Raw genomic sequence first — 144,179 nt, 5'->3', positions numbered from 1 at the left:
GTTAGAAAATGCTTAAATACTTTTGATTACTGATTTCCTTTTCTTTTCTGCACTTTCTATTCTTCTTCACTCCTCCTTTTGCCTGTTTCTCATTTTTGCCAAAGGAAAAGGACACACAACTAGAAATTGGAAAGTTCATTTTTTTTTAACTTCCATATATCAATTGGAAATTATGAGTGAAGATACCAATGTTTGAAAATGTACTGCATGTTTTCCTATACGTTTTCAAAATAACCTTGTTGGTTTAAATGTTGGCCAAGTTGAGTCTATCTTCAAGTGTCCAGGAGCCCTGCAAGGGGCAGAGCCAACCAGCATTATTCAGACTACTAAGATTCTCCAAGTTCTCTCTTGACTAGGGAGGAGCAATACCATCAGAGGGACAAAAAGGAGGGCAGCCATCCTTTCTCATGCTGAGTAGCTTCTGATTCTGGAGCCTTGCCCCATTCCTGTGTACCAGACTAAAAACTCACAACAAATCCATTATGAGTGAAATGCACATCTCTGAAACCCCTTTTCCACCCAGCTTTTCTGCCAGGGCAACTGTGATGGCCTAAAGCCAGTAAAGAGTAATGGAGGAAAAGGTCTCTTTCATCGCTTCTAAAACATTGATATATTATTTTTTTTTTAGTGGAAACAAAAATAATAGGCATTACTAATAACTTATAATTCAGACCCTTCAGATTTTGTGCAGTATAACCCTCAATTAAAATTAAAAAGAAGCAGAATGATGTGGAAAATATGGTTCCACAGAGGTCTGAACTGTGCAGGTGATTTAATTTCAAATGGGCATATGATAACCTTCAAAATCTCCAGAGTAAAGTAAGTCACCCCATACATACAGTCTGCTCACTTACATAGAACTGCACACTGAATCCATGCTTATTGAATGCAACAACCTGAAATAGTCACTGTACGCAGAGCTAACCAAATCTGAAACTTGTGTCAGAGGCAAGACAAATATAGAAACATCAAGATACAGATACACCTCTTGTTTGAACTCTGTAAGACCTGAGAAGTGAATGAAGAAAATTTCCTGTCTTCTTTATCACTAAAGTGAGCTAGCCAAGTCTTTTTGTCTTCTCGGCATATGAGGATTAGAATTTTCTGAGCACATAAAATCCCTGGGCTTTCAAATCAGAAATGCGTTATTGACAATTTAAAAAAGACAAGAGTTAAATCAAGCCTTTTGTGGCAGAATGTAAAGGTAGAGGGTTTTGATCCTCAGCTTCAACAAAGTCTGCAGTCTTTGCCAAGACAATATTCCTGTTGATCTCCTTGCAAATCTCACATATCCCTTCTTTACACATCGGAGCCCACCTAACTTTGGTTTTATATCTTCCATCCATACTGAAAGAAAAGACATTATCTCCATTTCTCTAAGAAATACTAATTTCAAAGTCATGTTTCCCTTGGGAAAAGGCTATTCTTCTACCTTTTGTTTTTAATACTAGCTAAATAGTGAATACATAACTACAGTGGAATTGCTCTTTTCTGTCTTGTTTCAGTTTTTGGTGTATTGCATAGATCACTCAGCAGCTTCACATTTCTAGTCAGTTGTTACTACCCTCGTATATTGCAGCCTATAAAGCCTTTAGCTGTTTAAAATTAGATGATAATTCACTATGGAAATGTTCATTGGGAACAGCAAGAGGATGTACAGCATTAAAACAAAGGGAAATAACATTTTCATTACACCAAAATAAGGCTCTTCTATGTCAGACAGCATAGCCTGTATAGGGAGAACATTTTTCCTTTACTTCAGTTCTGTTTTACTTTTTTTAGCCAAATCCATTAAATGCAAATTTCAGAAACCTGGCACTGGCAAATGTATTTGAGCCAGCAAAGCAATCTGCTATTGTGAAGTTGCAAAGAGCAAGACCTCAGACATAGGTTTGGAGCTGATAATTGAAAAAAGTAGAAAACCAAGTCCTATTCGGCTGGAGTGGGCAGGAGCCAGGCTAAAAATAAAATAGGATTTAATAGTATATTTTGGAGGAAATCACTCTGCCTTGTGGTTTGGTTACCACTTTGGTTTTATGGGCTTGGTGTATTGGGATCTAGGTAAGAATGCTGTTTATCTGGATTTTGCCCATGGGAGCATAAGCTGCTGTCAGATTCACCCCCACCTTGCAAAGTGGCCAGCTGGCAGGGCAGGTAAAATTCACCAGGGAAGTCTACATTCAGAGCAGACCTTGGAGTGTCACTTCAGAATCAAAAATATCACGCAGATTTACTACCACAGATATCCTGGCTTAGAACTGTGGCTTTTGTAGGAAAAAATCATGGGAGAAAATCCACTTTCAGTCAGGAGTGGAACTTAATCCAACACAAGTACGAATTGAAATTAATAAAATATTTTGGGAAGAGAAATCAGCAAAGAAATGTCACTACATCAAACTGTGCAAAACACTTCTGAATAATGGGCTGGACCAAAATTTTCTTGCACAAATATTTAAGTTAGTCTTCTGGCTTACAGGCTCTGCCTCTCTACTGGAGATAACCTGGAGGGGCAGCTGGGGCTTATTGAAGGATCCTGCCCCCCACCCCCCACCCCCCCCACATCAATTTAAAACCCAAATGTGGTGAGTTGGAGTGGATGAACTATGGACTGGGCAGTGAATGAAAAGAAAGGTATTTTTAAACCGTGGACTTATCTAGTATTTTAAAACAGCATAGTCATTTCTGTTGTACACTTCTGGTTTCAGTTAGGACAGAGTTAATTTTCCTCCTAGGAGCTGGTAGAATGCTATGCTTTGGCTTAGGATGAGAAGAGTGCTAATAACACTCCGATGTTTTAATTGTTGCAGAGCAGTGCTTACACGAAGCCAAGGACTTCTCAGCTTCTTGCTCTGTCCTGCCAATGGGAATGCTGGGGGGTACAGCAGGAGCTGGGAGGGGACAGACCCAGGACAGCTGACCCAAACTGGCCAAAGGGGTATTCGATACCATCCAATGTCATGCTAAACAATATATAGGGGTGGCTAGCCAGGGGAGGGGGGCTGGACTTCTCAGGGTTAGGCTGGGCATCGGTCAGCGGGTGGTGAGCAATTGCATTGTGCATCATTTATTCTGTACATATTATTAGTAGTAGTACTATTATCATCATTATTGTTATTATTATTATTGTTATTATTATTTTCCTGTCTTAATAAACTGTCTTTATCTCAACTCATGGGCTTCACTTTCCCATTTCTCTCCCCCATCCCAGAGAGGGAGGGGGGAGGGTGAGCAAATGGCTGTGTGGTGTTTAGCTGCTGGCCAGGTTAAACCACCACACTTCTGTCTGTCAGCCAGTACACTGACTGTGACCACGGTCCATAGAGAAGTTGTCTGTGTTCATGCATGCAGAATTGGAAAAACTACCTGTCAAAAAGATGTGATTTTCCCTGAACAGCAGGTAATCAGCATTCAGTAACAACCTTGTCTCGGCATGAAGCCTGATAGGAAACAGAGTGTCATAGCGGAAAAATAAGATAATTGAAAAGGAAAATGTTTTAGTACCCAAGAATTCTTCTGCCAGTCTCTCTGAACTAAATCTCTACAACTGACTGGCAGACAGTGTCTGCCAGTGTCTCTCTGTCAAAGGAATAGGTTGGCCCTGACCCTCTTCAGAAAGTGAGACATGTCAAACAAAAGACAACAAGACTCATCCTCATTTCAGCTCACAGCTATTAATTTTCTGGTGTGGCTCCTCCAAATAACAGATGTGTAGCCAGAGCTGTTCCTGGATTCCAAGTGATGGGGACCAGTTTCCAGCACCTTGACTCCTCCAATTACACTGACAAGTCTCCTGAAATTTCTGCTGTGGTTCTTCATCTGAAACGAAAATGCAGATGATCCTCAATAGCAACTGTTGAGCTGAGTGGAATGAGAGGATTAATTAGTTGCACTTCATAAAACAATAAGATTAAAATCCGTGAGTAGCTGCAAAGTGCAATTGGCAATAACGATGCAATCACCACAGTGCAAGAAGGACAGGACTGGTCCCAGCTATGTCACACCTGGAGCAAAATATATTTGTTCACAGAAGCACAGAATTTTCTAGGTTGGAAGAGACTTCAAGATCATCAAGTCCAACCTCTGACCTAACCCTAACAAGTCCTCCACTAAACCATTTCACTAAGCTCTACATCTAAACATCTTTTAAAGACCTCCAGGGATGGTGACTCTACCAATTCCCTGGGCAGCCTATTCCAATGCCTAGCAACCCTTTCAGTAAAGAGGTTTTTCCTAATATCCAACCTAAAACACCCCTGGTGCAACTTTAGCCCATTCCCCCTCATCCTGTCACCAGGCACATGGGAGAATGGACCAACCCTCATCTCACTACAGCCTCCTTTAAGGTACTTATAGAGAGCGATAAGGTCGCCCCTGAGCCTCCTTTTCTCCAGGCTGAACAAACCCAGCTCCCTCAGCTGCTCCTCATAAGACTTGTTCTCCAGACCCCTCACCAGCTTCGTCGCCCTTCTCTAGACTCGCTTGAGCACCTCGATGTCCTTGTAGCAAGGAGCCCAAAACTGAACACAGTACACAAGGTGCAGCCTCACCAGAGCTGAGTACATGGGGACAATCACTTCACTAGACCTGCTGGCCACACTGCTTCTTATACAAGCCAGGATGCTGTTGGCCTTCTTGGCCACCTGAGCACACTGCTGGCTCATATTCAGCCAACTATCAACCAATACTCCCAGGTCCTTCTCTGCCAGGCAGCTTTCTAACCACTCAACCATCTTCAAACTTCCAGATCTAGAGGAACACTTTGGCTGCAGCCTAAAAGCCATGTGTACAGAAGCTCCCTCAAGCCAGCCAACCTTCTTCCAATGACCAGCCAGAAAACAGCTGTCCTGGTTTCAGCTAGGAATTTAAATAACAGTAATGTCAAGAAAAGTCATTCTGATTGCTATATCCTTTATCAGTCATGACTAGACAGATGAAAATCTATGACAGCAATTTTGCCTTTAAGGTCATTTTCTTTTTTCTTTTATTTATGTTTATTTATCTTATTTTAACAGGCTCTGTACTGATTTTCCTCACAGAATGAGTAACAGAAATATGACCCTTATGCACCATTTGTAGGTAATTCATTAGGTCAACTCTAACCACTAAGCCCCTTATCAGGTTATTTCTATTAGCAATAAGGAGCAATTGACCTTAAAACATTGAAGACAGGTAGATGAGCCTATTCCACAAGGTCTCTTGGATCCACCCTTGTGAAGTGAAATCTGCCAGGTGGGGATCATTTGACCTTTACTATATAGGAAGCATGAGGACTTACAGGAGGAATTGCTTCCCCAGGGGAGTTTGAGGCTCAGGTTACCTAGGGTGCATTTCTACTGTCATGGTGAAACAGACTCAGTGTTCCCCAGTAGGCTGCTTTTTCTTCACATTTTCTACCATCTTTTTCTACTATCTCTGTGAAATAGGTTTAGAGACTCTATGAGTTAGTTACGTTGGTGGTGCCTCCTCGGTACAGGAAAACCCTGGTAGTGCTACTTCCCTGTGAAGTAGTTTGGCAATGACTCAAGTTCAGAAGCTGGCAGGTAATTGTTCCTGGGTTCTACAGTTATTTCATGTTGGGGAGTTTGAGTACTTCCTTCACCTTGTCTGCTTTCAGTGAAGCTACTTACATGGATTCTAAGCTTCCTTCCCAGCCATAAAACTTATTTTTTTTCTTATATAATAATTATTAAATAAATTAAGAAAACCAACCTTAGAAGCTCAAGTGCATTTAGTTAAGGCTGACTTTGAAGAATGTTTTTAAGTATTTGTTAAGATTGAACAACAGGCTGTATGAAAAAGGTGCCTTACTGTGAATTCAGGCCTTGCCTTATGGTAAGAAGAAACAGGTTTAGGTACGTACTGGTGGCTTTATTGTCACTTTTGTGAAGTGTCAGTTTGTGAGAATGTGCTGTTTGTAAAAGAAATATTGTTTTCACAAATGCTGATTTGACTTCTTATGCAAGTCAAAAGACTTTAAACTCCTAGAAGTTAAAGTTTCAGGGAGATAACTTGAAAGAAAGAAATCATAGTTGGCCATCTCCCTGTGACCCCTCCATAGACAGGCACCCCGAGAAAAAAGTGTGAAAGGTGTCACTGTTAATAGTTTCTGAGGTAGGGTCAGGGGAAGATGTTTTCCCACTTGTTCACTCTCCCTTCATTCTGCAGGAGAGTTCTGGTAGCTTTCCAAAGCTTCGACTCTACTTGGGATGTTAAGACGAGCTCGTCCTTCTCAGTATGTCTCCTGAATGTCTCCTGAGGTTTATTCCCAGTCCCCTGTCCTGTAGAGGCTGTAGCACCATCACAGAAACATCATCTCTGCATTATGGGCCTGTGAGGTGTCCTGCAGAGGAGGGGGTTGTGCAGTAGATAAAGCAGTTTTAATCTCTTCAGCACACCCTAGAGTGATTCAGGGTCCATGCTATCATTGGGGCAGTGCAGCCACCCAGCTGCTGCCCTGCACTCTGACAACACTTTTGCACCTCCAGAGCATGTCTCAAGGACAAAGGGTTTGCCTGTTTTGACACATCCCAGGTGATGCTAAAATACCCTTATAAGTTTAAAGTGACTCAGAAAATCCAAGCCTTGCACTTCCAAATTTTTGTATTGAACATTTTTTGATATTTCTGACAGTGCTTTTGTCGCACCACTCACAATCACAGTTGCAATTTAAAATCCACTGAAAAATATATCTACACACTATGGTCTCTTTTTCTCTCTCTTTTTCTTTCTTTTTTTAATCTTTCCTCTCTCTCTTTTTTTGGTAGGTGAAGTGCCTTTGTGGGGTTCCCTTCAGGAATGTAACATTTGGATTTATGCCTTGGATCACTGTTTGCACTGCTGAAGATGCAGAACTTGTCCATATTACAGCTCCACAGCTCCCTCTTGCTTATGCACTGGATTGTGCCTAAAAAGCCTATTTCTAGCCTTCCTAGGGACGCTGCATCAGTAGCATGCCATCCATCACTTTCCTGGTAAGAGCCCTTCTGCTTAGTTTTTATTTCCAGTTGTCCTTTATCTAATTGCATCTATGCTGTGACAAGATGAATGTCACCAAATTCTTTGGTAAAAGCCCATCTCTAGGAGAAGGCGTATTTCTCTAAAAAGGGACAATAGCAAGAAAAGCATGTGCTGCAGTAATGCCTCCACTGCTTCTCTCTTCTCTCTGCAGATAGTGTTTTTCTCACAAAGGGAAAAAATAATGGGGACTGCCCAGCCTCCTTTCCAATCCCATTACAAGAAAGTGTCAGATCTTGGCAGATGTGCTAGAGAAAAGCTTTCACAGTACCTTGCTAAAATGAAGACAACAAGTAAAAAAAAAAAAAAAAAAAAAAAAAAAAAAAACATATAGCATGAGCCAGCACCGTGAAGGTGCTTCTGACCTCCACATACCATTTCAATTCAGGCAATGGTTGAAAATATAAGCCTTCAATCACAAAGGTTTAACATTGCACAAAGAAACTGGGCAGTTCACAGGTTTTTATTCCTCCGTTGAGTGTATTGAGAAGGCAAGGTGCCTGCTACAGATCTCTCCAGGGATACACTGAGTGGAAGTAAAGTACAAAGCTAATGGAAAGCAGAAAGCAGAGCAGAGAGGATGGAGGGAGTACAGCAGAAAAAGATGGATAGGGCTGTGTCTTCTGACTGAGATGTGATGCAACCAGGTAGCTAACTTGTTTTCTACAACCTTTGACGGATACTCCTTCTACTGCAGGGACATCACTGCTCAGCACGTGAAATGACTTAAAAGGGAAGTATGATGCTCCCAAAACATGATACATTGCCTGCTTACAGCACACATTTCTTTCTCACTGTGGGTATAGAGCAGAGTCAGGAGCAGCAGGAGCCCTCTGGCAGTGAGCCAGGGCTTGGTGTCCCCCACATGGCTTAGATATCCTTCCTGTGCAGAACAGAAAGCAGTTCCTAACCCAAAGCTCACCACTTCCTATAAAACAAAACCGTAAATGAGTGCACGAGGCAAATACAGAGGGGGAGAAAGGGTTCTGTGATCATGGAATGCAGGTGCACAGGTTTCTGGTTACTGCTCTTCTGGCTGAAGGATTAATGGTCCCCAGCCCAGAGCGACCACCTCTGCCCTGCTGTCTTCAGCTCAGCCAGCTGAGGCCCCTGGTGAGCAGTCCCTCATCCCTTCAATCCAAGCAAAGAGGGGTTTTATGGATGCTTTCACTGCTAGGACATTGCTAAACTGTGTGTATGCAATGAATTCACTCTGTTAATGTGTGAGCTCTGCCTTTCTTCATCACTGGCCTTCCTACCAGGTAGGAATGACTTTCAGTCCCCTCTGGTCAGGAGCAGACTTAAACCTTTCTGAGCAACCAAGTTCTCCCAGAAATGCAATGTTTCACCTTCAAAAACCTTATCAGGCAGGCAGGACATGCCACATCTTCTATGCTATGTTGCAGCACAAACCTCACTGGTTTGCCTTGCCATTTCTGCACTGACACTATAAAAATTAGTTGTATTCAGTATATTTAAATACATTGCTAGCAACAAAAATTATGAGTTCATTCATTAGGTGAGAATAAGTTTTATTGTTTAATCTTTAAAAACAAACATTTTTTTTTCAATTCCAATAATCCATCAGCACTTTCATCAGACCTTAACACATAGTAACACAGAGCCCCTGAAGCTGGTGGCATTTCATTTACACACACTTTGCTAGCAATAACTGATGACTAACGCTGATGAAAAATGGGTGGGAAAATCCGAAGACTGGCAGGTTTGAAAAGTTTATTGGACATTGTGATTGCTACAGAAAAAGCTGCTCAGACAAGAAGGAAACCTTCCCCCACATGTAGAGGGACCATTATCTAAGTGCACTGTTGTTCCTAATGTCTAAGCATATGGAGATTTCACTGCAAAGGCATAATGTTCCTTCTGTTAACTTATAAGAGGAACTGACATGGATGCTATCATGAATTTTAAAACACTACATTTTCTAGTCAAAGTTGAATGTGACCTTTTATGCGCACGTTTTGCTCTGTACTCAGAGCTGACAGCTAGATTCAGAGAGCCCAATGCCAATTGGAAGGAACCTGAAAAGATACAGCTTTTTTTTTTTTTCCCCTCACATTATGTAAAGGTGTTATGTAAATATATAATCACATATTTCCCAGGCTAAAAAATATATATATCATCTCACACAAATCAGCCTTGGCTTCCACTACAGGGAATGCAGAATTGAAAGTGACTGTAAATCCAAGCATGGAGACTCCAAACTTCCCTTCCTGACTGTCCTATGTACGTATATTAAAAAATATATATATTTGTGGTTTATGCTAATAGCTCAAAATATTTTCTCACCGTGTAGCTAACCAGCACCACACCTCAAAGTGCAGTCACAGCACAAGAAATATCCCAAGGTTTTTCTGATTATTTTAAAGAGCTGTGTATTACAACACCATGGAAGCCAAGCATGCAGCTCCTCTGCATAATGTGTATTACTCTTTTAGTTGTTGTCTTTTGATAGTGTGATATTTTCAGGCTTTTCCAGTTAAAGTATGTGTCTTTGTTGGTGAATCCTCCAGAGACTTATTCTCATACCCGACTTTGTGCACTGATGTCAAAGGGACTTCTAGCAGGAAAGACCAGATGACCTCCAGACACAGCTTCCAGACCACTGATTCACCATCAGGTCAGCATTGCCTAAAGGTCTCAAAGGCTGACCCTACCTCATCTGAGGTAGGACCAACAGCTGCAGTGACATCAACCCTGCAGGAGCAGGATCCTATTTGGGCCTTGTTGCTGTCCCATGTATTTTAGGAAGTTTTGGAGAAAACACACCCTGAAAGTCTAAGCGTTCAGATTCCTGCCGTCTTTTCTGATTGCTTTTTCAGTGACCCTGAAGAGACATGGTAATTTTGAGCATAAGTGGGTGTCTTTTGTGTAATGCCCTGTAAAACTCTTGTATTATTTATCATGTGGCTGGTCATGTGTTTTAAATATATATGCATCTGTGGAAATTCAATAAAATACATCTTAATTATTGTCCATATACAAAAACGTGGAGAGTAAAAGGAATTGGGGGGGGAAAGGGGAACTGGGGAGACAGTGAGGGCATGTTAAAAGCAGGACAGAAAACTCTGTGTCCCGAGCAAATGCCAAATGTGCTCTATAACAATAGAAATTCCCTTAAAGTAGCTGCTTGGAGAGTATTTCATGCAGTTTAACATGGCTGTCCCTTTTGCAACCGGGTTCATTTTCTTTAAGTCACCACAGAAATGGCAGAGAAACACTCTGCTGCTGCATCATTGATGTTATGAAGATGCAGGTATTCCCCTGTGGCCTTCTGGGGAGCCTGGGACCCACTGGCCCTGCAGATTGGAGGCACTTTGGGAGGAGGACCACCTTATCTCCCAAGCTAGCACCAGCTGGAGCTCAAAGCTTTAACAACTTAATCAGAGGGCTTTGGCATGGCCAAAATGAGAGCCTGAAGCCCTCAGCATGCACTTGCTCTCAAGGCAGCAGCAGCAGATGTGATGTTTTGTGCTGGCAAGCTCTGAGACAGAGCAACAATTTAACCCAATCTTCCCTCCCCAGTAAAAGCCACCATTTCCAGAGTCCTGTCTCAGATATGCCTGTGTTTGCTTTTCCTACTTCTTTCAGGAGAGGGGAAAAAAAAAAAAGGAGCGGAGAACACAGGAAAGAAGAGATGTGCGTGTTCTTGCTCTGCAATATTGTCCTTGTAAGCCAAGTTCAAAAATACCTGAAGGACCGTGGTTTTGTCATGGGAGAATTATTACTGGTTTCAGTAGTTTGAACTAGCAGAGATTGTTGCCTATTATGCTATTTCTTGTCAAGGTCTTCACCCTCCTAATTCCAATGTCCTATAGAGGAAACCGGGAATGATAAACTATGTTCTAGGTCAAGCTCCTCTCAAATTACACCAAAAATGGTAAATAAAGGCTGCATGCCATCTACAAATTACCTGAAATATTATTATTTCATTAATGTGGAATATAATCAGAACCTGTATAATCTCAAAGCAGGGAACAAAATGACCTATGACTCCCAGGAAATATAACACAGCATCGCTTTTAGAAACTAAGATTTTAATCTAGTAATTAACTTTTCAGTTGTTATAACAAATAGAAAAGCATGAGATTGTTCTTTTAAAGCTCTACATTGAGTTATTTGCTTTGAACATACAGGAAGGAAAATACACAAAGTCTAGAAAGGGTAACACTTTACAGAAACCTCCCCACAGTTAAATATGTTCTCTTGAAAATGGGGTTGATGAAAGTTAAAACAAAGATTTGTCTGATGTTTTTTTATCACAATACACTTAAGTTATCATGGAGAGAGTCACATAAGCATTTATAGCATGCCCATGCTGTAGCATGTATCCCATCAAAGCGTACATGAGAAAGAACAGGAAAATAATGTAGAAATTGGATAATAGAAGGGCTCTAAAGAAGAAATTACATTCATGAATCCAGTATAACAACATTGTTCTTTGATTGCTTCATATAAGCAGTTCTAGAGGTCTGTAAATGCACAATGCACAGGTACTGCTTCTAAGGTGATTTCTAGGTTTTCAAGTTCGGTGCTTTTTTCTCCCTGCACAACCACCTTTACTGATTTCTTGCTGCCCTGCCTCATTTTTACCTGGAGGCTGTTTTCCAAGGCTGTGATTTCTCGAGAAGGGCTTCCCATAGCACTTATCTTCTCCTGGCAGCATTTTGGACAGCTTTTAAAGTATTCAAAAGTATCACCACGCTTTTCAGAGGGGAAATAAGAACATCCTTCCACAATTGGAAGAGCATTACAGCTAGATTCACTTTTGACCTTAAATGTTCTCAAGCTGGTGTTCAAAGTTGATCTGAATGTCTGCAGCATCTTGACACAAAAACAACTCCCGATGCACAACTGTTGAAGAACTGTGAAATCTTTGGCAATGGTACTTCGAAAATTGGGCTTCAGAAGAAGATAGATAACTGGATTGTAGAGTGTGGAGGATTTTGCAAAAACAGCTGGAACAGCAAAGGCTAATGGAGGAATCTTGTCTATTGACCCAAACGCTGCCCACATGGCAATGACGGCGTAAGGGCTCCAGGCAGCAAAAAAGCCAATGCACACAGCAATACTCAGCTTGCAGAAATAAAAATAAAAAAAAATAAAAAAAGAAATAAAAAGAAATAAAAAGAGAGAGAGAGACAAAAAAAAAAAAAAAGAAAGAAAACTGAATTAAAAAACTACATGCATGAGGAAAACAGCATATAGAATATGCATAAAAATAACACCTAACTGATTCCCCTTGTTAAAAGTCTTGTTAAAAGTCTCCCCAAATCTTCCATTATACCTCAGCTGCTCTCCAAATGTATATTTGTCTAGCAACCTAACTCTGTGTGAGACTTGTAACTTTCAGAGTTTAAACACATCAACTCTTACATTTCTCTTCCTTTTCACTGAAGTGCCACAAAAACTTTTTTTACACTAAAAAGGAAACCAAACAAAAGAAAAAGATACATTTCTGAGGAAGCTTTTATATGAATTGCAAAGTCATTTCCATCTACTTTCTAATTCATGAATCATACTGGTTTTCCTGGCTAGAGAATGTCTTCCACAATTTTATTTTTTGTGCTCATCTAGAGCTATATACAGGTATCTGACAACAGAAAACCAGACTGATCCTGAAGGTGAATTAAATTCATGAATTTAAATTAACTTCTCTCCCCTCTGCCCCTCCTCCCCCCTCCCCAAAGAACTTGTCTTAATAAAATCTATCAAGAAAGCTTTAATAGACCTTTAAAAAAATCAGTGATCTTTTAGTATAAATTATCACACAGATATGTAAAATGCAAGAATAAATATTTAATCAGTAATAAACATAAACTCTAAGAAATCTAAAGTAAACTGTAAGCATCAGCTTGTACAGGAAAACTAATCTGCAGGGCATCCTTCTAAGCATGGTTTTTAATTTTTTATTTTCATTTATAAATGAAGTGCATGCATATTTTAAGGGCAGAAACAAGAATATTCATGCTCCTGTAGAAGTTTCAAAAGTCTGTGTTTGCCAAGAGTATATATTTACAAATAAAGAAGACAGTAGAGAATCCATTCCCTTTAAAGTAATATTGGATCCAAGCAAAGAGAGGAAAAGACATACTGAAAGTACTTTATTTTTCAGCTGCTAATTGTGCCACCTCCCTGAACTGCCTTCTGCAAGTCAGAGTACAGAGCTGCTAACTAGCTTTGTTAACTGAAAATGCAACACTTTTCTCAGTGAGGCTCTGTCTGTAGGTTCAAGGTTGCAAAAATCATGTTTGTTGTTTTTTTTTTTTATTTTTATTGTGAGAGATCCTGTTGTTGTATTCAAAGTGAGAATGAGAGAGAGATCCTGAGCACTTAACATCAGAGGAAAACACATAAAATTCCTTTATGGCATAGAGATCTACACAAAATGCTATTATTTTCTCCCTAAGTTTAATAGTATCACAAACTTTTTATTTTGCAAGAAGAAATGCATGGTGATTGCCAAGAAATATATAACACAAGTTTTATGAGGAATGTCTGTCATGTATAACTGTTTTTACTATTAAGTTAAAATCTGTTTATGAATTTGCATATGTCTCTAGAAAGCCATCTTCTATAACAATAATGGCACTGGAGAAATTTCCCATTTATGGGCAACATCCATTGGTTCACCTGAAGTCCAAAGCTACAGTGATTTGGCAGAATTAAGAAGCAAGTTATTTTGGCAGAATGAAACTATTTAAGAAAAGATGGAAAGAGACAAATCCGCATGATAGAGTGACCTTAATTTCTCTTTTCCCCTTCCTCCGCCCACTCCCCACCCCCCCTTGCTCTATTTATTTATATCGGCTGAAGATTTGGCTCTACTTGTGGAAAAGCTAATGTCACAGGCATGGGTTTTGTAATCCTAAATTCTCCATGCCCATGGCATTCCAGGCTGAAATGAAGAGCGGTTTTTGTGGCAAGCAATGTGCCTTGGCCCTTTAGAATCACGTCAAGAAGAAATGGACATTAGAATTGACTGGTTCATTTCCCAGATGGCTTATTTTATGTAGCAATTAATCTTTGGGATTGTGATAGGTTTTACTTTGTTCCTGTGAAAAGGTATGTGGCACATAGTTTCAAGGAGCTCTCAGCCTACTTCCTGAGCTGCATCAGTACCATTTTTACAGCAAAAACAGAACATTCATCTTACATAACCTCAGCTATCCAAAACTTATACCCTAGATCTAATCTAGTCAAGGTTCTTTACAATGTCAAAGGAAAGAGAGACATATCTCCAGAAAGAAATTGATATCATCCAAAGATATATGCCTGTAATAGATGTGACAGATTGCTCTAAGGTCCTTGTCATTGACAATTTTGAGGCTGAACTTAATACAACTAATTTTAAGTGAAGTGCAACTAAGCAAAAGGAACTCCCTTTGAGACACTTGAGCATATCAGCTATACATACATGCATGTAAAAAGAAACTTTGTTATTATTATTTATTCTGTCATGTCACATATTGAGAAGTCTAGATTTTAATAGAAAAGCGCTTGGATGACACTTAATATTCTGCCTCTGGTACGAAGTAGGTAGAGTGGGCTAACCAACAATGTCAGCATGAGATGTCAAAGAATGTTGAGATTTTCATAAACATGACAAAAGGGGAGAGTTTTGGTGAGGAAGATATGGAGCAACCTTGTGAGCATTGACAGGAAACTCACAAAAGTGACAAACTAAAGGACACCTTCGTGTTCTTGTGAGCAAACAAAACCAACAGCTGAAATACAGAAGTACGACAAAAGATGGAACATTGCATAAACACACTACACCTTCAGAGACATGTCCTTCAGTACAAATTCTTGGAGATATGGTATATTTGTATAACTGCATCATAGCTACTTCTGAGATCTTTCACAGGCAAGATGCAATAGCTAGTTTTCCTAAATGACTAGGAAAAAATATTGAATGCACACCATTGCAGTGAAACTAGAGAGGCAGCCAAACATAAGGAGAGAGCCATAATGCATAATTTCAATTATCCTTGTATAAACTAAATAATAACACAAAAGCTTTGAAAGGAAATATATATATATATATTCGTATATGTATGTATGTATGTATTTCTTTATTTATTTATTTTTCCACAGGCTTTCACTATAAGGAAAAGAGTACTTGTGAGCATCTCTTTTTTTTTTTCTTTTTTTTTTTTTTCCCTTCTGGTTCATATTTTAAATTTGCTGGTGACTTCCAAAATACTGTCTTATCTCAATGCACAACACAGTGGCCAAAAGTTACCTAAAAACTTAAATGTCAGAATAGAAACAAAGAGACATTGATTCTGTAATTCAGGCCTCTCTAACCAATTAGAATATGTTAGGAACAAAACTTTACTGCTGTAGCAGTTAGGTTATTTCCAAAGGTGACTTCATTTTAATCAGAAATGGTTGTTCAGAATAAATGATCTGTACAGTCATTCTTAAATTTCATTAACTCACAAAGTTTACCTATCAACTCCTTGCACCGAAGAGAACTGTTCATACATGAATATGACTGTCACACTATAAGAAAAGTCAACTACACCGTTTCATTGCATCACTCTGTGATTGATCCAATTCTCTTTATGCTATACTTGATGGACAGATGATAGTTCTGGTCTTGGATTTCCTTGGATGTGAAGGTCTGAGGCATCACTACACAATGAAACTCAGGGAGGACAGCAGGCATGCTGGACTACAGACAAGCCTTTTCATTATTTCACTCTAGGCCAGAGTCCAGATTTCCTCATTAAAGTGAGCAAGAGACATATTGTCTGATTTTGCCATCAACTTGTAATACACAGCTGCTAAAATTGCAGTAGCAGCAAACTGAGCCTTTGTAGACTGTGAGGAAATCCAACTTGAAGACATGTGGCTCACTGAGGAACAACGTGAAGATGTGACCTAGAAAAATATGTGCAGGCCTCAAATAAAGGTGTAAAAAATGTTCTCTTATGGAGGCTATTCCAGGAAATACTAAGCGATTCTTTACAGTTTGTAGAAAGTGTCATCAGTGGTTTACATCATTAACACCTCAGTGTTAATGAGAAGATATTTTAATGAACTATAATCAACTTTCTGTAATATCTTTATTTTATCATGGAAACACAGAGAAAAACAATTTCAGCCCTATGAGCTATCTTTTTATACCTGCACATATCTGTGGACATTTTTCGCTTTTTTTTTATTTATTTATTTTTAATCAAAGTATCTATCAATAGTGTCCTGTTGTGGTTCTGCAGCAGTATGAATAAAAGGTGATGCTCTCTTCTCATGTCTTGAAAGCCAGAATTTTATTTTAATTACTTGTATTATCACTCAGAGATTTCACTGACCAGGAAAATCCTTAATGTCCTATCATACAGGGAGATAAGAAAAATACCTTCACAAGATACATCACATCACCTATACACCCAGGGCCTATTCAGACTAGGATGTTTGAACTATAACTTAGGTGGTTTGGCAAGTATAAATTATTTTGTACAACATACTAATTCTTAAAAATATAAGTGTACAGCAATACACTAATTTTCCAGGGTAAGGAAATAAGTGATTAACCTTTGCTCTGCGTCTTAGGCTAGTTATGATTCTATCATAGTTTGTGAACACAATGATCGCACATAGAAGAATTTTCAAAAATCTTTTTGAAGTTTGCCTTTGAGCATAAGCAAATCCCATAAACAAATACTTTCCAAAAAATACTTCCCAAGAAGCAAATAAACAGAGTTACAGCTGGGGAAAAATAAATAAATAAATAAATAAATAAAAATCCTTTAAATCTGTAAAGCAACCACAAGAACGTTTTTCAAATACCAAATATAATGATAGTTGACACTCCTGAGAAATTTACAGTCAAAAATCTCTCCTGTGATTGAGTTGGAACTTGGGAGAACTTTGTGGTTTGTAAGAACTTAACAACAAAGAATACAAGCTACAGAGCATACATTGCAGGTAAACAGAAGAAGAAAACAGTTGTGCCACACTTGCAGCATGCCATCAGCTTCGCAGTTATCTCTTCAACTGGTGTGTGCCAGTTCAGTCACACAGGTTGGAACAAGGCAGACTGTTGGCACAAGCTAAGGACCTAATTAAGCTATTTCAAAGTCCATGTCTATTGTACTTACTAGGAGAAATCAGCTAGCTGACACTTTTAAGTAAATGATACTTCATGACCTCTTTGGAAGCTAAAGCATTTTCCACAGTTTTATGTCTATTGTATCAAGAAGTTTCCTGATGTAAATTTATGACAAAGCACAGCTAAGACCGTGTTGGGGTAGTACAGAATCAGCTGCTGAGAGTGGGGACTTTCATGGTTAGTAACAACTTCTGCATGCTCCAATTTTTGTTCCAAAAAGACCTGTAAGCCTCCATCCAACCAGTGTGAAATAGGATTAGGTTTGTCTAGGGTTTTTATTTCTGTATTTTACAGACAATGGAATGATTCGGGAAGTTATTAATTTCCTTTTCTGGCATGGCAGTAGAGTCCCAGTGATGTATTTACTCCCACTAAGATAAAGGTGATTGAGTCTTACTCTTCACCCTGTACAAAAGATGAAAAGCAATGCCTGAGATGTGAAAATGAAAGTAGTTTCTTACAGGGACCATACCAAAATGTGTGCCATACCTTTAAACACCAGAGAAAACAACAAGCAGGAGTCGCTCAGTGTTGAGAACTTTTCTGAAGCAATCGCAGTCAGCCAGTCACCAGGTTACAAGGAGGCATCCTTTCCTTTCCTCATGTCAGCCTGCCAGGAATACAGATTTGCTACGTGTTCCCATGTAATAATGGGAAACTATGCAAATGTATAAATCTTTCACAGCTTCTCTCTTAGGATTACTGAAACAGATTTCCAGGCTTGCCCTTATTCTTGTACAAGAACCAGCACGAAATGTACTATTCTCATCATTTTTTGCTCTCAGATTTCCCTTAACAAACTCACCAAGGTAATTTGCATTAACATACACATATTTTAAATCATTATTGATTATAATTAGAGATAAAGTACATGAAGAATGGAAGCACATGCATCACAGAATGTCTCTGTGTATATGTTCAATTACAAGTGTGAAGCATTGTTTCAGAGTTATGGTCCAAGCAGGTTTCTAGTAAATCATTTTGACTGAAAGGATTTTAAAAGCCTTGTAAGTAGTCCTAGTATGACTTGGTCAGCCATGTTCAAAAACGACAAGCATATTATATGCTTCAACAGCATTTTGTAAAAATGAATCAACAAGTAGCCATCTGGTCCTCAGTGCTGCAAGTCTGAATCATTGTCCGTCTTTCTCAGAGAGCTTTCACAAGTTGGGTCCAGTTTGTTCTGACCAAAAGAAGCAGATATGAAGCACAGGTACTGCAAAAGTGCCATCAGTGAACGTTACCCTGAGCCTCATGCATTTTTGTTTCCCAAGGAAGAGTTTCAGCAGGCCAAACTGCTTGTGTTATATAAGATGAAATCTAGAAATCTTGTGAATCGAGGGAGTTTTCAAAATTGTCATTTCAGTCCAAACTGCAGTCCACTATCCCAGATTTAAACAGAAGCCAGAAGTCTCAGTGAGCAATTTATGCCCCTAATAAGGCAAATAGATTTGCCACTGCAGACACTGAGCAGAGAAATTAAGATCTACAGTCACTAGAACCTGCAAAGTTCATACTACATATGGTGCATACTACATATGGTCCATACTACATATGGTATCAGCATAAGAAAAGTCAAATTTTTCATTGTCATTCACTTGCTAACAGACGACAGCAAAAGGAGCATTGCAGACTTGAGGACAGGATGTGGTACTATCATGGAAGGGGTGACCACAGCTATGCAGACTTAAAGTGCTGCACAGTGCTACTCAGCTAGGAGCAGTGTAGCAGGTTGAGAAGAAAACTCCCAAAGCCCCTTTCCAGTACTCCAGCTGTCTTAGAAAAGGGGCTCCACCTAACTGGTAATACACAATAGTGGGAGATGCTGGACACTAGGTCGAGTTTTTTTAGTCTCATTGGCTATCAGACTAAACTGTTAAATGAAATAAGATTGGGGATCGTTGTCTGGATCAGACACAAACTGGTCACATCCACACTGCATGGTGCTCAGACTTGGTACTCAACAACATTTGTGGTGCCTTGGTGAAGTATAGCATCATTTCTGGGGCTTGGGGTACATTTTTTTAGTTCAGTGTTTTTATTGCGTGAAACAAAGTATTTGTTGCATTTGTTTTCCTCCCTGTGAATCATACTTGGTCCACTATCATTTGTCTTCTCTGTAGAAACTTTTGCTTACTTTGGCATCCAAATTCCCTCACATTTGAAAAACAGACAAGAATATTTGCAGCAAGTTCTTAGTTTTTCTCAATTTATTTCCATGGCATCAGTATTGCAGCAAAGACCTACAGGATTTCTAGTTCTCAGTAGCTGCGAAAAAGGAGCAATGGACTCTAGGAAGGTAATTAAATAAGGCTATGTCAAAGCCAATAAAATGATACTTTCTTCTTTCCTTTCACTTTTAAAGTAATTGCTATGGGTGAAATTATTCTCCTGAGAATAAAAAGTTTTTCCTGCAAATTGTTTCTGACAGGGTAACTGCAACTATTTTCAGAGTCTGTGAGACTTTGTCTAAATGCATGCTTATAAGCAGCAAATTAATTCCTCTGATTCAATTTTTTTTTTTTTTATGCTTCAAGGGAGACTATTACAACTTCTACTTTGTTTTTCTGCAAAATAATAAGCCACTGAGCCAATGCACTGCTAAAATAAAGGAAGCAGCAAAAGAAATTAGAAATTCACAAACTAAGCTTTGAAAAATCATGTCATGCGTTTTCCTCCTCCCTTCAGCCAACAAAGCACAAAAGAGTAAAAAACTGTAAACAGTAAAATGCTGTTACAATACCATGATTTGGAAAGAAAAAAACACACACACACACACACCTGATTTATATTGGAGTCTTCTCCAAAACAAGTCAACAGACCTCTTTCCAATGATTACCCTGCTCACAAGACCTGGGAGCAGACCCTTACCAGCATGTTTTTTAAGCAATCTAGCATTATTATGTCCACCTATTATTTTGTACTTAGTGATTTAAAGATCTGCTCAACTTAATGTTGATGAGTTGTGCAATACTCATGAAGGTAAATCTTCAACTCTCTTGCTGAAAAAAAATGGCAAATATATATATATTAATTTTATCTAATTCCTACTGCTGAAAATTTTTGGTAGCTGTCTTTTTCTGTCTTTTTTTTTTTTTCCCCGAGTCCTGTGGTTAGCACACAGATTACAAAAAGTATACATAAATGTATATGTCCTCTCTTGTACTCATGCACTAACACATGTTGCCTGAAGCTCTAAGTAGAAATGATGTGATAACATGGCATAAACATTTTATTTAAAAAGTGTACAGTACTGCATCATCAGTGAAATCTATAGTCCTTGCCTCATGGACTAACTTGACCATCATGTACATAGATCGTTATATGTATCCTTATGAATGATACACAACAATAAACACGGTTTCTACTTGCCCTGCCCTAGGACCACCTAAAGCACAAGAGTGAGGAAGATCTGTCTCCCTCAGAGGGGAATTCCAGTTCTAGATTTAGGGCCAGATCTCCTCATGGCTGTTTACATCCACAGAGCTTATCCAAACCTGGATTCTGCTCTTCCTTGTATCCTCAGCACAACTTTTTCTATGGTTCATGAATTGCAAAAGTGAAGTTCAGTTCATGGTCAGAATCCACAGGTATGCAGGCATGCACACTGGACAAAATCTCAGCAGGCATCCCCAGTGAGCCAGTCTGTCCCTAGAGTGCCCAGCATCCCCTCCCATGCACTCAAGTGCCAGGGGGAGTTCCAGTATCTCACTGGATCTCAGCAGTGTATCTCAGGCCAGAGACCTGTACAAAGTGTTAATACAGATTTATCTTCAGAACTGAAGGAGCACCTAGCGCAATTATGAAAGCTGGAGTCTTCTCATTGGTCCATGTCACAGATAACAAGAGGAAAATATAAATATATCATTAGCATTCCTATTGCTTGATATTTTTACATTTTTTATTTTGATACTGTAGTTTAAATCTCTTTTTTTGAAGGTCACCACATCAAATTATAGAAAGCAGTACTGAAAGGTTATGATTTTATTCCTTTAGTGTCCCCCTAGAATACCAGAGAGTGGTGCACCTCAGAGCAATGTCTAATAAACCCTGTGCCATATAGAAACCACTGCTACTACAAAGTTTCTAAGCACAGTCACTACATTAATGTATGAGCAGGACTAGGATGCTACTCCCCTGAGCCAACTAGCTTGGTTGGCATGCAGCATGATGGAGGAAATGCCTCTCAACCCTTGAGCTATCACTTCATCACCTCAGATTGGCCAGCTCTTTTACCAGCCTCTGCCAAGATGCTGCCTGCTCCACACAGTGATAAATAGTGATAAAGGCAGACTCCTGCAGATCACCTGTCCCCCCTGGTGACAGAATTTATGTTAGGGTCAGGTAGCATGGACCCTGAACTCAGCCTCTGGGTCCTCGAAGACTGCAAGTGTCACACACAGTCTCACAGACCAGCCTATGGCTAGGTTCCTTTTTTTATTCAAAAGCCTGCAAGAGCAGAAGCCTACAGTAGAAAATTGGAGACTGTCTCTCTGTGCAAACTTTGCTGAGCATTCAGAAAATGTAAGTATATTATACCAGAGCCTGGAGACAGAAGTATGAAAAAAAAAAAATGCAGAAGATAACACCAGTCAAAGCAAGAGAGGTTCCTGAATTTGAGTCTTGTGCTGTGACTGCCCTGATGGTCTTGGTTTGGTATTTTAACCTTGCTTAGTTCTCATCAGTATATTGGCCATAATTTCCCATCTGGCAGAATTTTACTGTACATAGGAATCATAAAAGTAGCCAACTAAACACTCTGCAGTTTGGCAATATATTGACCTGTAAAGCTAAGGTATATTGCAATTGTATCTTCAAAATATTCCAAAGTAATGATAGCAAAGTCTGGAAAGCAACTGACAAGAACAGCCCATAATATTATTTGTACACTAAGAGGAAGAGATTTAACATGTTATTCATCAAGCTGTAACAGACATTTGATGAACTAGAGATGACTACAGAGTATCTCACACCCTTGATCTGTCCTCTTCTATTTCAGTAAAATTTTTGCACACTTAAAACAAATGTTATATATATATTATATATATATATTTGTACAAGATGCCTGGCAGCTTTGTAGGACATGGACATCTGTAGAGCCTAGGGTTTTTACTGGTCACTATAAATGAAGTAGTCGAAGGAGAGCACATAAAAATGAAGCCAACTTTTCCTGAGAGGTCTAAAGCATTACAGAGGAGTTGTGTTTTTTTTTGTTTTTTTTTTTTTGTTTGTTTGTTTTTTTTTGTTTGTTTGTTTGTTTTGTTTGTTTGTTTTTTTTGTTTTTTTTTTTTTTCTATTATTTGAACCATGCTTACACAGGAATCTAAAATACTTTTTTTTTTTCACTTTGCACTATTAATTATAAATTCTTATGCTAATAAAAGACAATCATAAATGTGATTGTCTATGTTACAGTAACAGAATCTCAATTTCACCTTCTCTCTAAATGAAATGTCTGCATTCTGCCATAGCAAGCCTTGGCAGTAAGGCACATTCAACATGTATTTTATAGGTAAACCAGATTCTTCTACACTTGTTGAAAAGCTGATTGCCTCCAGCTCAAATCAATATATGCTATACAGCCTACAGTATAAGCAACTGTAAATTTAAAACTAAGGCTGTTTGTGCCTTCATAGAGATTATATCCCTTCACACAAGCAAAGCCAACATTTTGAAATAGCACAATGACCACTAATCCCCAAATGGCTTTGAAATGCCTACAGTAAATTGCCATATTGCTGTACTGTACAACTAAAGCATCCACTTAAGGTGGACAATATCAAGAGAGGCAATGAACACCTGTAACTCTTCTATATATTCAGGAGTATATTACGCACTACAATGAAGTATTCAGGGTTGGGATCTTACATCCTAAACTGTAGGGCTTCTTTGAGGAGCAACCTTTTTCCAATTTTTATTTCTATATTATTTCCCATTATGTCTATAGGTCTTTGCACCTGTAACTAGCCACAGCTTTCAAGATTTCTTGTAGCCATGGCTATACAATAATTTTGATTTCAGAGGAGTGTAAAAAACCTCCATTAATTTTGGAGGTACTTTTTTTTTTTATTAATTTAACAACAACAAAAACAACAAAAAAGCACTGTGTCCCTGCATTGTAGAAGAGCAATTTAAGCCCAGGTAACATCCACAATGTTAGACTTGCCTTGTTTCTATGCAAATCATTGCATTTTATGCTGAGAATAAAATTAGATACCCTATTTCCACAACAAGCAATTTTAGAAAAGAAATGTGAACTATACAGCTTTCTCCTATTCAGCCAAATGATCCTTCAGTGTTTTAAGCCATGTACTTCAGAGCTATCACAAATCACAAACGCAAAGAAAGACAAGTTAAAGACCATAAAATTTGTTCAAAGTCATACACAAAGTCTGAACAAAAAACAATTTCCCAGGACAAAGGTTTACTCCACTATAACTTTAATTTCAATGTACTGCATTAAAATTAAATTCAGAGATATTTCAACAAATATTTGATGAAATGTTGAGTTACGTGCATGGTGGTTTTGCTCCTTCAATGTCTAGGAAGAATTAGGGTATGTTTCTGAAAATTGTTAAATCCCAAGGAATTCCTGGAGAAAAGGCAGTTTTCTACATCTCTGCTTACATTCAAAACATTTATCTGTCTTACGTACATGCCCAGAGCATGTTTTCTTCAGAAGCTAGCAAACCCATACAGTTGTGAACAAATTAGATGAGAACAGCATTTTCAGTATGCGTTATAATTGATTGTTATGGAACTCTATAATAATAAAAGCAATTTCAGTAGTTAGTCAACCTTGTAAACTCAGAAACACAAAAACACAGATAGCACTGTACTGATCCCATTATGTTTTCTAAAAATTTTGCTTTTGTCATTCTATAGTAGCACAGAAAAAAAAAAAAAGAAAAGAAAAAAAAAAAAAAGCCCTACGGACAGTACGGACAGATCTTTTAACAATGAAAGTAGATTAGTAATAATGAATGTTATCTGTATTTTATTGTTATTTCTTATAAAAATATTCAATTACTACTAAAAAAAAAATGAAATGGACCTAAAATTAATGCTATGACCTAGTTATGTTAGTATGGTTTAGGAAAGTGATAGCTGCTTAGTGTACAGGGTAATACAAATTAAAACAAACTGTAGGAACCTGCAATATAAGGGGAACCTGCATCAATTACTTAGAGTCTCAAGGCATAGGAAGCTGCCAAGCTTTTGGAATCATATTTCCTTGCTTAGATGGACTCTAAGTGTCTAAGTCCTGTTTTAAATGCCCACGTCATTTTCTGAATTTAGGTTTTTAAGACTGAAACAATGCCCAAGCCCTTCTGTTGAAGCCAGATCAGATTGCAGAGGTCAGATGCCACCAGGACTCCTGTTACAGTGTCCTGATTTCAGAGCAGAATGGTTAAGGCCAGAGGAAAAGTGGGCTTTAAGTCATCTCTAATTTAATAGTAATTTAATTTGGTAAGCTATACCAAATTTACTGTTTAAATGCAGCAGAAAGAACTACAATTCAACAAATAATCATTCCAAGTAGACCACAACATTGAAATGTTTGGTGTGGCTACAGTCATCAAATAGAACAAGGCATGAAAGGTCCTTAATTAAAAGTTAAAGAATTAAAGGATAATATACTGTAGTCAAATGAAAGATGTAAGAATATTAATGTCTACTGAATTCAGAAGTGGGGCAGAGATATACTTAAGAGTTTTAACTGGGAAATGTTCCATCTGAGGTTTAGGAACTAAGGAACAGTTAAGACATGGACATACTCTTTCATCCTTAAACTGCTTGGATTGAATAAAATATTTAGGTTGTAGAGAGTAGGTAGGAGGATAGTATTTCCCACAGTGATGGGAAAAAACATGATACTCAAGATGTCTAGTGTAGCTCTTCTGTATCTGGTAATCTGAAGAGTGATATCGGAGAGCGACCAAGCTTTTTGATTTGGAACAGAGAAAGCAAAGCATTTATACAGAAGATTTGTGATATATTTAATTGTATTTGCAGATGAGAGCATCCATATTCCTGAAGAGAGAAATGAAAAGGACCAATGATTCGAAGCAGAAAGTTGAAGTTGATGAGGAAGATATTTGATGAGAAAGATAAACAAATAATTAGAGAAAAGAGAGAAGGATTCATTGAAATAAAGAAAAAAAGATTTTCTCAGTGGAGATAATTAAGAGTCAAGTTATATTCATATATATCACTTATATATAAGAAGCTATGTTCAAGAGGTATATTATCTAATGACTGAAGCACTCCTAACTAAGGTCTGCTGCAAAGTTCGTCTTATATTTCGGTATATTAAAAAAATATATATAAAAATAAATAAAATAAATAAAGATATTTTCATGGAAAGGAGGGGGATGTAGTTTAGCAGCAAGAACCAATTTTCACAACAAATTGTGTAGCCACAGGACTAATTTTACTAAGTAAGTCAGTAAAACACTAACCTGAAAAGGTTTCGGTTCAAAAAGTATTTACAGAGATGCACTTATCTGTTGGTTTTTTTTGTTTGTTTGTTTGTTTTGTTTTGTTTTGTTTTGTTGTCCTGTTTTAAGTTAAGTACAAGCAAATTTGATTTCCAAGTCATTTTTAAAAACCTTTAATGATATAAACTTCAGCCTGGATCCCCTCAGATGTCTGTAGCTGGGCAAACAGAATTCAGTCACTCAATGTGACTGTCAAAATGTCTTTCATAAGCAATGATTCCTGAGGCTCAAATTCACTTCTACATAGGGCTCCAACTTTGAACCTTCCTTTTGATCAAAGATAGCCAGGCTTTTACTGAATGGCACTAGGAGATGCACACTTTGCCATCAACAGCACCTCAATGAGTTCCTCCTGACATTCATTTTTACAGCATAAATACATATTTTTCTTTGTGAAATGCCTTTTAGAATGTGTACTACACATGGAACTGGCTGTTTTTAAAGGTTTCAGAAAATAAGCTCAAAGGAGATGTTGAATAGTAGAAGTTAAGAGAATCACACAGAATCACAGAATTTCTAGGTTGGAAGAGACCTCAAGATCATCGAGTCCAACCTCTGACCTAACGCTAGCAGTCCCCACTAAACCATATCCCTAAGCTCTACATCTAAACGTCTTTTGAAGACTTCCAGGGATGGTGACTCCACCACTTCCCTGGGCAGCCCGTTCCAGTGTCTAACAACCCTTTCGGTAAAGAAGTTCTTCCTAACATCCAACCTAAAGAAATATGATGGTAAAGGATCTCATGAACATGAAGAAATGAAAACATTTTTGGAATAACAAAAAGATAACCTGAACACCAAGAGACTTACCAGAGACTCACTGTTAAGAAATATTTCCAAAACCTGTCACTGGCATCTAAAAAGCATCTTTATATTATAAAATATTTATATTTTCACTTCATGTTCAAAATTTTTACTCTAATTTCTACAATGTCTTGAAAGGTGCTGCCCAATTTTGGCAAAAACATTTTGCCAAAGACTTTCCAAATACCAAATACTTGCCAAAACAGCTTGCCAAATACCTTGGCAGTAATAGTTTGCACATTGTTCATCCTGGTGGGGCCAGAGACGTGCTGCTCCACTGCTCTCCTGGATCCTTTCACAGTTATCAGAATGAGTGAGTAGGAAGTGATAATTACTCCACAAGGGAGAATAAAACAGAAAACAAAGAGAACGACAGTGTAAGACATGGATATGACGTCTACGTTGGTGGAACGCCAGTCAATGCAGCAAGCTGTGCCGTATGGCTCCTCTCCATACTCTCCCCAGTGAGCAAGGGGTGAACAGGCAAAAATTGCTGCATAGGTCCAAGCACAAGCTATCAAGATTTGTCCATGTTCTCTCCTGAACCTGTTTCCTGAAAGACACAAAATAATCAGGGAAGACCATCACATAGGGATGCTGTAAGCTCCAGTTAACAATTGGAACAGTTCAAAAGTTTATTAATAGGCCTCTTGTATTGCACACTGGAAGTTTGTTTTTTTGTTCTCTTTTTATTTTTTCCTGAGAATAACTCTCTATAACCTTCTAGAGATTTGCTTCTTAAAATATTGTCTTCAAAGCAACTTAACTACACCCAGGCAACTGATATGCTGAATTCACCAGTCATTACACTGAAAAATGTTTCGTTCCTCTTGAAATCAAGCAAGATACTAGGATATTTGGTTTTTGTTGTTGTCGTTGTTTGTTCATTTTTGGTTTTGTTTTCTTTTGTTTTAAACACAAATTGTAAGCATTTTGATGATTGTAAAGTTTTTTTGCTCTGAGAAGATTAGCACTCAGTATAGCAGAGCCTTTTTCTGCAAGTAGAGCTCACATAGACTGTGTTGAGCACCGAAAAATGCATAATCACAAGACAACAAAACCAAGCCTATGACATATGATTTGGTATTTTGTTGGGCACAACTTTCAAAGTAGTTCTAGGCTAAAGAACACATAAAAGGGGGGATTCTTTACAAGTACACATCAGTATTTTTTTTTTTTTTTTAATAGGGAAGCAGGAAAAAGGAACAACAACAAAATCCATACAACAGTAGTTCAGGGAAGAAAAAAAAAAAAAAAACTCAGAGGAAACATATTTATTTCCTGACTTAGAGATGAGATTATTAGTAATGCCTAATCCTGGAAAAAGAAAAAATTTATTTTTCCTATAATAAGAAATATTAAAGGTTTGGCTGGATGTAAAACCTCTTCTATAAAAACATACTAGGATATGCAACCCAGAAATGGTAGTCTATGTTCACATGAAAAAAATAAAATCTAAGACAGAAACAGTAGCTTACCATAAGCTGGAAAACAAATTTTGAGGCAGCACACGATGCTCAGTAGAGTCAGTGTTGAGAGACTGCAGATCCCAAACAGTACCCCACAAAATGCATAGAACAAGCAAATGTGTTTCCCATACAACCACCTGGTAAATAACCAAGAAAATTAATACTTTGATGATATCTCTTTCTTAAATGTAATACTACATGGTAGAAGTATATATACTTGTAGCCTTAAAAATAATAATAAACTTTATGACCAAACTACTTGTTGCAAAATGATCAACTACAGAAGAGATACTCAGTGGAAAGGACAGCCAGTAAAGTAGTCATGTCCTTTTATTGTTATGATTCTTGTTTGATCCTTTTTATTTTTTTTAAACAAAGCAATGATAATGTTTAATGATAAACATTTTGAAAAGAAAAATCAAAATGCTTCTTTACTGTGAGGGTGACAGAGCAGGGGAACAGGTTGCCCGGAGATGTTGACTCTCCTTCTCTGGAGATATTCAACCCACCTGGATGCCACCCTGCACAACATGATCCTGCTTAGCAGAGGGATTGGACTAGATGATCTTCAGAGGTCCCTTCCAATCCTGCCCATTCTGTGTGACTCTGTGATTCTTATCACTAGTAGGCCAAGGTCATAAATTAATACTCTTTACTATTATCTCCACTAACTTTAGGTGTTTTTTGAAAGCTAAATTTCATCAAAATCAACAGATTCTCTTGTGAATGTTCTCCAGAGGAATAGAAATTTCACAGAATCACAGAATTTCTAGGTTGGAAGAGACCTCAAGATCATCGAGTCCAACCTCTGACCTAACGCTAACACTCCCCACTAAACCATATCCCTAAGCTCTACATCTAAACGTCTTTTAAAGACTTCCAGGGATGGTGACTCCACCACTTCCCTGGGCAGCCTGTTCCAATGCCTCACAACCCTTTCAGTAAAGAAGTTCTTCCTAACATCTAACCTAAAACTCCCCTGGCGCAACTTAAGCCCATTCCCCCTCGTCCTGTCACCAGGCACGTGGGAGAACAGACCAACCCCCACCTCGCTACAGCCTCCCTTGAGGTACCTATAGAGAGGGATAAGGTCGCCCCTGAGCCTCCTCTTCTCCAGGCTGAACAAGCCCAGCTCCCTCAGCCGCTCCTCGTAGGACTTGTTCTCCAGGCCCCTCACCAGCTTCATCGCCCTTCTCTAGACCCGCTCAAGCACCTCGATGTCCTTCTTGTAGCAAGGGGCCCAAAACTGAACACAGTACTCGAGGTGCGGCCTCACCAGAGCTGAGTACAGGGGGACGATCACCTCCCTAGCCCTGCTGGTCACGCTGTTCCTAATACAAGCCAGGATGCCGTTGGCCTTCTTAGCCACCTGAGCTCACTGCTGGCTCATATTCAGCCGACTATCCACCATCACTCCCAGGTCCTTCTCTGCCTGGCAGCTTTCCAACCACTCATCTCCCAGCCTGTAGCTCTGCTTGGGGTTATTGAGCCCCAGGTGCAGGACCCGGCACTTGGCCTTGTTAAACTTCATGCAGTTGACCTCAGCCCATCGGTGCAGCCTATCCAGATCCTACTGCAGAGCTTTCCTACCCTCAAGCAGATCGACACACACACCTAACTTGGTGTCATCTGCAAACTTACTGAGGGTGTACTCAATGCCCTCGTCCAGATAATCGATGAAGATATTAAAGAGGACCGGCCCCAGCACCGAGCCCTGGGGGACGCCACTAGTGACTGGCCTCCAACTGGACTTGACTCCATTCACCACGACTCTTTGGGCCCGGCTATCCAGCCAGTTTCTAACCCAACGAAGCGTGCGCCAGTCCAAGCCAAGATCAGCCAGTTTCTTGAGGAGAATGCTGTGGGAGACGGTGTCAAAAGCCTTGCTGAAGTCAAGGTAGAACACATCCACAGCCTTTCCCTCGTCCACCCAGCTTGTCACTTTGTCATAGAAGGAGATCAGGTTCGTCAAGCAGGATCTGCCTTTCATAAAGCCATGCTGACTGGGCCTGATCACCTGCTTGCCCTGCAAGTGCTGCGTGATGACTCTCAGGAGGATCTGCTCCATGAGCTTTCCTGGCACTGAGGTCAAATTGACAGGCCTGTAGTTTCCTGGGTCTGCCCTCCGGCCCTTCTTGTAGATGGGCATCACATTTGCTAGCCGCCAGTCAACTGGGACCTCCCCCAGTAGCCAGGACTGCTGATAAATTGAACTGAATTTGAACTGAATCTATGCCTCCTCACTTTCTATTCAGACACATGCATGATTTGCAGTAGCAGTTGTCAAAAGTCACATTCTAGATTTTGAAGACATAGTATTAATTAGTCAGAAATACCAAACTTTAAAGAAGATTAAAAAGAAAAGAAGCGAAAAAAAAAAAAATGTTTCTCAGTGATTATAGGTTGAACTCATGTCAGTGGACAGAATTGGTAAAGGAATGAAAGAGTTCTAAATTCAGAGTGTTGGCTTAAAAAATAATCCAGAATATTACATTTCTCTTTGCCATTGTTACTACTACTTTTGGGGATCATCAGTAAATTCAAGAATTCAGGGTTTTCTTTTTATGCTACTAAGTTTTACTGTCTAACTTTAAATAAACAAATAAATAAATAAATAAAAATAAAAATAAAAATAAAAATAAAAATAAAAATAAAAATAAAAATAAAAATAAAAATAAAAATAAAAATAAAAATAAAAATAAAAATAAAAATAAAAAATCACCATCATTCTGCCCATGAAGAATAAATGTAGTAGTTAGTGGAACAAACAGTGGGTGTTTGGAAAATCTCATCCCTGCAGAAATCAAGATGATAGTAACCTCAAATAGACATGAATGCTAATTAATACCAGCAGTCTATAAAGTTGCTGTTACATAGCATACTCCTCTCAGTCCTTCTAATTATTTCCCACTGTTATGACAAGAAAAGTGGCAGAGTAATTCAGTCTTCCCCACTGACACAGACCTCCAGAGCTTGCAGATGATGTTAAATATCATGTGCATAGTGAACAAACCTGTGTGAAAGGCTGGAGGTTACAGCTAGAGGGTACAATGTCAGAGTCATACCAAGGTCACTGATGGAAAGGTTAATAATGAAGTATTCTGCTGGTTTCAACAAATTCTTTTTCTTGTAGGAGACATATAGGAGAATACTGTTCCCACACAAAGAGCATATTCCTGCAGAGAAACACACAATATGAAAAACCATTTACTTTTAGCCATCTTTTTTTTTTTTTCTTGCCCTAGAATAACGTGTTACAATCATGGTAACATTTATCAGATAAACTTGTCTCTTTTTATATTTGTGATTTTTTTTTCTTCTTTATATTATTATTATTATTATCATTATTTTTCATATTACATTACATTATATTATATAGTAGTAGTAGTAGTAGTAGTAGTAGTAGTAGTAGTAGTAGTAGTAGTAATCATCATCATCATCACTATAATCATCATCATCATGGTTGCCTCAGAGAAGAAAAAATCCAGGGAAGATTCTTTTTTCCTGTTAGGACATTCCACCACCTTCTGAAGCACCAGCCATCAGCTTTGCTTAGCCAGGGTGGCCATTGTTGTCCAAGTGCCAATGTTGCCTTTCCTTTCCTCTGACTTACAGTTATAGTGACCGATACCATTAGGATTGGATCTGATTTTTTTTCCTCAGTCAGACCAAGACTAGGGAGGAGATACCAGCATAACTCATTTCCCAGAAATCTCACTTTTTAATGCATTGACTATGGATGTCGGCTATAACCCTGATTTTTCTGGCACTTTTCCCATAAAGTGTAGTCACTTTATGACTACAGCTTTTGGTGTTATGCTTCAGGTATTATAAGGAGTTAGGATATGCTGTTTTGTGATTTGCAATGATACGTGGAAAAAGACAATCTCTTGTTTAGACTTAATGATGACTTTATGGATGCCAAGAACTGCCAGGGCCTTGAAATCTAGCATTCCTGTCCAGCTTTATCTTCCTATAATATTAATTAAAGTTTTTGTTCTTAACACAAAACACAGGCTACAACTTTTTAATGATGTTACCGTATTATCTTTTCTCCTTTCATGAAAACATAGAAGTTCATCTTTGTTGGAAACAAATTGACCTTTAATGTTGCTTCATTCTCATCAAACACTGACAAACAGTCACCACCAAACACAGTATCATTATCATACTTACCAAATACCATATAACATATGCCAACAACAATATCAGCTTCTTCAGTTATTTTGGACTGGAATGTTGAATTAGAAAAAAATGGGCCCATCTGGAAAAAAAAAAAAAAAGAAAAAAAATATTAAAAATTAAAAATTAAATATCTAAGCAGGTACCTGCAAGCTCTCTACAGAGATACAAGATGTTCTTTGAGGGAAAGATGGGGAGAATTTACTTTTAAAGACAGTTGCCAGAGGCAATGGGCACAAACTGCCCATATTGCTCAGCTTTCCCTAGCAAATTCTTTGGTGAAGACATTTACACTAATTAAAAAGAGCTTCTGCCAACTGTCTTTATATTGGTCTGAGCTGAGTTACTTGCGTAACTCAGAAAAATGCCAGAATTACCATTTATTGTCATCAGCCATTCTTTTATTCAAGGAGTCTGCTATGGGGCCTGCCCTGTGACCCAGTCCAGACCTTACTGTCCATATGAAGAACAGCAGTACCAAAGTAAGGGCACTAACTGCTTATATTGCAATACTTAACCTCATAGATGCACTCACACAAAGGGTTTAACACATCATCTAATTTAAGGGAGAATACCTAAGTTGAAGTTTTCTCCTAGAACTATCAATAAATAAAAAGTCGATCAGACGTGAATCTTTGGTGGTTTGTTTTTCCTTTCTCACAGATGCCATTGCTGTATTATTTTAGGAGTATTGGAGAGATTATCTGGAGCTGTTCTTGGCAAATTGAAGTTATTACAAAAATATGACAATGAAAGTTCAACAAAATCTTCTAAACATATTCACAAACCTTTGTCTAATAATGATACATTTCCACTGCTGGTCACATCTCACTTTCTCTGCGCTCCCATTGAGTTTCTTGTTTCAAAAAGAAAGTCTGTTTTTTTGTGTGATCACTGCAACCAGCCACATTCTTTCAACACACACTCAGCACAACAGCTCCCAGTGAAGTAGGAAGCACAGCTTTAGGCCTTTGGCCTGAGGGTATGAAAAAAGTCAAAGAAAAAAGCATCTGGAGACATGAAGTCACCTTAGAAAACAATACAGCATCTAATTCACACAGCTCTACAACCCTCCGATTCTTACTTAACCAGTGTATATCCACATTAAATAATGATCTCATAGCTACATTACATTATTCCAGTGTAATAAAGCTGATTACCTAAATTCATCATGTCCACCTTCCCATAGGCTGCTTATTCTCTCAGTGGTCTATCAATCCCTATTTCCTCAGTTGCTAAATCCAGGGCACCACTACGGAAACCAAAGGGTCTACATGTTTGTTCACCAGAAGTTCCATCAGAAGGAATTTTAAGCCTACTGCATAACAGCAATAATGTTTATACTCTAATTCTTTTCTCAATATTTCTTCTATTCATTAAGCAGAAGCAGCGACAACAAGATTTCATATTAGAAGCCTCAGCTTCACCATTTTCCTAGTGGCCAGTGCTGCAGCGTGTGACTGCCCTCAAGAGAATCACAGAATCACAGAATTTCCTAGGTTGGAAGAGACCTCAAGGTCATCGAGTCCAACCTCCAACCTAACGCTAACAGCCCTCCACTAAACCATATCCCTAAGCTCTACATCTAAACGTCTTTTGAAGACTTCCAGGGATGGTGACTCCACCACTTCCCTGGGCAGCCTGTTCCAGTGCCTCACAACCCTTTCAGTGAAGAAGTTCTTCCTAACATCTAACCTAAAACTCCCCTGGCGCAACTTAAACCCATTCCCCCTCGTCCTGTCACCAGGCACGTGGGAGAACAGGCCAACCCCCACCTCGCTACAGCCTCCCTTGAGGTACCTAAAAAGAGCGATAAGGTCACCCCTGAGCCTCCTCTTCTCCAGGCTGAACAAGCCCAGCTCCCTCAGCCGCTCCTCGTAGGACTTGTTCTCCAGGCCCCTCACCAGCTTCGTCGCCCTTCTCTGCACCCGCTCAAGCACCTCGATGTCCTTCTTGTAGCGAGGGGCCCAAAACTGAACACAGTACTCGAGGTGCGGCCTCACCAGAGCTGAGTACAGGGGGACGATCACCTCCCTAGCCCTGCTGGTCACGCTGTTCCTAATACAAGCCAGGATGCCGTTGGCCTTCTTAGCCACCTGAGCTCACTGCTGGCTCATATTCAGCCGACTGTCAACCATCACTCCCAGGTCCTTCTCTGCCTGGCAGCTTTCCAACCATTCCTCTCCCAGTCTGTAGCTCTGCTTGGGGTTATTGCGCCCCAGGTGCAGGACCCGGCACTTGGCCTTGTTAAACTTCATGCAGTTGACCTCAGCCCATCGGTGCAGCCTATCCAGATCCTACTGCAGAGCTTTCCTACCCTCAAGCAGATCGACACACGCACCTAACTTGGTGTCATCTGCGAACTTACTGAGGGTGCACTCGATGCCCTCGTCCAGATCATCGATGAAGATATTAAAGAGGACCGGCCCCAGCACCGAGCCCTGGGGGACGCCACTAGTGACTGGCCTCCAACTGGACTTGGCTCCATTCACCACGACTCTTTGGGCCCGGCTATCCAGCCAGTTTCTAACCCAACGAAGCGTGCGCCAGTCCAAGCCAAGAGCAGCCAGTTTCTTGAGGAGAATGCTGTGGGAAACAGTGTCAAAAGCCTTGCTGAAGTCAAGGTAGACCACATCCACAGCCTTTCCCTCGTCCACCCAGCGTGTCACTCTGTCATAGAAGGAGATCAGGTTCGTCAGGCATGACCTGCCTTTCATAAAGCCATGCTGACTGGGCCTGATCGCCTGCTTCCCCTTCAAGTGCTGCATGATGACTCTCAGGAGGATCTGCTCCATGAGCTTTCCTGGCACTGAGGTCAAACTGACAGGCCTGTAGTTTCCCGGGTCTGCCCTCCGGCCCTTCTTGTAGATGGGCGTCACGTTTGCTAGCCGCCAGTCGATTGGGACCTCCCCCGATAGCCAGGACTGTTGATAAATGATGGACAGTGGCTTGGCCAGCTCCTCTGCCAGTTCCCTCAGTACCCTTGGGTGGATCCCATCCGGCCCCATCGACTTGTGCACATCTAAGTGCCGTAGCAGGTCACCAACCAGTTCTTCATGGATAATGAGGGCCACATCCTGTTCCCCATCCCCTTCCACCAGCTCAGGGTACTGAGTATCCAGAGAACATCCGGTATTGCCGCTAAAGACTGAGGCAAAGAAGGCATTGAGCACCTCCGCCTTTTCCTCATCTTTTGTAACTAAGTTTCCCCCCGCATCCAGTAAAGGATGGAGATTCTCCTTAGTCCTCCTTTTTGTGTTGATGTATTTATAGAAACATTTTTTGTTATCTTTTGTTATCTTATCTAAATAAATAATAATAATGACAGGACATTCATCTGCTTTCTCCCTGAGGCAATCTCTTCACAAGCTGGAAGAGACTATGTGAAGGCCAAGAACTGCCAAAAATCCAGCATTCCTGTCCTTAATAAAAACATGTTAATTCTTTTGTCAATAAAATAACAAAATACAAAAAGATAGAAGCGATATCAGATTCAAGTAAAAGCAACCCATTCTTCTTGAAAAAAAGAAAATGTTTCCAACAAAAAACAGTTTGATAATCACCTGACAAGCAGCTCAAAGAGTTCCCATTTGTAGTGTTTGGAAATCCATGTTCTTTTTTTTTTTTTTTTTGAGTAACACATACATTTCTCACTATTCTTTACAATAAATCTTAATTAAATAAATCTTAATTAAAATTATGCCTTCTCAGGGTGAGTTGAAGCCTTTTTAATCATGAATTCTCAAGCTGCTAAGTCTCCAGAAACCTGTCATCTAAGCAGTTTCCAAACATTTACCTTTTTGCAGGCATTTGTAGTAATTTTGTAGTTAAGTATAGTGATTAATTTTGCAAATCAGAAGTCAATGGCTCTAGGCAGGTTACAGAAAGAAAAACTTTGAAAACATAATTTAATCAAATCAAAATTTAAAAGCAAAAGCACTACTTTTAGAAAAGGCAGACAAAGCCATCTTCAAAGAGGAACTGAAAAAAAAATAAAAAATAAAAAAAAAAAAAAGAATGCATGTAAATTTCTCAGAAACACTCGCAAATTGTTTTGCATGGCAAAACTGTGACTAAAGTACTGGCAAGTATCATCAAGTTTCACTGTGTGTTTTTTTTTATTTGTTTTTTTTGTTTTTTTTGGTTGTTTGTTGATGGATTTTTTTGGTCCAAGCTGATGTACTAAATAATGATATTTTTGAAAAATATTTTACCTGTGTTTTTTCCTTCCTCTCAACATCTAGATCAACTTGCCAACAAACAATAGTCATACATTGAAATCAATCTAAGCTAAATCAGCTCCATTAAAATTATGATAGTTAAGTACCACAAACAAGATAGCAACTACACTCAGTGTATCTGTTTCAGTAAATTGGTACAAAGTCACACTTGGTTCAACTATTTTCATTGTGCATCTCATTTCCTTCTCTTTCATTGTGCAATCTCATTTTCTCTCTCCAGATAGTATTCTCTTGACTCCAGTCCTTTCATCTTCACCAGATAACATTTTTCCTAGGTATTTGCTTTGTTCTTTCCTTGCACTATATATATTAGTTTTAAAAGCTAATCAGAAGATGACCTACATGTATAATGAAAAGTATTCAACAACTAGCACAGCATCACAAGAGGATGTAGAACAAATAAATTAATATAGTCTAATAACTCATCATTAGATATAAAGTATTTGCTATATCTGGTACGTACTACTTCATCTCAAATCTTCACTTGAAATCTAGTGACAACAACAAATGATTAAGACAGAACTAGAAGTATGATAATTTTCAAATACCTTTAAATAACAATTTATTTTTTCTACTAAAGAAGCATCATACGTAGTTCTATATGAGTTTTGTTGTTTTTTTTTTTTATTTGGTTCTCCATACTTTTAATCACCTGTATCCATTAGATGTATGACATAAAGCAAATTACTATGTTCCAATTAAAAAAAAAAAAAAAATCAGAAATCTTTTCATTTTCCATTTTTAAAACGGTTTACTATCTGTAATTTTGACCAAAAAAAAAAAAAAAAAAAAAAAAGCTATCAGAACATACAGACAGAAACTTGCATGATTTTACAATTCATGAAAGAGTAAGGAGCACACAGAAATCTTTACTGATAAACAACAGATTTTTCTTTTTTTGTCATGGCCATAAAAGTGAAGTCATGATATTAGCTGCCATAAAAATGTATTAGACTTCAACTACTCATTCACTTGTATGAATAAACATTTTTATATACAAATTTCTGTTCGCTTAATTTGTTCATTTACATTGTCATTTCAGCATGCAAGCATAAAGCAAGTTGGCTATGTATGCATGCATGAATGCATTGAGATCCTATCATTGTTCAGCCTTATGGAAAATTCTTTTAGAAATTAATTTGTTTTTCATTCTGGTTATAAATGGCCATATTTTTGGAGCACAGGATTGAAATCATGCTCATCTCCAACATCATGTCACTCCACCTTCTATAAATAATGCTTGCTGGAAGGACTAATTAGAAGTCAAAGAGCATTGTGTCCTGTGTGCAGTAGCTTATCCTTGAATGTGCAAGGGCTATTTCTGCAAGAAAAATCAAAGATACATACCAAGGGCTCTGATAAGACAAATCAATAAATTACCTTTAGGTCTTAAAATCATAGAATCATAGAAAGGCTTGGGTTGGAATGGACTTTAAAGATCACATAGTTCCAACTGCCTGCTATGGGCAGAATGCATTGAGTAAAGATATGTTTATGAAGTATGGATTCTATAATCCTATCCTATCCTATCCTATCCTATGGCACATGGAAAATAAAAAGGTGATTGGTGACAGCTTACATGGCTTCACCTGACAAATCTGGTGACCTTCTATGATGGGTTACAACATTGGTGGATAAGGGAAGAGCAACTGACATCATCTACCTGGACTTGTACCAAGCATTTGACACTGTCCCCCATGATATCCTTGTCTTTAAAATGGAGCAACATGTGTTTGACAAATGGATCACTCGGTGGGTAAGGAATTGGCTGAACAGTTGCACTCAAATAGTTGTGGTCAACGGCTCAATGTCCAGGTAGAGATCAGTAGAGTGGTGTTCCTCAGGGATCAGTATTGGGACCGATGTTTAACACTTTTGTCAGTGATATGGACAGTGAAACTGAGTGCACCCTCAGCAAGTTTGCTGATGACACCAAGATGTGTGGTGTGGGCTGTGGACAGGCTTGAGAAGTTGGCCTATGTGAAACTCATGAAGTTCAACAAGGTCAAGTGCAAAGTCCTGCATCTGTTATGGGGCAATGCCAAGCACAAATAGAGGCTGGGCAGAGAATGGATTGAGAACAGTCCTGAGGAGAAAGACCTGGGGGTGCTGGTGGATGATAATCTTGACATGAGCTGTCAATGTGCATTTGCAGCCCAGAAGGCCAACTGTATCCGGGGCTGCATCAAGAGAAGTGAGGACAGCAGGTCGAGGGAGGTCATTCTCCCCTTCTTCTCTGCTCTTGTGAGCCCCCCATATGGAGTGTTGTGTTCAGCTCTGGGACCCCCAACAAAAAGACGTAGATATGAATCCAGAGGATGGTCATGAAAATGACTAAGGGGCTGAAGCACCCATTAAGGTGGATGATCAAGGGGCTGGAGCCTATGAAGGCTCCAGGGAGACCTTGTAGTGTCCTTCCAGTACCTACAGGGGGCCTACAGATAAGCTGGGGAGGGACTTTTTTTCGGGCACTGTAGGGATAGAACAATGGGGAATGGCTTTAAACTAAAAGAGGGTAGATTTAGATTAGATATTAGGAATATTTTTTTTTATTTAAGAGGGTTCTGAGACACTGGCACAGGTTGCCCAGAGGAGTTGTGATGCCCCATCCTTGGAAATGTTCCAAGGCCAGGCTGGATGAGGCTTTGAGCAACATGGTCTAGTGTGACGTGTCACAGCCTATGGCAGGGGAGATGGAATTATATGATCTTTAAGGTTCCTTCCAACCCAAACCTTTTTATGGTTCTAAAATGGTACAGATACAGAACAAAACAATGACAATTTAGTGACAAGTTACAACAGAAACATGTTAATTTTGTCTCTCAGGTGATAAAGATTACTTGCTATACTGCCATGTCTTCTAAGCTGAAACCACCTTTCTGAAGTTTTAAAAATAAATTATCAGTACAATATAAGAGAAAGGTTATTGCTTGCTAGAAAAAGAACTGTCTGAGAATAAATAATTGACAGAGTGAAACAGTATTTATTTTGTCCACACAACAAAAAGTCTCATCAATCTTGACTAGGTCACAGGTATGCAGGGAACAACTGGATCCAACGGAATTTATTTTCATCCACACTTAGTGAAATGGTTATTATAATTTACATAAATGCACACTGCTGCTGTTAACATTTATGCTTTGACCTAGCAAACTAGGTTATACATGTATTGGAAGAGAAAAAAGAAGCAGAAGCTGATGAGAAAATAAGGAAAAAATTCTTTATTCAGAGCGTGGTGAGGCACTGGAACAGGTTGCCCAGAGAAGCAGTGGATGCCCCTTCCCTGTTAATGTTCAAGGCCAGGTTGAATATTCAAGGCCAGGCTGGATGGGGCTTTGAACAACCTGGTCTAGTGGGATGTATCCCTGCCCATGGTGGGGGGAGGGAATTTTAAGATGTTTAAGATCCCTTCCAACCCAAACCATTCTATGATTCTACATGATCCCACCACACTGGGTATGTCCTGATTTAAAAAAAAAAAAAAAAAAAAAAAAAGGAAAATACTTTAATGAAATGTTATATTTAATTGTGCATGAAACATTACTTCAAGATTTACTTCAGTTTTATTTCAAAAGATTTGAAAGCAGATTGCTTTACTGAAATTTTTGCACAACCCCAAATTTTTCTTTTTTTTTTTTTTTTCAACACTGCAAAATTACCTGGAAAAACACTTATTTACAAAGTTTTTACCTTAATGCCTGCAATTCATGGAGGTTACCCATTATATTCCATATGGATTTATACTCTGTGAATGACTAGATATTTGCGGTTTGGTTACCTGAAAAGTCTCTTCCCTTCCTGCAATAAGTGCTTACAGTAGCAGTGGACAGGTGTTCATTTCTGTCATTGCTCTAAAGTAGATGGAACAGTCACCCCTGTGTTTTGTGCAGGGGGTCCATGACTTGAAGTCATTTCCCAGCGAGTCTGCCAGCATCTCAATTGATTAGCCTCTTAGTGAGTCTTAGAATAACAGAATCATAAAACATCTGAGTTGGAACTGACCAACAAGGATCATCAAGCCCTGGGTCCACCAACTCACGTAGTAGTCACAGCACCAAGCCTGTTGAAGTTTAAGAAGTGTTTGAACTGTGCACTTAGTCACATAGTCTGAATTTTTGGGTAGACCTGTGTGGTGCCAGGGGTTGGACTCGATGATCCTTATGGGTACCTTCCAACTTGGGATATTCTTTGATTCTATGAACTCCTGGGTCCACCAAAAAAAAAAAAAAAAAAAAAAAAAAAAAAAAAAAAACTTAGGACTTAGAGGTGCATTTAGAATTTCCCTCATTTTTTTCCAGATATCTATAGACTAGACAAATTAAACAAGTTGATCTGCTGCTCATACCATCAAAATAGTGAATGTGAACAATTCCTTGCAGTATTAAGAAAAAATAAATGAAATTACAGACACTTCCATAATATTTCATAGGCAAAAGGATAGTAAAAATACCTAGATTTACTACTAGTCACTTTAAAAGTAAAATGCAAAATAAATTAAATAAATTTGCATTTGCCTGTTCAGTGCATCTATTGGTGTTTCTTGTGATTATTCAACTAATGAATTGGTCTACATTTGCACAAATTCTTTTATTTATTTCAAGGCAGAAATAAATAAATCATCTACATTTGAGATAAAAAGTAGGCTTTGTACAGAAGCTATGGCTTAAGCATCTTATGTTCTCTATATAATTTCTCATATTCAAAGTAATAAACTGATAAGATGGGACAAAGAAGGTCTGATCTAGATGAGCCCCATTTCTTCTCATTTTCTCTTTTCTAGTAAAGCATCCTCCTAAATCACGGTTATTTCTCCTCAACCTCATCATCTATTCTCTTCGTTGCCTTTTTTCTTCCCACAATAAGTTTTTAATGTAAAATATACTAGCAAAATCACATTTTAATATTCTTGCAATTATAAATTTCAAAATTTCTTTATAAATCTTGCTTGTATATGCAGCCAGAGCAGAACAGGGGGAAATGAGAAATAAATGCTTTGTTTCAGTATTGCTTCTTTATGAATCTGAAGATAAAGCACTCAGATAAAACAAATAAATGGAAAAATAAAAATAAATATAAAAAGCTACATACGAACCTATATGAACCTATAAGAACGAATGTTCCATGTTCAGAGTAAGGTCTTTAAATATCAGTTTATACATAGGAGCTAGGTCTTCAACTGATTTACATTTGTGTAACTCATATACTGTAATCAGCAAAGGAACCATAAACCTCCAGGCCAGCCCCCTGAATTACAAAGTATAAGCACATTATAATTTTTTTTTTGCAGAAGCTTATAGATTTAAGTCAACTTTTCTAAATCCCTAGTCAATATTTTCTAAAGGTTAATTATTCTCAATATGGATTTTTTTTTATATCTTTCTTTTTCCATAATTAAACTGAATTTGTCTAGCCAAACACTGACTTATATTTTTACCCTTAATTACCAGAAAAAAAAAAAAATACAACAAAAAAAAAAAAAACTCTGATAATAGAAATCTGCTCCCTAAATACAAAGTTGCATAGGATATTGCAGTTGTGTTCATCACCTGGGTTAAATAGATTGAGTTTCTTAATTATCTTACGAGGGAACTTTTTAAATCACACTTGAAGATTTTCCTGGCTCCTTCACATTTCTACAGTCTGTATTTCTCTTGCTGTGGTAAGGATTCTAACTCCCTAAAAAATCTTAATGAATGCAATACCTAACTTCTCCTACTTAATATTTCCCTATTTAGATATGCAAAACTAATATTTCTTCTCAGTCACAGAGTTGCAATGGGAACTCATTGGTCAAGCATAAATTACTGTTGCTGTTAAGCTTTTTTTTTTTTTCTAATACTGTGGACTGTTTGATGAACGTAGGTGTATGCCTTTGTATTTGATTGATCTGCCTCTGTTTATAACAAAGCAAGGATTTCTTCTAAATCACTACTGGAAAATAAATAAATAAATAAATAAACTAAAGTCACACAGGAGCAGTCCTATGGATTATCCAGTTTACAAAGATATTTTTCCTCCTCTCCTACTTTTCAAGTTCCTTCAGATAAGCATTTTAGAAACCTGATATATTACACTTTGATTTTTTTATTGTTCTTTCTAGCAAAATAACTATACATATGCCAAATAACACTACTAAAGAACCAAGCCAGTAGTACTTATGAAACCACCAATGAAACAGTGCATTAAGTTATTGAAAAATTCTGGCCAAATTCAAGGTATATCTCTGTTGGAGTGTTTTATTTTGCTTTCCACAAAATTCAAAGCACTATGGTGCCTGAAACAAATTCTTAGGAGATGTTAACAAGCTGCTTCCACAGGTGATTATTTCTATAGTTACAGTAGACTATTCCTCTATAGTCATTTACCTGCTTGCAGTGGATCAGTGACAGACCTGGCCATTATACGAGCAGTACAAAGAGAATTTTGAATTGCCAACTTAAATACTAAATTTCCATTTTATATCACAAAATAGCTATACCCAGTTAAAAACAGGAAAAATACTTCATGGATTATATATTTAACCAACACAATATGGACAATACTTCCACTGTACTTTTACCAACAACTATTAGCTGAAGAACTCTCCAAACTAATTTCAAGTAGGGATTTTATTTGAGTATCTTGGGGCCTCCTAGCAAATGGGAGAAAAAATGTCAAGTTTTACTTTCTAATTATTTGCACATAGCTATATTACAAAGTACTAAAACTTAAGGGAAAATATATATATATATTCTCTTTACTCCATTGTTATAATCTCCTTGTCAGATCATTAAATTATGATTTTAGCTGTTCATCTGAGCATTGTAATTAATGACAGAAACAATTAATTTGATACTGAGGCCTAAAACAATTGATTCCTCTTGGGGAAATTAAATTCTCCTATTGGTCTTTGGGGAAAAGAGGAATAACAGAAAAATTGTCAAATAAATAATGCTCAAATTTATTCATAGAGCACGTGAACTCTTTAGAAAGACTTTCTGTTCTAATCATCAAGTGTTTGTTTCATTAAAGGATGTGAATGTTTAGTAGCATTTACAGAAGATCATTGACTCTTAAAAGATATATGTAGATGCTTTACAAAATCACTGAAAGAACTCTGCCTGAGGTAGGATATTTTTCCATTTTATTCACACAGAACTTCACGTCATGCAAGAGATATATTATGGGGTGTATGGTGCTGTATGACTAGCAGAACAACAAAGCACAGACCCTTAGGTAAAAGCACTCCCTCAGAGATCTAATGGAGCTGGATGAAGAAAGGGCATGTTTTAACTAGAGGAATAGTATCTATAAAGATTAAGCTGAAGCTGATTTAGTTATTTGCCATGTCTGAAAGTGAGATGAAATGAAAGAAGAGGAGAACAAATAAAAATTCAGGATTGTATGGCAGTTGGTTCATTGCTACATCAGAGACATCTGCTCACTGACACCAAATTTATTCAGCAGATAAAGGAACAAAAATAATACGAACTTACAGTATTAATATAAGATAAAATATCAGCACAAAAGGCCTGTCTTCAGTTTAAGATTATGACATTGGTTTGTATCTCCTTGGCACTCCAGCAGTGTAGTATAGAAAAGCAGCTGAAAAGGGATGGACTGAGAACCTCCAGGACAGACATAGTGAAAATGTTGATGCTTTGGTAAATTTTGTTTCAAGCACCCTAATCATAATCATAAAAGAACAAACACTAAAACACTGAGTTGTTTTTCTCCTGACACTTTCTAAATTTTGAAGACTTTCACTTCCTGTTTTTCACATTGTTAGAGCAACTTTTTATTCAGAAATAATACAGAAAATATTCGTACAATCAAAAGAACAACCTTTTCACCTCTGTTCATTGTTAAGGTAAAATCCCACCTTCTGTATTTTATTATTGATATTATTTACAGTAGTAAAGATAGGGTGCAGAAAACAGCTGAAGAATCAAAAGGAATCAAATGGATCAAAATGAACAGTTTGGAACACAGGATACCACAATTAGGGAAAGAAAAAGAAAAAAAAAAAAAAAAAAAAAAAACTCAGGCATGACCAATTCAGGGAAGATGTATCTGAAAGAGTAAGAAGTTTGCTTTTCAAGAAATCAAAATGTTTCATTCATGTTTGCAAGAAAATTTCCAAGGAAATTTCCAGCAGCTCTATTTTTAAATGCCTTACTTATTGTCAGAAAAAAATAGGCTGAATAGTCTAAAACATAAGGTTACAAACACATGGAGCTGAACATATAGAAACATCTAGGATGCACTAGAAAGAATGCAGATGTATTTATATTCACAGGTAAAAACCAACAAATATTTCTTACAAAATTATGTACTTCTCAGATCTCTACCAATCTAAGCAGTATTGTTACAGATTCATCAACTTCATCTGTTCATCAGTACCACCAAACTCATTAACAGGAAATCATTGAACCCTACTTTTCTCATATGGCAAGCAGGCAGACAGTGAGCTTACAAGCAACAAAATCCAATCCTCTTCAGATCCTCTGAAGGATAAAATTCATCTTTTTTTCCTCACAGTAGGAGACTGCATGCCTATCAGTGAGGTGTCCAGCTCTGATTATATTGCAGGATGCTCACCTCATTCTAAACTAGAATGTTTTCCTGTAACCATCCACCCATGCCTTCAATATACACAGGGGATGTACTCTTACAACTGTTTTTGTGTTTCAGTTTGTAATTACAATCCTAGTTTATGTAGCAGCAAAGAGAAGAATTGGAACAAGTAACAACCTATTCCTTCTGCTCTACAAAGTATGAGCCAGGAGAACAAAACTTACAAAATAGAGTACAAGCTCTTGATATTTAAATTCTTATACCAAAACAGGAGGAAACTAATGTAATTATACATTAGTCATTAGACTAACTCAACTCTCTTAACATGAATATTTCAAAAGAACGTATTTAGGCCTGACATGAACAAAATTATCAAGGAATAATAATCTTTAGCCTAGTGGGATGTTTGCACAGAGTTCTCTATTCTGCTTATTTCACTTACTCCTTAAATTATTATTTTTTTCTGCCTACTAAAGACTTTCTGCATTTAAAACTTTTCTTTCAGCAAGGAAGTCAGGAGTTTCATCACCAACAAGACTGTGTTAGCTGCTACTGAATATGACCATCTTCATGAAACATGAAATTTGGATCTTAAACAGATTTAGAGGGCTGGCAGGGGAATGCTTTGCAGGAATTTACTGCCAGGAAAAACATTGGCATCAACTAAATTGCTGATCTTGAAAAGCCCTAGCAAGAATAAACTCAACTTTTGCTGAGCACAGACAATATATGGTTCACTTCAGACACATTAAAGCATGCTACAGTCCAAAGGCATAGCTGCTGGGAGCTGTGTTCATTGCTAATAATAAGTGCCCTTGGAACAAGAAAGCCATTGCAAAGTGATCGTATAATTTACTCTTATTTTTTCCCTTAAAAAAAAAAATATATATATATATATGGATTCAGATAACATAGCCACTCCAAAAGGAAGCATATTACTATATTGAAGAATAAAAGAAATAAATAACCAGCTGTTATTGTAACCTGATCAATTACAAACCACCAACCATCAGCAAAGTAAACTGAATGTGCAAAAGCTCAGAATAACATAACCCAGTGTTAATAATATGAATTGCTGGGAAAAAAAAAAAAAAATGTTCTGCAAGCACCATTCCTCATGGAGTAAATCAATTCAAAATGAACCAAGGGGAAAGACAGTAACTGCATGTTTAGATGATCAAGGCTTTGAAAGAGGTGTCTGACAATGATGCTATCTACAGAGAGAGAAGAAATATCATTAAATCATAGTGTCACGGAATCTGTTAACAGGTAAACAAGGAAAACACTTTCAGGTAATCTTCTACTGACCTTTACATTTGTAACAACATCAAATCCATACTGTTTCCCTGCCCATTCAAAACTCTAATACCAGAGTGGAAAATATATCTTCTGAGAAACACATTAAATAACAAAAATTAAATCAAATTAAATTAAATGAAGAGAGACACTACTCATGAAAAGAGTGGTTAGGGCACTCACTACAACAAATAGATCTGGTTCTTGAACTAGTTCTATATCACACTTCGCATTACTTTTATTTTTAATGGTAATCCTCCCAGCACTTCTAAAAACAGATGCAAAATGCAATGATGGAGGCTGGTTTGGGTCCAACAGTACAGATCAGAGCATGGCAGGTAAACATGATAGATAGCTCTCAGAACAGTTGAAGTTCCCCTGTTTTGGCTGGTTGTAACTACTCGTCTTATTCATTGACTTCATACTGTGTTTTTGCCCCAGAGGAGAGGGGAAAAGTAGCATCCACGAAATGAGAAAGCATCTTCCTTGCATGGTTCTGGTTTCATTAGTTAATTCATTACTCTTGCCATGCCTTCCAATTTATCCAGTGTAATTACTAGAGTGTTCGTACTTTTATTCTACTTGTTTCAATAACTGAAACAGCAATAAGACTCCTGTCCATTTCATATAAATCTCCAACTGTCCTTAAATAATCTATTTCCCATCTAATTGGTAAGAAGGAAAATGACGGTTGGACATTCTGTTTTCCACATAGCATTTGCCTCAATACCTTTGGGAAGTAGCTATTTTCCTCATTTTGGTTTAAATAAGATCTATATTTAAGAGCCTTTCTTTGGTTTTGTGAATCCTTGCCAAAACAAAATTCAGTAATAAATGACTTAAAGATACTTAAGATAAAGATACAACTTACTTCCACAATGTAAATGCAATAGATCCCTAAATCAATATAAGAACAGGGTTTGTGGCCTACAGGAGAAGCTGAGAGAAGACAGTTTTGCTCTTAATTCAATAATTAAGTCTGTTTTCAGGTTCAGATGATAAGAACCTCCTTGAGGCCATGAAGTTCAATGAGAAGAACTTAATTCTGGAAAAGAAAAAAAAAAAAAAAAAAAAAAAAAAAAAAAAAGAGTAAATACCAGAGGTGACAATAACAAATAGATGGAAAAAAATGCCTCGTTACCCTTGTGGAAACTTACTGTTTCAATTTCTTTTCTCATTTTGGGTAGGATAAATACCTGAAAACTTTCTCATTCTGCCCCTGCCCTGCAGGCTCTTCTGTAGTTATTCTGGTATTGTCACAGTACCTCTAGGAAACACAAATCATGTTTTAAGAGACTGTTACTAATGGAAAATCCTGCAACCAAGATTCAGTTGGAAAACAATTGGTGCTGGATGCTAGTTGCCAAATGAAAAAGATAAGTGGTTTGAAAACAGCCAGTTATTAGCCCAAGTGCTACTTTCTTCATAAAAATGTTACATCTCTTTTACTTCACAGCTGACAATACCCAGCTGTACCTCACTGATATACACATGACCACATACATATTCACAGAATCTGGCAACCATTTCTTAGAAATTAAGAGTTTAAAAATATGAGGAAATCTCTTATCTGACTCCATACTGCTAGTCTCCCTCTCATGAGAGGAATGTTGTACCACTTCAGACCTATATCCTAGGCCTGTCAAAACAAGGACAGGAGGTTGGTGGTCAAGTCCACCATACAGACTAGGAAACTAGCAAATAGAGGGGCCAATGGCTGAAAGGATCAAACACACTGCCAAAGAGCAATGCCAGTGCTGGAATGATGGGCTCCAGAGTAGGCCGTGCTTGCCAGCTTTGAGCTGAAAAAGACATATCTGCAGTATGAGCGTGTTCTTTGATAATGCCACCAGTCATGTATTGGTTGTCTCTTTGCAGAATGATCATAGAAACATAGAATCATCAAGGTTGGAAAAGACCTCCAAGATTGTCTGGTCCAACCATCCCCCTACCACCAATGTCACCCACTAAACCATGTCTCTAAGCAACACATCCAACCTAGCCTTAAACAACCCCAGGTGTGGTGACTCTACCACCCCCTGGGCAACCTGCTCCAATGCCTAACCACTCTTTCAGAGAAGAAATTTTTCCTAATTTCCAACCTGAAATAATGTTACAGAATGATGCCACAGAATGTTTTATTTGTCCAAGAAAGAGGTCATAACCCCTACGATACCCCACTTTTTCTGATCCTGAGGGTATCTAGATAATCATTTCAGACTAAACGCCTGAAGTATTTGCTGAAGAAAAGTGATATGAATTTCACTCCTAACCACACCGACTACAACTAAGATAGTTAATAGTATCATCCAAACCTATCTTCATGATCTTAGAGGTCTTTGAGCCTAACAGCTGTGATGTATGTATAAAGTACACCAGCTTGTCCAGTTGCAACATACACTTTCTCAAACTTGTCATGACAAATTAACCTGTAAAAAAAAATAAATAAAAAAGTCTGCATGAGGAAAGCGATCAACCAACTACTACACCACAAAAACAATGTGTATTACTCAGCCATGTTTCTACTCAAGGCCAAGAGGAGATAACCCGTTATGCAGCAGTGCTTATAAAAGTCAAAAGTATGTGCAAGTGCCTTTTTTCCGAAAACATTAAGAAAATAGTTGCATGAGGTACCTCTAACATAAAAGGAGACAATCTTTTAAACAAGGATTTAAAGGGGGAGCAATGGAGGAGGAGCCTGAGAATTATTCCCAGAGAACACAGACTGATTACTTGTGTCAGTAAAGTTGTCCATAGGAAGATTACACTCTGGTACTAGAACACCTAATTTTTTAATTTCACAAGAGCCTTTCCTTATGAGATTGTTCTTTAATACAACAACAACAAATCCCATGGAAAATAAAACAAGAAAAAGAAAATATGCAAACATAATAGGAAATCCAACGAGGCTATTAAAGTGCCTTCAACATAATTCCTGCAGCTGCTGGTATCTGGCCCTTTCAGAACAGCAATTTAAAGAGCCAGTTAGCTTCTTAAATGATGGAGAGTAATACATAAATACCTAGAGCCTGAACAGGTTAAGAGTGAGCTGAGTGAGCTTAGGCCTGGGTATGAATTTTACCTTCTCCCTAGACTTTGATGAAAAGTTCCCCATGGTAAAAGGCCAAGGATTCTAAAAATATCTGCCTCTTGTATCTCTGTCACATGGCTACAGGTAGAGACACCTGCGGCATGCATTTCAGGACCTAGGGACTTCTTAGTCAATGTTCCCCATTTCTGAGAGGAACACAAAAACCACCAGGTTACAGCAGGGTGGGAGAAGGGTTACTCTGTTAAGGAGAATCTATGATCCATGCAGATACGAGCTTGACTCTGTAATTTAGTGTTTGGGACATTTGCCTTGGAGAAGAGAAGAGGATGTTAAATTTAGCCCTTTTCCCATCTACCTCTTCTCCCTCTACCCTGATATCCATGCTGTCTTCTTTACCTTTTCATTTTGCTTAGTTTATATCATCTTTCTAATTAAATCCAGCACTACTCCAGTGTCCATATAGCTGTAATAAATTGCATTAGATGGTCATGGCCTTAAGAACAATGGATACATCAAACGCCTCATGGGTTCCATACACACAAAGGTATAATATAAGCCCACTATTCTTATTAGCAATAGTGATAACAGAAAGAGGTATCTTTGCTTTTAAAAATCTACCTCTCCTCCAGTTACTGAGAGAAAGATATAAATGGTCCTTGGATACCTTAGAGAAGGAAATTGAAGAAAGGACATGTGGTAGACAGGCTCATCTCCTTAGAAAGTCTAATCTTGTGAAAAAGGGCTAGTGGGAAAGTTCTCTACTTCTGAGCTAGCCAGCCCAAACCCCCTGGTGCAGGCAGCCTTGTCAGCGTGTCCAGGCCATGAAGGCCTCATCCTTCACAGGATCCCTGCACAAACATGTATTCCTCACCAATATAAGACAATAATAGCTCTGCTACAAGAAGCTGCTGACAAAGTCTCTGGCCTTGTTCCAAAGCCTAACTGATACCTGGAGTAAACACCATAGCAATTCTAGACCTCAGCCAATTGTAGATGGAATAGAAAAATATGTTAAACCACCGAGCTTTCATAGCCAGTGTTCTCCAGTGATAGATAACAGTAAATCTGTAGAAGATAAATGTTTTGAAGAAACCACAGACAAGGTACTACCAGCCTCCAGGGGACAGAGGGAAGGATTGATTCAGATCATTTTCTTTGATAAATCCCAGAACTATCAAACTAGCAAACACAGAAGACCAAATTTGTTTAGAAACTAAGAACTTTGAAGCAGAAATAGATAGTTCAGACTTCAGACAGATGAACTTTTCATAGATATATGAAAGGTCTTTAGTCTTTTAATATTAGAATTAGCTGAGAATGGATCCAAAGTATTTCTTCACAAGTGTCATTTATGTTCCTAATGATCCCATTTGCCACAAATAAATTGACATTGGAAAATGAATGGGAAACATCTCCTTGCTATCACTTCAACCTCTTCATTGAAAAATGAAAATGGACTGGGACAGCCTTCTAACTGTTTTTCTGAGTTGACAGGGCCAAGATTTACGTATCTACAAATGCTGTCATTTTGGGAATATTTTATGTTACAAATTCAGACAGATTTTTTTCAGCAGCTAGAAAAAGCTGTTTACTTCTCAGACCAGAACCTTCAGTTTGGGTCAAAAGAAAAATTCAAAGGCATTGTTTATGTATAGCTTTCAAAAACTATCTTTGTATCCAAGTAACACAGTGGTCAAGCATGAAGGAAAAGGGGGACCTTTTCTGGGAATATGAATCAGCTAAGATACTTTGGAGGAGTTATTACTTCAGTGCACAAAGAAAAATTGTTAGAAATCAAGATTTTCAGTTACATGATGAGACCAGACATGATTATGTGACTCATGCCAAGGGGTTCTAAAATTGTTTTAATACCATGGTTCTGTTCCAAAAGTTTACAAAGTTGTTACTTTTTGCCAGGCATCAAAGGACAAACACTAAACTATTTTCCTGGGATTTTTATTGCTCCAGATTCTTGCTAGTGTTTAGAATGACTCCTTGGAGGAAAGAAACCAGACAAAAATAGGAGAAAATAACCGATAATAAAAATAAATAAATAAATAATAGAAAGAAAGAAAGAAAGAAAGAAAGAAAGAAAGAAAGAAAGAAAGAAAGAAAGAAAGAAAGAAAGAAAGAAAGAAAGAAAGAAAGAAAGAAAGAAAGAAAGAAAGAAAGAAAGAAAGAAAGAAAGAAAGAAAGAGAGGGAGGGAGGGAGGGAGGGAGGGAGGGAGGGAGGGAGGGAGGGAGGGAGGAAGGAAGGAAGGAAGGAAGGAAGGAAGGAAGGAAGGAAGGAAGGAAGGAAGGAAGGAAGGAAGGAAGGAAGGAAGGAAGGAAGGAAGGAAGGAAGGAAGGAAGGAAGGAAGGAAGAAAAGAGAATTCCCAGCAATGTGCAGAAGGAGGTCTTTCAAGTGACATGCATTCTTTGTTCCTGAAGGAATCAGTGCCATATCTCAATATACACAACTCATTTTTGTTAAAGATTACTTGAGTTGCCTTTGCCTGAGGGTATCCTCCTGGGGTCCCCAGCACAAGAAGGACATGGAAGTATTAGAATGAGTCCAGAGGAGGGCCATGAAGGGCTGGAGCACCTCTCCTATGAAGACAGGTTGAGAGAGTTGGGGTTGTACAGCCTGGAGAAGAGAAGGTTCCAGTGAGACCTTACAGCAGCCTTCCAGTACCTAAAGGGGGCCTACAGGAAAGCTGGGGAAGGACACTTTGTCAGTGAGTGTAGTGACAGAAAAAATGTGATGTCTTTAAACTAAAGGAAGGTAGATTTAGATTAGACACGCGGAAGAAATTCTTCACTCAGAGGGTGGTGAGTCACTGGCACAGGCTGCCCAGAGAAGCTGTGGATGCCCCATCCCTGAAGGTGTTCAAGCCCAGGCTGGATGGGGCTTTGGGCAACCTGGGCTGGTGGAAGGTGGCAGTGGAGTTGGAACTAGGGGATCTTTTATACTACTTTTACTATTACTACTTTTAAGTATATTTAGCCTTTTTTTTTTTTTTTTTCTTCAATCATTATTGATATATTCCATCTTTGTTTCACATTTTACACTTAGGATAGATTCATGAGGTTTTATTTAACTGCACTCTTATATCCATTATCAATTCTTTCCCATTTTATGTGTATCTTTGCTTAACAACTCTACTCTTTCAAAATCTCAGGAAACCTGTTACACTACAGCTGGTCCTGCAAGTCTAACATCTCTTTTGCTGTTGCTGCTGTGGTTTAGGCAGAAGGTTATGTTAAATAAATAAAAAGTATTTTAACTTATTTTCATTTAGAGGATGGTAGCAGGTGTACAACCACTGTAACCATTTTCCTCACTCATTACTCTCTCTGATCTGACATAATGCAAACCTTGGAGTCACAAAGTTACAATGAAAGGTGGATTACACCGTGACATGTGTAAAATGACTGCTTATGAATTCCTGCAATGAACGGTACAATCGGTGCAATGGTGCAAATGAATGGTAACAACCTTAGCTAAGTTACATATCCATTATCTTTTGGAAATGTAGTCTCTACTACAGTTGAATATTACTGACTGCATGCAGCTCTCAACAAAACTTACTAACTTGTCTGTGGTCTTCTGGCTACTTTTAGCAGAGTCAGACTCGTAGCTAAAAGCAGGAAATATTAGGATAAATGTGAAAACTCTGCACTGTCTCGGCTTTACCATAAAAGCCACTTGTTTATAGGCAAACTTGCCATGCCAGGGGAATGTAGCGAAAAATCTCAGTCCCGCTGCAGTGAGTGTCACACTGACATCAGCAAAGATAGAATCTCTCCTTCCATTTAGCTGATGGAAAAGAGCACAGAGTGATTTTATTCTATGACAGTCTGGGTCATGATGTAACAGACTGGCAGATCTCAGGCAGTTATCTAAAGGTTTTAGGTCTGGAAGAAGTTTGGATTTTTGAACAAAAATATCATATTTTAGCAAAAAAAAAAAAAAAAAAAAAAAAAAGACTTGGGTATCAACAAGAATTTGCTATTAAGGTTTGGAGAATGACAAAAAATATCTATGCCATTCATGAATCCTGATTGCTATCAACAAGAAATCTTCTTGAAAACCCTAACAGTTATTTACTGAATTCATATATTCAAATCTAATAAGCAATTCAGTTAATTGTTTAACAGCAGCAAGCAACTGACGGCAAACCTTCTCCCAGAAAAAAAGAGCAAAATCCCTTTCCTTGCTCATCTTCCATATACAAATGCATAAGGAGTCCAGTACTAGTAGAAAGATCAGTCCTATGAAAAAGCTGCAAACAAACTTAACATGCTCTCCCGGTACAATTACATGGCAGGAAGGACATAAAGCCTACTATCTTCACCTGCCAAATAAAATTTTGGATCCCATTTTTGGCTGAAAACATCAGATAGGTTGGGTGATACTAACTTAGTTATTGAATTATGGCTACCTGTTTGCAGAATCTGAGTTTTGTTTTACTCCATAATACAAAATCTTCCACAGAAGCCTAAGCAAGTTCTTCACTGAACTTGTTCTTCTAGGTAAAGACTCACTTACACAAATCTAAGTTGCATCCATCCAGGCAAGTTTCTCAAAAATGAGGCCAAAAATTGTGCTGGTTAGGAGGAGGATGAGAGAGTTTCTCTATTTTCTTCCATCTCTGGGAAATACCAGGCCTAAAAAAATTCTCCAATTATATAAAAAAGTGCAGTTCCACAAAAAAAATAAGCAAATAAATAAATAATTTTTAAAAACATCTGGTTTTGAGATTTTCCAGGAAATAAAATATACACTTTTTTTTTTTTTCTTATAGATTCTTTTTGAGAGTTAAGTTCACCAGCTAATAAGTGAGAAAAATAGAGGTGAAGTGTGTGTTTATTGGGTCACTAGTCCCTGTCTGTTTCTGTTTTCTTTGTATCTTAGGTACATCATTGGTACACCTCATGAAGTAGAATGTTTGGCTCATATTTGTTTTGTTTGGGGATATCTACAACTTATAAAATTAGGCCCATAAAAATGACTCTAGCTCATTAGTTGCAGATAAGCATTAGGCACTCTGTTGTGGGAACGAGAATCAGCATGCCTATACTTGGAAAAAAGTAACACTAAAACTGGATGGTAAAAAATTGCTTTCCAGTACTATTTGAGATAATATGCCAAGTTCCCAAAAATTTGGTTTTGGTATTTACATAGTCTGACAAAGACACTTAATGCATATCATAGGCAGCCAAGACTGTTTCTACTTTTATCTGATCTTACAGTACTACCCTAAAGCACATTGCAGTCCTATCTATGAGCACTGTTTGTAAGTATTGTGTTTCAGCAAGTCTATTCTCCTGTAATTGCAACAACCTAACACCACTACCTAGGCAAGTTCTACAAAGTCATGAGGAAGTACATGAAAAAATATATTATGTCATCAAAAAACATTTTGCAACATGTTTTGTACAAATAATAATAATAAAAACCTTAAAATATTTATCAGGCTCTTACCAGGCTTGACTAATAAACTTAGCAAGGGTTAGGTATAGCTGAATTTTTTTATTAAAGAAAGAATGGTCATTAGAAAAAAATAAAGATGTGGGGAAAAAAGAAATAGAGATTCAGTTTCAAATATTTTTTCTATAATTCCCCTTCCCAAAACAATTAAAATGGTATCCTTGAAAGACCTTTTGAGAAATTAAAAAAAAAAAAAAAAATCTTATTGTTAACAGGGTCATATTTGACATAGTTATGAAAAAGTTGTTTATTTCCCACAAAAAATGTCCTTGGAAAAAAAAAAAATCAAAACCAGAGGAAAAGAAGGGAGTTGTTTAGTTCTTCTTTCATTGGAGCATAGGGAAAGGTAGACTTATAGCATGTATAGTCTTTAAAAAAGAAATCACTGCTGCTTCACAGCACTAGTTATGTGTGGCTACTATAAAAAGAGATTCACTTCGGAAGTAGCCTGATATCACAGAAGTTTCATGCCTTTTTACAAGAAATTAAACTGTCCCTATTTAATGAAGTGGCCAAATGGGGAGGTGATCAGATGTTTGCACACCCTAAGTATGTAAGTTTGCACACGCTATCAGCAAGGCTGTCTGGGAAAGGATTGTCTTCAGGGGAAACCAGGTATTATTTTTGTTTTTCTTCTAGTCAGAAAGTGCCAGCTTGACCAAAGTGAAACATGGGAAAGTGGTAGCAGCTTCAATGGGAAAAGGAGCTCTGGTTCAAACAGGGCCTTGAAAAGCAAGTCTTATGGTGACATGGCATGCCCAAAAGAATTGAATCAGATAATGGGACTCATTTCTGAAACAACCTCATGCATTCCTTTGGTCTACAGGCCACTTGGTCTCACTTCTGTGTCTGACAAGGTCATGGAGCAGATCCTCCTGGAAACTCTTCTAAGACACAAGGATAAGGAGATAATTGGTGACAGCCGAAATGATTTTGCTAAGGGCAGATTGTGCCTGACAAATCTGGGAGCCTTCTACCACTGGGGTACAGCACTGGTGTATAGGGGAATAGCAACTGACGTAATCTCCCTGGACTTGTGCAAGGCATTTAAGTCTCTTCTCAGATTGCTGCAACCAGGAGCAGCAACCACATTCTGGGGTGTCTCCAGCACAGCAGTGCTAGCCGGTCAGGGGAAGGGATTGCCGTGCTCTGCTCTGTGCTCTTTCAGCTTCACCTCGAGTCCTGTGTGCAGTTTTGGGCACCACAGTAACAGAAGGACATAAAACTATTGGAGAGTGTCCAAAGGAGGGCTTCAGGAGGTGGAGGGTCTGGAGGGCAAGATGGAGGAGGAGCGGCTGAGGTCTCTGCTTTTTTTCGGCCTGCAGGAGATTGAAGAGAGGTCTCATGGTGGCCTACATTTTCCTCACGAGGGGAGCGGAGGGGCTGGCGCTGAGCTCTGCTCTCTGGGGACAGTGACAAAACTCGAGGGAATGGCATGAGGCTGTGACAGGGGAGGGTCTGGCTGGAGGTGAGGAAAAGACTCTTCACTGGCAGGGGTCTTGGCCACTGAATCAGGCCTCCCAGTGAAGTGGTGAGGGCAGAAAGCCTGCTGAAGTTCACGAAGTGTCTGGGCAAGTCTCTCAGACATGTATTTTGTTTTTGGGGGGTCACACAGAGCAATGGATTGTGATGTCACCCAGCGATGGGCTGTGACCTCATGGCCCCCACTGCTTATATAGGGGCGCCGGCAGAGCCCGCCCCAGCCTGGCTCGTGCCTGGACTCCTGCTGAGCAAGTCTGCGAGGCTTGGAGAGACGAGCAAGGATTTGGTGGAGCTGTGCTGGGGGGCCACTGGCAGCTGTTCTCAGTGCCCGTCCCCACAGCCAGTACCCGTGTTTCCCCGGCCCTGCCTGACTCAGGCAGCTGGGGCCCTGTGAGGCGCGCTTGCAGCAACACAGGTGAGCTGTGTGGGGACACGTACCCTGGGGTGGCTCTCAGGGGGCACGGGATGGCTCAGCCGCGGGGCTGGGGATGGGCCTGAGGGTTTCCTGCTGACCCTGGCCTCCCTCCTTCTTGCAGCGCGCAGCACCTGTCTCAGCGGCACCAGCGAGGGAAAGCAGCTCACCACCCGCAGCTCTCCCCAGCCTGCCGCAGCGAGACAGCACCATGGCCACAGAGGCTGAAGTCACCTGCCCTGTGTGCCAGGGGACCCTGAAGGAGCCCAGCATCGTCAGCCCCTGTCAGCACCAGTTCTGCTTGGGCTGCATCGTGCGCTGGGCCAAGAGGAGCGTCAGCTGCCCCCTCTGCAGGCAGGACATCACCTCCATACGCTACTCCATCTGGTCCGAAGACGACTTTCTGGAGGTCCAAGTTGTCAGCCATGCAGAGAACCAAGAGGACAGCCAGCAGGATGAGCAGGGGGCTGCAGTGCCGGTGCCCCCGGCTGCCGTGAGCGGCCTCCTGCCAGAGGAATGGGCGGCCCTCTTCAGGGAGCATCCTGAAATCCTCGGTCCTCTGAGGCCCTGGGTGCGCCAGCAAGCCAGGGAGTTGTTTGGGGCTGCCTGGTGGGACCAGGATGTGCTAGAGGCCAAGGTCGTTGCTTGGCTGTGCCGCTTTGGGCTGGAGGAGGTGGTCTTGGTTCGCGAGATGCAGCCGTTCCTGCAGGGCCATACAGAGAGCTTTGTGAACCAGCTCATTGATAGAGCTGTAGACATGTGCAGCGATGAGTTCCTCGAGGAGTTGGGGCTCCTGGAGCCCCCTCCTGCAAGCCAGCGCCAGAATGGCCCTGAGGTGGACCTGGGGCTCCTGGAGCCCCCTCCTGCAAGCCAGCACCAGAATAACCCTGAGGTGGACCTGGGGCTCCTGGAGCCCCCTCCTGCAAGCCAGCACCAGAATGACCCTGAGGTGGACCTGGGGCTCCTGGAGCCCCCTCCTGCAAGCCAGCACCAGAATGGCCCTGAGGTGGACCTGGGGCTCCTGGAGCCCCCTCCTGCAAGCCAGCACCAGAATGGCCCTGAGGTGGACCTGGGGTGCCAAGTCTGGGAGCCAGAAGACAGCACTGAAGCCACCCCCGTCCACACTGCCTCCTGCCAGGATGCTCCTCTCACCATCGTGCTGTCCTCCAGCAGCTCAGAGGATTCTGATATCGAGGAGCTCCCCAGCACCTCCAGTGCCGCCCTGCGTGGGGGTCCTGGCCACCCTCCCACTGCACCCATCCTCACAGAGCAGGAGGAGCCCTGCAGAGAGCCGGGACAGGCAGCAACAGAAGGTGCCGCGATGCAGGGCTGCAGCCACAGGCCCTCTCCTCCTGGCCAGGGCAGGGACAGTTCTCGTGGGGGGCCCCGGCGCCCCCCAAAGAGGAGGTGCAACAGCAGTCCGGACTCTCCCCAGCCCTGCAAGAGGCCGCCTCCCCGGCGCCTTTAGCAGGGCACATTTAGTTTTCAATAAAAAAAAAAAAAAATCTATAAAAGCGGTGACTCCGACACAGTGTCTTGCTCGTACTCCAAAGAGAGTTCAGGGCAGAGCCTACGTGTGATGCCACAAATGAGGGGTGGGAGGTGGTATGGGTGTTCCAGGCCACAGGGCCCAAAAGGGGTGCTACAAGAGGCCCCCATGAGGGTGGGGATAGGAGGTTGGTTGAGGCTCAGCTTCTGGGACAAGTAGAGACACCATCCCCTGGGCTTTGATCCCACTGCCAGAAACTGGAAATGCCTTACACTGAACGCTTCCTCAGGGGGCCTCTGTTTTTAGCAAAGATGGTGGTCATGGAAGCCACCTCCTGGTGTGATCCAGGTGGGTTAAAAGCACTTGGTGGCTGACTGCTGAGGCCTGTCATGGATGCACTTGCAGTTGCAAAAGGGGTAGAGCAATGCTGCACATGGATGTGGCCAGCATATACCAATGTGCATTCAGCTCCAAGAAATGGCACTGCCATCAACATGCTCTGCCTTCTGGTCTCTCCAGAGCCTTTTCAGGTATGTTTGCAGGGATGCTGTTGCTGTGGAGAGATCTGCTGCTTGTTTCTCTCTTCAGTTTCTTTCCAAAACCTGGGCCTGCCCCCAGGAATGACAAGCCCAGGGCTCATTCAGACCTGGCAGCCCAGAGTTTAACAAAACAATGAGGCTGAATGGTGTCACCATCTGGTTCGATGGTGGTGTGGGCATGGCCTCTGAAGAAAAGCCAGGAAGGCAACATCCATGTCACCCCAGCTGCTGCTGCTGGGCTGGAAGCTCCTGAACACCCATAAGAATACACTGATGACAGCGTGTGGGGCAACACAGCAGCAGCAGGAGTTTTGGAGAAAGGGAAGAAAATGGTCTAAATGCTTCTGAAAGGGGGTTTTGCCATAAAGCCAAAGAAGGTCAAAGGAAATGTGTTTTTTAGGAAGAAAACAGCAGATGTGTGTCAGATCCCCACAGATGTGACTAACAAAGTAACAGCAATGGCTCTATTTTCTCTAGACCCCAAACCTCGCATTATTCTGCACTCCGGACTCCTTCCTTCAGTCAGATTCCTCAAAGCTTGCCCATGACCCCTGCAGCCCATGAGGAAAAAACTCTGAGTTCTGCCTCTCAAGTCTGGACCCCTCAAGCAGCCAGAACAACATCCAGGGTCCTGACCTCAACAGGAAGCTGTCTGGGGGCACAGACACACAAATCTTGACATCAGTCAGCTGTGGACTCACCACAAGTTACAGAATTAAGTTTCCAACAATCATTTGCATTTCTATAACCCAGATGTATCTTATCTGCTTCCACGTGTTTTCCCCATGAAGTCAGCTTGTCCTCAATAAAATAATGGTAAAAATGTTTATGTAAATATCATTATATAGTCCCACCTTTTCTCGCTTGTAATAAAGGAATTTGAAATATATTTTTCCATCATGGGAAACAAAATGAATTTTCCTAGGTTCCTCTCCATGAGGGTGTACACAGACAGAAGAGCTTCAGTGCACAGTGGAAACTCTTTCAGGATGTTTTTGAAAACCATCACTGAACATGGAGAAAATAATGCATTTTTACCAATTACTTCACAAACACCAGTTAAGTTTCTGAAGCACATAGTGATACTCTTCCTGATCTGAACCACTAATAAAAACAAAGTCATAATGCTGGGCATGCTGTGACTTCTTGGTAATATCCATCCAAAAAAAAAAAAAAAAAATCAAAAGGAATACACAGAGCTCCTGAATGTATCAGTGAGCTGGAGCTGCCATCTCTGCAGGTGCAAACTTTTAGTTTTAGACTTAGTTACTTTCATTCAACAGTTCTTTTCACTTTAAATTTTTCACATAGAATCTATTAAATCTCTTCATGCTGTATAAAATCTTTGTTACACTAGCACTGCTCCTTAATCAAGCACAAATTCTAAAGTTTTGCTTGTTTTCTTTTAAGTCTATTTATAAAAACTGGCATCTCTCTGTAGTCACTGGTGGCTTTGGAAATGGGCATTTTTATGGATTTTCCACTCTGAGTAAAACCTTTTTTTCTCCCACATACGTTTAAAATAGGTCATTAAAAGACACAGGGGGTTATAAATGCTAATACCTCACAAATTGATCAAATTGCCATCTCTCTCAGCAGTTAACACTGCTGATAGATAAACACTGTGTAGAGCTTTGAGAGCACGCAGAACATTTGCCCACAGCCCCACCAAAGTCTGTTTTTTTCTGAACAGTGAGACATTTTAAAACTTTTTATTATTATTATTATTATTATTATTTATCCCTGTCTAACTCACAGGCCCTGTTGGTTGCAGGCTGCTTTTTCCCTTTCATTTTCATCATGTCTCAACAGTTTCCCCATGCCAATAGTATTGGTGAGATGAGACCCAACTCTGCAGTTGACAGTGTCTTCTGCTCTTTACCTGAATGTAATGAAAGGGACATGCCAACAACCAAATCACCCCCTTTACCGATTATGCACACACTAGGGCCAAGCTGCCTCTGCATACCGCTGTTCTGCCAGGGCTCAGGAAGCTTCTGACATGTAGGAGATGGGAAGCACCACAAGAAAACCTAACAATTCTCAGCAGGGATTTCATACAGTCTCTGTAGACTCACAGAAATCATCATTTGAAGATATTTGCAAAAAGTACAAATTAATTATAAAGCAAGCCTGGATCAGTGCTCCACAGCCTAAAACTGTGGAGACCAGAATCACAAATAGCAGCAATACGTTATTGAACGGCGCAGTGAAATAATCAAGTTCTCTGCGTTGTTTTCTAGTTGATGTTTTGCAATTTATTTTTTTTTCTTGTTGATAGCTGCTAGACACTAAATAACTGTTAAAGAGAACTGACCATTAGGAATACCTAACTTATTTTCTGAGTTGTGATAGCTAGCTGTTGCTCCTCAAGGTGTTCATATAGTTATTTACTCTTTACTCCACACTCAAAGTTAATTTTTTGGGGTCTACCAGCAAGTCTCTCAGTACCATCATACCTACTCACACTGCTTCAGAGTCAGTTTTACTCTGATCATTTATTATTAGCAACTGAAATGACAGAAGGGTAGTTTTGTCTGTCTCTTCTCTCCCAGTCTTCTCCAAGGATTAATCACCTTGTGAAGAATGTGGAAATATCCTGTCATTCTCCCCCCCTACCAGCCATATTTCTACTGCTGTGAATCCATCCTGTACTTCAGTGGTTAGCTCATTACCAGTATTTTATCAGAAATACCCATCACAGTCTAGGGTCACATCTGTCTCCTTTGCACCACAATCACTTCATACATCTTATTCCACAGAGGGAAAGATGTGGGTTTACTCCCAAGAAGTGAGGAGCCACCTATGCGCTGCCATCACCTGGCTGCTAGCAACAGCTACCCTAGCCTTCTTTGTTCTCTACATTAATCTGCAGGTTGTTTTCAGACAGTTAAAACGTACTAAGGCCACTGTCTATATTGATGTCTCTATAAATCAACCTTGAAAACTTATAACAAACACTCATTGCTTCAACCCCAACAAAACCTCTATTTGAAACCATTCTTTCCTGTTCTGCTAAGTAAGTTTTCTCCAGAGAACATCTGCTTTATCCTTGTGATTTTTCTTCATTTCTCTGGAACATAGAGCTGTTTTCTTAGAAAAGGTTTTCTTCATGCACACTTTCACATCTGTCTTTGGCCAGGACATATCCTTCCTTATCTGTAGCTGAGTCACAGCTGCTCTCACACCTTGATTCCACCAGCCCTTTAAAAGATTTTGTTTCACACTGAAGGCTTAAGGCACTCGATTTTCTTCAATACTCAAAGCTCTCTGCTTAAATAATTAAGGATTTCTGTTGTCTCTCATTTAGCTTGTCCAAATTCTTAATAGGACAGATACAATCCTTTCATCTAACTGCATCAGTTTTGTGCCCGTCACTGTCCTCAGCTGTTTCTCTTAGCTGTCCCTTATTCTCTTCTTGACGTATTTTGATTTTTTATTTTCCCAATGACACCTTTTCATGTTTTAAAGCTACGTATGAAGATCACGTATCTCTCCTGCCTTCTTCCTCTCTTTGTTTTATTCAAATTTTTATTGGCTGTAGTATCTTGACACTACAAAACTCACAGCAAGTCTCTGGAAAACAGCTCTCCTTCCATGAGCTTCCTCAGGGGCAGCTTTAAAAGAGCCCTCAGATCTCCTTCGTGGCATCAGGCTTAGATGCATTTGCTCTGAAGTATGGAGTAAGGAGTCTAATTGTGTGTGACTCAAGGGAGCATTTCTTACGTCTCATGATATTTTTGTCAGCCTTGAGGTCTTGCAGGATGTTTGGAAAGCTGCCTCAAGGTTTTTCTCCATTTCTACAGTTCAGAGGTTCTTGAGACATCACTGATTCCTGGCCTGGTGTTATGGGGAGACACTACAGGGTGCTAAAGAGAATCTGCTGCAGATCTACATTTCAGCAAAACTAATCCCATCTGGGTATAGCTCGTCCCAGGTATTTCCTCAATTCTGGGGAACAGGAGGATGGTGAGACAAAGCAGAAAAAACTTAAGATTGGGTTTGGTCCTGTCAACAGATGTCTTTAAGCCACCCCAGGTAATTCTCCTTTATGGAGAAGTTTCTTTCCATAGTGTCTTACAAACTGTTTTCTCTCCCAGAGTGAATCACTTGCAGTTCCCCACCCTAACAGAGAAAACAGCTCACACGACATCATTGCTGCAGCCTGAACCTGAAGCCATGCACACCCTACTCGCAGCAAAACCATGCACCCCACTGCCTGGTGGCTACGCTCTTGGAAAGGAGTCCCTCTCTACAAACCTTTTTAGAGCTCAAGGAAAGTCTGCCCAAATGCACAAAGGCACAGCTGCGTCATTTCTCGGTATTACACAACAGAGATCTTGCTTCTCTCTGCAGAAAAGGGTTAAAACACATTGCTGCAAAAAAAAATAGCATTATCCCTTTCCTGTATGACAAGTTGTATCAAAGCGAAGGCAGGCGCAGTTGCTAGCACTCGCATTTTGCTGGACTTTTGCAGATAGTTTGAAAATACATATTACTCTGCTATAGAAATATATATAGAAATACTTATTACTCTGCTATACTCTACTTTGCCCCACAGATCTTGTCTTGTTCCCAGGATGCAAACACCATGACACCAGCCTTAGTCAACAAAAATGTTGGACTTGTCATATTCCCCCAGTATCTGATAATTTCAGTAATCAAACTAGCTCAGAACCACTGAGCAGCATCACTGTTAAATAGTCTTGGCATAAAAGTGCATATCCGAATCCTTCTGGTTGTTGATTGGGCTGCAACCACTTCTAAATGCAAAAGATAACAGATACCTCTGTAAGCCGCTAGTACCCACAAAGGCTGCATCACACAGTACTACACGATGTCCTTCTTTAAAAATCTTTCATTTCCTTGTTACCAGTGAAAAAGTGAAGCTGACCCACGAACAAATTTCAAAACCAGTAATCTATTTCTGTATGAGAATAAAACTACTCTTCCTGGTATTCAGCTTTCTTTTGATTGGAAGCCATCTGAACTGAATTTAGAGCTGCTGTTCACAGAAAAGCAAGTTGGAAATTCACGGCTGAGATTTGTTTCATATCTAAGAAACATTTTTTGCTTCACATCCAGCTATAACCAGTATACGAGGGGCTGCAGAAACAAGCAAATCCATGTCCCATACCTTCACTAATCAAAGCTCAACTTTGTTGACTCAGAGAAACAATTTTCTAGGCTGCCACAAGCAGCAATACATTTGAAAACAAAATACTCAAAGCCACTACAAAATGAATAAATTAAATCAGCCATCCTACCAACCTCAGGAGCATTCAATCCACACAGTTCAGCCCTCAGCTATAATTATTTTTTATAGATCATGGGATTTTTAGAGTAAATTCCAGATTTGCATTCTTTGTCTAATGGTTTGAGAGACTAAACTGAATGGGTAGCAGCCTACTTAAATTCAATGTAGGATTTTCCTATAATTCCCTGAATCCTAGGACTGGTGGCCCAAAAGCATCAATGTGGCAGGATGGAAAAAAAGCAGTCAAAGCGTGGAGAAGACTCACTACGTGAAACAGCTGGGTTTAAAACCCGGCATTCGCGGGTTTGCAAAGCTCGAATAAGTCAGGAGGAGGAGGAGGAAGAAGGAGAGGAGGAAGAGGAGGAGGAGGGGGATGTACTCACGCACGGCCGCTCCCCACACGAGCACCTGAGAGCCTCGGGCGCCGGCTCCCCACGCGAGTTCCCCACAGCCCCTGCAGGCTCCGGGCACCCCCACGAAGCCCCCGCAGCCCCCCGGCCCCAGCCCCGCTGCCGCCCACCTCGGAGCCGGGCTGCGGCGCTGCTGCCGAGCCGAGGGCAGCCCGGCCCTCCGGGGGGCTCCGCGGGACAGGGGGAGCCGAGCCCGGTCGCCCCACAGCGGGCTGGGGCCAGCCAGGTGCCCCCGGTCCCTCCGGGGGATGCTTTGCCCCAAATCCGCCGGGCGCGACTGAGGCGGGACGGAGCTGTGGCCGCGCTGGTCTGGCTGGAAGAGCAGCAGTAATAAAGCTCGGCACTGGGGTGAAACACAGCCAAATAAAACCAGCCCCCTTATCTTCGCCATAAAAACTGGTATGTTCCCAGCGCTTTGCGAAAGCCCATCCCTCGACATCATCTTCTGCGCACCGAGGGGAAGAGGCAGCCCGGCTGCTGTAACAACCGAGGCAGATCTAAAGAGCACAGGATTCGGACTTGGACTCCCCGTGTTGTGGACCCCGTGTTGTGGGGTGGGGAGCCTGGGGCTCCCCACAAGCCCAAATACTCCACGCTTGGCTGCTGCACAGCAGGGAGCTGGGTCTCCAGCAGCACCTGAGCACAAGTACCCCTGGATCTGGTGAAGACAACCTCTTCTAGGTTGCACAGACTCTACAGGAGGTCAAATGTGGTAAAAACTATACAAGAAACTATTTTCTTTATAGTTCGCATTTGTTCCCGTAAAACTCTGATACTGAAACAGAGCAGGATGCCAGTCAAAACCTGATCTCACCACTTTATTTTCCTTCCATCAGGATATTAATATTAACTATATTGATTTACTCTCATTCCCACAAAGCAAGAAGTCACGTAGACTGTTAATGTTACAAACATAACTATGGGATGGTGTACAATTCCCAGATACAAGCACGTCTCCCAGAACACTTAAATCTTTTTTCAAAACTAATGCACATCTAGAAACTGCTCTGACTTGGCCAACTCTATCAGCTGGCCTCCAAAATATCACCATGCTCTGAACTTCACCTTGCAGATATCCAAGCACTCTCTAGCAGTTCACAGGACACCAGCATGCTAACCAGTTCCTCTCTATGCCTCCACACCTGTTGTTACCAGAGCCTTTCCACATCCCCCAGTCTCCAAGGCCACCACTCCTCAGCTAAGAAACCCTGAGAACTTAAGAGAACATCTTCCTCTGCCTCTGCAGCTGCAGTGATCACTACTTGCTTCTCTGTGTTAAACTTTAGCAGGCAGAAGGAGAAATCTGGCTGCTCAGCTTCTCTTCGTCCCTTCATAAAATGAATGAGGCCTGGATGGAAATATCTGTATGGCTGTGGTCCATCCTTGGTACTGTAGTGAGTTTATTAGTGGTTTCTGAACACCGGTCTTTGCAGCATTAAGAGGAGGCAATGAAAACGCTGCCCCCACGGGGACTTTTTCTCAGCATTAGGTTCCACACCAGTTTAAAGCTGATGCAAAGCAGCACAGCTGCAGTGCTGTCCCACCTCTTGGAGCTGCAAGAAGATTAAGAGAATTCAAGCCATTCAAACAAAACTATAAGAGCAACTAGATCATCCTCCTGAAACATCTCATTGAGAGCAGGAGCCTTGACTTGACTCTGTGCAACCACATGCTTTCAGATGAAACTGGTTCAGGTGTACAACAGAAAAAGGTAGAGTCTTCTTAATTCTCCTTAATTAATCTGTGATTTATCATACAGGTCCCAAACGGTTATATTAATACAAACAGCAAAAGAAGCCAAAGGCAAGAGCGTGTAGATTGGTTTAAGTCAGCTATACATTGTGAAAGAACATTTGTGGGATAACAGCAAGAAGGGCAGGCAGGCCTCTGACTTTGGATAAGTGCCTTTGCCCTTTACACTCCTCCAAGAGCTGCTCAGAGCAATCTTAAATTTGGTACCTGAGATATGCTGCACATCTCAGTTTTGCTCCTTCAGGTACACAGATTTGCTGTTCACAAACAGAGGCTGACGCTGTACCCACTGAAATAACATCTACCACTGGCTTCATTAAATGCAGAATTAGGAGGTTACTACACCCCAGTTTGCATCAGGAGCAATTCAATCCAAGTCAATGTTAATTCTTGAGAATAAAACAGATGTAACACTCAAATTAAGTGAGTAGCATTCAATGGATGCTTGCCATTTCAATCAGTTTTGCAGTTTTACCTCTTCAAATGTAATTTGGAAAGACATATATACGTTTTAGGTCATTTCCTTAACAGTAAAATAGCTAATAATAGCCTATGTGAGAACAACTCTTTTTACTGTAATGTTGCCGAAATTCTGGGATTAAAATCTAGAGAAAAAGAAGTTAGATGCTGTTTTTTGTTTCCCACAAAAAAAAAAAAAAAAAAAAAAAAAATTCTTTGGGTGGAAGAAGAAGACTATAACTGCTTAGTAAGCTTTAACCAGTTAACAAATCACTGTTATATAACATAAAACATATTTTATAATCCAGTGCACTGTTCTGAGAAACTTAATAACATAGATACTTCTTAAAGACTTTGTAATAGAACTGTCATCATATTTCTACCTCGCAGACCATGAATTTATCTCAGACCCAGCACAGTTAACTATCCAGGAGCTGTGTATCTTGTAGTTTCATTAAATTGAGTGTAACTTTGGCCTCATACTTATCAGTCCAGGTATATTTATCAATTTGTCTTTCCCCTTTTTAATTAAGATTTGTTAGCTTTTTCTGTGGGAGGATATCCACACACAAAGCCATTGCTCATCTCTCAAGAGTACTTCACTTTTGGCTTTTAAAATCCATGTGAGTGAGGATCCTTTAATTCACTGGTGTTATAGACGCCAGTCTTGGTCAAGCAAGCAGGCAAAAACTATTTAAAATATTTCGCAGTCAAATCAGATTAATTTTTACTCTATTTATATTTATGAAATTGGGATGCACCCCACAGATATTTAAAATGTGGGAAGTAAAAGACAGGTAGTTTCTGTAGCCTCAGGATGTCTCAGTCTTCAGGGTGGTTATGGTGGCTGCTGCTGCACTGATGGACAATGAGAATTTGGGGGTGAATGTTTGGGGATGCCTCCTCTGCACCTGAAAAAACTGGCTCAAGACCAGAAGGTACTGTGAGCCTCAGTCAGCTGAGAATAAAGTCTGCTGTACTTTACCTCTGGCTTGGACACCATTTTTTTTGTGGCTGCAGTCAAGTTATTTAATCTTCACCTTCTTTCTTCTATCCATAACACAGGGCACCAATACTCACTGTGTTAAAAGTTTCAGAAGGATGAACATCATGACTCAGCCCCAGTGTGAGACAGCCAATTGGCCAGTGGCTTGTGAGTCCTCATATGCAGGCCATTGTATTTTTCTTAGGTTTTCTATTTGACGTAAGTTTCTGTAGCTCCTGGAGTTGTCTAGAGTCCTATCTGCCAAGTCTATCTAATCTTCGCTGGACAGTAAGCAGCAGTAGGTGGTTCTGGCTGTTTTGGGATACTCAGATCCTCACATTAAATCTCCTCTGGACCTTAAATAACTTCAGAAATAATATTCTGAAAGTTCTGTAACCACATTCTAGGCAGATGTGCACAGCTGGAGAGTTACTTTCTGCATAAGAGGAAAAAAAGAAAAAATTGTGATGTGCTCCAAAGAGTCAGGCCATGAACCCACACTAGATCCTTCAGAGTGGCCCGTGTCACCAGACAGCTACACCATATTGTGATGGACAGGAGCTGGGTATGGTTGAAGAACAAGGCTATATTTAGGAATGGTCCTTAGGGACCAAAAATGCCACAGGCAGAGCAATAGATACAAAGGACTAACCTTGTTTTCCAGTTAGCCATGGATGACCTTAGTTCCTTGTAAAAGAAAGGGCATTTTTCCTGTGTTTGTAGACAATTACTTATGTAACTGACTTTCCCATTGGCATAACTCGAGGTTTTGTTTTCTTGCTGATTTCCACTCATGCAGTGCTAATAGGATCAAAGTCTCCCATCCATGTGTTCTGTAGCCTTTGAGAATAAGATGGTATACACCATGAAAGGTTTTGTGGTTTAGTCTTGTATGAGCTCTCTCATTTAGTACATTTACATTTTCCTAATGCTAAGAAGAGCTTCTAAAGAGAAATCAAAACGATGAGAGATATCCACATTGCTCCTACTGCTAAGCAGTACTGATGTAACTGTCACTTTATTCTCATCATCCACCTCCGTTGGATGCATCGATGTTCACTGAGGACATTAATGGGACGGTCTTTCATTTACTTGAATGATTTTACCATAGCTTTCGCCAGCTGAGGATCTGTGTCTGCCAAATGCAAAAAATGATGAGACAGCTGGCATCTGAAGTGACGATTTTCAGATGTGAATAAGTAGACTGTAATAAATGACAACCCATTACTCAAGACAAAGAAGAAAACATACTGTATACTCTTTGCTTTGAGGCATTTCAATGATCTTAAAGTCATGGATCTGAACTATTAATTCTAGATTTCCCTCCTGTGCCCAAATGACACATATGAAATGAAAAATAGCAGCATCAGGCAAGGACTGGAACAATTCCCTAGGGAATAAATGCTGAATATATTGTTAAATATTTTAGCAACTGCCTAGGTAAGTACTTTGAATTATTTAGGTGTCCAATTAAAGGTAGATGACATACAAGCAAAAAAAAAAAAAAAAAAAGCTTACATTATTATAGAAAAATATACATTCCTCATATAGAATAGGTATAGTAAAACCACTAACCACTTTTCCAGATTAACTGTCAGATTCTGCAAAATTCTGGAATAAAAACAATAGTTGCTGGTCTATTTTGTTAGTAAATATAAGTAATTTTGTGGAGTTTTTTGATTTATTATGTAGACAAAATTAAAGCTTTCTCTTGATCTCTAACATTAGGTTCCATAACTTTCTAATTCTTTTTCTAGCAAACTCAAATGACTAAAATAGGTCCTTGAAAATACAGGTTTGAGAATCAGTTTTCTCTTATACTCTTACTGGGTTTGAAAGCTGTATGACTTCAAATTAAAGGTACCACCTCCTTTCAGGAGACACCTATGGGGTTATAGAAGTCATTACAATTATATGGCGCTACTAGCAAGGGTGTATAGTGATTATTTAAATATCCAGTGGTTATTTAAGTTACCAGGCCCTAAATTTCATCCTTCAAATTAAGATTTTTTTTTTTGACTTGCACATAAGAACACAATATGAAATGAGCCCTATTGGTTCCTTGGACATCAATGGTTATATGCATCCATATGCATGTGTTCTTCACAAGAACCCAAAAACAAGATTGTCATCATTGTTACAGGCAGACATTCAAAATGTGTTAATGCTAAACTCAGAATTTATTTTTATACAGAGATGTTATTGTTTAGAGGATATAACACAACATTATTAAGATAGTGGAATTGAAGGACCTATAGGTAATTACTGATCCACTCTGACTATAAAATATCTTTCCCAGTGGAACAAAATATCATACCACAGAAGAGGATTTTATGTATTACAATAAATTGTGCAGTGAGTCATTTAGCATGAACCATTCAACAGTGCTCATCATTTTTTTCTCAACTGCAGTAATACGAAAAGCTGTTGAAATATGCAGTTGAGAAACTGAAGATTTTTGGGTACTACAAATAAATTTAGAAAGATAGATTTTCAAAGCACTGCTGAAGAATTTCAAGATGAAATGAAGATCCTGAAAGATTTATTAAAAAAAAAAAAAAAAAAAAAAAAAAAAAAAAAGAAAGAAAAAGAAAAAAAGAAAATGAAAATGAAAAAAGAAACTGAAGAGAAAGCACTGAGCTCTAGTCACATTGTTTACAAGAAATGGAATATGGGTGGCTACAAAAGTTATTTTTTTAAAACAACTCTATCAGCATGCAGCAACATAGTTTTGGAAATATGACCGCTTTCAGCAATAACTTAAATAACATATCTGAGAAGGGCATTTGTGCAAAAATGGATTATAGCCTCTGAAACACTTTCTGTAGTGGTTTGTAAGGCCAAATATTTTGCCTATATAAAATATTGCAATAAATTTTCTTTGGGCTTTTAGTCAAAAAGTTCCCCTGTTTTGTTGCTGAAGAGAATTCTATAAAATCTGCCAATTATAAGTGTAATATTTATCCAAGATAGCACTAGTATCATAGGAAAAATCTGATATTTATAATATAGTTAAATAAAACATCAGAAACATGAGATATAGACCAATCATGATAAGTTGTTGTTTGTTGGTTTTTTTTTTGTTTGTTTTGTTTGTTTTTTTTTCATGCAAGAAGATAAAGCAGCATGCACCTCTTGAGAGACTATGGCTAGATTACTCACATCATCTTAATTGTAACCTCTAATATCCTTACTCAATTCAGGTTGCTTTTTTTTTCTTCTATCTTTCATATTTTTTCCGTGTGTGTACATACACACACACACACAGTTTCTTGGTTACAAATGATTTCTTTGTCACTCTGTCTCTGCTCTGCCTTTTTGTGTTTGTTTTTTTTTTCGGCTTGAATCAATATATCTGGTCCTGTATTAATGAATGCAACTACTTTGAACCAGTATCTGAACACCAGTAACCTTTCATTTGGAAGTTCTTTTACAGTGTCTAATCTGTTGCTGTCAACAGCGCATTATCTAGGATCTTAAGTATCACAAGCAATCCTGTCTTTAATTGGGAATATCATGCCCATATTTGTACATGGGTATCAGATCTCAGCTTAATCATATCCTTTGTTTTATTTTGTTTTGTTTGTAGTCATCAAAATCTAATTCTGCAGCCATAGAACAGTTCAAAGGTAATCATTTGGCCTTTACAGTAACATTTAATTATTAATTTTTGTAATAATATTTCTTAAATAATTTCTCTCTCCTAATAAAACTTGACTTGCCTTTTCATGCCTTGATCTCCCATGGACAGTTTTTTTCAGACAAGATTATTATTATTAGTTTTTATTTGCATCCTTGTGCAGTTTCCTACAGCTGCAGTATGCATTCTTCATATATGTCTGTTCCTCATATGTAGATCTTTGCCCATTATCATAGAATGGCTTGGGTTGGAAGAGACCTTAAAGATCATCTACATGTAGTTCCATCTCCACTGACACAAGCAGGGATGCTACCCACAAGAGTACTGTTATACTCTCCCTACTAAGTAGAGATCCCATTAGCAGAAGTGTCACATTGTGTTTCATTTAAAACATTCTGGGTACTAACTGAAAGGATGCTGCAAAACAATATCAGCTTCTTATTAAAATAATTTAGTTTCATCTGCTTCTCATACATAGATTAGCGAAAAGAGAGTCTTCTCCTTTAATGTCCTTCCAGAACCTCAGCAACTGGCTAAAATCTCCACAGAAGGATTCAACAAAATAACAGTTCTTGGCAAAATTACAATGTGTAGCTGAAACACTCTCTTGCTTTCCAAAAACAGCATTTGTAAAGAGAACTGAATTTCCTAGGAACCTTTATACAACCTTTTGGCACTTTTGACCTGAACAATTAATATTCAGGGAATTGGGATTGATTTGCACTGATAATTAAAATGAAGTAATTGATTTGCACTGATAATTAAAATGAAGTAATACTATGACAGAATGCTAGTGGTTTACCAGGAAAAAAATAAAATGACAAATAAATAAATAAATAAATCAGGGAGACCTTTCTTTCCCAACTGCATTTGATAATGACAGAAAGCCAGGAGTCCGGAAAGTCACTACTTTTCCCAGTTCTCAATCTACCCCTTCACTTTTTGGAGTTCAGCCCCAAACCTGCCTACCTTGTTGCTTAAAGACATATAGCAAATTTCAAATTCATTTTATAGACACAGGGACTCTATTAGTCCGTGGTATCCAGTGCCAAAGACTTGTTTTTGCATGCTTCATGCATAAAAGCAGTATCTTGAAATAAAGACTTTAATCTCCTGAGCCAGAAGTCAGTGTCCACTGTGGGTCTGTCAAGGTTGGATCTGTTTCTCATTTCGGTGTCTTTGGAAATGCTACATTGGTTAATACATCTATCATGCAGATACTGTTTAAGTAACACCATGCTGAAATATTATCATCATTCCTAGGAAGCCATACCTGACTAAACCCTCCTGACAAGAATAATTACCTGTTTAACAAACTTAACTGTCTACTGCAGCATATAAGATTTTTATTAAGAGCTGGTGCACAGCATTCATAATGAGCAGAGCCATATATATATTCAGGACACAGTTCTATTCGGTAAACTGTTCAAACTAGTTAAGATTGTTGAGAGTACAGTCATTTACCACCAGACAGTGCAGCAACGTAAGCTCTTCTAGCAAGCATGGGTTTCTGGACTGCTGTCCCATCTGCTCCTGAGGATGCTAACACTGGTGCTTTGGCTGGTACAGCTGGCTTGGTGGTCATTTCAATATATGATCAATGTAAGAGCAGGAGCTTGAGCTCTTATTTCCATACTCTTCTTCCAAAGCTGCTTGGCACTACTACAGGGCTTCTGCAAGGCTGGCACTTCCCTGTCACTCAGTGTCCTCATTCACACTGAGATACAGAGCACTGACAGCTCAGGCAGAACATTCACTTGGATAAGGTGTCTTAGTTTTAAACCTTTACACTTGGATTTATGGATTTTCATTGTAAATATTCTATTTGAGACAAAAGAAAATATGCAGCAGTGCTGCTTTCTCAAAAAAAAAAAAAAAAAACAACAACAAAAAAAAAAAAACACTAATTTCTATCAATAATTAGCAGCCAAAGTAATGAGGAAGATGGCAGCATAGTGAAGAAAGTTTCCATTACATACTTGCCCTGCCACTGTCATCCCAATGCATACATTCTTATTCCTCTTGTGTAGTGGAGGCATATAAATATGCAAAGATCTTCAATAAAAGGGGTTTAAACAACCTGTTTTCAATGGCAAGTTATCAATACTGAGAAAATTTAAGATTTTTCTTGGCAATCTTCATCAACATCAAGTTTCACACCCTCAGAAAGGATATTATAGAATACTAAAAATAGGTACAGAGTCTTCAGAAAAGTTACAGCCAGTAGCCAGCTTAATAAAATACTGAACAAAACTATAGCAATATCTTGAACAGAAGAAAAGGTAACTTTTCTGATGAGTATGTTCAGCACCCCTTCATTTTCTCTGAACCCTAGCATGTACAGAAGAAATTCCTTACCTGGTAGGAAAAAAAAAATAAAAGACCCAGACAAACAATAAAATATTCCTTTTTTCCTTGTAACTTTTTAAGGTCCTGTTACGTAAAAGTTCTACATATTATTCTAAAAATACAAATATTTCTAAATGGGATTTCTGTAAGTTAAAGGCAAGGTCTGCTGTAATATTCGTCTATAAAAGAATAAAGGATTATAATATTGTTTTTTGTGTAGCTGAGAATACAATTCATTCAGAATGCTTGAGGCTCTTTTGACCTATAGATAACCAGGGAGGATCTGAAAAACAGCCAGAAACAGAGCATGAACCTCTAAGGCATCTCTCCTCTGCAGTCTGGAAAATAAAACTGTGATCTTTAAGGACAGATGTTAAGATGAAAAATGGTATTAGTTGTGATCCCTGAGCCACATCCCCTGAACTCAAGTGATGCATTCAATCAGTTCTGTCACAACAGGAAAACATTCTGGAGTATTCTTTCCTCCTACTCCTTCTCCCAAGCAGAGCTAGAAGTGCTTTGAGCCACCACTGCCCTTTCCCTCCTACAGCAGCTCCCTTTGGTAGCCCATGGCAGTGCAATAGGGAGAGATGCAATGTTTTGCCTGTTTGTTTTATTTTTAATATTTCTTGTGGCTGCTGAGCTTTTTGGTACACTCAGATCATGTATTCAAATGTAAGTATTTATTTTCCTGGTCAGAAGTAATTGTTACTTTCTCTGCAATCTCCTCAACATACAAAAATATCTTCTGTGGCCTAGGGCATCAAAATACCCAGAGACATTTGTTTAAGGACTATCATTAAGTTATTTCCCTCAGTAAGTAAAATTCTATTATTTTTTTTTATTATTATTTTATTTTTTGAGCAGCATTTCCATTTTCCTGGAGGAAACAGTGTAAGGAAGTATGCCACAGTTATCAGGAGGAGAACACCACATCTATTCTAACTTAAAAAGAGACTAAATTCACAAGCATCAGCTGAATTGATTTATACACTGCTATAGTCTATAAGCAACATTTTTAAAACATTAATTTTTCACTTTTTCAGATACTACTAAGGCAATTAGCAGAAGTCATTAACCAAGTGACATTTTACAAATTGATGATTTACTCTTGTAAACCGATGGAAATGCATAGTAAATAAATTTTGATTTAAGTGGGATCAGGAAATCACTCAGTCCTGGAATACATTTAATCAGCATTCATGGTTAAAACAGAAGTGTTGAGAAAATGATTATCCTCTGCACCAGCCTACTTTTTACTCTATTTTTTTTTCTTTTCCATGAAATTATTCAAGGGTAATAAGTTTGAAAGGACAGCAAATATTAAGAGACTGAGATAATGACAATATGCATATGAAGAAAGGTTGAAGTTCCTTTGGTAGATTTCCACTACTGCAAATATATTTTACAATACTCAAAAATAATCTCTTACCTCACTGGAGTAACAGTAGAATAAGCAGAAAAGATCCAGGAGTCATTGCTATATCCACTGCAATTCAGAGACCTGATTTCTCTTATCTGTGCTAGACGACACTTCCGTGTAGACAGCTCTGTATCACAGTAGATGCTGAAACAGAAGAGCTTTAAAATCAAAACTTTTGAGTAAAATTGGAAGGTAGGTTTTATGTATTTCATAAATATAATTGAGAATAATAATATTGAAGAGAAACTCTGTCCCCATTAACCTGATCATAGCCATGACTTTACCACATATGATTCCATTCTCCTTTAAGCAGTCTCACTGACAGGATGGCTGCTGCCAGTAAAGCAGCCACACTTCCATTTTCAAAAAGAAGAATATTAGAAATGTTGATTTTGTGGTTTCATCGGTGGATTGAAAAGGAAATCAGGAAGGAAGCTTTGGTTTATTACTGAGCTTCCTCAAAATGTTCAGTTATTATGACCTCAGGTTTAAATAATGTAAGCCATCCAAAACCTGTATTTTTTATTATTGTTATTTTCATTGTATTATTTATAATACAAGCTCCCTCAGCAAAGTATAGGTATTTTCCACTCATTCTACCACTTTGGCAGAGTGTTTCTTACAACTTAAAACAATTGATTTTACTTATCTTTTTATCTTAACAAATTTGTTGTACATAAATGGCAACAGAAAAGAGAATCCTTTTGGTAACAGTTCAAAACACAAACTGTGCACTGGGACCCACAAAGGCCACAGGTACTGAGCATTATTTCTATTGCACAGTAATTCTGTCAATAAACAGACACTAAATGTGAAAAATCTTCTGTTTTTATTTTGACACCTTTTGTGTTTGTCCTGGAGCAATACACAATATAAGCAAGTGTCAAAGAACAATTACTCTAAACCTCTGTATTCTGCTGCTGACCTTAGCAAAAGCCAATTTCAAAAGTGAAATCAAAGTGTAGCTGAATACGTTTCAAGAAATGCAGTCACTTCCAAATACTAAGAACTTTGCCCAAAGGTCAAGAAATTACACTAATAAACATGGTTTAGGTATATTTTGATGTAGTTTATCCTGAGTAGAGACAGCTAATTTCAGGACTCCCAAGCTACTTAGTAAACAAAGCTAGAACAAAAGTTTTTAAACACATTGAACCAAGGAATATATAATCCTCATTATGAAAAAGATGTTTCAAGGCACAAGTCAGTAGCAAATTTGTATCTTTAATTTGACTGACAAGGATTTACTCAAAGTAAATCAGTACTCATTCTCTGCTGTCTTTAAATCTTGAATCCTGACAGTAGGTAACATTTATCTATGATCTACGACACCAAGAAGAATGAAGACTATTATTTGGCTCTCTACAGAAGGTCTCACTGGGAGAGAAATAGATCTCCAAAACCTCTCTCCTGAAAATTTTCTAATTGCTGAATCAAGCATTTTATTTTTTTTTACTTTCTTTTACCTGAAGCTCTGAACGATAGCAACATGATGTCAGGAGTTGCAAATACATATATGCGGAATAGAGAATCTCCTCACCTAGAAAAACAGTTAGAAATTGAGTTAATAACAATGCAGGACAGACTGTGATAGTCAGGCACTGGGTATGGCTGGACATGCACCCTGACCAGCAGCTTGCTTACACTAGACTGATCCCTTCTGTCCTTTTTTCCCCATGTTTGTCCCTCCACAAATCACTGTGATCTCTTTTCTTTTCCCACCTTGGGTTCCCCTCTCCAAATATGCCATCATGAGTTTTGTACAGTCCCAAGAAGATCTTTCCTTGTATCCCATAGAGATTTCCATAGCCTTAGGCAGTAACCCCTCTCAATCTGTCAGGGGATTTGGGGAACCTGCCCCATTATCTCAGTGGGCATCACACACAGACCATGGGGCTGTTGGCTCACCTTGGACTGCTCTGGGAGAAGCCAAGTCATGGTGCCTCATTTATCTGGTTAGATTATTGGGGCTCCTCCACCTGCCATTGGTCTTCTCTGCTCCTCTGTTTTTGTGGAGAAGAGTCTTTTATCATATAACCTAACAAATTAGACTTTCCCTGAAAATAAAAATAAAAAAGTCACGTCCACCTACTGATGAGACAGAACACGTTTAGAAGCTGAAAGCACTAGATGGCAGCAGTGCTTAACTCATATAATTTGGATCCAAAAGTAGGAGAGCAGCCACCCACACTCAGCAATACAATGGAGTTTCTATGTATTTCCCATGGCACCCGAGGCACGAACTAAAGACAATGTAGATAAATCTCACAAAACTGTTGATAAAATGCCAGTGAATACAGAAGGCAATAGCAGAATCAAGAGATTTTCCAACTTCACGCCAATGTAAAACAGGAATAGTAGTAATATGACACGACGTAATAATTTAGTAGTAACTATTGAATGCATTTTTCAATGTCAGAGACAAAAATATTGCAGAACTGGAATACAGTGCTCCTAAATTAAACCCTGCATACAGACAAGAAAAAATACAAAGTGCCTAGACTCAAAGAACCCCATGAAATACTGGTTCTATGGGGACATTCTTGGGACAGGGCGCTCTCTACCCTCCTTCATACCTAGATAAATACTCACTTCCACTCTCTTTTCATGCCTGTTCCCACATCCATCATCATTTTTTTCAATCTTTTTGCTTCACCACATTTTCCTGCAATCCATTTCAAGGCCTTCTTGCTTTTCATGTTAACTTGACCTCAGCTGTCTCCAGTTCTTTGCATTTCCCTGTATTTTAAGCTTGCCTTATGTACCCTGCACTCCCTGACCTATCAGATGCTTCTTTGTGTTTACCCTCTGCTTCTCATGACATCTTCTTATTGCCTTCACCTTGCTTGCCTGGATAGACAGCTGCTTTATTTCAGAATGGTTGTCCTAGTTTTAACCTTGTTTGACAGAAGTACTGCTTCCCCTAAAAGTTTAAAGCTCCCAAGTTTTTTTTTGTTTGTTTGTTTTAGATTTTTTTTTTCCTTTTTCTTTCTTCCCTTCTGAGGTTTATGTCACTTCAAGCATGTACATAATTCTGTCCCATCATCTACCTCCCACTTCCATTTGGTTGGGCGATGTCACCCCTCTCCCCTCTGCCTGCCTACCCTGGCAGCACCAGCACTACCCTGTTGCTGCTGAAGAGAAGGAGGAAGACACATGAGAAACCCCACAGTGCCAAGGACTGCCAACATCTGTGCAATTAATGGCAATTAGTGGTTGTTTTTGATAAGGCTTAAACTCCAGATGGTTGAAGCGTCTTAAGACCTACTGAAAAAGTGTGATTGTGGAGCTTTTTGTTCAGGCAATGATAGAGAAAGTCCATGAGGAAACCTTGCTGCTGGAGAAATACTCTGATGAAAGCAGCTCCTCTTCATTCAAGAACTCATCTCCTCAGCACATCCCCACCCCGATCCAGCCAGACTCTGTCCCTGTCCAGGGTCCCCTGGGCAGGGCACCCCTCAGCAGCAGCCGCCTCTGCCACACGCGGCCACTGACAGAGAAACCTCACCGGGAGGGGAGGAGCCAGCTGCCGCCATGTTCTGCACAGCCCCCACTGCCACTTGTCCCAGCCCTTCAGCACGGCCCTCAGCCCTCCAGGAGCCAGGGACATGGTGCTTTAGCTTTGGTGGGCACTGGTGGCCAGGTTGTGGCTCTGCTCGTAGGGAAGCAGGGACACCTTGGATTGCAGCCACACATAGCTGGCATACGCGATACTTTTTGGCCTCACAGTGACATTGATGAGAGGAACCTACATGAGCTACTACAGTGCCAGCCCCACCATCCTGCAGCACCCCCATGAAGGGTTTGGCTCTGAGAGGCAGCCAAAGGTATCCACACACCTGGGGAAGGATGTATTCATCAGCATGGATGCTTCTGAGAGCAGCCTCTCCTCCCTGCCCATCACAGAAGAACTTAAGGCCAAAGAAGCTGCCATCAGCACCATCACCTGCATGCACACAGTCACGATAGTGATCAATGGTCACGTTTACCCGTACTTCAAGAGCCTTGACAGATGGATCCCATCAGCAGGAGTCACTTCCCCTGTGTTTGAACACTCATACACACATTGCTGCTACATGGGGGCAGACTCCCAGTGCAAGGAGCTCAGCTGGACCCTTTTTGCTTATGACACCAGGTGCTCAGTCTCCAACAGTCACATCTTTGTTTCAAAGGATGGGAGTTACACATTTACATCTATCAAGAGTAATATAAGAAAGCAAAGAGCACTGTTTGGGGTTTACAACTTCATCTCCCTTGCCATGACCGGCTTGCTTATCAGCAGAACTGGAGAGGATGAGGCAGGGTAGGTGGCAGCAGGGACCAATTTCAGATTCAACGGCACCATGAACAGACATATGTCCAGCCATACCTCTCCCATCTTTCACCTGCTGCCCACAGGCACTAATAAGCTTTGGAATATCCAGAATCTTGTCCCAAGGAGTTTAATCATTCTCTGGACAACAAATGTTTTATTTATATCCTTCCATGATCCTGCTAGATCATGGAAGAAGTGGCTGTCCTGCCTTCAAAGAGGTTTCAAAGTACTACTTTTCCTGACAATGGTTTCTTCCTTGTAACTGCAGGTGTCTCCCAAATTGTAGCCTTGACCCAGAATGGACATCTCCTGTAGCAGCATCAGGCTTGTCACTAGCATGATGCATGTTGCCATGGAAGAGAACATTGATGTGAAAAACATATCATTTGAAGAAAGAGGGTGGTTGACCATGCTCAGCCCTGTGATCAGGGATTTTTTCTCAGCTGTATGACCAAGAAATGCAAACTTGACTTGAAGTTAGCAGTCTGGAAGTCTCAGCAGTCCTGCACTGTGGAGATCCTCACAGGAAACTTTGGGAACAATATCTATTGCACTGACATGCATAGAAATATGACTTTGAAAACTCTATTTGTGCCCAAGCCTGACAAGATGTTCATTCACTTGGTGACAGGCAGCAATTCACATGTGCTGGCTTTCAGTGCAAATGTAATAGAAATTGGACTTTTATGTGACAGAAACATCCAATAACTCTTGCATATAATTCTGGAGCAGCAGAATGTCTCTTCTTTTGCATAGGCTGACTTCTGTGATGGCATATGTGATGGAGAGATGTCTACTGTCACTGTGGATATCCCTGACAATATCATTGGCTATATTGATATGGCTCCCACAACTGCACTTACTGCAGCCCCCTGCCCACCTACAGGAAACAGCACTGAGAAGTAAATTCAGTTATACAAACAGCCAAAAACATATGACTCACAGTTTCTTGCCAGAGAAAATGCACAGCCAAACAATCTAAGGAGCAAAGCTAACTTTACAAATCTGGGATGCCCTCTCCTGATACATTACAAAAATCCTCAGGTGCCAGGTCTTGAGTTATGGAAAGATAGTAAGTATCAGAAGCATCTCTCTGCCAACTTTGTTTGAAATACACAGAATGCATAACTATGATTGTCTTTGGACTGCATATGATGTGAAGTGCTTCTCTCAGCCTCAGAATTGGACTTCTTTGCTGGAAGAACAGTCCATATACTGAATGGTCCAAAAGAAACTATATGGGCTGTAAGAATAGAAGTGAAGCTCAGTTAAAGTAACCCTCCATCAAGCATCCCATTCTTCGTAAAGATTAAAATAAGATTATTTTATAAGATTACTGCAGAAGTTCTTTTGTTTGGGAAAGTTTTTTGATATTACAAAAATCTGATGGGGAAACTATCCCAGTGTCCTCTTCCTAATTATAAAAATAATTTTTTTATATTTTGAAGTTGTAAAAAAAAAAGTTCATTTCACAATGGTTTTAACTTGTTAACCAGTTTTCCCCATTTTTCCCCTCATTTATCATTCTAAACGTATCACTGACCACGTGTGGCTAGAGACATTATAATTATTTTTTTTTCCAAGCATATAATTTCAGAAACATAACAGTTTAATTTTAGGAAGTAACTTTTACATCAAGTGGACTGAAGATAATTTTTTGTTAGTCAGAATGAAGACTGTGACAAAGGCCAAATCTTCCAAATTTTTTTCCTTGTAAGACGCTATCTACACTCGGTACCATAATAGCAAAAAAAGTTAGTTTCTACATAGATCAGACAATTACTGTGAATCCTGTGCATTTGCAATATATGGCTTACTTTTTGGTATTTATTGCTAGTTAAAGCCTTACTCTATTATACTGAATGTTTAAACAAGATTTAAATAATGCAGTTTAAGACATTATAAATGCGTTTCCATCACAAGAAATTTAGATTTTAATTTAGCAATTTTAGATTTTAATTTAAATATTGGAATTCCCTCTCAAGCTTCAGAAGTGATATAAAACATAAAAGCCACCAACTACATGGCCTGATGTTCCCACCATTCTCAAACCATCCTTTCAGAAGTGTTGTGTGCCTTCTAAGTCATATTCAGGGCCTACGTGTATTGAAGACATTAGAAAACCGTATTATTCCAGATACTCATTGCACAAAATCGTAACCTGTCAATGCAGCATTTCAACAAATCTTGGCAAAGGAGCCTGGAACTAGCTGAATTCTCACATCATTTGCTTCCCCATAGCATAGGATGTTAGAAGGGCACACTCCTAAATATGGAATAGATGACAGAAATTCACCCACCTCGTTCCAGGACCATGCTAGTTGGTGACACAGCACAAAAAAAATAAATTAGGATTTACATACACAAAGGTGTGTAACTACTCCTATGTTTTACTTGATACAAGTCTAATTTTCTCATTTTGAACATGGTAGAGAATTTGTGAAACTGTACATTTTTACTGAATTTAGAGATTTTGATCTCTTTGGTCAGCTCCATGCTTTATACAGAACATGATCTATACAACTGACAACGCTGCATGAAGGAACTGATGCCGATTTGGAAATAAAGCACTTTGGTTTGTGGTTTAATGTTTACAATAGAGTCATTCCGCAGACACATCATAACAGTCTTTTCTAACATGCTTTAAAGAGTTAGACTCAGATACCACCCTTCCCTCGTTGTTTTAGAATATGACAAGTTGAGAATCTCAGTTTTTTTAAGCAGCATGCTGGGAAAGAGAACAAAAGGGAGATTTCAATGAAGGGCGAAAAGAAAGCAAATGCTTTGTTGTTGGTGGTGGTTTTTTTTGTTTGTTTTTTTTTTTTTAAAGCAACATGATATTATATCAACAGCATAATCAAAGTCTGGTTTATTTATAGGGTTGAAACAGCTTAGAATGCTGAGTTTTCTGAGTTTTGCTTAGTTGAGAACTCCTTGGGAACAGTTGCTATGCACAGGAAAAAAAAATCTCATGTCTACATAAACAGACATAGAAAAGCATCTCATAAGTATATGATGAAGAGGCTGCTAATTTTGCCCATACTGAATAAAACATTCCTCCATCTCCTTAAGCCTCCTGCTCACCCTGTTCCTATAAGCATTGAGAAACATGAAGGGTTGATCTACATATGGTAGTTCTTTCAAGCCAAGCTACATGATCTGTGACAGTTTCTTTGTTTTAAAAACCTAGATATACACCAGTAGAAACATCAAGGACTGGTTTACTTAATCTAAAAGTTAGGATCATTAAAAAGAACTATGCCAGGCAGCAGTTAATTGAGTCAGCAGTAAGGCTACTCTCTACAACAGTGGAACTTCCAAGTCACGAGATATTTATTAGCAGTTTATTTTGACATGCTGAAAGTCAGTTAAATTCTGACTCATACGTCACAAAACTCACGTGGAAACATCCTCTGTCTGAATAATGTGACTTCTGCCACTCAAGTATTCAAAGAAGTGCTGAAAACACATCAGATGTGACTTACTACTTAGTGGCCTACAGCAGGATAGCTGGCTGGCATAAATAACACTTTCACTCCTAAAAAGATTGCCAAGACAGAGCACTCATGACACAGTGCAATGCCAAGAAAAATTTAGCAAGTGTAGCCTTGAAAGCTGCCCAACAGCAGAAAAGAACTCTGCCCCAGAAGCAGCACATTTGTTTTATAATATTCAACTATTCTGTTAATACATCAGCATAGTCATTAAGTATTACTATGAAGGGCCACGTGCTGTGAATGAATTCAAAGACTTTTCAGGAATTTAAGTCCTGGAAACAGACATACAGTAGTGCTGCATAAAAGGTGTCAAAAAAAAAAAAAAAGCTTCTGAATGCAGATTTACTGTTTCATAAGTCAATGTTGTTCTGTGACGGAATTTCCTTCAGCCACATGACACAGCAGACAGAAGTCTTCTGTTTCTCCTTGTACTCAGATAATCCACCATAAACCACATCTCCTAACTCTACGCTGGTTTTGCTGCACTCGATTACTTCACAGCCTTCTCTACGTTCAGCAGCTACTACTCAAATTAAAAATCCTCACCACATACTGATATTCCCCAGGTAGCTGAATCCTGAGACTTGCTCCCAGAAATACCATGTGAGAACTTAAAAGCCAAATATAGCAACCTCTGCAATTTTCCATGTATACCAACACTACACATGACAACAAGATAGAAACTTCAGAGCAAAAAGGACTAGAATGAACATATTCTAATGTACACAACTGAATTTATATACAAAATCAGCACTAGTAGGTCGCCAAAGCTGTATAAAAAGGAAGGAAAAAAAATTAAAGGCAGCAGTCCATACAGTGAATATGGTGTATGTTTTATTCTATTTACAGTACATTTGTTATAAATATAATACATTTCTTGAAAATCTTGAGTAGATTTTTTTTAAAACAGATCAATTGTTTTAGTTACATAATAAAGCAAGTGACAATTTAAATGACAATCTCATGGTTGTGAAATAGTGCATTCTGTGCTGAGATGAATGAGAAAGAAATACTCAAACTGGTTGAAGAAATTATTTTTTAAACACCATAGGTGGGGCTTGTATGTAAACCTTGACAGGTCATCAGCTTTCATAAACATGAAAACTCAAAACAAAGTTTTATACTAAAGAATTGAGGAACAGATTGGAGATACCCTATTGAACTTCACAGTAAGGTTGGGATTTATCATGACTAATGGCTTTAGACAGGAAAAAGCCAGTGATGGTTTCTTCCTGAACCATATCCTAATACAGCCACAAATATTAAACACACCATGCTGGAAGTTGTAACAGCAGTCAAGCTGCGTTTTTGACAGGGCATAGGACATACAAATATGTTCAGATTTGGAGTTAAAGATTATTTTGTGTTATGAATATCTTAATTACCGGAGAAGAAATACATTATAAAAGGATAAACGAATTTTCAGTCCAACGTGCGTTGCATTGAGAAACAAATTGACAAGTAGTCTGAATATTTTGCTATTTTCTTTCCTACACAATCTCTAGTAACAAGTTAGATGTTTGAGGTGCTATTTCAAAAAACTGCAGCAAAATGTCAACCAGCAATATAAGAAAAGAATCCCATTTATTTTGTCTTTTAGTATGATTTTTCAGAAGTGGTCAGATATTATTAATAATAATCAGTGCAGGCATGGAGTTCTGCTGACTCGTTTCAAACAAAGTAACTTGGTCCGCTAGCTTGGCAAATACTCTGGGGGTTCCAAGATTATAGACACCTGTATGAACAAAGCAAGCTTTTAGCTGCAAGCTATAGACTTCCTGGCTTTTCAGTTGAAGCTTGTACTGTGTTTGCCCAAGCCACGTAAAAGATCCATGGATTTCTAGTGCTTCTGGGCTGAAAAAAAAGGTAACAGGAGTTATTTCTCCGCATTTCAGACATTAGCAGTTTACATGAACCCTTCAATTTGAAGCTTTCCCAAAACTTCCGAACGCAGTGTGTTCACAATCAGCCCCTTACAAATATGCTCATTTATGCTTTCTGAAAACTAACCGAAAAAAATTGGACAACTAAGTTCCTACTCTGGCAGTCTTTAGATGCTAGAGTGTGAACTGTTGGTCTTCTTCGGAATCTTAGAAGTTGCTGGGTCTTTTTCATTACTTGCCTATAATATTTTCCCTTAAATCACTGCATTCCTCAAATACTTCATTGTTTCACCCTCCCAACCTTATCATTAAGAGGTTATGATTTTTCTAGGAAGACAAGCCTAGATTTTGAAAGGCAATAGCAATCAAAGATACAGACAGAAGCGTGCTTAACATTTAACCAAGATGCTAAACACAGTTTCAAGATGTTTGTTTTCAGCATGTTTGTCCTCTTTCCCACCATGCATACCACGACATCACCTTAGGGATCCATTAAGATACTCAACGCCCACTCATCGGGTCCATTTAACTGAGTCCTCTTTACTTCTTTCCAAATACCTTTTTACTGCTCTGAGACTCACATGAACTTTTACAACTATTCTTCCTTTGGCTTAGATGGACCAGTTTCTTTAAAACACTTAATATATTCTTAATACATTAAGTTCTAAATATATTGCACACCATACACAAAACTTGATATATCTATTTGTAATTATAAATTCCAGTGTACTGCCAGCTTTTATAGAACCATGACATAACAATAGCCTAGGTAACAAGATACCAATTGTCAGTTTTTAAAAAGTATTGCATAAGGCATTCTTAAGGCCTGTCCCATGAACTAGAGACAGATCATGTCACATCAACAGAAATAGTTAACATGGATATACACAGGCACTGCAGTAATTTGGTGGTTACGGTGGAGGGAGGTGGTTTGGTATTTTGCTTTTTTTATTTTTTTTAAATAAGTGTCAAGGCATGTAACTGCAAAACCCAGTCAGACTGGGTCTTATAATGCTTTAAGAGAGCAACCACCTCATGAAAACAAAGAAGTTCAGTGAATAGGTTTCCAGTTTTAACCAATAAATTGAAGACTTTATCCTTCTAATCTTTGTTTCTGAACCCGTGTGTTAAGCTCTGGGTTTTTAATTTCTTGTTTACCACGTAAGACAGTCCATTGGCAAGAAGCAAGCATTCCCCATAAACAAGTCCTCAATGTCTCTCAATCCGTCATGTCATCTCCCTCCCTACCCCCTCCCCCAAGATCATTCAAATCAAGAGTCCCACAGGTTTATTTTGTGGTAAATCAAGGTAAATCAGGTAGCATTGTATCTAGGATTAGGGTTCACATGAATTTTACACAAGTTAAACTGTCTTTTATTAACAGAAATGAAAACTAACAGTACCTCAGTGCTACTGAATTTCATCTATCCCACTGAAATATCTAAAACTTTTAGAAACAATTCACAAAACGTTTCCCCAGTGTAGTATTCTTACATAGTACTCCAATTCTAGCTGAAAAGCCAGTCATAAGAATACATGTAAGCTGGTAAAATACTAGGGGAAATCTTAGAACCTTAGGTATTTTTATGACAACATTTTATACTAGATCACATTACAGCATAAACTATTCAAGTTTATACTTCAAAAGTTGTTTTCTACAAATGACTTGATATTTTAAAAATGAAAAAAGCAACCTGTTTAGTAATGGAAGTTTGCTAAAGCCAGTATTCTGCAAGTTTAAGAATGTTTCCACTTTTTTTCCAGAAAAGGTCTGCAAAGTTTAATTTAACTACTTGGCCCTCTCTTAGATACAGCCAAAAGCAAAACAAAAATTGGTGACTGAAGACAGACATTTGACTGTATGAAGCCTAGATCACCTTGCATTCTTCTACTGAAGCCACTATTATAAAGATCTTGTTCTAGATATTCAGTGTAGTTAAACTGCAAAACTTCCTAAAACTAGGAAGCAATCTCAGGAAATGTTTTGATTAACATCCATGCATTACCTTGTTGTTTTATGCCGCAAATCAATCATCACATCTACAACAGCCTGGGAACAATTGGAAAGTAGGAGAGTGACAGGTACCAGACAGAGGCTGCAAAGACAAATAGTTTCACAGCAATTAAAAAAAGTATAATTAAAGACTATCCAGAATAAGATTTAAGTAGTCAAAAGAAATTTCAGGTCATGCAAAATTAACATGTAGTTGTCTATTATACAACAGTCTGAGACAGTGTGCATAATACAATCACTTAGTGTCAGTAACTCTACTCAATGTAAAAAAAACTATCAAGCCAATTAAGCCAATTCTGTTCAGATCATTTTCATTTTAGGAGAGTCAAGCATTTTTGCAGGTTTCAACTAATTCACCCTAGTAGTCATCTATTTGACAGGTTAATTTTGAGATTCTTCCAGGAGCCCAAGCAATCTAGACCATTATCATCTTTATTTTTGACATAAGTCATAACAATGGCTGATCTTGACAAGTCATATACTGTAGACATAGCAATTCTTTTAATTTAAGAGTACTGTAGCTTTGCTGAGCTCCTCAGAGCAGTTATGCTGCTTCCTCCTTTGACACCCACCAAAATGCACACAAAGGCACCAGAGTATTTATTTTGTTTTCAGTAAGTTACCAGTTAACATTAAAACTGCAAACTGTGATGTTACAGCCTGTTTTTTCTACTCTAAACTTCCATTTTACTTATGTATTACCTAAGCAGCAAGTTTAGGAACTCAGCAAGATTTCATGCTGTTTTGTCTTCTGTACTATAATCCACATTGCATCTCTCAACAGGATTTACATCAAATTAACAATATTTCAACAGGTTCTGCAGAAAGCATTCCACTAACCTTTTTTGATGAAAAGAATGACTGAAAGACTCTGGGTAATGAAGACTCGTCTTGATAAGACTGGAAAGCTGCTCTGGTGTTGGTCTTGCAGGTCCTGGTGTACTTTCTGGTCGAAAAAACTTTAAGAGAGCCATTTCCGGTAACTCCTGAAACAAATTCAGAATGACATTTAAAACATTGGCATGAAACACCATGTAACACAGTAAATCCAGTCACAGAAGTTACAAGTTTTTATTATGAACTCTAATTCCAGGGACATGCCTACAGCTTAATTATTCCAATTTTTGTAATTAAGCATTCTAAGTAAGGAAATGATATGGTTATCAGTTACCTTCTTTTGAGAGAGATTTCACAGTTGACTGTGAAAAAACTATCTGTGCAAGTTTCACAAAAGCAGGCTAGTGTTGTGGTAATTTGATGCGTTTTGGTTTTGTTTTCTTTTTAAGAAAAAGGGACAGCATTTAGTTCCCTAATTCAGAAGCTGTAACTAGAAAAAAAACCATCACCTACCCTGGGAAGTTCACAACAGAAAAGCCAATAACCAAGTTTCCCAGAACAGATCCAAAGTAAAGCAAACAAGTTTATGGAAAACATGCTAGCAGTGACAGGAGGATTTGAAAACACAGAATATCTTAAGAATTGTATAGCAAGCTCTTATAGACACAGAAGTTGCCTTTCCTTGTCCCCAGCTGAAAGCCCAAGTAAAGCACCGTCATTACTTGGGATTCATCCTAACATTATAAGCAGAATCAATCTCTGAAGCAGAAGAAATCAGATGACAAAGATGCAACACCAAATGAGACAATCTGGCTACATTTGGTCAAGCATTACAGTAATGCTGAACTCTGATCAACATTTAATCTGTTTTGCAAGCAGGATTTATTGAGGCAGGGGCTACCTTCTTCACTGTCTTAAGAAACTATTCTACAAAAGTCCACCTTTAGAAAAAATAGATTTTACAGCAATAAATGTGACTACTTAAAGTGAGGAAAGATTTAAACACAAATAAGACAGTACACTGCGCAAAGTAATACTTTTCATTTAAGGATGGGGAATTATACCTTCTAAGTTGAACAGAAATACTAAAGGCAATAAAACCTGACTCAAACATACTCACGGGGCTCAGTGAAATCTGCAAGCATTCTGCAGTCTGTAAACATCAATGTTAGCCTCTGATTTCCCAGATAAGCCAGGTTTTTTTTGGTGTTATTTTTTTTTCCCCCTTTCTTCTTGGAAGTACAAGTAGCTTTCTTAAAATATATTTCATTGTTACTGTGTAGTCTCTCTCCCCCCAAATTACTTTAAGCCCTGAATGAATTTATTAGTTCCACCCTAGCCTTATATGTACCTATTTTGATGGAACTTGACAGCATGAAAAACACCAGCCTTTGAGAGTTCAAATTATAGTTTTTCATTTGAATGTATCTCAAATTATAACAACCTCTTTGACCATACACCAATATCCTACATACTGTAGTTTGCCCTAGAGTTAATTACCTGTTCCAAGTCCTCCCAATCAGAACTCCCGAGTATTTTTTTAAAACCCTACAAAAGACAAATACGAAGATTTATCTCTACAAATAGATAAAAACATCATGAAATGCAGCAGGAACATTTACTGGTGAAAGTGCAGTATACTAGTAATATTTCAAATCTCTATTTCTAACACTACACCTCTACTGAAGGACTGGAAGGTAGCAAGATTAACAGTTTACCATAACAGGGCTAAATTTTAATTCCAGTCACGCTCTAGGTGTCAGATTCAGCTAAAGACATTCATTTCATTCATTTCTTCATTCAGCTGCTCAAGTCTTTTTTTTTTTTTTTTTTTTTTTTTGCAAACTGTAACAAGGGCTGTATGATATTTAGCACGATTCTCTTACTTAATGCTTCAGGAGGGAATTAAACACTTACAAATGGTAACCAAGAAGATCTGCATGCAGATCATGGAGCTACCTAGAGATATCTAGTAAGAAATGCCAAGTTTAAAGATGCATTAAACTCCTTCCCTACCCTGGAGTTTCAGAAATTGAATCAAAACTACCAAAAAAAGAAACCCATACTCACTTGGGTACCTGTACCCTCCCCTTCAAGAATACGCACCAAACAGATAATAGCCTCAAGTCACACTTAAAGTAAAACAAGACCAAAAATTAAATGGGCGGTATTTTGTTGCTCAAATTCTAGAGCACCAACCCAAATGGAGTTTTGCCTTTTTAAAGTTCTGAGACCTAAAGTCAGCTTGTTGACCCATTATAGTTCTTTGTAAAGCCTCTGTGGGCCACAGTACACAGCAAGCACCATATGTTCCATACAAGAAGGCCACGACAACATTCAGCATGCTCCCTTTAAATAATAGTTTAGGCGCAATTTGAAGATCTCAACATTATAACAGTAGCAATACAGACAAGCTCAAACGGAGCGGATTTCATCATAGAAAGAGTTTGGAAGAATTGAACTTGACAGTTACAGCAGAACCTTTTTACCCCTGTCAAGTACTATAGCTGCATTTAAGTTGGACTTTAAGTTGGACTTTTTTTTAATGGAAACATTCAATAGATAGCAGCAACAGAACTGCACTGCTCCCACATGTGCCTTCCAATAGCTTCGAACTGTACAACTGGTACTAGAAAAGCTGTTTCTGTTAATAGAAACCTTTTTACTGTCCAAAGTCATCTACAAAGGTCAGCTTAAAACATACACTTATAGAAAAACACCAGCTTACTGTTCCAACTAGAATAATCTTCATAACTTTGCTATTTATTCTGTAATTATTAAAAAAAAGGACCATTAGAGTGAGGTTTTTTGCTTCTTTGAAACAAAGAAGTGTATTATCTCTAGTTACACTTCTGAAATTGTGTACTATTCACACCAGTTTTTGATTTCTCCTGAAACTGCACTAATAAACTAATTAAAGCTAGAAAACTCAAAGTTTACACACTGATCAACATAGCTTTTGCATTATATGATACGTGTAATAGATAGGTTTGCCCATAATAAATCCTTTAACTTTAAAAGGCACTTTTGAAGTACGAAGTCCTTCCTTTCCATCAGATGGGCAGAAACTATGGTATCCTTACATGCAACCATTTAATTTTTTCTTTTAAGGAGTTTTGGACAACTTAAAGTTTTCAAGTTCAGAGACAATCTTCCCAATGATTGGGTCAACGTGCTCTTAAAGATATTAGAAAAAAATAAAACCAGAGTACCATTTTTAAATTTCAGTTTTAAACTGATTTTCCTTACCACATGATTTGTCTATATTCACCCTAACTCCCGAGTTACATCGATATTAAGAAGCAGCGCTACCAAAAGCGATCATCTCTGAAGTTTCATCCATGCCCTGAGTATTTCATGGAGTTTCCTTTGGGCTAGCACTAGTCCGATCCACAGAACTGAAATAGCGGCCCAGAAGCACATCTTGCACAGTCCTGGGATGTACGCAGACTATTCCTCTCTGGAAGAAATCTATAAGCTTGTGCATTACAGGACCCCTCCACAATAAAAGGAGAGAGCCATACATGGGAACAGAATCACTTAAAGTATGCTTGATTTAAGGCACTCATACATACATAACCTCATGTAAACAAGTTAGAACTAAATCACGCTCATAAGCTAAGACATTCCACAAGTATGGGTGCTAGTAGTGTAAGATGATGATGAAATTCTAAAGTGCTAAGTCTCTACTAGGCTGCTCCTCATCTTTAGTCAGGGTCAAGTCTCTGTTAATCAAAATTACAGCAAACACCCCAGCCCGTAATGCTACTTCAACCCCACTATATTGACTGCACTGTACTTTTGCTTCAGAACCTTTCTGCTTGAATTGACTGGATTAGGAAAAAAAAATAGGAGAAAAAAATAGAAAGTAGTATTGAGCAACAGCCCTAGCTGAGAATGGACGTTTGAAGAAATCTGAAGTTACTCTATCCTTTAAGTTATGGTAGGGAGGTAAAGAACTCAAGTGGCAGAATAGCTGTATTTTAGATGCAGTCATATTTTGACCTTCATTTAATACAGCTGAATTTCTGAAAACAGACTTCAAAAGAGAAACAGACTCCCTAGCAGTATTGCTGTCAAAAAAGACATTATCTACAAGTACCAGTTAGTTTTTATTAGTGAGGTTCTTACTTTGCCTAGGCCACATACCATGTTGCACCTCTGAGTTTCTGATTCAGCAAAAAGCTGTATTTAGCAGTTTTTTTCTTACCTTTTGCAAAAGTTTTTTTTCCCCCCCCTCAAAGTACGTGTGATGGAAAGGACAGGTAGATAAACATTTTCTGCACTGTTCAGAGAGCTTTCTATACGACATATAAAAACATTCCTCTATATAAAACTACTTATATACTTATATATAAATATATAAAAAACAGTCCTCTATATAAAAACTTTCCTCTGGTTTAACAGAATCAGTATTCGTTAAACGTTCTGTCAGCATTGTGTTCCAATTCTGAAGTTCTAGAAGATGCAAGTAGCTCCTCACATCACCTGACATACCTACTGTGTCCAGCAACCTATGCTCAAAAACATTTAATCACCTACTCAATTTTGCAGATAAAAACATCGTAGTGTAAACAAAAAGTCTCTCTACAGTGACAGAAAACCAGTAAGCTTCAAAGATGTAGTTATCACTGCCTTGTTTATAATGACAAAAGTTTAACGTCTGTAATTATATATTGAACACACATGGGAATAGAGTAAAGCATGTGCATTTGAGCTTTCAAATAAAGTTCATATAGAATTTCACTTTTTCTCTTTTTTTATAGAGAAGGTATAGAGAAATTTTAGCCAGAAACATTTTAAGCGTTCCCTTAACCACATTATCCTGTATTTTGTGGAAACCATACTTTTTTTTAAATCAAATGTTTTGCCAAGTTATGTTGCTGTGCTACAGGAATAATCGCATCCTGTTGTCTGTTCCACAATGAACCAAATGGAAGTAACCTGTCCTTGCATTTCGGTCAGAAGACTTAACATTTTAGCTGAGAAACCTTAAGATGACTTATGTATCAGCACACGCAATTACCAATCTATTGAGAAACATGTCAATGAATACATATCCAGCGCTTCTCTAATGCGGACCTTTACTGAAGCTTTGTTTCTCTGACAAGTCATTCAAGTTTGAACAACTCCAAACACAACCCTTTAAGGCTAGCAAAGAATTATTCAGTCAGTAACTGACAAAGCAGAGGTCAGCAAGTACAGAGAAGTTAATCCCGCCCCCCTCCCAAGAGCGAGCTATCCAGATTTAATGCAATTATTTGAAGAATGCCATTAAGATTGGAATCACTTGGAGTTTACTTTAAAATAAATTAATAATACAAAACAAAGTGGGAGGGCGTACAGTTTTATTCACGTTTTCTAGAACTCTGTGAAATTGTTCTTTGTTGGGAGTTGCTGTATTGCCAGAAGCAACAGTTTCGTTGGTGGTTACAACACCATGAAGCAGAAGCAGTTCAAGTAAAAAGGAAAAAAAAACACTCAAAAAGCAACAAGCAGAAACACAGCAAGAAATGCAGGGAGTGGAGCAGATTCTTGCATCCTAGGTGACCACTGTTTGGAATCTGCATACATCTACTTTCCAGAACTGAGTAGCATTTACTGGTGGTAGAAAGCATGCATCTCCATCTCCCTCTGCTGTCTAGTCGACAGAAAACAGCTAAATGCTATACTGTCAGCCCAAGTCACTCAAACTGCCTAGTTTCCAACCCTGTTGATGACTTATACAAAATAAACACAGATTTACACAGAAACTATATGACTGTTGCAAATCCAGAAACTACGTACTGAAAACATAATGGCACAAGTACTATTTGACTTCGTGATTTCCTCAACCCCATTTCACTGCTTGTGTAACTTTAACTAAAGAGCAACATATTTTAAACAGAATATGCAAGCCTTAACTAACAGATGAAGTATATTATTTTCCCTGCATAGCCTCATTTAATCCTATTTTGGGGGATTTTTTGGTATTCTTTAATTCTTAACTTCATTCGCTCCACATATTTAACTGCTGCAAAGTCTGTGTTCATTTAACTTGTCACAGAGGACAATCAACTGATCAGAAGTAGCCAGCATGGGTTTATAAAAGGCAGGTCCTGCTTGATTAACCTGACCTCCTTCTGAGGCAAGATGACCTAATAAGCAGATAAGGACAAGACTGCGGATGTTACCTGGATTTTGGTAACACGTTTGACATTGTTTCCTATAGTTTCTCCGGAAGAACATGGTTGCTCATGGCTTGGACAGGTGTACAGTTCTTTGGGTGAAGAACTGGCCGAAGAGTCGCAGTGCATAGGATTTCAATCTGGCTGATGGCCAGTCATCAGTAGTGCTCTCCAGGGCTCAGTTTTAGGGACAGTTTTGCTTAACATTTTCATCAAAATTTTGGTGAGGGGATTGAGGGTACCCTCAGTAAGTTTCCAGATGATACCAAGTTAGGCAGGCCTGTTGATCTGCTTGAATGTAAGGGAAGCTTTGCAGAGGGTTCTCAATAGGCTAAATCAACGTGGATCCCAGTCATGACATTCAACAGGGCTTGGTGCTGGGTTCTGCACCCAGGTCATAACAACCCCAAGCAGTGGTACAGGCTTGGGAAAGAATGGCTAGTTGCCTGGCAAAAAAGGACCTGGGGGGCGCTTGTCAAGCTGAACATGAGCCAGCAGTGTGCCCAGCTGGCCAAGGCAGCCAAAGGCATCCTGACTCATACAAAAAAAAAAAAAAAGCATGGCCAGTAGGACCAGGGAAGTAATTGGACCCCTGCACAGGGCACCAACGAGACCACACTTCAAATACCGTTTGGTTTAGGGCCCCTCACTACAATAAGGGTGTTGACTTGCTCCAGTGTATGCAGAGAAGAGCACTGAAGCTGGTGAAGGGAGCAGAAAACAAGGCTTATAAGGAGCAACCACGGGAACCGGGGTTTAGTGTGGACAACAGCAGGCTGAGGGGAGACCTCATTCCTCTCCACAACTACCTTAAAGGAGGCTGTAATAAGGAGGGTGTCCATCTCTTTTCTCAAATAACAGCATGTGAGGAAACTGTCTCAAATTGCACAAGGGGAGGTTTATATTTCTTCGTGGACAGGGTGGTCTAGCTTTGGAACAGGCCACCCATAGGAGTAGTGGAGGTATTCAAGAGACATATGGACACCAAAGGACAGGGTAGGGATTCCGTACGTCAGGCTCACAGTTGGGCTTGATCATGAAGGTCTTTCCCAATCTTCGAACTCAGAGTTTGTCTTCTCTTCTCACAATATAAAATTGTATGTGAGCATACAAAGTCTCTCCTTCTGCCATCCTGAAATTACAGGCTCTTAAAGTCCAATTTCAACCTGAGCTTTGGTTACCATGAAGACAGAGGAGTTAAGCATTTATTAAAAACAAACCCCTATTCTTAAACTAGATTTCAATAGCATGACAGTACAGATAGATTTCTGCTCCTGCAGAACAGAATGGTTCAAAAGAAGCTCTGAGAATTTGTTCATTAAGAAGGTACATACAATCAATGTAGCATCTATTTGTAGTTGTAACAAAAATATTGATGAGAATACAGCCTCTAATCTTTAAGAGGGTAGCATGCATTCCTCAAAACAAGTTGTGATCATTTTTGTTTAGCTTGAAACAACTGAACTCAATGCAAACATCTAGTGTTCTGATACAGTCAACAAAAAATGAAAACCCCTATACCTAGCATGTCTAATATTTGATGATATGTTTATTTTAGGATGCAGATGCAATTCATTCCTACTTCTCTCCCCATCCATTTGCTAGAACAAGACCTCAATGAGATCAAGGAGCAAAGTCAACAGCATTTTCTCTTGGAACTTCAGATGTTTACAGTATGATCTACTGTTCTACATACAACTTTAAAATACAGGACAGAATATTAGAATGGGAAGTAGTCAGACTAATAAAGCATAATATTGTACACCATAACTTCAGTCCACACATGCAGAGGCTTCTGTTATTTTTGCAAGAGAAGCTTTTTCAGAAGTTTGGGTTTAGTTTTCTGATTCTTCAGTGAGAATGAACAGCAGCCGGTTTAGATCAAACTTATGTCCCTTCTGATCTATTTAAATTTCATAGCATAAAAGGACTAAATGGCAAAGTCTTACTGATGTAAAATACTTACAGGCTTATGAACCAAAGCCAAATGCACAGCTTCAGATATCCAAGTAATTCACTATTTGTGCTATAACAATCTCTATAGAAAGTCATATTTGTCTTAATGCTTTCTTACTGGAGAAGAGTAAGAGGGCTCACTAAAAGCTGTATATGTAATGCAATGTTGGTAAAAACAAAGAAACCAGCACCAAAGCAAGAAGGAACGGCATTGTACTGGTCAACAGAAAACTAAATAATTATGGTTTTTATTTTACACATTAGCCACTTTCATACACAAATTGTATCTGTCATACACATGTTTTTATGCAAACCTAACTCTCATAACTGTTACTGTTTGTGTACCAAGAGACAAATTTCTTGCAGATGTTATTTTCTTTGTATAACCACACAGGCTATAAAATTTGAAAATGAATTATTAGTTTATATATTCAAATAAATATTTCTATGTCTAACTAATTTCCCCAGAGTTTCTGCTTTTGTTTTTAAAATTTTACAATAAAGGCCTTCACTTAGAAGTTGTGTGTAGTAGAATTCACAAAGTTTTTATCCTGTTAACACTTCATTACTTAGTTTTACCTTTGACTTAATCCATTAATAAGCTGCTAGATGTAGTCTGAAATACCACAGAACAGTTTACAAAACAACATAGCTGTACCTCACTGAGGTCTTATATTAGATTTTACAAAAAGCACACAAAATGATTCCACTTCCATTTACAAGAAAATAGATCACATACAGTTTGAGAAAGAAGCAATTGCAAACGAAAGTTTCATAGTAGATTACCTGCTTCTGAGGAAACGAAAAAGCCTCCTTCCCAACTGTGTTAAGAGCAATATGATGCTGACCTTCCAAAATAAGCTGCTTATTGTCTTCCACAACATATGCCTACAAAATACAGAGCAGAGACCACAGACATTAGCAGACCAAAATATATATGTTAAGCTTTATAGTCAACATTCTCTCCTTAACTAGAAGATGTTTTGTCAAAAACCTAAATACTAACTTGACTTACATATTTATGTTTATGCTTTAAACTTTGCAAGCACAGACAACAACTGTGGTTCAGACTGCTAATTGCCACTACTTAAGATTTGCATTCTGGTAAATTGGGTCTTCCTCTTCAAAGCAGACGGGGTCACTCTTACAGATCTATGATAAAAGCAAGCATTATGAAAACTTAAAATGTATGTTTTGTTAAATTTTCTCTTTTAAAAAAAAAAAAAGCTGATAAGAACTGGGTGCATCTAGGACAGCATAAAACCATTTAAGTGATTTACTACAAGTATTAGGACTGTTTTGTTTACTTACCACTTTTTTAGTTCATTAGTCTGGTTTTAAAAAGTTACATCTGCAAGTTTTGTACAAGTATGCTGGAAAGTTCAGGATACCACATTATTTTCTACATGTTAAAACTCAGTCAAATTCCAGAGAGCTTACAACTATACGTACCTTCCACAGTACAACGACATTCAAGTCCACTTCACTGCATCTTTGTACCAATCTGACTGCCTCATCAAATGATTGTTTCACAGCCCTCTGAGATCCATGAGTATGAGATTGCACATGTGTTTTTTTTAATTCAGAGGATAAGCTTTGAAAAAGAAAGTCTGCACAAGGACTAGCTGAACTTATTATCTGGAAGATGAAAGAAAGTGCTCTCAGGAAAAGATGCAAGCTGTTACACGTTTCTCTAACAGAACTTATCATTGTAGTATTTCAGTTCCATGCTCAAACAACCTCTTGTAAATATGTAGCATACGTCATTTTGGTTACAATACTTGCTCTTTTTACAGACATCAACACTACATAGTGAAGCTTCCAAAGCAACATACGGGAACAGAGCTACAGATCACTGGTCTAAAATCATAAGTACTGAACTTAGAAATAAGGTCTTTGATTATTACCAGACAGCCTACCAAGATATAATCAAGTGTGGAGGAGAGAGCTGGAGTGTCTCCTCTGAACTAACATATACGCAAATCACTATTGCTTTATTAATAGTGATTAGTATTTTGACTAATTATTAGGTTAATAATAAGATTCTTCCAGTTAATTACCCTAACTGCTAGTTAGGAACGTACATGTTACTAGCAAAAATTAGAGATTGCATAGCATGTTCCACCTGTTTTACAGGTACAGAAGTACTGTGCTGTTTGTCAAGTTTGGAAAAGCTTAGCATAAGCTATGACAAATATCAAAAGCTTGTTAAGGAAATGATGGTTAAGACAGACATCAATGATGCCTGGACAAACATGATAAATAAGACTACCTCCATTTAAAAAAAAGTGTTAGACATTTGAGAATACTCTCTTGCAGAGATGCTTATTTTTTTCATCAGCAGAATACTTATATCCAAGGAGAAAAACTGCTTTTTGAAGTAACTGTCTAGAAGGGAAAGAACCCTTCCCACAGGCCAAGTGGAGAATATTTTCTTACAAGAAAGCGCAAGTTTATGAAGCCTATCCAGATTTTCAGTCATAAATTGAGTATATGTCTATACATCTATTAGAGAAATGGCATTGAGTAGCTTTTCTTTGGCTTTTAAAAGCCAGGTGCATACATGGAAAATACAATCTCAACATAAAACAAGCAACCTAGTACTAACATCCAACTAACCAAATTCACTATCCTAGTGTAATTTCTGATCCAATACAGTGTCTTATTTTCTCAGGTTTTGGAAAAATATTCCATGTACCAAGATCATTTTTAAACTGATTCTTCTTCAGACATTTGTATGCTTAAACAGAGTAATAGGATGGGGTAGCCTGTAATTTTAACCATCTTTCAAGAAATCAGAGAAATAGACTCCCTGAATTGATTGCAAGCTAAATTACTGGTTTTGAAATTTCAGTACCTACATTCATTAGAGGTTTCCACTGTTTACAATAATCTGGAGTTAGAATTTTTAACTTATCTTTGTGAAAAGATAAAAAAAAAAAAGCAATAGGATAAGTAAAAAAGGATTTCACTAGGCTACTCGCAAAGACAAAATATGCAGTTGTACCAGTTAACTTACCTGCTCATTTCCAAAGACAATATCGGCAAATGTGTAGTTTTCTAAGGGATAAAAAGAGAAGGCGTTATTTCAGCATCACAGAGTCAACTGCAGTATACAACATCCCAACTGTATTCCCCTTCAGAAGTGTATTCCCCTTCAGAAGTGTTACCTCATTCAAAAGAGAACCTACCTTCTGAGTTTTTGCATCTTACTGCTTTAAAGCACAGCTTTGCTTTCTCTCTGCTAGCAAGTTTAGTATCTGAAAGAAAAAATTGCAAGATTTTTTCCCCTCAGCATAATCACATAGGATCACACATTAGCCATAAGTCAGCCTTTGAACTTCACAAATAAAACCACACTGACACTTACATAGCATGTCTGAACAAGCAGAAAGTAAAGATGACCTTCTGCTAACCCATTCCACTTACTTGTTTATCACAAAACAAGCTTTACTATGTAAAGCAGATAAAGAGAAAGAAGGAACAGAAGGTAAAATCACATCCTTCAATACTAATGCAAGAGGAAGATTTGTCTAGATTTACTTTAAATATATAAAGCATAGGCATGCATGTAAAGATAGCACATCAGATACAGTAATAGATGTCTATTTTCTTGGGTTGCCTTTTCAAAAATTATTAGGTTATATTAGCTCAGGCAGGATACACAGCACTAGCAATTCCGGTATATTTCTAATAACTGAATAGAGCATTTGTGAAATATTCTGTTGATTACACTGATATAAACAAACAAAAAATGCCATGAGACATTTTTCTTGTAAGGCAAGTTATCAACCAACTTAAACATGGATTTCTCCACAAAACTTAAAATAATTTACCTGTAAATTAAGACCATTTTTTTAAGACCATTTTTTAATTAATGAAAGTTAAAAAACATTTCACTTGAAAGGAACACAAAAACACCTATAGCTGGGTTAATCTGAAATGCAAGTTCAATTTCTTAGAAGCTTAATTTTCTCATCAGGCAGAAGCTGGACTTGCTATCCTTTTGGTACTAAGGATACACACCTTTGTCTTCAGAGATGTTAACAGATTTTTGAAGCTTCCAGTGTTTGCTATTACTCGAAACTTGAACTATATGAAATTCTTTAACACCAGCCTCACTCTAAGAAAGAGACAAAAATAATGTCAAATAAGACCAGTCATACTTGTAATGTTCTTCATTGCACAGTAAGCATTCATCACAAAGTGGTATTGTTGAAATCTTCATTTTACTCCTCATTCACACCATCTGCAATACAGTACTAAGGAGACAAGAACAGACTGAAGACCCACTGTAATATAAAACAGTCCCAGCTCCCAGGAACTTCAAATTCCAGTAAGCAAAGCTATAAGAAGATGAAAAAAATCCTATGGAAAAACTCCCATGAGGTGGCATTTTAGAATAACATGACTATAATAAAACCTAGACTTGTTTAAACTCCAGTGCAGACCACTGTCCAGAAGGGGACTTAATTTCTAAGATTACTTCAAGATTCTTAGAAAAAACAAACCCCAGAAATTCAACAACTCTTAAAATTACGTGTATATATACACATGATGGAAAGTAGCTTTTGGGATCGTCTTCTCTATTGGAAAGAATGAAATGACAGTGGAAAGTTAACTTTTACACAATATCATCTGTAAACTGACTGAGTGCTTTGTACACTTCCTCCTCCTCAAAGAACGCTGGCAATATTCACCTTAATATCTGAAGAACTACACACTTAACATGAAATGACAAATCAGCTCCAAAGTTCTTTGTGATTCCACTACCATTTAAGTGTCCAGGAATTCTAATAAGCAGAGGATTTGATTTCCTGGCCTTGTTGTTGAAAAAATGAGAGCAGCTTTAACATTTGCTTTGCTAAGCCAACAGACATATCTGCATTTGGATTGTGCTTCCAAAAATGTGAGAGTTTATTAATGAATGCGGACACAGAGACTTCCTTCAGATTATCACTAATTCTGTCGGGGGTGTAGCACAGAGAAGGAACACAGGTTGTCTCATTCAGGAAGTCGCAAGCATTAGGAACATCCATGAATTTGGAATAAGTCTTCCAAAAGGAACTTGAAGACGAATTCAAAATCACATACATTTAACGTAGAGGTGGTTCTAGCAGATATCCACAGCTAGTTTTGAGTCATAACTTACTTACTGTTCGTACTTTCTTTCCAACATTAATTGAAAAGTCTAAATATGCAAGGCTTACTTAATATTTCCAGTCAGAGTGCTAGTATAAAAGCTCTCAATTAAATATTGGTTCTACTGGAGATGTTTACATGTCTGCTGAGCTTAAGAGTAGTACTGTCATTAAAAGAAAAAGAACTTACAGTATTGATATTTTCTACATCCACAAACACCAACATGTTGTCCCCTCTGCCTTCATCATCTTCAAGTGCATTACTTCTGCAGACAGTAGCTCGAATATGTAGAGATCGACTAGTACAAATAACTGCAGTGTGCCTTAATACTCTATGACTAGAAATGGAAGAAAAAACATTTTGAAGAACCAGGACTGCCATCCATAGCTTCTCAACAAGTCTAGCTTTTACATTTCTCTTCAATATCAAGCTATTAAACAATTTATTCCCTTCAACAACCAAAAAGGCATTTTTCTTTTCAACATATCATTTTGATAGGATGCTAAACAACCATGCTGCAATGGGTAGGCACTGTTCAAACAGTTTCTTATCCAGTTCAAAATACCAGAAAAAAGTTCAGAAGTTACCATGACAAAAAAAAATACTTTGTTAATATTTCTTATAAGACAAGTGGCATAATGAAAGCAAACAGGCATTTATTGGCAGAGGGATGCAATTTAACATCACCACATGCTTTGGAAATACAGTTTTTCAGCAAGTAAACCATAAAAGGCCCACTAGTGGATCACACCTCCTGCACAAACACTTACTGAAACACCACCACATTCAACAAATTCCCATGAACTGGGAATTAAAGGGTACATTTACATGAGTTGTAGTTTGATTTTCAAGAACATGCTGTTGATCTGCTCTTGACAGTCTTCAACTTACTTTGCTTTGGTTTACAGGATGAAAGAGTCTCAGAAGCCAAGCTCACTTGCTCTTTCTCAGAACTAGCCTGAAAAACAACGTCAGCTTGTGGCTGGAGCTTAAGTCCATGGGACTAGAGCTCACCTAAGGTACCATCATCCTTAATATCTACCATATGGAGGCAACTCCTCAGCCCTGATGCTACAGATGCATTCCTCCTAGCCTGCACTGCTACTTAATGAAGGCTGAGATGCACTTCTCCAGACAAATCAATGTAGCACATATCTCCTTGATGAAATTCTCCCCCACAAAATAACATTTATCAAGTCCACAAACAGATTTCTTACTGGACTGAAAACTAAATCTAGATAAAGCCTATTAAAACTTTCTGCTCTAGCTTTGAACTTTAACAGTTGTAAAATAATGTTGTAAGCACAGTACTTATAAAATAGTGAAAGACAGCTTGTAGGGGCAGGAGGTGAAGAGAATAGACAGTCTTCATAGTGAAGCTTTAGTAAACCAATAAATTCAGAAATGCCTTCCTAAAGGCTGATACCTTCACTTTCTGAGCAAAGGCATATCTACCCCAGAATCTTTGAAAAACAGGTTTCTCAAAATAAGTTCTCCTGAGCCGCCTTAGCTTAGGAAACATGTGGGACTTTAAAATAAGCAATAGTAAAATTAAAGTTAAAAATGCTATTGTTAGTCTCTAGTATCAAACTCAACTGTTCATCGTCCCAGGAATGCTCCAAAGAAGAGCTATACAACAGCATGCAAGTCAAACTTGGTATTTAGCCCCTTGTATCATAATACAAGCACTAGCCACATTTTAATTAGGAAAAAAAAATCTTTGGTTTAAAGCAGACTTTTTCTGTAAAGTACAGAAAAAAAGTCATGAAGCTTTTCTTCTATCTCACAGAGTGATGTGCTCCCAGAAACCCAAACTACGAACAGCGTCTGTATTAAACAGTTCCATTAACTTTCCCTCTGTTAAGAAATATTGGCACTCTGATGGAAAAAGTATAGGCTATATAGTTTCACATGAAAATTGCATCATACAGTAAAATTACTGCTTAGAACAGCCAATAATAGGCCACATATATCTTCACGGCAATTCAGAGAACTTCAGTAGGTTTTAAATTTATGCTTATGGTGTTTATTATTAACAGCCTAGTAAGTAGGAGAAAAAGGTAGATAGCTTACCACATTTTTGAGTGTCTTTTAACACTTTCGTAGTAAAATAAAAAGTTTATTTCATGAACACCTTCTTCATCCGGTCCTCGTAACCACATTGGCAGCTGCACTGATGCCCCAGGAAGAAGCACTGAGTCAGGAAGTGGGACATGTATTACCTCAGGCTGACCTCCAGTGCCAACCCCAAAGTCTGCAGAAGAAGCTGAAGATAGCAGTGCTGTACGCACAGAGGTAGGATCTGTCACAACAGTCTTGTAAGCACTACAGTTTTCAGAAGCTGAAGGACTTAGTGGCGTTAGAACTGCAGTATTTCCACCAAAAGTAAAAAACTCTGGATGTTTGGACACAACCTTCAGCGCAGTAAGAGGACACTTGCTTACATTCACGAATTCCACATATGCTTTTCTGATTTCTCCACAGAGAAGCCCTGTAGGAAAGTTTATAAAGAACACCTGTATTGGAGAGAACAGGAGGAGAAAAAACTGAACACTGAGTAAAGTTATGAATGATCTTAAAAAAATCTAATATTTAAACTACAGAGTGCTGTCATCAGCCAGATAAGAGTACTTCAATAGCACTAGGAAGAAAAGCTACCACTTCTATTAACCAACCAACTTGTAGTATTCTAGATAAAGAACGGCAAACAAAAACACCTATTTGACTCTTCCCTACCTATAGTTATAATTTGGCTACAAAAGCTGTTGCTGACTAAAAACTCAAAAGGGAGCATAACAATTTCAGAATTATATTAATTTGGAGGCTTCGAGTCTCCTTTGGAAAACAAAACAAATTATGACCTGTCAGTGCCAAATTTAACTGGAAAAACATAAACAAAGTTTAAGACTTCATTGTTGCAATTATATTTATAGTTCTAGATTCAGCAATTTGCTCAAAATTACTAGTAGAAAAAGCTACATACCTCCAACAAAGGCATTTCTTCTGTAATAATGGGATCTAAACGTCGATCAGGTCCATACTTAATAGATGTTTTTTCTTCTTTTGTGTTATTAAGTCGAGGCCCCTGGATTTCTAAGTCTTGTCGTCCTCGTACAGATAACCCATTGGAGACAAACTTTCCTGAAACAGTTTTAAAAAGTTTTTTTTTTTTTAAAGCAACTCTTTGTAGAAAGTAATCTGAACTTCCCTTCCCAATCTTACACATCATTTTGATTTTTGCTACTGTGAACATGCAGTGTTCACTTATTAAGCAGTGTCACTGACAAAGAAATATTCGGTTTATTGTGACACAGAATTCATTGCTATTGCAAGTTCTGACAGCCAGCAAGTTCTATCCATTTAGGTTTTGCCCTTTAAGTTATACTTCAATTCTTTAAAGTTCTGGCAGTAAAGAGAATAGGGATACCAGACTGGCTGGGAAAGTGGGAAAGGGTATTGAGTGAAGGTGATCCATTTCATTTCTGCCAAGCTAGGGAAAAGTTGCTCAGAACACTTTCTTCCTTCAAAAACAGGCCACCAAAACGATTTTTATTTCAAAGTCTTTTCCACAAATTTCCAATTCATAGATAGTTAACTAAGCTTATTTCTTTTAGACATTTGCAAGTACGTACTTTAATCCCCACTTAATTCAAGAACTAAATTTTCCCTGTGGGAGACAGTTTCAGATGAATGAAACAACAAAACAGATTAATGAACATGCAATTAAGGAATTTATATGTTAATATAAAGGAAAGACAAGCAAAAAAGTCAAGATAAGTAAATCTATATCAGCTAAATTTGTATTTGGGAATCTGTACCAAGATGTTTAGTGCAACACAAAGAAGTTAAAAGAAAGTAAAACAATGAACAAAAATAAATGGTAAAGGAGTCAATAAATTTGTTATAGACGCCATAGATAGAATTTATGAATTTAAGGGTTTCAGAATTTCTAAAGATTTGAAAAGAATGTAAGAACAGGTTTTGCAGAAGTTACTTCCTTTTTTATGGTAATAATATGGGTGCCAATTCATTATCTCCCCATTCCAGTTATTTCCAGTTTCTATATCTTTACTTAAAGAAAGGCCTTACATTGTCAAAACATTGAACGCTTTTTTACTCAATGGAATTCACAACTCCCCCTTCCAGACACACACACTTGAAGGAATAATACACTTACCTTCCTGTAATCCAATAGAAGGATCTATCCCATCTAATGTCACAGTACCCTGAACAGTGCCAAGATTATAAACGACTCCCAGAATATGTAGCTCCCCTGTTTGATGGGGAAAGAGCTTTAGTCTTGCCTGTGGAGATATGTTAAATTTTTGGTGTTGTTGCTACTAAGTAAGTAATATTACATTTAAATGTCCAATTACTAAAGACACTCATAGCTACATTTACTTCACAGTTGCATTAGATATAACTATATATAGTAACTACAGGCCATTCACTGGAAAGTACTTGTTACATAAGAAAAGAATACTAAATTGTAACCAAACTTAACTTGAACAGAGGCACAATCTCACAATTCTTAAGATTTGAAGGGACCACTGGAGGTCTTCTTGCCTGACAACCCTGCTCAAGCCTGAAGATGCTTGCCCAAGGACCTCTTCCAGTTAGGTTTGGAATGTCTCTGAGGGAGACTCCACAACCTCTCTGGGCTGCCTGTGCCAATGCTCCATCACCCACACAGTAAGCTCTGCTTCCAGATGTTCAAACAGAACATTTCATGTTTCAGTATGTGCCCATTGCATCTTGTCCTATCTCACTCTCCTTTCAGTTACTTATACACACTGATGAGATCTAAAAGATCCAGTTCTTCACACACAGTAACATTTCCTCTAAGTTTGAGCTCAGGTTGTAACATGGCTGAACTCCATCCTATCCCAAAGGGTTTTTTTGTTTTTCAGAATAGTCTTATCAATGTTATATAAAGTGGTACTTACCACTTTTGTCTCCTCGCTATTAATTAGAAATTCTGCTATTGCTTCGGTTCCTATCATATCATCATCGCATTTTGCCTGAAAAAGAAGGCAGACCTTCTCAGATATTACTCCTAGACAGAAAGATTGCCTATATATAGTATATATAATACTATATATACTATTTCTTGCAGCTTTCCTAGTGTTCAGGGACAAAAAACACATTCCAGTTTACAGACTTAAAAATTGGCAGTGTTGCATGCCCATCCTCTTGGACTTTCTGAATTCCCTTTCCCCACACCTTCCGCCTTTCAAATCTAAACAGGTTTTTTTGTTTGTTTGTTTTAAAAAAAAAGAGCTGTTTTCACACTCTTAAACTTCAAAAAATTAAATTTCTAAACTTATAACTCCTTAACTGTAACTGCCTATTTTGGGTTGGAAAAAGATAACGCTTTCCTTACCGGCTCTTTTGCTTCATCATGTTTAGCACTGAAGTCTTTGGGTTGAAATTTCCACAGCAATGAAAGGTCAGTCAACAAAAGTGGAACTTTCAGTGGGTTTCGGAAAGAGACTTCTACAGTTATTGGTTCTATTAAAGAAGTACAAGAAAATAATGACAACAGCCTACCCCCATCATTCTGAAGGCTCACTTAACTCAGAAGGCCAAAACAATAAAAAAATTGGTTTAAATCTACAACAGAGCAGAAAACACTGTACAAATTCATTTCAGAAATAAGTGAGCTAACTGTATAAATCTCAGCTTTACCTTCTACCACAGCAAGGGGAAATCTGGAGTTATCTGAATAGCGATTTAAGCAGAACTGCGTTGGTTGAAAGTTTGCAGGTACTATTCCTTTGTTGATCACAGAAACAACCTGCTCCTCAAGTTCCTTCCACTGTTGTGATGACTCCGAGTCATACTCCTGATCCAGACTTACATGTGTTGCTGCCTGCTTTTCACCTAATAAGAGTAAGGCAATCTTAGAAAGTGACAACATTCGGCATACAACTGCAGAGGGCTGCACTGGCAATTTGGTAAGCAATGTTAAAAAGATTCAGTTCTCAGTCAATTAATCAACCAATCAGCAGATTGCCAAAGACTTCGTTGTGGGGAGCTGGGGTCAGCCTCTTCTCACAGATAACTAGCAATAGAACTAGAGGCAAAGGCCTCAAGTTGCCCCAGGGGAGGGCTAGGTTGGAAATTAGGAGATGTTTCTTCTCAGAAAGAGCAGTCAGGCATTGGAATGGGTCGTCCAGAGCACTGATGGTATCACCATCCGTGAGGATTTTTAAGGAAAGGTTGGACCTGGTGCTTAGGGACATGGTTTTGTGGATGATATTGGTAGTATGGGGATAGTTGGACCAGATGACCTTGGAGGTCTTTTCCAATCTAAATGATCATATGATTCTGAAATGCACGCGTAGAAGATACCAAGGACTGAGAACGCTTTTACGCGCAAATATTGGAATTCTATGATTTTAGCATGCTATATATTATACTCAGCAGTACAGACCCAGTTTAAATAAGAATTTTCACTCAACATGCTTTCCATTCACGAATCAGTGTTTCAAACATCACCTTAGAGAAAACTGTAAAGATAATTTCTAGCTCTGACACTAGCATCTAGAATTTACTAAAGCATTTAAATCCCTTTCATGAAGTTCATTACAGACTTACACTGAAACTTTCAAGCTATGAAAGCTAATGAAACTCAGTACAACTGCCTTTAAGGATTTCATATTCAGACTCCTTGTATAGATATGTTTAGAGAGCAGGTGCTAAGCTGAAGCTTTTCTTTTTGAAATCCAACCTCAGAAGTTATCTTGCTACATTTTTATGTAACAATGATTTTTAAGAAGAGAACTTGCATAGGTTTTAGTTCCATAAAAAAAAAAATAATAATTTTAAGCTGTTTACATAAAGCTTTCTAACCTTCTGCTGGTCTTCGATCATGCCCAAAGAAAATACGGGTTGCTGAACTGTTAATATATGGTAAAGGAAGCTGTGGTAAAGGACCATCAGGTGACAGCTGGGTTACATTCTAGAGTAAAGGAAGAAAAGAATCATTATCAAAGTGCATAATATATATGCTGCATGTTACTAATGTTTGAATGATAAGGAGACCAAGTTTTAAGCATTCAACACTTGAATTATTATTAAATATGAAATGAGTCATTTCAATCAACTGTTCTGAGAGCTCATTCTGTCTCAGTTTTAGGTAGTATTTTCTCTCAATAAGATCTTAAAGTCCATGAAGTCTATAGAAAAAAGTTAAACAAAATCTCCATTGTGTAATCTAACCAATGGTGTGACTGCATGGCTGTTGCCAGCTTTATTATGATGCAAGGCCTAACTCAGAATTTGATAAGCTACATTCACTACACCACCACTATTTGATAGACTTTCACCACACTGTGGATTCAAACACCAGTCTCAAAAAAAGGTCTAACATAAAATAGCAAATACTACAATCATTCTGCTTTTAAGCTTTAGAGAACACTAAGCAACTGGAAGACCGCAAGTTGTGTGGAGATATCAGCACTAAAACACCCTGTAACATACACTCATCCGTGTAAATCCGTTAAGTAAATAAACTTCCGTTAGGACGTTTAAATTAACATCCGTTAAGTAAATGAACTTAACACACACACACCAGATGCAGCGAATTTGCTTTTTGAAGCCTAAAGTAAAACATAAGCATATCAACTAGAAAAAACAAGCCTGGAACAATGCAGGTGTGACAGAAAATCATTCAGTAATATACATGTAATAAAAAATTACCATTAATGAAATTGCTGACCGCTTCAGGAATTAAAAGAAAATCATTTACCTTATAAACATAAAGATACTCTCTTAAAAAAGCTCCTTGCTGAGCTGGAGGTTGTTTACTATCATTGATCAAAATATGCCTGAATGCAGACACAGCATTATCAAGCTGACGAAGCGTAAAGGACTGGCGACCAATAGTGAAGTTAATATGATCTTCTGCAAGAGACCAGCCTTTCCCCTTGTAAACCTGCATGGCTTGACAGTAGCAACGCAAGGCATGTTTTTTCTGAAAGAAAAATAAAAAGATTATTTCTCAGATAGACCCATTAACCAAGCACTGCAACTGTAATACCAGGAAGATTGAACAGCAAGTTCTTTACCACAATCCCCACTATATTAAGCATAACAACATTTGCAGAACTGTACCTCATAGAACATGGTCAGCATTAATCTAAACACTATTTCCGTGTTGGCTCCTACAGTGCAGTGCCTAGCTTGCAGATAAAGTTCACGTTCTCCAATATCAGTAACAGGCAGTAGGGTTAGAAAACAAGAGAAGACTAGTTTTAAAAATACTGTTCTACATTACTTTTGAACTGACTGCAGGAGCTTGTAGAGGCCTATTAGCAAGCCTTAGAGTAAACTACATTTATTACATCTCACTCTAGTAACTGAATCTTCATGCCACGTCTCCACTTAATTGTTCAGTAAAAAAAAAAAAGATGCTTAGGACAAAATTCACACCAAGTAAAGCAACAAACAGCCCCTAGAGTACATGCAGGACAAAATTACCAATAGCATCAGCCAATGGGAAATATATGTTTTACTCCCAATGACCTCTACAGCTCCTTAACTGGATACATCAGGACCTGGGCATTCAATCCCAAGTCTACATACTGAACATTTTCATAGGTATTCACTATACAGGCAAGTCACGGCTTCTCAAAACATTCCCTTATTTACAGCATTAATGGGAATTAATCCAAGATAAGTTCAAATAAGCATGGCAACAACAGCAGAGGACAAGCAGTAACAGCCTAGCATCAGGATATTTTAATATGGTAATATTTAGTATTGCAGTATGTAACTGAGCAGCCTGGCTGAGTTTTCAGTAGTTTTTTAATATTTTGGTGCTTATAATGATACTGAAAAAAATAGCCTATGTTTACTGTAACACTGAAAAGCATTTCCTGGAAAACAGAATCTTTACAAGAATTAAACAAGCTGTTACCTGAATATTGACTCAAAGCATTACAAAACTTATGCAGTTTCCCAGGCAGAAGAATGAGATTTTAAAAAAATTAGAAAAAAATGATCAGCAGCTAGTTATCAGCAGCACTGTCAGAACTACAGATAAAGAAGCTACTGCAAGAATAGAACAAAGTGGGAGAATACTCTTATTATTTTTGCCGGAGGGGAAGAAGGGGGAGGTCTGAAAACACCTCTATACACATACAGTTTTGTTTCAAATGTAGATCTGATGCCTAGGTTCTCCTGTATTATTGACTTGAAATACAAGTTGTATTGATGCCTTGTATCACAGGTTTGCAGCTTTTAAGTAAAAAGAAATCGACTATTTGTGGACAACCCCATAACTGAATTCCAGTGGTTAACCTCAACAGAAATCAAACAAGATGTCCATAGAGTCTACTGCACAACTGAGACACATAAAGCACTTGATTCGTGTCCAAATTGAGTTTTATCACAGAGTTAGAGCTGCCTGCCCAGGAATGTGAGTGGAAGTAGAATTAGTTTGTAGTGGTTTAATTGGTAGAATTGATCCATAACCAGATTCTAAGGTTTGTCTTGTACTATTCATACACTTAAAACTCCACTGAAAAGTATCCTGCTTTAGCTGTATATTTAAGCTTCGTATTATTCTAATAGCGTTTAACAAAATTAACTTCCGCAACTCACACATCTCAAGAATAAAAATAGTTCCTTACACAACAAAATACAACTCTTTATTTGGGGATAAAATTGAGACTAAGAAATGAGAAAGGCATTACTGAATTTCAAGCCAGTGATCTTCAATATTACTTACAATACAAATATCATAGAATCATAGAATATCCTGAGTTGGAAGGGACCCTTAAGGATCATCAAGTCCAACTCTTGACACCGCACAGGTCTACCCAAAAGTTCAGACCATGTGCCTAAGTGCACAGTCCAATCTCTTCTTAAATTCAGACAGGCTCGGTGCAGTGACCACTTCCCTGGGGAGCCTGTTCCAGTGAATATAAAAGACCAAGGCAGGAATCATTCTCAGAAGATCACTGAGTTCAACACTTCTAACACAAAACTATCAGAAGCTCCATGTCTTTTACCTAACTAATAATCTGAATGGCATGTTAAATGTGTTAAGTATCAAATACTTATCATATTTTCCATCTGGAAAGATAAGACTTACCTGTCCTGCTTTACTAAACCTGTGTCCTGCTAATATCATATGAAATGCAAACTTCCTAACCATGGGACTTTTCATGTTTATAAAGCAGTGTGCTGCCTGCTCCAACAGAAGTGCACTACGAAGATCCGAATCCTATTAAAAAGGGAGAAGGAGAATTAGCCTCAAAATCAAATATGAATGTAACTGTAACAGTAGCTTGTTTTAATGCTAACAGGAAAAAGATGTAACATTGCTGTAAAGTTGAAAAGTTAAATGCAAACATTGTATGTATGAACACAAAAATAAATGAAGACTAGAAGTATTTTTCACTGTCACATGCATAGTGATAAACAAATAGTGATCACAAAAAGTGCTGTTAACAATCACCTGCCTCCATCCCCATTTATCAACCAGCTCCAGTGTGGATTAATATAAATATGTTCTGTCACTTCAGTTACTCAGGCTATGAAGGACTCTATCCTTTTTCCTCCCTCTCTCCCTTTATTTCAGATAATTTTATTAAGCCTCAAAATAAAAAATAAGACTAAGGGAAAATAAAGGAAATGTAGCTTATTGAATTTAGATCACAAGAACCAGAATGCTTTCCTTACAGTATACAATTCCTTACTATTATCCTCTTCTCATGCCAAGACAGCTACATTACTTCAAGCAATAAGAACAGAATCTGTTTGATTTTACCACCACTCAAGTCTGTTATCAGTAGCGTCTAAGTATGTGCCTGGACTACAAATATACTCTGGGACAATTTCACAGTATCCTATATTTTCCTTGCAACTGGCAAAAGACAATGAACGTATACTACATATAAATTAAAGAAATATGATCGCACACAGCCACTAGTATTTAAATGTAAGTAACTTACACTGCTCACATAGAAATTTGGTTCCAAGTTTAAGGTAAAAGGGCAAGAATGAAGCTATAAAGACACTTGAGAGAGTAACTTATGAAACTAAGTAAATTTATTCCATGCTTAATAAATTCCAGAAATTCTCGGAAGCATCAAATTTGGTGCAGCTTGCTACAAAGCTAGAACTAACTGCTAGATAGACTTTCCTCCAAGCTACACAGCTTGAGAAAGTGTGAAACAGATGTAATACCAGTAACAGTTTAGCAGACCCTTTCTGGGCTGTTAAGAACTAGTTCCATGCCTAATTTAAACCAATTAGTATTACCAAAGTGTTCAGGCTAGCTTTCACTTACCCAGTAAGCTTCTAATGATTCATAGCAGCTAAGCTGCAGTTATGGCTTCATTGCTTAAACTACTGAGAACTTCTGATTATATGAGAGATAGTATTCATCACAGCTCTGGCAAGCCATGCTAGTATTTTTAACCCACAAGTTCTTAAATTCAAAATATAACACACAAAAGCTGAGCAGATATTAAAGAAAACTAATTCCAAAGCCGAAGACAACAAATGCACATTTAGCAGCTGTTTAAAGAAATCAAGTAAGTCACCTGACTTGAAAGAAAAAAATCAAGTACTTGTTTTTTCACTTGCAGCATAAACAGCTTTCTTCACTTCAAGCTTTAATTGGCCATTTGCCATCATTGGATAGGAAGTACCCCAGGATAAAAAGCAGTGTCACCTAAAAGCACTTCAGTAAGTACACAAGTAGAGGGAGGACATGAGTGGAATAAACTAGCATTTTACCTCACTGGTTAAACGAATCAGAAGAGCAGCTGCTTCTGAATATTTGCTTTGACTTTTTAAGATTTCAGCACTGAGAAGTACACAGCGTTCAGCTAGAACCATGTTCCTAAAGCAAAAACAAATATATTGAATATTTATTGAAAAGAAACATCAGAAAACTTTTCACCTCAAGTCTGTCAAGTTTCCTCCACATTACAGACTGGTGTTATTTATCCTTTTTGAATTTAAAAAAGGATAAAAGGATAAGTGTCAACCTGTTTTGTAAGGGAAGAACTTGTACCATTAAGTGTCTCATCTTCCTATAACAGCAGCTTTTTTAAGTCAAAGCTAGAAAACCTTTGAGTACATCATATTTATAAAACACTAACTAAAATAATGCAACTGACAACTAGATCTGAAAAACAAGAAGTCCAACTATCAGAAACAAATTTAATAAGTACTCTGTTAAGAACAGCATGCATGTCGTTCCTAGATGAGCTAACGTAACTTACTCTTTAAACAGGTTATCAACTTCTGATCTTTCAGTTACCTGCCACTGTCTGCAGGAAGAATGTTAAGCTACCAACTAATTCATCTTTCATAGGATCACCATGAAAGTAAACAACATACTTGCAGATATCTCGGTAAGTCTGAATTGCTGTTTCCATATAATGAGCAGGATAAGGTCTAGGAGCTCCAGGCTGAAGAAAAGCTGATACTGCTGCCATTTCCTACAAGGAAAAGTCAGTACTGTCACTGCAGATGTTTTCAACACGTTGAAAATTTCCAAACACTGATGAACACATCTCAACAGCTACTGTCTCAAAATATTCATGTAATCAATTACTGGCATATAAGAATGCACCGTACACACTGTAACTGATAGAAGGTTTAATAAAATAGCTTACTTAAATAAAATAGTTTACTTAACAGCTCTGCTTTTAATTAACTAAACAGCAGCAAAAGTTATACACATTCACACAACTGTTCAGTTGATAGCACACCTCAACAGTATGCAGCAATGATGATTCAGTACTGCTTTACAAGTCTAAGAGGCGAATTATCTACTGCAGGAATATTTCTGATCAAATTTGTATTTATTCTAAATTGTACAGCACCATATTTAGTGATATATTTGCCAGGAAGTCAAGACTAATTATTACAGGATATACTATTAAGTTGCTTCTGACCCACTTGAGTTATTAGACAAGTTTAAAGACCCATTTTGCTAGAGGTTACACTATAAGCATTCTCCTTTCTGTGTTTTAGATTTTAAGAATTGAGTCTCCTATTTTTATTCATGCTTTTATTCCCTTCGTAAAACAGCAGCCAACAGCTTTGAGAATACTTTAGGACTTGCCGAAGATATGCAGTAAGTTTGTCAAGACCATTACAAATTTGGATGTGGAGAGATTGTGTTTTGTTACTTCCAGACATATTAGAAATTATAGTGAAAAAGTCATAGGATATTTAGAATGTGAAGTACCAACCAGCGCTCCAGCTGCATAAAGCATTGCCTGATCATTTAAGAAGTCTTTCTTTGCTGTATGGTAACAGCTATATGCAAGCTCATAGTGTTGCACCAAAAAGCACAAGTCTGCCATTTTCCGGATTTGAAGTTCTGGTGCTTCTGGTGGATACCTGTAAGTACAAACACTTCAATTTAAAGCCCTGATTTCAATATATAGAGCATAACATATTTCATTCTCATCTTAATTTCTGTTCAGAGAGAAGGAATATAATCTGCATTACTTTCAACATTACCAAAAAACAACTTACTAAGAAAAGTGAAGCTGCTTCCTTTCTGCCATGTGTAACGTGGTTTCGCAGCCTACTTTCTGATTAACAAGATTCACTATCCCACTAATATTCAAAGAAAGCATTCCTCTGAATGAAATACTGAAACAAGTATGCAGCTATCACTGAAGCTGCTCACTATGATTAACTGCTAGAGCTAAAGAAACCTGTAGGAGAAGGAAAAATAAGACTTTACAGACTGTTCACCTAGCTGTAGTTATTTATCCCCACTACTCTTCAACAAAGAATTTTAGAAAAACTATGCCTTATGCCAAAACACAAAGCAATTTTCTGTCTTCTGCTAGTATCAGTAACTTTTGGTCAGTCAGTATATACTAATCTTTAGTGCAAATTCAGTATGTTTTCACACACATTTGTTTGTGAGAAGCAAACCATACTCACAAATTCAAAATAGAAAATTGAAATGAAGAACAGCTTGATTATGAGCCATCAGACAATTAAGACAAACAACACAAATATAAAGCTATAAACAAGGCAGAGTGCTTTGCATGATTCCTCCACCAATCAAAGCCTTCTATGGTACTGCTGATTTAGTTCACTTTGAGGAATACCGTTAATAAACATGGGCTTCCACCCCAAGAAAGAGGTACATTTTTATTTTGATTCAGAGGTAATGACTGAAATAACTTACAGCAAACCAGAAGTATTCTTCAGTTCATTTATACTTTTCTCTGGAACCTTACTGCCACTAAACCATTTCTTAGTAGCAGAAAATAATGATCGACTCAAGCCTTTCCTGGATATTAACTGCAAAAAAAAAAAAAAACAAATTAGAGTGCTAGACTGCAAAGGATATGAATAAGTTACACCCAACTACAGATCCAAGCTCCATTAATAATTCCCAAATTCTATTTTTTTCAAGAAAACAGAAGAAAAAAGCAAAAAAACACACATCATTGGAGTGCATCACTGACATACATCGTAATCCATATTTAATGAACTTCAGCTGTCTAAAACTGTCTATTGCTGCTGTAAAATTTCAGGTATCTCAATCTAGAAAAAAAAAAGTCTGATGCATTTGCTTGAATACAGAGCACCTATTTCCTGGTATATTTCAAGAGAGAGCATTCTCCCTATCACCATGGGAAGCATCACCACATTGTAACACTTTTGCAGTGTCAAGTGTGCTAGTTATACCTGCAAGCAAGGTTACACCTTGTTATTCTTTCAGGAAGTCCCACAAATGAGATGTTCTCCACAGAGAATTACCATTCCTCCAGATCTAAGAAAAGCTACATCTCTTTTTAAAGGTAGCGTAAAAAAATTTTTTTTTTTAAATGCATTAGGAATATTTTACTACATTCCTAGCCATAAGGTTACACTTTATTTAACCATAAAGCTTTCCTAACATAAACACAGTCAGCATATACTATGTTCCAGAAGTCTAATCAGGGAGACTGTGCTCCTCACAGCATACTGTATTACTCTCAACAACCCTCTACTAAAAACTATAGCCTAATTGGACAATTCAGCTAAAAGACAGCTCAGATAACAGACTGATATTTGGGTCCATGTCAACTGCTAAATCCAGTAATTTGATTACACTTAAGTCAGTCTCTTCAGCTCTTTAAGACACATAGAATTGAAATACTTTTCTCTTAAAAGATCTTACTGAGAGAAAAAAATTTAATGCATGCCCATGACTTGAAATAGGCATGAAGTTAAATAGCATACTTCCAAAGAATACTTTGGAAGAAAGAGACAAATACTTGGCTGCAAAAACTGCTTATATCAGAACAGAAGTGCATGATTTAAGATGTCCATGCATTCCTTTCCTTGCCAAGAAGCAGCAATTGAAGCGTCCAGCTTTTCTGGAGACACATATTGACAAAGATACATTTCTTAGCTTTAGTGGTGCATTCAAGTATTAAGAAAGTACATTTTGTTCTCCATGCTAGAAGCATCCAGTAAAAGCCTAACAAAGATTTTAGGAGCAAAGGGTTATCTCTGACAGGCTTTCACCAAGCCTTTGTACTGAAGTTTTATTGACACAGGTGTTGGATTTTGGTGTGTGTGTTTTTTTTGTTTTAAGGACAAATGGAGCCAAAAGGCTTCTCTTAAATTTGCTTACAGCTTTCAGTAAAATTATTGAATCACTAGATGCACAGGGAAGTACTAATTTCAGAACAGACTGTTGAGTAACTGGATTTATACCACAACTGTTTTTGACTAAGAGTATGTAAGAGTGAACTGACCTGATCGTTGAGTTGCCGTATTGTCTTCTCTATATGTGGCAAAAGCCCCCTAAATGTAAATTCCTGTATAAATTGCCTAATTCGATCATGGTCTGTGAGTGTTAAACAAGCACCATGAGGCATTCCAGAGTTCAATTTCTTTGACTCCTGCAGTGATGTAGTAGCCTTCAAATAATCAGTGCTATCCAAACTGCCGCTGGGATGATCCAGTTGTAAGGGATGAGTCTTGAAGTTGTTTGACAGACCATCTATTAAGAGATTGAAACATGAAAATCCTTGTATGAAGTTATTGAAATATTTATGGTTTTAAGTGTTATTTTTCTTAACCTTAATATTTTCCTTATTATTTCCTCTGTTAGGCAGAGCTATTCAGCCATTCTGCACTACAGATCAGTATCAGCAGAGAACTATGTGATTATTATGTCACTCCTTAAATTAAAGTTCAGGAAGTCTTAAGAAACGCAACATGCCTCAGAAAGTATGTTTTCAGTTCTAGCCTAGAGTGCAAACAATTCCCAAATACGCTGATTAGTATCAAAAGTACAGAAGCAAAACAATGAAACAATAAGTTTAAGTCAAATATTCATGAAAAGATGGAAATGCATCAATTGATGCAGTGGACAACATGGATCCAATTATTCTTTTCTATTTCTAGGGTTAAAAGCTGTAGTTCTCCATGCCTTTCTGAGAAATCATGATGAAAAAGAACCTCCTCTGAAGTCACCTTACTTCAATAAGAAGGGTAACTACTTTTGCATCTAGCTAGCCAATCTACATCAAGACACCTACTCACTCAGATTTTAATAATCCTCAAATTTATAATCTCCTTCCATTATATCAGTTTGCTTCCTCTGGGCCTTGCTAGCTCTAAGCAAAGCTGAGCTGTGAAAGCAAATTATTAATTGTCAGAGTTTAGTGACAACAGTCTTAAAGACAAGCCTAAAACTTCAATACCCATCTCATTACAGACACACTCTCCAGTTAATATCAGTCTAATAAATCAACACCATGTTTTCATTTATTGACATACAGTTACTACCTTTGAGCATTGAGGAAATTACTTATAATCTCCTAACAAAACACAAAGTTTATAATTACTAACTTTTTTCCAATCTCAGTTTATGGGCTACCTAATATTTATCCTATACCTTGATTAAGTTTGAGGTAAAGTTCCATAAATCTACAATGTATTAAAATTAATTTTTAAAATATTCATGAGTTTTAAACCAATATAGTTAACAATTAACATAGCAGTATATATAATGTCACAGCAGAACCTGCCCAGCATTCAAAGAATTACTATCACAGACAAGGCAGCTCTATAAAAGCTATCACACCAGAAGTTTGATGAAAGCTATATAAATACCTTTAATTTCATTATCTAAGCCATCCGATATCAAGTGATCGGTACTCTTGTTTGAAATGACAGCATAAGAACAGTCTTCATAGCAATCCTACCGGAAGGGAAAGTTAGCACTTTAAGAATAATACAACACACACACAAAAACCAGTCAACGGTAATTGTTAACTTTATAGCAGTTAACTAGATTAGGAAAGTGCATTCAACTAATGTTCATATATATTCACTGAAACATGTTTTGAGCCTTTAAGGTCCCACCCTATTGTAAAGATGAAACTTATAATCACCAACAGATGAAGCAAGCTGCTTCTGGTTTGCTCAAAATAGCTTCACGGTCAACTAAAGCAAGCAGTTCCAGCAGCTGATTGGAACTCTTACACAGCAATGCCCACAGCCGTAAAAATATGCTCCCTAAAGCAACTCCTGGACAAACTCAGAAAACCTACAGTGTGGAATAGTTGACATGGAACAAAAAATAAAAAAATAAAGATTATCTAGTTTATGGTGGAACATTACTCACTGCTCCTCTTAACAGCTTACAGAATATGAATAGCTTTGATTTTCCAATGCCAGCTAGATTTGGTAAAGAACTATGATTCCACAGACATCTTTTAATCAGATACTGTTAGAACTGCAGGGCAGTCAAAAGTAAGTTCAAGAAGGCATGTTTTTTGGTCTTGAAGTCAAAAATAGACATTCATGGCAAACAGAACCCAAAACTCTGAACATACACTATCATTTGCTATCTAAGCAGATTACAGGCTATACTTGACTGCAAGAAATTACCACAAAAAAATAGCCATATTGTTTAGTGAACTACATGGACCTGTAAATAGAAACATTCTGGAAGTGACGAAAATTAGTCAAAATGAAGGTAAAAGGTTACTACAAAAAAGACTTCTGCTTTATGCATTGCAGGCAACCTCAGGAATCCACTATTTCCATGTTCCTTTCAGTCTAGCACTTCTGTACTTCTTAGAGTCACTAAGTACCACAGAGGACAGCTCTCTGAAAAAGGACTCACCTAATGCCCTCACAAAAAAGGCAGGTTAAAAAAGTGAAATCTTACATAACTGCCTTAATTTCTTCTACCTACTAGCTTTTTTTTGCTTGTTTGTTTTTTTAACACTATAATACCTGGTTTTGGATAGTGTTTTTCTGAAGGTATTGGCTCCAAGGATCTGGTATCTGTTCATCTGTTCCTCTGTTAGACACCCGAGAATTTATTTTCAGCAAATAGCAACCCTGAGTTCCATACCTCTGCTTCATCTCTTCATAAATGGAGTCAGCTCTGAAAAAAACACAGCAACATTATTTGATATTAAATCAATTCTAGGTGTTTACCACAACAAATTATTCTAGACTATTACACGTATAGTTTAAGAAGAAAAAAAATTTAAAGTGGTGTTTTATGCAAGAGTTAAACCAACTATCTCTGACAAATTACTCAGTGAGCTAGCAAAGAAAGCTTCTACTTCAAGAACCTGGGACTGATTCTTTTTATTTTATGTGAACACAATAAGTAGATTTAAAATACTAAATGAAGTTTGCCTTGACAATTGCATAGTGGTTAATACATTCTGTCATATGCCTAATCTCAACAGTAATTTAGAATTGCAAGCATTTCAGTCGAAAAGTTTATCTCTAAGTTCACTGAAAACAGAAGACCCACCTTTGCTCTTCTCCTGTGCTTACATCATGCAGTAACACGTAGTATTTGAGCGTGTTTGGTATAAACCATTTTGGATACATATATTCACTACTATGCTGAATTCTATGTTGTTCTTGAGACAGCTTCAGAAATTGCTCCACAGGCTCCGGTTCACTAGAAGAAACTACAAGCATACCTAAATTCATGTTAAGGACATTTACCAAGAGCCCAGGAACAGCCACTGACGATAAAATAAGCAGCATATAAACACTTCACTCATTCTGTTCTAAGCCCATAAACTATACTGCCATAAAAGTGCAACTAGAACTTGGCCTAAGTCTCAATAAAAAAAAAACACACTATTTAAACAGTCAAGTAACTATTAACATCTTTAAAATGAAACAGTAACTAGTTCCAGTTCTGAAACTAAACCCAAGTTTAACTTGACATATAACAGCTAGTAGTTCATTATATTTCAAATCCAGGTCCCATATGAAATTTTTTTTGTAGAGATATAGCTGAAGTTCACTTCAATGCTCACTTTGAAATGTTCAAAGAGTTGGAACTTCCTTTTTAGGGCATCACCTGCGCAACAACAGCCAGTGTTCATAAACACAGCAACACCTACTAAGTAAAAAACAGATGTGTTCTTTTACCTCAATGCAACTCCATTATCATTAATGAGGAACAACCTGCTCTGCCACATGTATTCACCAAATTAAATAAGAGAGGCCAGAAAGCAAGTTGTACTTCACACTACCGCAAAGGCCAGATTCAATATTTTGTCAAATTAATTCTGTACAAGATTCTGTCAAATCTTATACAGAGGTATACCATGCTGAAATTGTGAATTAGTTAAATGTTAGAAACAAAGTATTATGAAACCTGCAGCCTTATCTTTATTGTGAAGCTTAACACCAGCTACACCATGAAACAGTGTATATTTTTTATTTTTCCTGCAGGCAAACAAGTCAAGATTAAGTCACAGCAACAGAAACACTGAAAGCATTTAGGCATCTTTCCAGACTTCTTTTTGTCCAAAACAGCTAAGAGTCCACTGTTTTTTCAACACACCCTTCCCAGCCTCCCTCATCCATCTGCTACAAAAGCTATAAAAGGCTGCAGGTGCATCCCAACCACACAAGCTCTGTTGCGCTTGAGGACCTAAAGAGTTATGGCAGAAATTCACTCATCTTAAAGTGTTACACATATTAGCTCAGAGTTCAGTTTGAAGTGTGGCTTTTACTACAGAGAAAACCTGGACCCCTTACAAAATTAGTCTGTATAGTTGGACATATTGAAAAGGGTACATTTCAAAGCACTGTGGCAAAAAGTTGTTCCAAAGTTTCCTGCATTACATTTCTGCAGCCATCTGTAATAGTCTCCACCAAAGATGTCTGTAATGCTCAAAGGATACATGCAACATAGTGGTTTAAGAACTCATGATCTGATGCAGGCATGGACTGAAGAAAGCACTCTCTGTAAGACTCAAACCAAGGAGTAGTAGCTGAAACACAAAATAAGACCAAATTTAAGTATTTAGCCAAACCACCGTTTAGTCATTTATAAAAAGGAAATACAAAATACTATGCCTAAACTCTGACAAGATTTGCATGGGACAGAAAGGAAGGGGAAACAGTCTAAAATGAAATCAAAAATATACACAAGTAGGAGAAACACTTGGAATTAAATCCTGTGAAACTGAATAGCATCTTAAGCACCAACTTCTTCAGTATTTCAGGCTCACATATTCAGTCCTTGTTAAAGAACCTTAACACCCCTCTAAAACCACAGAGGCTTAGGAAAGCAAAAAAAAAAAAGTTATTCTGATGATCACTATATTTGTCTTGGCTAGGAATGTAACAATTGACTGAGAAGTAAAAGTAATTTTTGACTATGCAAAGGAACTAAGGATTACCAAAACCCTAACCTGCCAGTTTTTTGCAAGGTGTTGTAAATTGGCTTGACAGTAGTCCCCCTCCTCCTCTCTACTAAATAAATAAAAACAGCAACAGTTCATTGTTAGCTGGCCAAGCAGAGAACCAAAAAGCTGAAATCTCAGATCTAAGTTGTGCCATTAATGCCTTATAATGTTAACCTGTCATGTTCAAATGGCCTTTTACAAGGGGGACTTTAACATTTAAGAGTATCAAGTCAAAGGAAGCCAAGCATGTTTGGGACATACAAATAACATGTGAATTTAATCTTGTCTCTTTCCACAACAACAATCTAGCCAATTGTTCTCCTTTCAAGCCTGTTTTATGCCATCTCAATTCTGCAACTCCTTCGCCTAAGTTGAAAAAAAGACCAGATAAAAGTTAATCCATTTTTAATAACTAGGTTTCACAATGAGCAGTTAGAACCCTGAGTAAACTCACCTGCAAACTAGAAAACAGTAACTGGTACCAAAAATGCATTAATAAGGTATTGAAGGTATGCTTTCCACATACAGCCCCAGTACATTCCTTGATTTGATTCGTGTAACAAGTTCTAAAGCTTTGTTAGCCTCCCCCTGCCACCTCCCAAACCCTTGATTTCCTAGCCAACTTCAACAAACTGAGTTTAATTTGTACATTGGAATTCTCTTGTAGTGCGTTTAGTTAATGCTTTTCATTTAATCTTACATTGTCTGGCCATCTTATATCAGCTTCATCCACACAAGGGTCAGACACACTACACATCTGAACTCAGTCTAGTAGTCAGCACATCTAACTTCATAAAAAGATCAATAGAAGGCAAACAGCTAGCTTTTGACTACAGTCTTTCTAACCAACTGCTCTTTGAACACTCATTTATGGCGTGAACAATCATTTGGCTTTAACTAAGGCTAACAAGTATATATATTCCAGCTATTTAAATAAAAGGAAAACAGATTATTATTAAAAACAAACCACAACAAAGTGATAAATACAAATTTCACACATATAACAAAGCTTTATAATAATTCAGGTTCAAGTTCAACAATGTTAAACTATTACAGTAAAAACATTAAGTTGATTTTACTTTGAAGCTCTATTCTCAGTTTTCTATTTCTGTTGAACCCAAGCAAAGAAGTTAAAGTCTGACACATCCACAAACAAGAACGAACTGCATCTATTTTTCACCCCCTCTGTCTAGTAAGAACCTTGAAGTGCCTATAAAGGCAACTGACTTTCCTGAGCACAGACACAACAAACTTCACAGTCCTAAAACGTTTCTGAGTGAATACTGTTAAATCATTCACATTCAAAATTTAAATAAACATACACCACATTCAAACCAAAAACAGTGCCCAAGAAAAATTTCAAATGTAACATATATAAGTTTCATATATAATACAAGTTTCAGCAGTGTATAGCAACACTGTCATTTAGGAACCTGTATGCTCTGCATTTTTCCAGTGTATGTTTATAGGTTGCTAATTAAGAAGAACTGAAGTTTAAATAACTTGCTACCATGTTCAGAAATTGATACTTTCTGTTCATACATAACAGCTTAAGAATAAGAAGTCTGCTTCATTAGGCTTTGTACTTTTTAGCTACCTCACTAAGATGAATTCCACAAATACCAATATGCTAGTACCTTCAGAAAGTATTTAGCAGCACCTGAATGGACACCACAAAAGGACAGTTACTATTAACTGAAGGCATAAGCTTTGCTAATGTTTAAAACCGAAGAACATTAGAACTTGGCTACTTTACAGTGAATCTCTATGTTGTGGTCTACAAATTGAGAGGTCAATAGCCAATGCATTTTGGTAGAAACAGATCTTAAAAGACATGCTACAAAGTGTTTTGTTTTTAAGTCATACACCAGAAAAAGTGTCAATATGGCAGAATCACATGAGCTCTAGTACAGTTAACTCTTCAGTTTCAATTGAAGGAGTGCCGCTGTCCCATGAAAGGAAATTCTAGGAAGAAGTAGGAAAGTATTTGCATTTGGAATACAGAACAGTGATAGCAGATGTTCCCATAGGATCAAACAAGACAGTGCTTTTACAGCATCAGACCATTCCCCTGCCCCAGCTAGGCACTTATTGGACTCCATGGAAAGACCAAACAATTTAGGTTAACAGCAGTAGAAATGCAACTGAAAGAAAAAAAAAAAAAATCAAAACCACCACCACCACAATTTTATTTATTTATTTTTTATTATTTTAGGGGAAAAAATGGAGGAATGCACATCTACGCCAAGAGAGGTGCTAAACAGTTGTAGAAGATGGTAAGGAAAGGTGGATGGAGCACATGGAAAAAGGAATATAGGGCAACTTGGCAAATTGGCACCAACCACAAAAAAAAATACCTGAATAAAACGTGGATGTGTTCAGTTCCATCAGTGTCTCTTTCCAATTACTGTACCAAGGAACACTAGCCTTAACTGAGCGATCTGACAGAAAAAACATGGTATTATTATACTAAAAAGGGTCAGGTGCAAACACACTATTGGCTTTTACTGTCTGGTAGCATGAAGTAGAAAACCTGTACCATGCATGCCCATAGTAGACTAAAGGCATTTGATTTCAGACAACCTCAGTCAGGCCACATTTCACAACGTACTTTAATAGAACCCAGTATTTATTTCTGATTCCACCCAAATTCTAGGCCTGAATAACATAAGTCTATGAAGCCGTAGAAAATTAGAATTCTATATAAATATATTGCTATTTTTCTAGTTGGAGTATGCCACTAATTTGTGAGATTTCTCAGCCTGTAGTAATGAACTACAACTGAACTGAAGAGGTCCACTGCTGAAAATGATTGCTCCAACATTATCCGTTGTATCTGTCATATTCCTGTATTGCTGTACACCAGAGCTGGTGTCACGCCCTAAACAGTCACAGCAGTGATCCAGCTGAAAGCTATTTGGAAGAAAAATGCAAGTCCTTTAGTAGGATCACTTTCCCCCCCACACACACACACACTACTACACTGGAGAGGCACACATGGCTGAAGGCAAGTACCCTTCCAGTAATCAAACAGGTCCATCAGCACAAGAAGATGATGGAATTACGAATGCAACTATTAAAAAGTGTAACAAAGAATGATTGTAACCAATTAAAACAATTCACTACAGCAGTCCCTGAACTTCTCTGAAAAAGAGCAGTATCGTGATCCCAGTGTTGGTAATACCCATACCCATTTTCTTAAGCCCTCTCTTTATTCCTCCCAAATATATTGCATCATTCAAGATCAAGGAAATATGTTTCAGTATTGCCACCCTAAAAAAATAATTTACCAAAAAAGAGCAGCAAATTTAAAGAGATCAGTATATATTTTACATTTTCATGCAAAAATATATATACACACACGTGTGTTTTATGGCCAGGAATGAATGCTTCCATCATTTTTTAATAAAATGCTCTAACAAGGTAGAAAAAAATTTTAGGAAACATTCAAAGTTTTTCTAAGTAGAAGAACTCTACCTGACAAGATTGAGACTTCCATATATCCTCCTATATACTGTATAATGGGATTCAAATTTCACAATCAAGGACACTGTGCTCATGTTTTGTGCTAAAATCTTAAGAAGGTGTACCACAGAACTAAGAAATTATCACGTGCTTCTGTCCTTGTGCACAACATTAAATAGATTATATTCCCTCCTCTGTCAACCAAGCACACACCCAGTTTGAACAGAAATAAGAACCTAACCATTGAGACAGAACACAGTCATGTGAGAATTATCACATCTGAGGCTCCAGAAGCAAATAAGGAAAACAAAAGGAGAGCTATTTGCTTCCAAAACTACAAATAATCATAAAAACACAGTAGTTTCTTATGGTTTCAGAAGGAACCTTAAAGATCCCCCAGTGCCAAACCCCTGCCATGGGCAGTGACATCTCCCACTAAACCAGGTTGCCCAAAGCCCCATCCAGCCTGGCCTTGAACACTTCCATGGATGGGACATCCACAGCTTCTCTGGTTTGAGGAAGTCACTGTTACCCATTCTCTTCCTCCCCCCACTTCTGTAATAGTTCTAAGGGCCTCAGTTTAGAACATTCACTTTATTAGATGACCCCAAGAAAGCAGAATGGCTTTAATCTCTAGAATTCAAACAGACTTTCCAACCCAAAAAAAAGTTTCCATATTAAAATAGCTAGCAAATAAACCAGTTTCTCAGATGAGAATGGGCACAGAAACTGAAAGAGGCTACAGCTTGCAGCAGAAGCTCAAAAATTAGAGTTTTCAGGGTCAAGTCTTTTCCTTTACTACTGATATTTCACATCCAGTTGAGGATGCAGCTTGCAAGCTAGAAATCGCAGATGTAGAATTACACATTTTTCAACATCAACGTTAAAAAATATACTATGACATCAGCTACTAATCCTCATGAATTTTTCATAGAAAGTACACAGAAACCCTGTCTTTCCCTATAACAGACCCAAATTCCCTACTGCACATCTAACTACGTAAAATAAATTACTCGTGTTTAAATAGGGCAATGCATACATGGTTTGAATTAAGTATGTACTCAAAGGCTTTAATAGATTAGGGTCTTAATTGGGAGGAGTTTAATCTTCTCAGCTCTCAAGATCAGTTCTCAATTAGCATTATTCAGTGTCTTTACTCTAGAGATTGGAAAGAAGTCATTGTTAGAAGGTTCTAGTCATTGTGACAGTAAAATATGAAGCACTGAGTTTCATGGCAAAAAAAAAAATAAGAGACTTGCACATTGTTCCCAAAGATCTCCTTATCCTTCAAGTGTTTACAGTGACTTTATGAACTCTATGCATTAAGCAAAAAGAGACAAACACAAGACAGGAGGACTAACTTTAAAGTAAACCCATACTTTAGTACCAACAGTGTTCGTATTTATCCAAGCAAGGGTAACAGGTTAGTGTCTCAATTATGAAATAGGAAAACCTCTAATCTGATAAGGTAATCATAAAACCAAAGAAAGAGTATTTTCAATTTTAAAATAACATGATGCTTTAACAGAAGTTCACAAGAACCACAACACTGGGGAACAAATTTAAGTTATGAGTTATAGTTGCATTAGTTTTGTTTTTTTATAAAATGCTAGAAGAATATTTACTAATTTAAGTTTCAGTACAACAACGACTCAAAACCAATCAACCCTCAGAGCAACTTCAATACATGTCACAAATTTGACATCAAGGTTAGGAACCTTACAGTAAATTCCAGCTTAAATTACAGGAAAATACAGTTACATACCGCTAATGTTGAGATCATAATCCCCAGCGGTGATCACGTTAGCTACGAGTCCTTCAGCAGGCTGACTGACGGATACCACTTCATTCAGAAGCTTTCGAATGGCAGCGGGCTGAGGTGGGTGAGTAATAATGTTGTTGACAGCAATCTTCAAATTTTTAATTATATGAAGCTGATTATTGGGATCTCTCATGTGAACTAAAAAAAAAAAAAAAAGAGGCTTTGTTGAGAAGCATAACAGAGTTAAAATAGTTACCATAATTACTATTTCTCCAGACTTCCTTCTTTAAAGGTTATGTACTTCATTAAACCCCATCCATTAATTTTATATTTCAGTCCATAATATTAGAGTATCAAAAAAGAGGGGGGGAGGGTTATTTCATGTTCAGCATTAAGCTCACCTAGGTAGACACGTGAAAATATAAGCAGGATCTTAGTTTAGAAAAAATACCCACTCTAAGTAAGAAGGTACCCATAAGATCTGTAGCCTACACTGCTGCACACCCTCTTCCTTGAGAAATATGCTGAACTTCTACTGAAAGCCCATAGGAACTCCACATGGAAGGCACATTATCTTTCACATTCCTAAGATTGACAGAAAAATCTAGCACACAATAACAGCATTTAGGAAACTCAACTTTTTTTTTTTAGGATGAACTAATTGTTCATCCTAACAAATGTACCCTTTCATTTTTAACACTAAAGTGTGATCACCTTAACTTGAAGAAATGGTTTTTAAATTCACCTGTTCTCCAAAAGACACCATGCAACTGATTTAATAGAACATTACTGAAAGCTATATTTCTCAAGTGATAAGCTATTTTTAGCTGATTAACCAAAAAAGTCGATGTTAATAACACCTGCATGTCTGAATCACTTTTAAATCCTTGTTTGAAAACAGAAAGAAATCTTATGAACACAAAACACTGATTTCAGAATTACGCGTAAGTATACCTGCATTATTGCAGGCAGCCTCAAAAACAAAATCCTGACAATGCGGTTCATACCATATGGAGATCATGTTTATGACAGAACTACAAATAGCTGACAAGTGTTTAAGTTGGCACAAAGGTTGCTTATTTACAGAAAGTAGACACCAATACATACAATACTCAAAAAAAAGCAGCAGATGCAATATTAAGATGAGCCTTTAAAATGATGATACCAACCTTATGTTATTAGCGCACAGTGGTTTATGCTGTCTGACTTGGGAAATTTATCCCCAAAAATGATTTCCCTCTCTACCAACTCCTCCAAGAAAGCCATCAAAAAGAAAACACTGAGAACGAAACAGTCCCAAGACCACAGCCTAAGAGCTGGGGGGGAAAGAAAGGAAGGGACACGACAAGGGGGTAGGGTAGGAGAAGGTTCAGCAGACTTCTCAGTCTCCTGAAAAGCGAAGAGTTATTCATCATAAGTAAATAAATAGAAGGGTGGACCACTACAGATAAGTGTAAAAGTTACAGGTCTAGCTCTTCATAGCCCAATCACTTTTAGGGAAAGAATCACTCTTTTGTATCTTACAGATAATTTTACCAGAAGCAATAATTTGAGCTTTAAATGACTCGTAAATACAGAGTTCCAGTTGTAGAATTGTAGGGTTCATCCCCCCCCCCAACTCATCAGATGGGGTGAATTTTCAACCCTTAAATTACTAACCCTACAGCTACAGAATTACTGAAAAGATCAAATGCAAGAGGAAGTAGCAGGGACAACCAACTTAGAGAACAATTTGTTTTCCCATTGCAGCTATAACAAAACTCATCCTCGCTGTCTCTCCTAAAATATAATAGCCATAATAATAAAAACATGCACGTTTCCATCCAGGATGTAGATGACATTTTTGGCATAGATGCAATCCTAAGGGCTGACACAAAGGACATATTTGGAACCACAAAATTTCAGCCTTTTTTTTTTTTTTTTTACGTAAAAAAAAAAAAAAAAGTATTTTCCCCAAAGCAGAAGTGGTGCGTACCAGAACATCCTCCCAATAAGAAGAGGATATTCAAACTCTGACTAAGACGCTTATGAACAGTGAATTCCTAACAAACTAAACTCAAATAAACAAAGTGTAATAAAAGCTATCTCAAAGTGACACATGCTAGTTGAAGCATACTCAAGTTCTCCTACCATAGCAGCACTAGTTCAGATAGTATTTTTAAATTATATCAAAGGAATGGGATGCAATGTTAAAGAAAACATATATTGTATAGGTAACTTAAATTAGCCAGCAACTGTTAGTAACAAACACAGTAGTTAAAAAAGACCATGACGAAAGACGTTTGGGGGCCTTGTTTTTGTTTTCCTGTGAAGTCAAAACTTCACTGGGAGAATAAAGTTGTCTTGATTTCTCCTTCAATAACAATAAGTGACTTAATTATCAAAGTCAAAACTCTGATAGCTACACTGGAGAATTCTGAACGTGCAGTGAGGACTTCTTAACATCACAACCTTAGACTGTAAAGGTATTTTTGGCTATGTCAACATTAGCAAGTCATTCAGAGACAGAAGTCGATCAATAGATTAGCTCTGATTAGTACTTAGTGCAGAGGCCCCCTGCACCTACATCATGTTTGTGGGGTTCTCCCCGAAGTTAGATGTAATCTGGTCTCCAGTTTTCTTCTCCATTAAGGAAACTGGTGCTAAGTCTGAAGACATCAAAACAATCATGAACCGTAAGACACAGTTTTGGAGAAAGGTGTGCGCACACACGTTCTGTTGTAGAATGATCAGATCGTTAATAATGCCACTCCTTTTATTGGGCATAAAAATGTGACCACAGAAAGAAGTGTAATGCTAAGTCTAGCCAAATTTATTATCTCACAAAAAATGTACAGTTTCCAGAGTCTGGTGCATGGGATTCAGTTAACAGTGCCACTATGCTGTGACTGTTAATGCAACACCATGTACAAACTGCCACAGACGGGTTTCCCTGTCACAGAGCTCCTGGTATTCCAGAGCTACGGGAATTGTTCACTGCTACACTAACTTCACAGAAACTTTATTGCACTTAATGAGTCTTCTGCCTCAAGAAAATGACTACTACCACTTTGCTTACCCTCACACACACTGGCTCTCGTTGCAAGAAGTTACTTACAGCACACAGGAATGCATTTTCCATGAAGCTAGCAGAGGAAGTCACGCTTGGAGTGAAGAGCTGCAGTCAAGCTCAGTGTGCTGAATCAGAACACCCCGAGCAGGGTAGCCACACACCCACCGTGCTGAGCTTCAACTTCTCAGTTCTCCAAACCTGGGCCAGGTTTTGAAAAGGGCAGTTCAGACTGTCAGTTAGGCAGCCTGAAAAGACCAGCAAGGATGCCCCTTCTCAAAGATTCCTCATGACAGCCACAGGTGTGAAATTAGGAAATGAAAACAGTATCGTGGGGATTTGGATGCAGTCCACAGGCATGTTTATTTATACAGTTACACTACAGAACTTACAGAATACCTATCACAGAAACATCAGAAATCATGATGAGATCATTAAGTGGCAGAGCTTTCCTGCCATTTATCAGAAGAATACTAAAATCCAGTCAGTATCAGTCTCTCAAGTAACAAAAATCAATGTCCTTGGGTGTACTGAGGGACGGAGTCTAAACTTTAGCTGTAACCAACTCCTTTAAAGAGTAAAACTTTCAAAACAGGATGAAGGAATAGCTTGATTTATAAATACTGACACACTACGGCACAGAGCTCTGCATTTACACAGGAAACACCAAGAAAGATTCAGGTTTGACAGCTCCTTAATTGTTACAACAGTCAGACAAGACTTTATTATTGAGGAACAACAAAACTAAGCATTCTTCATCAGAACTGATGCTTCATTTTGAATAGCCTGCCTGGTTAGTTTTCTAGATGCACTGCCTTCTGCCAAAGAACCTAAGATGATGTTTAAGACATATCAGCAGTTTCAGAACTCCAAGGACTGAAACTTCTGCATTTAATATTTATATCTGTTCTGCAGTCTCACATGATTCGTGAGAGTTACCAGACAAGGAAAAATAGCTATAGAGAAGTTACTGCTAAACGCATTTTTATACATTTTGAAGGATCGCCGCAAATTAAGGTAGATTTTCACACACACTAGCTTTCAAGTTGTTGCCACTCACTCAACAATGCAGAATATTTAGCTCAAGTGACAGTACAAGTTTCAGTTTCTTACACTGCTTTCTCAACACAAGAAAGAAGTCCTTCTGAGCCAAGTGTCTGCCAGAAACCAAATTTGACAAATGCCACTGCATCACTATGCTGATGAGCAGACCTGCAGCTCTGTTCTGACAAGCAGTGAATTGAAAAGCACGGCTTCAAGTTATTACCTGCAACATTTTAGGTGCTACAGTAAAAGACCCCAATCATTTTTCCAGTGGTCAATTCCCAGTTTTACTGTTTTCCATGGTTATTTTTTTTTATCTATGCTATGTAATCAGTTCAGTGCTCCCCCTCATTGTGGCAAGTCTTGCTCATAGAAGCACTGAGAAAAAAAAGAGACGTATACTCAACAGGACAGACGAAAGGAGGCAGGGTTTCGTGACGTTAGCTGTCATTTCAGCTGTGTGACTTTCAATATCTAGACAGCTTACAAACAGCCTTACCCCGAGAGAAGCTAAAGCAGGAGCTCCAGGTACAGGCACCAGGCAGACCCCAGCCGGGGAGAGCTGGCTTTACACACACCCTCCTTCCTCCCTGACCTTCTGCTTCACGGCGCCTCGGGGAGAAGCCCAACTTCCCGAACCCCACGGAGCAGAAGGGAACAGCCGCAGGCAGCCGGGGCAAACCCAGGGAAGGGGAAAAAAAGGATGAAGAAAAGGGGAAAAGGGGGCAGGGGGTTGCGTCCTCGCCTCCCCCCGGCCTGCAGGGAGCGGCCCCGCCTTCCCCACCCCCCCCCCCACGGGTACCGACCTTCGGAGGTGAGGCGGCAGAAGGGCTTGAGCAGCTCGGCGAAGCCCAGGTTGTTCCTGCGGGCCAGGCGCTCCGCCTCCTCGCTGCACAGCGCGGCCACCAAGGGCACGAACGAGTCCTGGAGGAACTCCTGCACCGACTGCACGCACTGGGCCATCGCCGCCGAGCGCCGCGGCGACACCCAGCCCCGCCACCTCCCTCCCCCAGGCCCCGCTGGCTTCTCCTCGTCCTCCTCGTTGTCCTCTCCCTCGTCGCTGTCGTTGTCGTTGTCGCTGTCGGCCCGCCGGGGGCTCAGCAGCAGGCGCCCAGCGCCGCCGCCGCCGCCATGTCGCGCCCCTCAGGTAGCGCCCGCTCCCGGCGGCCCCCGCGCCCGCTCATGTGATTGGCCCGGAGGGGCGGGGCCGGGGCGGGCCGAGGGAGCGGGGGAGGGGACGGGGGGTGCTGCGCATGCGCGGTGTCTTGGTGTGCTCCGGGGGGGGGGGGGGGGGGGGGGGGGCTGGTACCAACCGTCGCTGCCAACCGTTGGGCGGAGTGAGGGGGCAGCCCCCGCGCACCGGCGTGAATAAATAAATAAATAAATAAATAAATAAAGGCACGAGCCCCTCCCTCACGCCAAATAAATAAATGCGTACATAAGTAAATAAAAAGGAGCCGCCCCTCACGCCAAATAAATAAATAAATAAATAAAAGACTAGTTAAGGCGTAAAGAGTTGTTTGGGGTTTGGCTAGCGGGCCTGTCGCTGCTCAGCTGAACGCACGAAGCGAACATTGAGTGGGCATTTCGCCCGTGGTCCTGTACAAAGTTCTGCTGATTTCAGCCCAAATAAACTGTGACGGGAGGGTCAGGCTGGGGGTTAGGGAAAGGGTCTGCACCCAGAGGGTGGTCAGGCACTGGGACAGGCTCCCCAGGGCAGGGGTCACAGCACTGAGCCTGCCAGAGTTCAAGAATCATTTGGGCAATGCTCTCAGACACAGGGTCTGGTTTTGGGTGGTGCTGTGTGGAGCCAGGAGTTGGACTCAATGATCCTTGTGGGTCCCTTCCACCTCAGGGTATTCTACAATTCTGTGGTTTTGAATTTGTAACCTGCATAAGGACATGGCATGGAAGGGAGGCAACAGTGCTGAGCAGTGATAATTAAGAACGAGTAATCGCAATAGTAGGGTTAGGTTTTAACGTGCTGTCAGGGACTTGTCAAGACCACAGAAAAAGCCCTATGGTGTTTGGAAAGCAATGCTGAGCAGACTATAATAGATTATGATTTCAGTACTCAGGTTTGGAAATCACTTGCTGGTTTCTGTGCACTTGACAGGCCTGCCAAGAGGTAGAAAGTTGCTATAAAGTGAAGCAGGTACAAGAGACAGAGCCAGTCCTGATGGAAGATTTATAGCACAAGATTGTTCCTTCCTAATCACAAATGCCAGAGAGATCTTGTATCACTTAAGTTCAGAGGGAGACTGCACATCGTGTTTTCATACGCATGATTTACAAAGTCGTAAGAACCCAAGCCTCATTAAAGTGTAAGATCCTTTAAAAAAAAATAAAAAGAGGATGTGGTTATTTCTGTAGTTGATACTACGGAATGAGTGCATCCTGATTGAAAAATAAATAAATAAATAAAACTTGGAAAAAGAATATCTAATTGTCTTCCCTAACAGATTCAGTAATTTGGAAATTTGTGTTAACTTATCTATCTACACCAGTTGGGTCAGCTACTTCCTCTGTGGATGAAAAATTAGTTTTTAATTCAATGATTCTATGTAGGCAGTAAAAAAAAAAAAAAAATGTAATAGGCCAGATTACTCACTGTTTTCCAGGCTTGAATCCTGGGAATGTTACCCAAAAGCTACTCGGTGCTGCAGAAAAAAATATTTTGGCTTTGACAGATACTAGAACAAGTGGAAGGCCAACATTCTCCAAATATTTATGGCTTGTCCACATCTGTAAATTCCACAGTGATATTCAAAAGTAATGTTTCCAGAGATAAAATATGACCTCCAGACGGACACTTTGAAACACTGGTGCTTTTCCCCCATTCCACTTAATCTGTTACTTCAGAACAGTGCATGGATTACATCTTGTAGATTGAAGTGGATCAGAAGAAGTCCCAATCCTGATCACAAATAATTTGATATTAAAAGCTATTTTAAATTTTTGAACATCTCAGTGTCTTTCTTCAGTCTCACGGTCTGTGTTATGGTAATAAAAGTTTTATGTTTTCCCAGGGCTTAGAACCATTGATTCGGCCTCTGACTTGTCTGCTCTGCTACCAAAGGATAAACAACCCCATCCTCAATGGACACAGTAGCTCAGGGTGTTGTATCCCAGATCTGGTGCTAAAAATAGTCTACTCAAAGAGGATTCAAATAACATTATCTTTATTTACAAGGCAGAAGGTACATTAGAAAGAATATAATATATCATCTCTAATTACATATATCATTCCAAAGCCTGGCAATAACAAAACAATCACAATCACCAAAACAGAAAAAAATATCCACTGTTTCAATTGAAAAAAAAAAAAAAACTTGGACTTAGAAGTGTATAGCCTCTACTCTTCTGTGGTGTTTTGCTTCTGACAGGAGTGTGTTTTGACTCCCTTGAGCTAGAAGCATTCTGAGCTTGGAATTTCTTTGATTCCTTTGTGCAGATGACAAAGCCAGACATTAGGAACTTTCTGCTGCACTGAGTTGCTGCTGAGGAAGATTTTTTTAAAGGTTTAAAGGCTTATTTTGTTTTGGGTTAGGTTTGGGTTTAGTGCTTTTTGTTTGTTTGTTTGTTTTGTTTTGTTTTGCCTGTTAATAAAAGGATACTTGTGTTATCATGTAGGTTTAACATAGAGAACAAAGAATATAGAATTGCAAATGCTGCAATCTGTAGCTGAGTCCAATGCTCTCATTTGTCATTTTTCAAATACAGAACAGGTCTATGTTCCTATAAGTTTGTTACGGGTTTAACCATACCCTTGAATGTTTACATCATGGACTCCCAACTCCCAGCAAACTTAAAGGCCAAATTTGAGTTTTTGCCCAGTTCAGACTTCTGCAGAGCTATAGAAGTGGTATTTCACACACATTTGTGGTTTTTTGTTTGTTTGTTTGTTTGTTTGTTCGTTTGTTTGTTTTTTCTGTTCTGAAGGAAGATTTTACACAGCAAGGCAGTAAGAACAGTGGCACAGCCTCAAGTATGTTCCAGCCCTGTGGTGTCTGTAACACTGCTCCCAGCTTGCACCCAGGCAACCTTCTGACGCTCACATGTGCAGGCTAAAGAAGGTCAGATCTTCAGCTACAGTGGTTAATAAGAAAGGTTTACCCTGCCTTACCTGAGGGAGAGTTATAAAGAAGAGCAGATGATGGTAGACAGTCAATCTCCAGCACTTCTGAATCAATTGGGCACTCTCCTGTCCCAGCTCAAGGATCACAACACCTTTCTTGGGCATGGGATGGGAATGTGTGATAATGCAATTCTCCTTCCAGGCATGATGATACCAGATCTTTCTGTGAGCAACTCCCATCACCTAGAGAGATAAAGGAAGAGCTGGTAGCACTTGATAGTCCTGATCTGGGGTTGGATTTCCAAGGTAATGGCTCTCTAGAACCTCCTCTTTGTTCCCAGGGGAAGGCATCTACCACTCCCTGTCTCAGCCAGGATTAACAGCAATCTCTGCAGTATTGCAGAGATTTTAAACTAAGAGCCCCTTTTTGTTAACAGATGTAAGTCTAAAAAAGACTCGATAAGAATTAATTTAACTTTTTAATATAAACATAAGGTTTGCACATTATCAAAGGAGAGAGGCAGACGAAAAGAGGACAGGAAGGAAAGCGAGCAGGTCCAAACCCAGCACTGGGGATGGTGGCTCCACTCACAACAGCACTGAGGGACAGATATAATGCTCCTCACTTTGCTCTTACAAGTTAGTGAAGAGGATGCTCTCCCCAGACACACACACTCTTCACACTCTTTCCTTCTCTTTGAAGGAAAGCTCTCAGAGCTTCCTTTGAAGGAATGCTCTTAGACACTTTTATCTTTAGTAAGTCTCCCTTGCTATAAGATTCTCTGAACTGTAATTGAAAAATGTTCCAGATTTTGAAGGGCCCTTAGCCAGGGGAATTCCTGGGGATATAGCTCCTATTTGATGAAACTGAGAGTTATTGATGTTAACAAGGATGAACTAAAGAACAGATTCTTCATGTTTAGGTACCATTTGAACTAATTTCCACAAATCAATTCCCTTTTTGCACTCTACATGTAAGTGTCCCTGTGGCACTTAGTCATGTGCAAAACCCTACACTTAATATGGCCCCATATCAACATGTATGCCGGTGAATAAGGGTAGTACACAGCTTGGAAATGAAGGTGGTGAGAGGTATGTGCCATGTGGGCATGAGGCAAGCTGTGGTTATGCCTCAGATATTTTATATCAATGTCTTATGCCTAAGATAAATTCACATCAAGATCTTCTAATATTAAAGGAAAAAGAAAATATTTTTCCTTGCTATGCATTGGAAATAAACAGTATTTTCCGTGTACCATAAAGATCTCATTTGTATATTATGCTATATAGCAAAATACTAAATAACATGACCAGAAACTTTTCAGTGTAGTTTGAAAAAAGAAAAAATACATTGAACTAGACCGTAGCATGCCATATGTGAGAAATGATACACTTAAGGGTACTTCAGATAAAGTAAATCAGGCGATTTAGCAAGCAAGTCCAATCAGGCAACTGGGATGGGAGCTGGGGCTCATCCAGCTGAGGTGTTGATCCCTGCAAAAGCTGGGGCAGAGGCCAGCACCCCAGCACCCATGGTTCTTGCATGCACACACAAAGGCATGTGAATTGTCATGCAAAATCATGTCTTCACATCAGAGAGTCTATAGATAAAAAGATGGGACAAGATGGGAGATAGATATAAGACATAGACACAAATGATGTAAGTATAGAGGTGAGACAGGGAGGAAGCAGTAAAGTGTTTTGTTTTTGTTTCTGTTTTTTTTTGTGGTTGGTTGGTTGGCTTGGCTTTGTGTGTGTTTTTGTTTGTTTGTTGCTTCAAGACAAAGTAGAAGTACAAATATTAGCCAGCCTGCAGCAATCACCATCATTAAGCCAGCTTCCCACTGTGTGAGAGGTAACAGCTTTATAGATGCGTCTTCGTGAGCGTGAATTTTAAAAATAATATTCCAGCCTCATTTTCTCTTCAGGAAGGAGGCAACGTGCAGCGTGTACAGGGTCCCAGATTTGTGCCAGATCCACAGGACAAAAATTAAGTTTGACACACTGTGTCAAAAAGCAGAAGAGCACAATTTAGAAGCAGTAATTTCCCTGAGTTATACTGTAGCTTTTAATGTAGTCAGTTTTGACTCTGATTTAAGACCAGATACGGTATCTCTAGCAAATGGATTGTTGCTACTGAAGTCCACAGAAAAGCTGAAAATTTTCATGGAACTTGCACAAGTTATGTTGTTAAAAGATTTGAGATGCTAAATTTATAAACGTTTTGCTATTCAGTTAAAATTTAATATTTTGAGTCAAATGGCAATGTGCTTAATGCAGAGGAGAAGATATCTTAATAGTAAATTTTCTCATCGATTCTCTGACAAGAGAATGGAGTCACATTTTTGTCAAACTATTTTTTTATTCAAATATATTTTATAATTTTGATTTTCTATATATTTTAGTAATTACTTCTGGAGACATAAGGAGAAAATGAAGTCCAAATGAGTTGGACTTGATGATCCTTATGGGTCCCTTCCAACTTGGGATATTTTTTGTCTGTATGATTCTATGAAAATTATCCAAACAGTAGATTCTCACTTAGCAGTCAACAATCTTCTGCATAACAAAGAGTATTTTTCCTAGGTATTTTGTTACATAAATAAAGTGCTACGTACTGCACAATCATACAATAATAATAAAAGCCTTGGGACAATAATAGCAGAGTTTTCTATTGTTTGCCAGATGTTACTCCTGGGGATAAACTATTTGAGATTTCCTCTCTTTTGTACAATTAGATTCGCCTGTCTTTCCAGAAACAAATTTCTTTTCACCACGTTACAAAAAAAAATATATATATATATAAAATAGACCAAACAAACCAAAAGGACTAAATAAACGTTTCCTCATCATTAAAAAACAAGCAAACAAACAATAAGCTCAGTCTTTGGAGTTGTGGTACAGATTTTGACTGTAAAACATATTTTAATACACTGCAAATAGTCACAGAAAGGCCATCTGAGGATTACTAGAATTTAATAGTCATAACAGTCAGGTAGATGCAATTCATCTATCATACCACAGGAGGACTGAGGAGAAAGAATTAAAAAAAAAAAAAAAAAAAAAAAAAAAAAAAAAAAAACCTACTTTGTACAACCTATTGTACACACAAATGTATGACAAGTAATATTTTCAAATCAACATTTTGATATTCAGGTTCTAATTAACAGTATTTCAAGTACCCTGCTTAGACTCTGTGACTATAAAATGTCACTGCTGGGAAAAAGAATTGAAGAGCAGGAGAATAGGGAAAGATAAACACTTGGGAGAGGTTTTTCATACAAAGGGCATGATGCAAAATTATATTGGAAAAGATTCCTTTAGGTTCCACGTTCCTTTCATTTTCTGTGCCTGGAGAGTTCAGAGAAAGCTAGGAACAGTCCAAATAGCATGTAAAACCTTTGAGTTTTACCCAGTTTAATAATTTTTTCAACCCTAGTTCCTGCTGAACAAAATCAAAAATAAAAATAACTACAGGGTGTTTCTGTTTATCTTAGGAGCCACCATGTGGATATCTACTTAAGAAGTAGATTCACAAAGTAATTCAAGCCAACTTAGGCCTGCCTGCCAAAAAAAAAAAAAAAAAAAAGGAAAAAAGAAAGTGAGTCCACCCTCCACAGCTGCCTAGCTGCACTCCTCTTTGTACCTCCATAAATCTGGCACTGTTTCTCAAATGGACATTTAATCAGCAGGAGTAATGAACTAAGAGATCTAAAAATTAATCCTGTTTTTAAAAAGTGGTCCAGCTTACCACTTGACCGAAGAATCTGTACCAAGAGAAGAAAGGGGCAGTGACTCTGGGCAGGAGCTGGGACCAGCCCTTTCCAAGGATGTTTGGGCTATGAGTGATTTAAGCAATCTGCAAAGTCACCCTGCAGTTGATGAAATATTCCTTAGACAGCATAAAGTGGATATGCAGAGATAATACATAGAATATGACTTGTTGTTATATTAACAATATAATAGTAACAACACAATATAATATAATAATAATAATACAATATAATAATAATAATACAATATAATATATTTATAATATAAATGTTGTTCAAATTCTGTTGATGCACTCTCATCTGAAGCATAAAATAGTTAATTCTGACTTGAATTAAACCAGGAATCTCTGAATTTAGTACAAGTATGATTTTGTCTCCATTATTTGTCTCTTGGAAAGAGACGGAAGGCAAGGAAACAAAGTCAAAATCCCACTTCAGCAGCTTCCAGATAGCACAATACCTATAAGAGAGCCATCCTCACTGGTAAGAACTGTGACTGAATAGGTAATTATAATTTTTCTCTTCAAAAAAAAAGGGAAAACGGAGGAAGGAAAGGTGTGCTAGATTGAGTCTGACAGTGCTAGCTCCCAATTGGACAGCTATAATCTCTATTTGGACAGTCTGTAATCTCTATTTCTTCCACTTCTTGTGTCCTGTACTAAAGTAAAGTCCAAACATTCCCAGCATTTCTAAACAGCATGCTTCAGTTTCTACATTTAGTAATGCCATTTAATTGGAAAAGCTGTTTCCCATTACAGCATAAATTATACACTGAAAGCATGATATTTACAAGTCAAAATAGAAGCTTTTTAAAAATTGAACATTTCATCTGACCCGAGACAAAGTTGTTTTCTCCCTGAAAAGATGCCAGTTAGTAGGATATTTCCAATTTTCAACTTCTGTTCCAGTCTAAGTTGAAAAAAGAGAACTAATAGAGTCATTTATTGAGGAACAGAAATTCCAGTAACCTGTTAGATCTGCACCTACTCTACTTCACCAAATTCATCACATACTCCTGAGCTAAGACTGCCCTTTGCTTTGAAATGGGGCATTCTGTAACACAAGTTAAAATCCAGAAGTTTTCCATGGTCAAAACTGAGAGGCTCACAAACACACCTCTTGCAATTACAGGCAGGTCCAAGATGATTGCAGAACCCAACTGCAAAGAGATGTGTTGTCTCTAATTAGAGTGTGGTCTATGTGGCTTCACACCTTTAAAATTATGTAAAAGGCTTTGCAATAGCTTGCTTCCCATTTGCTTCCTGCTCATACTGCCTCTGAGGCCTCCTTTCTCTCAAACCTGTTTTCCAAAAGCATGGCTTGATGCAGCATGCTGTCTAGGCTCTTCAGCTAACCCTGGCTCAGACCTGCTGTTCCCCTGCTTTTCAGGGGAATTTTCTTAGGGCAAAATGTGGTGGAAATACTGAAAATTGAATGTTCACTCAAGCATACGTTCTATCATGGAGAAAGAAAAAAAAAATAATAAAAAAATAATAAATGACTTCTTCAAATTGATTGGGAAAGCAGTGACTGTTACAGATCAGGGAGCAACCTTGGAAGCTAAGCCAGCATGGATTGCTAGCTTATAATGAAACAACAAAAAATAAAAAAATAAAAATCAATGTACAAAGTTGGATCTGGAAGTGTGATACTGCCAGGAAAAAGTATTGGACCCAAATCTCAGTTAGATTAAATGAGCAGAGCAGAGCAAGAGTTTCAGGCTAAAGAAAGATTAAACCTGAAGGAAGGTTCATGTGGCTGAAGTGGGAAGTTTGGTGATGATGTGTAGAAGCCACAGCTACAGAGAAGATCAGATAAAAGGAACTGAAATACTCAAAATACTAATGGAGACTTTTGAAGTTATTTGGCTTTCAGTAGGCTATTTTTTATATGTCAATAATCAGAAATAAATTCCAGATACTGTTTTTTTGTTTGTTTGTTTTGTTTTGTTTTGTTTTTCATTTTCACTTTTCCATGAAAGAAGCATGGAAACTAAGTAATTTCATAAACTAATAAAATATTTTAGTCTTTCTTCTAAAATGCTAGCAATTAAAAATATCTGTACAAGGGTTTTCCCTGGGGAAACTGTACAGTACTTCAAGATACCTGCACATATTAGAGATTACACAATTATTTTATAAAAGCAGATTCATGGCAACACATGCTGTCATCTGGCAGTATGTGTCTACTCTAATTGATCTTACTCAATTACTTAATTTTATGACTCACCCCAGGAAAGGTTAAGACATTAATGTTTTTGAAAGCTATGATGAATAATATCACTGTTGGAGATTACTTTCTCATATAATAGCTTCATTAAAAGTAGGTAAATAGATGAAGAGTCATCTGTAAGAAAGCTCACTGAAACTGAAACTCATATTTCAAGGCAACAGCACTGCTGTCTTCCGTATGTGGATTTTCTACTATCTCCCTTTTGGGAGTGGAAAATACTTGTGTCATTTTGACTTGCACAAATGACAGGAAACTCAAGTGAGGAAATCCTCTACAATTTTAGCATTTTTTTATTATGACAGGAAATGAGGAGGAAAGGCAGTTCAGTGGGCTCCTTCTAGGCCAGTCAACAAACACCCATTGTTGTACCTGAACATGTATTTTCAATTGTAAGACCATGATTTATGTGTGGGTGGGAAAATGTTCTGCGGTTCAGGAGCAGTGTTCACTACATGCATGTCCACATTATACAATGGGAAGTTCGTTGCAGAGCTGGTGTTCTGGAACAGCCTCCATGTATCCAATCCCCATCTATTGTCCCCATGTACATAGTGCAGTTTTACGCAGATGATCCATGGGCATGTCCTATCTGAAGCATGGTAACTCTTGACAGAAGGGACTGTGAAGCTACATTAACAGCCCAAGACAGAAAAATGTGTAGCGTTTTAACATGCAGTCTGGTGAGGTTTTGATATTTCCAGTTCTTCCCTGTCAAAGTTATGCTTATATACCTTCAGAGGAGACAATGTGCTGCAAATATCATGGCTTTGGTAGCCATTATTGTTGTCACACTAGCAGGTAGAGCTCAGCATCTTCAAGCTATTGCCTACTAGAGCATCCTCATCTTAAGCTGTGACCATATCTGAGTGAGATATAGGAGGCGACACATGTCTCATCAGGGCAGCTTTGTGGTCACATGGAGGTGCTAGAAAGGGCAAGCACTGCCTGACCTAGGACCTCCCCCTGCTCTCTTGGCAGACCTTTTTCTGGTGGTAAGGATCATTTTCATTTCTCATGGAAGCTTTACTGTACACATCCTCCCTGCCTGCAGGAGGGGTAAACTGATGTAGGGTTTGCTGCAGTCCTCCTCTCCTCCTGCTCAGGATTTTACAGTGTCTCCTCTGCAGTCTACCCTCTGTGGGACAGACTATTTTAGGTTATGTTTGGGTTTTTCCACTGTTTTCTTAATCATCCCTTTCAATGCCTGCTCTGAGATTTGCTAAAAACAAGACATCAGGCCTGAGGGAATGAGAGAAAACAGACAGATTTATCTACACACAGAGAAGATGATATTGTTTAACTTCGTAAGGGAACCAGCCTAAAATCTCATGAATGAACAACATTGTCCCTCGGCAGCTAGCACTCTCCTCTCCAGAATATTTACTTTAATGATGCTCAAAGACCTCAAAAACAACAAAAAAAATTACAAATATTGGATTTTTATGTCTGAGTACAAAAAGCTGTCTGATATGAATCAATAAATATCCAACTTTGCCCTACGTGAACAGTGATGTAATTTATTTCAAATTGTGTGAAAAGTGCACAGCACTCAGATAAACATCAGCTATGCCGAAAGGTTTAGTTCCATCTCTTTATTAAGAAAAAAAAAAAAAAAGCGAGTTGCACTAAATGGAGGTTCATTCACTTGTCCTTCACTTAGAGCAGTGAATCTAATGCAATAAATATAATCATTTTCCACTTTTTCTGTCTGCTATCCCCATTAGAGCTTATCTGCTTTCATTGATAGTAGTGCTACCACGGAAGCGCATGCTGCTTCTCCACCCTGCTGCTCCATTGTGTTTGGCCCTGACTTACTCTTCTAGAAATAGAGTATATGAGCATGCACTTGGCTATTTTACAATGCAATTTCTTTGAACGGGTTCAATTTAGCCTGGAAACCAGATTATGCTCTTCAATGTCCACTGTCATCTGTGCTTTTGACTCTGCAAACAGTCACTTGATGATTTTATATTTGTCTCCAGATTATTCATAAAAATACTATCCAAAATCAGGTATGTATGTTTTTGACACTACTTTGTAAGACCTATCATATAGTATTTCTTATTTCCTATGCACCTTATTAATGTTATACAATACTAATTCATTTTAGTTTGACGGGCATGAAATACCAAGTTAAATAGTCTACAGAAGTATCTTACATCTGCATAGTCACCAAAATCAATTATTTTTGTAAGTTCAGCAAAGAACAACCTCAGTTCAGCTGACAAGACCAATTTCTAGAACTATGTTAGAGGGCATTTATTTTTATTGACTGAACTTCTTCTTTTACATTTTATAACCATTGAGGTCAACCAGTCAAACACATCAAGTTGGGCACAGGCTCCCGAGTTTTGGGTGATTTTGGGTGGTCCTGTGTGGAGACAGGAGCTGGATGCCATGATCCTTGTGGGTCCCTTCCAACACAGGATATTCTGTGATTCTGTAATTCTGTGTCATTTGAGTTCAACTTTGGAGGATTTCCATTGTATGCTCAGAATTCTTAACAATAATTATCAGCACGACAGAAATCTTCTCAGCCAAATCTTCTAGGATTATTGGCTGAAAGGTAACTGTGCCCTCTTTTTACTGTATTTAGTCCTAATAAATGTGGTTTAACACTTGCCTTGTCATTACAGACTGGGAAATTACGCAATATTCTGATCAGATATAAATACATCATTCTACTCCTTACCAAATGCCATAGTTAACCATTGAACACTTTCTGTATCATTAGCACTATCCTGTTAATCTAACACCAAGCCTTAACTGCTGTTTTACTTTTTTTTTTTTTTTTTTCATATTTTAGATTTCCTTCATTTTCCCTACTTTTACTAGGCTTGAATTTTCTTTGGCTTCATTTGGTAATTTTTATTGCCATATTTATGATTGCTATCTACTTCTAATTGTTGTCTTTACTTCCTTTTACAGAAAGACCTTTTAATAAAATAGTGCTTTTTAATATTTAAAATATTGATGTACACTTACCACACAATAAAATCTTCTGATACACACTCTGGCTTTTGTTAATATAGCTAAGTTTCTCCTCATACATTATTGGATTTTCATATTTCTTAACTAATATTTTTTTGCAGGTAACTAATCATGCAGACATAGACATTTATCTGTATGCAATATCTAAACAAATACATACACATAGGTAATGACTACTCAGCTGTAAACATGCGCACATGTAAAAGAGCTTGGCTGAGTCTGCACTCTGTCTGCCCTTGTTTGATGTAATTGGTTGTGACCACTGGTCTTCAGGCAAGAACAAGCTTCCAGCTTTGCGATCATTCCATCTTTACCCACCACACTCAGGTCTATGTGCAGGGTACCTATTTTGTGCTGGAAAATTATTGA

General features: G+C 38.4%; 2 protein-coding genes across 3 annotated transcripts; both read right to left on the bottom strand.

Annotated features, from left to right (window-relative positions):
* Positions 1–11,496: 11,496 nt before the first annotated feature.
* Positions 11,497–32,190, bottom strand: LOC116485430 (opsin-5-like). The gene is made up of 5 exons (XM_032180747.1): positions 32,103–32,190; positions 30,940–31,102; positions 27,936–28,063; positions 26,676–27,010; positions 11,497–12,108 (listed from the first exon to the last, which is right to left on the bottom strand). The coding sequence occupies exons 1-5, from the start codon at positions 32,188–32,190 to the stop codon at positions 11,497–11,499; spliced, it is 1,326 nt and encodes a 441-aa protein (XP_032036638.1).
* Positions 32,191–83,548: 51,358 nt separating this feature from the next.
* On the bottom strand, positions 83,549–131,876 carry TRAPPC8 (trafficking protein particle complex 8). 2 transcript variants are annotated; one of them, XM_032181358.1, is made up of 30 exons: positions 131,543–131,876; positions 126,647–126,841; positions 120,910–120,999; positions 119,514–119,688; positions 118,979–119,132; positions 117,848–117,935; positions 116,482–116,729; positions 114,918–115,033; positions 113,959–114,109; positions 113,099–113,199; positions 112,490–112,595; positions 110,838–110,969; positions 108,489–108,713; positions 107,591–107,699; positions 106,424–106,618; positions 106,119–106,246; positions 105,682–105,756; positions 104,913–105,039; positions 103,719–103,876; positions 102,809–103,251; positions 100,925–101,072; positions 99,620–99,716; positions 98,785–98,853; positions 98,613–98,653; positions 97,046–97,231; positions 96,380–96,481; positions 88,971–89,018; positions 87,474–87,619; positions 86,626–86,715; positions 83,549–84,590 (listed from the first exon to the last, which is right to left on the bottom strand). In XM_032181358.1, the coding sequence occupies exons 1-30, from the start codon at positions 131,697–131,699 to the stop codon at positions 84,356–84,358; spliced, it is 4,335 nt and encodes a 1,444-aa protein (XP_032037249.1). In that variant the 5' UTR covers positions 131,700–131,876; the 3' UTR covers positions 83,549–84,355. The 2 variants fall into 2 exon arrangements, with proteins under 2 accessions (XP_032037249.1, XP_032037250.1); XM_032181359.1 differs by lacking the exon at positions 88,971–89,018.
* Between the last annotated feature and the right edge of the window lie 12,303 nt (positions 131,877–144,179).

This window comes from Aythya fuligula, chromosome 2 (assembly GCF_009819795.1).
Source record: "Aythya fuligula isolate bAytFul2 chromosome 2, bAytFul2.pri, whole genome shotgun sequence".
Lineage (NCBI taxonomy): Eukaryota > Metazoa > Chordata > Aves > Anseriformes > Anatidae > Aythya > Aythya fuligula.
The sequence above is the reverse complement of the archived record's forward strand: the minus strand, read 5'-3'. Positions and strand labels throughout refer to the sequence as shown.

Excerpts from the sequence above, each read along its gene's own strand:
- LOC116485430 (XM_032180747.1), bottom strand. The coding sequence starts at position 32,190 with ATGGGCCCATTTTTTTCTAATTCAACATTCCAGTCCAAAATAACTGAA. Across the intron at positions 28,064-30,939 it reads ACCTCCAGCCTTTCACACAG|GTGGTTGTATGGGAAACACA; the intron begins GTTTGTTCACTA and ends GTTATTTACCAG. Across the intron at positions 27,011-27,935 it reads AATTTGTTTTCCAGCTTATG|GAAACAGGTTCAGGAGAGAA; the intron begins GTAAGCTACTGT and ends TGTGTCTTTCAG.
- TRAPPC8 (XM_032181358.1), bottom strand. The coding sequence starts at position 131,699 with ATGGCCCAGTGCGTGCAGTCGGTGCAGGAGTTCCTCCAGGACTCGTTC. Across the intron at positions 117,936-118,978 it reads AAAACACTATCCAAAACCAG|GATTGCTATGAAGACTGTTC; the intron begins GTATTATAGTGT and ends CCCTTCCGGTAG. Across the intron at positions 87,620-88,970 it reads ATTGGGAGGACTTGGAACAG|GAGTTACCGGAAATGGCTCT; the intron begins GTAATTAACTCT and ends AATTTGTTTCAG.